General features: G+C 42.5%; 3 protein-coding genes across 4 annotated transcripts in view; all 3 read left to right on the top strand.

Annotated features, from left to right (window-relative positions):
• Window positions 1-22,705: 22,705 nt before the first annotated feature.
• On the top strand, window positions 22,706-26,426 carry LOC104304551 (tubulin alpha-3 chain). The gene is made up of 4 exons (XM_009905309.2): window positions 22,706-22,841; window positions 23,365-23,513; window positions 24,722-25,402; window positions 26,130-26,426. The coding sequence occupies exons 1-4, from the start codon at window positions 22,721-22,723 to the stop codon at window positions 26,424-26,426; spliced, it is 1,248 nt and encodes a 415-aa protein (XP_009903611.1). The 5' UTR covers window positions 22,706-22,720.
• Window positions 26,427-45,881: 19,455 nt separating this feature from the next.
• Window positions 45,882-130,548, top strand: CD2AP (CD2 associated protein). 2 transcript variants are annotated; one of them, XM_054179916.1, is made up of 18 exons: window positions 45,882-46,048; window positions 64,497-64,657; window positions 83,083-83,236; window positions 87,979-88,079; window positions 91,493-91,613; window positions 93,619-93,803; window positions 95,801-95,909; window positions 99,333-99,424; window positions 101,611-101,715; window positions 104,427-104,463; window positions 104,795-104,857; window positions 115,709-115,868; window positions 118,009-118,142; window positions 124,546-124,667; window positions 125,554-125,640; window positions 127,157-127,338; window positions 128,495-128,558; window positions 129,684-130,548. In XM_054179916.1, exons 1-18 carry the CDS (start codon window positions 46,045-46,047, stop codon window positions 129,723-129,725), a joined length of 1,923 nt encoding a protein of 640 aa, XP_054035891.1. In that variant the 5' UTR covers window positions 45,882-46,044; the 3' UTR covers window positions 129,726-130,548. The 2 variants fall into 2 exon arrangements, with proteins under 2 accessions (XP_054035891.1, XP_054035892.1); XM_054179917.1 differs by lacking the exon at window positions 64,497-64,657.
• A 10,872-nt stretch (window positions 130,549-141,420) lies between these two features.
• The window catches only part of LOC104304576 (adhesion G-protein coupled receptor F2), a 3,679-nt gene continuing 920 nt past the window's right edge, over window positions 141,421-144,179 (top strand). The window contains 5 exon segments of the mRNA XM_054178547.1: window positions 141,421-141,498; window positions 141,742-141,778; window positions 141,914-142,074; window positions 142,639-142,929; window positions 143,652-144,179. The exon segment at window positions 143,652-144,179 is cut by the window's right edge and continues 874 nt beyond it. Coding sequence (XP_054034522.1) covers window positions 141,421-141,498; window positions 141,742-141,778; window positions 141,914-142,074; window positions 142,639-142,929; window positions 143,652-144,179 — 1,095 coding nt within the window.

Here is a 144,179-nt window from a genome sequence, read left to right as displayed (position 1 = left end):
AGGAGAAGGGAGGGTAAGTCCCACTCTCCAAACTCAAATCATGTTCAGCTATGGCTTAAACACACAAGCTTGAACTGACCTAAGAGCTTGCCCCTGCCAAACACAGAGGTTTTACCCCTGTCCTTTTTCCTTTCGCTCCAGGCCACTAGTGCATGTTCTTCCCTCTCTTTTTGCCCTTATGCTGGCAGAAACAGTGCTGACTCAACAGCAACATGTTCCCTTTTCTTGTAAAGCTATTCATGCCAGTTTCATAGTTTGGGTGTGTAGAGGCTCTGCAATACCAAAGCTTATGCAAAGGAGAGTGACGGGGGTGGTGGAGGATGGTCCCAGGCAGCCTGTGGGCGAAAGATGCTCATTATGTATGCTAACACTACATCAGAGCTGCTTTCCAGGTCATACACAGTCAGAAGAGAAGGAGACATGATCATTTGGGGCTACAATGATAACTGAGGTGAAAAGCCTGAAACTGAGGGAACTGGGCAAAGATGTTGACAGGTTGCTGGGACAATCCTAACAGTAATTGGGGAATGATCACTAAGGCACAGTGAGGACTAGGAAGTGCTATAGGAGCTCTGGAGCTACACCAGACCTTGTTTGTATCTCCCCTTACCCTCAACTCTGCCCCATCACTGCAAGGGATGGGGGATACCCAGTGCCCTGCCTATGACATAAGACTGATTAGCACAGGGCTGGATGTGTAGCCACCATGTTCCCACTAAGTCAAGTTCTTTCCATTTCACTTCTGGGAACCTCTTCTTCCAGCTCTGAACTGTCTAAGGAGCAAATAATTCTTGAAAATGAGTCAGGACACAGCCCTAAAAGCTCCAGATACTGCCCGATCTGGGTATATTGCTGTAATAAATGCAACATTTCTGGAAGCAGCAAGAGAGAATTAAGGAACCCTTAATTTCTAAGGATCCCTACAAACAAATCACTAATCTCCAGCCATAAACCTGGAAAAACTTAGTCAAATCATCCTGGGTACTCAAAAAACTATCCTGCCCTGCAAGCCTTTCCCCACCATTCTGCCTCTGCTCTCCTTCTTCCACTGCTATGCCCCTGCTTCCCTTCCCAGCTATCCTTCCCCACTTGTGAACAAAGAAACTTAACAAAACAGTGCTTCACTGAAAGGACGAAAGGCAAGGGAAACAGGAAAACAGATACTACAACAATAAACAATCATCCATCCAAAGTACACAGAGAAACATTTAACTCCCCCTTTCTCTTTGCTTTTCCAGGGCCCCATAGGAAAGCTGGCTACTGCCTCCATCCTACAGCCTCCTACTGTGTCACTCCACTGCTCTCAACCCTCAGGCAGCAGATTTCCATCCGTCTGTCCATCCATCCATCCATCCATCCATCCATCCATCCATCCATCTATCCATATACCTCCATTAACCACTATGCATCATTGGCTATTGAGTAATCCCCTTAGCAGGAAGAAAGTCAGAACACAAGGGCAGCCCATTTTTAATGCACAATATGATTGTGGGTGTGTTGAGCTACGGTCTCAAAAGACATGGAGCAAGAGGAATCTCACAGGACCTCCTGTTTCCACCACCAGGTTTGCCTTGTGCTCAAGCAGGAGTGGGAGAGAATCATAGAACAACAAAATCATAGAATCAAGTGGAGAGACTCGGAGCAGAAGCATGGGGAGGTGCACTTCTGGCCACATTGCCTGAGGAGTGACGTGGTGCCAGGCAAGGGACAAGCTGTTCCCCTGCTCATTATTGTTACCAGATGAGTGGGGGACTTTTATGATCACTGGTTTTGGATAAGCAAATGCTGATTGCAACAGAGGAAGGAGGGATGCACTCCTTGTCCCTCCTGCACCCCATGCTAGGCACAGAGGGGTAGTGGGCACAGCCCCCTTACCCTCTCCCTGCAGGCTTTGTTCTTAGGGGTAACATGCAGCATCCCAGCCGTGACTGTGAATCCCACCCCCCCACGACGCCCTGCTCTGTCTGGGGTTATTGTGTGATGCCCAGAACAATATGTTGTGGTTAGGGATGCCTGGGAGAGCACAGTGAGGATCCTTCACTACCCCCCTCTCTCTGCTAGTGCTGGGGGGTAGGCAGCTTTTGGCCATCTGGTAGCTGTGGGTGGAGGTCCCACAGCAAGGGAGAAGTAGTAGTCAACAGTCCTGTTCCTAGACAGGAGGGCCAGCATTTGGCATGGACTCAGCCACATATGTACTGTGTGTTTCAGGCACAGGATGCCTGTGGGCACTGTAGGATCATAGGATATCTCATGTGGGAAGCAACTGCAGGAGGTTTCCAGCCCAACCTCCTGATCATGTGGGGCCAGCTCTGAGGTCAGACCAGGTTGCTCAGGGTTTTAGCCACTTGGGCCTTGGAAGCTTCCAAGGTTAAAGGCAGCACAGCTTCTCTAGATATCTGTATCAGGGATGAACTGTCCTCATAGTGGGAATGTTTTTCCTCATATCCAATCTGAGCCTCCCTCATTTCAGCTTATGCCCAGTGTCTGCTGTCTTCCCCTCATACACCACTCTTTAGATCCTACCTTCATCATCTTCAGATTCTCCTTGCAGGTACTGGAGTTTGCAGGTATTAGAGGTTGTTGGCAGATCTCTACTAAAGCTCTCTCTTCTCTGGCACTACACCCTCAGCCTCCCCTCCAAGGCTGTGTGCTCCAGAGCCCTGACCATCTTGGTGGCCCTTCATTGGACTCTTTCCCATGTGTCCCTTGTCTTTCTTGTATTGGGGCTGAAAACAGGACACAGTATCCAGATGTGGTATCAGCAGGGCTGAGCAGAGAGGAAGGATCTCCCTTGACCTGCTGGCAATGCTCTGCCTAATGCAGCCCCAGGGGCTGTTTGCTTCTTTGCTGGTCAACCTGTAGTCCACCAAGGCCCCCAGGACTTTTTCTGCAGAGCACAAATCAGCCCTAGCCTGTGTTGTAGCATGGAGGTTATTCCTTACCAGGTGCTGGAGTTGGCATTTGTCCTTGAGGAATTTCATAAATATCACTGAAGTATGAAACCAAAGACCGTGACCAGCCAGCAGGTGCCTTGTAAGATTGCCCTAATCACACAGAGTATTGCTTTAAAGTGGTTTGGAAAACCCCTCCTAGCACCTAAGTGCATCTTAGGAGAGCCTTCTTATTTGGGATGTTGTGATGGCTGGAGGCTAGGGCCATGAAATAACCAAGGGCAGCAGAAATGCATCTGAAAAAGACCCTTCTGTACCACCCAGTGCCAATGGGAGGACTAGGAATCACTGGGAGACCTCAGACAGTGACTTCATTTCAAAACCCTCACAAGTTAGGAGGTTCTTTGTCCTCCAGTGGCCACAGTGCTGCCAGGAGGGAAGGGCAACTGTTCTTTCAGGGTTTGAGAGTCCTTTTGGCTGCCTGGTTTAGACATCCCTCAACACATACCTTGTTTGCTCAGCCATTTTGAGGAAGCAGGAGGCACATGTGTGCGGCAAGGAGATGGGCTTTGTGTGATCAGTCTTTCTCTGGCCTTGGTTGCTTGTTGCTTCCCCTTGTTAAACAGGTCCCCCCAGGCTGAGCCAACCCTTACAGCCAGTTTATTGTGGAGTTTGTTTGGGGCCCAGGATCTGTTAATCATCTTATTTTGCTGTATGCACATTCTTTGGACAGCAAGTGTGTGGGAAGATGGTCATCCCATTTGGTAGAGGCAAGGAAGAGTAAGGTTCTCCACTAATTACCCAGGAGCAACAGTGTCTTTAAAGACTTTGAGACATTTAGGAAGACACCATTTGTTTTCTGTGGATGAAGACAAAGACCTCCTTGGCTCCTTTGACAAGTAGCTCCCATTGTTCCCCAGCTTACCACAGCAGCAGTGCAGGGTCTCACCCTCACCATAGAAAGATCTCTTCCCCAGATCAGGGTATTTATTCCCAGGACTTCCCCACCCCAGGGCTGCTCATTCATCTCTCACAGACAGAACGGAGCCTGTCACAAGAGCAGATGCAGTGCAGGCAGAACTCCCCATGAGATCCTTCACCACCAGAGATGATAAACAGATGGGGAAATCTGCTGGGAAATGCATTGACGTAAGAAGTAGGTGAGAGGCTGGAGCATTGTCCCTGGGGAGGTGGAAATGCACTGAGAATGTTTGACACAGAGACCAATGCACAATGGCTCTTTGATTCCCCCAGACTGAGAGCTGCTAATGGACCATTTCCTCACCTAGACCTCCCTGTGGGTTGGACATGTTTTGTCCTCCTGTTATCTCTCACCCTGACTTAATCTCTCCAGGATTTCCTCTGACCCCTTTCAGTAAGCTGCTGGGCTCTGGTCATCCCTCCCAGCACCCCTCTGTCACCACAGATGCTGTGCCCCAGAGGTATTGCTCCTCAGAGGATAACTTAACTGCTGCAACATGTGTACAGAGCATGCCCCCATGGAGAAGATGGAGCCTTCCCATCCAGCGGGAGAGGTGGACTCAGACACCTTTCCAGGACCTCCATCTGACCTGACAGCCCTCCTTGCAGGGGTTTTCACAACAGGACTACACTCTACCACATCAGTCCTTCTTAGAAGGATGGAGTCATTTGTGCAATTGATAGCCACACATTTCTTTTTGGGGGGTTTTGCATGATGTACCTCTCCCTTTCCCTCTAAAAGTTAAACAGGGAGTAGGGTTCACATGGCAGCCCACTCTCTCTGAGCAGGTGGCCAGCTGCCAGGAAAGCAGTGCCTTAGGCCAGCACACTGGGCACACGTGGGATAGGAACACACCCGAGAAATTAATCCCTGCAACATCTGGGTGCTGAGCTGGTCTTTATTATTAAATTTTAATTACTGGGGCTGAATTTTAATAGAGAAAGTATATAACTTCCCCTTTACATCCCAGCCTCAAGGCCAGGTTGCTAGCATCAAAGAGTCCTTAATGGTGAGGGTAGGCTCTTTTTTTTTGCCTAATGCGAGAAAAATTCTTATTGGATTTGGAAATACAGGAAACAAGGTGCCCTGGGGGGAGGGGAAGCAGAGAGCTGCCTGAGATGCAAAGCTGCTGGGAGGCCCTGCCAGCCAGACACACATTGCTGTTTATAATACTTAATAGCGAGCAACACTACAAAGTCCTTTCTTTATTCATTTCTCTCCCTAGCGCTTCACAGCATACAATAGCTTGGAGTTATAAATTAAACATGCTCCTTGTTTTAATGTAGCATCTACTTCTTATTCCATGGTCATCTAATAGGATTTTTAATTGCCTGTCATAGAATGGTGCATGCTTCTTGGAGCCTGGGAGTGCGAGCGTACCCATGAGTCCACTGGCCCGTGGCACCACTAAATGGTGCATTTAAATCTTCACATTAGCTGATGTGAGGGACACAAGCTGCACTGTGGAGTGGTCATCATTAAGCAGAACTGTTTTCTGTGGAAAAAAAAAATACAAATAGATTATTGTTTCTTACTTTTCCCCCAAAAGGAAAGGCATAATGTTTTAACTGTTGTTGGGTTTATTTTCAAGTGATGCTTATCTAAGAATCCCATATTGGAGTTCATAGGGCTGAGGCAGGGGGCTATAAGACCACCTCCAAGGGTGACCACATACCCATGAGGTGTTTAAATTGGACCATCTACCTCCAGACCCTTGTCCTGCTTCATTTGCCAGCCTGTTTTCCCTGCTACTGTGCTCAGCAATGCTAAAATCTGTGCCACTGGTTGACTCAGTCCAGGTGAGATATCTCTGTGAGAGCCTGGAAACCCTGAGAAGAGAGATGGAGAATGGGGCAGCAAGCACCATGCTGCTACTCTGTTCCACCTTGGTGCATCCACATGGTGAGCACTGTGCTGCTCCAGTCTCAGCACCTCAAAGTGGGTGTGCTGGGGGAAGAAGGGACATAAAAAGGCCTCTAGTTAGTTAACAGAGATGGAGCAGCTGCCTTGTTGCATTTTGATGTTATTGCCTCGTGCAACAGTTGAATATCTGCTTTTTGTAAGAGTTGGCTGTATCCTAGAGCTTTTATCACAGCTCCTCCTTCCTGGCAAAACAAAGTTAAATCCTTCAACCTTTCTACTTTTGCATGTCTTAATCTTTTTAAATGATTTTACATCCTTTTTCAAAGTGTACCCTAGATAGGAGACTTGGTCCACCTGAAACCTTATTAGCATGAAAGGAAATTACCTCCTCTGGCTTACCCACAACAGTCTTGTTACTGCATCCTGGAAAGAGATTTGCTTCTTCTGCTGGTGTTTTCCCAACAGCAGATTTCTCATCCCCCTCCTTTTTGACTTGCCCCAGCATCTCCTTTTCTGCCATACAAACACCTGGTAAGAACTCCCTGGTAGGTACTGTGCCTTTGATGTCATGCCTCTAAGAGATGCAGTTTATACTTATTTATTGCATTTCCTCTTGTTCAGTTCAGGCTTTCCCCCCAATTTTTTGGTGTCATTTTGAATTCTCACCCTCCTGGGTGCTTACAGTCCAGCACAAGCTGTGTATTTTGGAAGTGCATTCCCTGGGCCATCATTTGAGTCAGTAAATGGAAATACCGGATAAAAGTACCTTTATGCCCAGTCCAAGAGGATACTGCTCAAAATCTCCTCCTTATCTGTCTGAAAGTCATCAGCAGTGACTCGAAGTGTCTTTTATTTAGTTGTTCCTAAATTCACAATCCCATATTTCCTTAATTTAAGAGAATTTGTGAAATGTCAGATGAAATGATCTCAAAAGCTTTACCTAAATAGTGGCACGTTTCAGCTGCCCAAGAAATGAGCATTAATCTGGCTTGGGCAATTTATTTCTGACAAATTCACCTTCTTATCCCCATATTCTTCTCTGGGTTTGTATCAACTGTTTGTTTCATGAGTTGTTTGGGGAGTTTTCTGAGACCCAGAGTTAGTCTCCTTGCATATAATTCCTAAGTTTTAAACAGGGATGTTGTACCTGCTGGTTTCTGCCACATAGACCTTTCCTAGCCCAAGGGGGCTATGAAAGGCATCTCAGTTCCTTCTTCCATTGTCCTGTCTGTGCTGACTCTATCTCCTCTATCCCACCTAAACCACCTCCCACTGGTTTCTTTCTGCTCTGCTCCTTAGTTTGAATAACATTGGATTAAAGTGAATCAGATGGTGACAAGAAACCTTTTTTGTGACATCAGCATCAGCCTTTTCTGAGTCATCCTTTGGCTACTCTCATCTTTTTTTTTCCCCCTTCTGACGTATTTATCGATACTCCAGTTGCCTTCCCACCCTTGTTAGCAGAAACTCATTCATGCCTTTCCATACGATTTTGCAACAGGGTAGTTTGGGATGCAAATATGTAATGAGCTCCCACAGTTCCCACCTCCCTCTGCCCTGGGTTTGCAGCAGGACCACTGGTGTCAGGGTGGGTGGTCATGTTTTTTGCCTTTCTCCTGGCGTGACAAGCCATTTGGCACCTTTAGGGCTCTCCTTCTGTGCCAGCCCTCCTGCTTCCCCAGGAGGGGATAGCTTAGTTTCAGCTGCCAGCCCTCCTGCTTCCCCCTTGTGTGTTGAAATCAGCCTGTTTGGGTCTGGCATCCCTCTGCCTTTACATCTTCCTGTTTGTGAGAAGAATTAATTCTGCCACATTATGACTGCCCTTCCCAAACCATTCTCTCCTCCAGTTCCTAGATAGCTTCTCATGGTCATTCTCTGATCTAGGTAGCTATTTGTCCTTCTAATCTGAAACTGTCTCCAGCATCCTAGAGACCTGATGGACTGTGTCCTTGCTGCCTCATTTCCAGTTGCAGGTAATTAAAATAACATCCTTCACTTATGCTGTTCTTAATAATTAGAAGAACCTCTTTTACCCTCTTCTCACATCTGCCACAACCACATCCCAGGGAGAGCCAGACATCCTCACAGTGATGCCTTCCTTTCCTCTGCTCTTCCAAGATTACCTTTGTAAGGACATAAGTAGGTTTCTGTGCTATGAGTTCACTCTGCATAATGCCATCATTGTGGCTGTGTCCTAAGAATTCACACTGTACTTATCTATTACTTAGCTTCTCAGGGGAGGTTGTTTACTCATAGCAGAAGATTGCTGTGATGCCCTTTTCTATTCATCACAACACCCTTAAGCCAACCCTGTAATTCCTCCAAGAAAATTGGATCCTCCCCAGTCTTTCATATTCATGTATCTGTGTCCAGGGGAGGGGGCTCTCAGCTGTGAAAATTCAGCCTCCAAAATCTTCGTTGCCAGACAGTGCTGGCCCATGTGTCTCTCACTGCTCTGTTCCAATGACCCGAAGACTGCATTTAATTTGTTTGGGGCCTGGACCATGCACGTCCCAGCTTTGAAATCCCATTAGTATCTAAGACTATATACAGAGCGCTTTTCATTTCCATAGCACCCATGCAGCCCTGAATACCTCCAAGCCCCACAGGCAGCAGGGCTGGAGCTCAGACATTTCACCTTCCACCTAAACTAGCAGATCAAGCCAACCTGCAACACAAACAAGAGAGCCAGGATACAGGAAAAGGGCATTTAAAATAGAAACTGGGTTCTGAGATTGGCCCCCAAACAGTTCAGAAGACTGTTACAATTAGCTGTGAGATGCCACTGCAAATATTGCTGGCTGAAGCAAGAGATTCGAGCATCCTTCCTCCAGCCTTACTCTGCAGTCCAAGAGAGTATTTACTATACACTGCAAACCAGAGCCCTTCCTCCCTCCCCATTTTGTGTTGAACAAACAATGCTATGTCCCTCCTGCCACTGCAGTACTAGAAAAAAACTGGGTCATGCATATTATTCTGCAGAGGGAAACAAAAGACCATTCTGCCCCTGTTGGATCTCATATTTATGGATGCTATGGTACATTATAGTAATCTCACTTAATCTAGCATATAATTAACAGCTAATAATTTGGCAGTGGCATTTTTACATGCAGATTTGGGGAGAGACTCATGACAGAGTGGACAGGACACATAAAAATGCTTGCAGACTTTCTAAGGCACCAGATTCCCATCTTTACTTTGCCTTCTGGCGTTTCACATGCTCTCTTGTTTTGGAGGGTGTTGCTGATAACTAATTCTTTCCTCTGCTTCTACTCTGCCCCATTAAAAAATAAAAATAATTTAAAAATTGCAACATGTCTGCATGCTTCTGCTGTGCACAGGAGGACATGGTCAGGCAAAAGTGATGGCTCAGGTTCACAATGGGCTACTGCAGATAGCAGAGAAGGTTGTGTGACTTTTCCGTCTTCACCTTTATGTATTCAAGCATGGCCTTGGATCTGTAACAGCCCCAAGGGACTGAGTGTAGAGGAGGCCTTTCTCAGGTTACCTGGAATCAGATGCTCCAGGATGACTCACCCACACTCTGTGGCACCTGGATTTCCTATGGGAAGCTGTGAACAGGACCTTTTCAACCATTTTATGATGACTGTGTCCTTGTGTCTAGAGACATCTGATGGAAACCAGCAGAATATGGGACATGCCTTATCTTCCATGGCTACTCCCCACCTGCTGCCCCTCGAGTGCTGCCCATCAGTGGCTTCTTCTGACATTTGACTCTGTTTCACACTCCCAAGCTTTAAAATCACTCCCACAGTATCTCCTCTTATCTTTACCCTATCCTCCAGGCCATTCCATGGCAGCTTGTCTGACCACATCCCGCATCTTGCTGGTTTGCCACTTTGGCCAGTTTTTGCTCATCATTCACTGTTGCTCCTATTACCTTTATTTCTTTAGGATCTGTCTGATATTCTTTGGTGTTATGATAGCTTAGTTTCAGCTGCATCCATCAGTTTCTCTTTCTACACTGTCATCAGAAGGGAAAGATCCCAAAGATGTCCATATTGGGGGATGGTCACAGCAGGTTCTGCTTGGGCATGGAGAGAGTGGGAGCATGATTGTCCTGATTACAGCTTTGCTTTTCCCTGCACACAAGCTCTGCATTGTGTGCCTCTCTGGCCAATATCAGAACCTGACATTTCCTCCCATTTCTCTTAAAAAGCGCCACATCAAAGTGAGTGTGTGCAGCCTGAGAGACATTTGTACTGCCCAAATATAGGGGAGCCTCAAACCACATTAAACCTCCACTCATTTTGAGTTTTCCATCCTCATGACTTGAGTCATTTAAATCAGTATGCTTGGGCTGGAGCAGCTCTGCAACTCACTGATGGGACAGGCTGTACAGCTGCCTAACAGCCACATGCAGGCTCGAGCAAGAAGATGGTTGTGGAGCTTGTGGGAAGGGGAATGAGGCATGTCTGCCCCTCTTGCTGGCAGCCCACTAAAGGCATACACCAGCTGTGCAACTGTGTCCTCAATCCACCTCACCAAAAATATGTTAGCCAGTGAATCCTATGGAAATCAGCAGGTGCTGGGCATATGAATGTCTAAAGAAATCACCACAGCCATGCAAGATGTCTTGGCAAAGGAGGATTTTCCCTGGTAGGGGTTAATAATGAAACAGCTATGCCAGCCTTCCGTTCTGGGAGTTAAAATGGGAGGCCACAGTGAGGAATGACTGTCATACAACATCACCGGCTACCTTGCAATGTGAATACAAGCCTCTGCCAACCAGGTTCATCAGATCTGATTTTACACTATCTCTAACAAAATTGTCAGCACTCAGCAGGTCTCATGCAAGAAAGAGCCCTATGAAGCCTGCCTCATTCCTCCTTCCATTTCTCCTAAACCAGAACGTCATCCTTGCTTCAAACCAGGAGGACACAACTTCCTTGGCTACCAGAGCAGGTGGCTTTTGTTGTGTTTGTGGTATCAGGCTTTGCCATGCAGAGCTGGATTTTTTTAAAAAGTAAAACAAAACTAACAAGAAAAACAAAAAGAACAACAACAACAGCAAGAAGGATGTTTCCTACAGCTGAGAGCTGCAGCATAACCAAGGAGGCTCACATGGCTTCCCTGCTACTTTTCAGGCTCATCTCTCACTGCAGAGAACCTGGTAGCAATCCTGCTCAGAGCATTCCTCCATGGAGCTCCTCCTGTCCCTCTCAAGCAGCTCATCTCTCGGCCAGGAGGGACATAGAAGCTCTTTTTGCAGCTCTAGCAGATTTCCCAAAGGCTTGAATGGGAACAGAATTTATAACCCTTCTCTTCCCAACCCTCTAGCAAAAAAACACCATCTTCTATCCCTTATATATTAGTATTGGATCTCCCTCATGATGTGATTCTGAGAGAGGGAAGGAAATGTCCTTTGGTCTCAGTACCCAGGTGAAGGTATGGCTCTCGTGCACATGCTAGAAGCACACGGTGCCTCATGCTTCCAGGGAACTGAGGACACTTCCTACTCCTCCCTGAGGAGCACAGCTGAACTACTTGCAGTGTAAGTACTGCCAAGCTTCCCAGATGAACTGCATGTCACTTCCCACGTCTCTGGAGTAGCAGCTCTGACATCAAGTTAACAAGTGCTGCCAGCACGCCAGGAGCATTCACCCTTTGGGATGTTTTTCCAAGCCAAATCCTAGCTCCAAGCCCCTTTGAACTAGTGGTTCACCACTACTGTAGAGCAGTGAGGTGGAGCAAACTATGTGGGATCCAGGACAGTTATAGCATGGACCAGAAGAACATTTGGAGCAAGTCCCTGGACCCATATTTCACATTGCAATGAGTGCCTAGAGCAGCAGAATCTGCAGAAGACTGGTACTGTGAGATCCAGGTAGGATTGAGCCTGAGGTGCAGCAGGACAACAAGGTTGTGCTGTAATCAGGTTTTCTGCTTAAAAGCAGAAACCGACAGCACTAGCTGCAGCCTTACACAATCACAGCTTTCTCAACCAGCCCTCTCCAGAGCAGAGGGAAAGGAAGGGAAAGGGAATGAAAACTGTTTAATATTTCTCATGCAAGAAAGAGAGATGCAGGGGATGGACAATGGCCATGAAGCTTCAAAGACATGTCTGTAAGTTCCTTCTTTATGATAAATATCTTGTGCAACCCTTGGCAAATCATAAACATACATTCTGTTGAAGCATCTAGTTGATTTCTTGTATGACACTGAGTTATAACTTGTAACCAGCTCCTCCTGTTGAGTTCAACAGCTTGTGTTTGACTAAAGCACAGATTTCCCATCTGTTCTTCAGCCTCAGTCCTTTTTGCTGCAACAGTGCACTGTGAGCTGTTACAGAGATCCCCTAAATCCCTCAAATCCTTTCCTAGATACATTGAGTCCCTATCCTACAGGCACTGCCTGTGTTCCTCATTCCTTGGTATATCTCCTTGCATGGCCTGATATTCATCCTGTGCTGTTGGAGGCAATACAGGCGACAGTACAACTGCTCTATCACTGTAGTTACTGATTACCTCACCAGTTCTGCAATCCCCAGCTTTTACCAGCAATGATACTTGGTGTTGTCCTCAACTTAGTGGCAGAGTTGGAACAGTACTGGAATTAGCAGCTCTCCCTCCAGTTTCCAGTTAAGGAAACAGAATACTTTATTTTGCCTGGAGCAATCTACACCATTTCAGGCTAAAGAGGTGTTGCACAAGTTGTTTATTCCAGTAGGTCTAGATTATCCTACACTCTATGAGGCTATGGGGCTACAAAGTTAGCTACAGCAATTCCTCCATGGAAAGACCTCAAGAAGAGCCCATCTTTTCTTTAAGAAAAGGAGGGAAGGAAGCTGCTGGGAGCAATGCAATAGAAGGCTATGGAAAGCTTTGGCTCAGTGTAAGACCTTGTCCTGTTCCACAGCCTTGCTTCTTGCTCCTCTGGAAAATGAGCACAGTGTTCCCTAGAATCAGCAGGGTGGTCCCTCCATGGAGGTAGGAGGCCTGACAATACCAGAGCAGACCTTGAAGACAAATTTCACTGGAATTTGCAGATTTATTTTCATGCAGAATTGGAAGGAAATATCAAACAATATTAGTGGAACCAAAATCCTGAACAGTTTTGTTTTGGAAACACAGCAAATTTTTAAGGCAATTCTGGCATCCAAGATACCTGGCAGCATTTGGATAAAAGTAACTGGATTCCCAGTGATTTCAGGGCTGCTAAGGGGAGAGAGAGCTGCCAGGATAGACCATGGCAGATGCCTCTGTTCAATGCAGTACGTCTGTGGAGAACTGTTAACTGGTTGCTTTTGTTATTTTATTATAGAAAGCCTCTGAATCTGATGTTACATTTTGAATGTCAATGACAGAGGTCGTTGAGAGGGGAACAAGGTCTAATAGGAGAGGGAAGAACCAGTTTCAGAGGGACTTACGCCCACCTCAAATTATTACAAGGCTGGCAGAGCACATGCAATCGTATGATCATAGAATGGTTTGGATTGGAAGGGGCATTTAAAGGTCATCTGGTCCAACCCCTCTACACTGAGCAGGGATATCTTCAACTAGATCAGGTTGCTCAGAACCCTAACCAACCTGACAAGGCTGGGAATGAGACTTGAATAGATGAGCAAACATTTATTTCAGATGTGGCTTTTCTCTTTCACTCCAATACTCACCAGCAGCCAGCCTGCTCTGCCACATTGAAACCTCCCACCCACACCACTCCCTCCATTGCTGAGGATCTTTCCTAGACATGTCTTAGTACAACCATTCAACACACATGCAGCATTTGCCATGAGCACAAAATCAAAATCCAGCTCCATGGTGTACATCCCCAGTCCTACCTCTGCTACTTCACCCCATGGGCCCTTGTTGTGCTCAAGCTCAGAGTATCCCCATGCTAATGTGAGGCTGGGGGTGACTGCCAGGAGTAATCACTGGTTAAATAGAGTTACTGCTGAGAGCAGTAGCTCCAAAGGCCCTTTGCTTCTCTATATCAAAACTTAAAACTACAGCTATGCATGTCTATGTTAGTACTGCTCAACAATGAAGGAGCTGCTGTGCTCCCTGCTGCTGTGTACCTGCAGGCTGATGTGAAGATGATGCTTGGGGAGGGAGGGAGGGTGGTGTTTTAAGGAGAGTGGAGGCTCAGCTGAGCTTTTGATTACAGATTTCAGCACTTGAATGATAACACAGTCAGGGTCCTGAGACAAATTGTCACATCAATGTTTTTAGACGCAGGCTGTTAACCTTTAAGACTGCTTTGAAACACCTCTTGGGGGCTAATCAAGATCATAATTCCAAAATGGTAGAATTGCCACTGCACAGCAAGGTGAAGCAGACATTAATACATTACAGCTGCCTTATCAAACATACCTTTCATTCAAAAATACCTGAGAAGCTTTGCCATTTATGAGTCAGTCCAGCCTAGGATACTCGGCAGATGCCTTTGTATGCCACCCCAGGCACCAGTACTGACAGCAAGACTCCTTCTTATTGCCAAGGCATCCTTAGGCAATAGATCCTCCAAAGATTTTAGTCACTTCCCTCTCAGACTGGCCCTTTACATGGCATCAAGTATCTTTGTGCAACCATTACCCTTTCCCATGCTGTGCAAGCTGGTTGAATAGTGATAAAACCCAACAAGGAGGCCAGTTCCTGCTTGGTTTTATTTTTAGTGCAGGTTTTTGCCATTTTGTCAGTTTGGAGCACACAAAGGCAAAGACAGACCAGTGGTTTGCAGCTCAGCTCAGTGGTAGGGGGCAGAGATCAGAGAAAGGAAATGAGTGCCCGAAAGACATATAGAGACAGCTGGGGAGATGGATGGAGAGGGGAGAATCATCATTCTTTCTAAGGCTTATATCCACTAAAGCTCTCTCCTAGCACTACACAGAGCTGTCCTGGTTTGAGTTAGAGGCTTGCTGAGCCCTGCCCTATTCCTGTGATGCTATGCTCAAATGGTACAATGGTGTCTTCTTTCGTGTCCTCAGGAATGAGAAAGTAAGCATGAAAAGGTTGAGGAGTGTGGGTTGCCAACAGCCCCCAGTCAGCAAGCTGCATGTAGCTTGAGCAGCCCTTTCAGAGCTATGAGGCTCATCCAGGGGAGGTCACAGCATCACAGTATCACCAAGGTTGGAAGAGACCTCAAAGATCATCGAGTCCAATGTTGGGGCCTTTTGCAAATTGCTTGGTAAAAGCTAGACATCTTGAGCAGCTGTTGAAGTCCCCTGGTGATTACTGACATAGGTGACTTGCCCAAATGATGACTGCAGTTAGACATTTAACCTTCTGGCAGGTATGTTGTAACCTGGGCTCTTGTCACACACAAGCTCCACCCAGTCCAGCAGTGGTGCCTGACACTGCTCTTGTGTCACCCTGCTGTGCCTTCTGCAAAAACAGAGCAGGTGAGACAGAAGAGAAGGCACCTGGTGCCTTGCTCTAGTTCAAAGCTTCACCTTTCCACAAAACTGGTCTGTGAAGGTGGGTTTGCACAAAGATGCCCTTACTGCAAATTGGCCAAGCCAAGGTACGGGCACAGGCTCTGCACAGTCAGATTCATGTGGTGAGCTGTAGCTCCAGTGAGGATGAGTTGAAAAGCAGGGCAAGAACTCTGTAGATGGATGCAGCTAATTTTTCAATACATGTGAACTAGAGCTCTTTACATTTCCCTTTCAAACAGTGTTATGCAGTGCCTGTGAGATATTCCCTGGAGAAGCTGACTCTGCTGAATGCAGGGTTGCATTGGGCAGGTGGGATTAGGCAAAGTGTGGTTTGTTCTGTTCACTGGGCAAACTGTGCCAGCTTCCCTGAAGGAATGGCATTTGGCTGGAAAAGCACTGTCTGGCCAAATGAGTATGCTCTTGCCTTGATTCATCTGGAATTTGTCAAGGGAGCCAAAACTCAGGATTGCTGTGAGAGAAGATTGTGATTTCCATTTCAAAACATCATCCCTTTCAGTTTTGTCTTACAAAACTCTTCTTTGCCCTTTTTCCAACCTTAAGGTTGCCTGGTGTGATAAGGTCTCTTCCATACTACTCAGTTTTTACTCATTAAAGGGGTTGGATGAATCCAGTTTGTGGCTTGGGATGGACCCTGTGTTGGGTTAAGTCCTAAGTCCTCCATAGGAATTGCTTGGGCAGAGATGGGGCCAAATTTCTCTCTAGGACTGTCCCATCAAAATGAGCATGCTAACAACTGAGCACCAGTAGCACTCATACAGATGTGGCCTCTTTGGTATCAGGCACACTGCCACCAAGCAAGTATCTTCTATGGCGCCTCAAGGGTAAGGATTTTTGTTTGTGGAAATTCAAGGGGGGGGATGCTTTTCACTTCTCCATGGCCTTTATCTTCACAAATGCAAGCACTCAGATACAGAGAAAATAAATAGAAAAGTGGAACTAGTGGGAGGAAATGTTAAAAAATAGAAGTATTGATGATGGTCTTGTAGTACTGGTTCAAATTGAGGTCCCAGCTGTGGAAGTGTTCTACACAGGCAAAACAACACATGCTCCCCAGGGAAGAAATGTTTCTGAAGTGGCTTCCCATAGGAAGGGTGGTCTTTTGTGTTTTCAGCCTGGATCTCATGACATGACCATGCTATCATTTCAAAGGTACTCTCCTTCAGGTCAGTTCTACATGTCTCGGCCCCTTGAGAATAAAATTTCTGTGCCTTTCCAGTACATGTCAGCATAGAAATGGCACCATGCACTACCTTAGCATCTTCAGAGACCTTTTTTAATCATACCCTGTGCGCTAAGGGAGAGGATGCAAATCACTGTTACAGGTGTAGAACCAGAATTTTAGAGAGCAAGGCCATATTTATAGATGTCAGGTAAAGCTGCAACCCTTTCTGGCCAGCCTGGATGCTACTGTGTCCGTAATGATCTGTTTACACAATTTAAACTCTCCAGGCTCCCCAAGCTTGCCACCTATGATAAATCTTCCTTCTATCTCCATAGCAATCTGCTACAAAGGGTTCTAGCTGGAAAGGATGCACCTTTTCCCTGACTGTTCCAAGCCTGTGCTGTTCATATTTCCATAAGAGTGATTTTTAAATTGGCTTGCATCTCCAACCTAAAATTATTATCTATAAAATGCAATATTTGGCTGTGCACAGTCACAAGAGAGAAACACCAGGGAAACTGAATAGGAAAAAAACCCAAGCAGACAGGACCTCTAGAGGCTTCCAGCGTCAGGCATGAAAAAGAGATGATAAAACACTATGTTCTGGTTATATTTCCAGCAGTTTGTTAGATGGCAGCAGCTGATTTAACCTCTTCAGTGCCTGATGGTACAGCACAGCCAACAGCTGTATCTCTACTGCCAGCAGAGATGTGATGCAGCTTGCGTCAAAGTACGTGAGGTGGCTCGGATGCTGCAGGCAGGAAAGCCGGGCTGCAGTGCTGCCTGCAGAGGCCCACTGAGGCTGCAGCAGCTGTCATACTGATGTACTCACCCAACTAATGTCATCAGCATTCAGCTAAAGACATCGGAGCACAGCTGAGATGGGGTGTGATTGAATGACTGTGTGCTCATCGTGGGCTGGACCTCCAGAGACAATAGGGTGTCCACAAAGAACAAAGTCAACGTGGGAAAGATGTCAGAAAAAACAAGAGGTAGAGAAACTCCGTGGATGTTTCCAGATGGGTCCAGGCAAAAAGCAAGAACCTCAGAAGGGCACACAGCCAGGCTCCCACTCATTTTAAGCCCCAGCTCGCTCTACGGTGCAACGGTTTACCAAGGAACGCCATGGCTTGCAGAGCCATCTACTGACGGAGAGATGCAGGACAAGGAAATGATTGATTTGTTTTCCCCCTAACGTGTAGGTTTTTTCCAACTTGGTCCATGAAATCGAGAAGTTCCTTGAACTACACCCCGTGGGCAGTATTGCCAGTATAGTTTGGCTGAGCACAAGAACTGTCAGTCTGATATCTGCTCTTCTCCATAAGAAATGTTCAAATACTGTCCCATCTTTAGGTAAGGATCTGTGGTGCAAGACAAAGGAAGACATGAAAATTATTTTAAAGTATCTTTGGAAATTAGGAGACAGACTGTTCCCTCCTCAAATAGAAGCCTCTCTTGAAAATCATGCCTGTAAAAGAACACATTGTGTGGATGCAGTCCTGTAAGCTGGTCCAGGACACAGTAGCATTGGGAATGAAAGGGACTACCTGAACAGAGGTGAGTTGAGGCCACAGGGCTGCAGATCCTGAGTTATTGGAAAGGCAGAGGTATGTCTGCTCTAACAAAGTTTCCTTCCATGCAGACACCACTTCCTGGGGCAGATTTTTCTCTGCTGTAAGCCCCAGCACTTTTGTTTCACACCAGAGTTCATATGGATAGAAGATTGGACCTCTGCCACTCTGCCTATTTCTCCCATATCTGTAGAAACAAATGTTTTCTGCCTGATCTGAGTAAGCAAAATTAACTTGGGCATTTATTCCACAACAATACCAGCTTATTTTATTTGTGTGCGAACAGCAGACTTTAGAATGGGTACAATTCCTGTTTTCATAGAATACATAGAATAGACTACATAGAATAAACCAGGTTGGAAGAGACCTTCAAGATCATCGCATCCAACCCATCAACCAATTCAACCCACCTAAACAACTAACCCATGGCACCAAGCACCCCATCAAGTCTCCTCCTGAACACCTTCAATGATGGTGACTCTACCACCTCCCCAGGCAGCCCATTCCAATGGGCAATCACTCTCTCTGTATAGAACTTCTTCCTAACATCCAACCTAAACCTCCTAAACCTAAACCACTTTTCAAAGTGTTCCATGTCTTTGGGTAGAAATGGTAGAAAAACTCTAACTATATGCTGCAGTTCTTAGTTTTGCAGAGTGGATGTTTCATGGAAAGCAGAGCTTACAGTGGTCTAGAAAAATTAATTCCTACCACACTCAAATGCCTCACAACAATTCAGTACTTAAAGGGGGCCTGTAAGACAGATAGGGACAATTATTTTTAGCAAGGTCTGCTGCAACAGCACAAGGAATGATGGTTTTAGACTAGGAAAGTGGAGGTTTAGACTAGATATAGGGATTTTTTTTCCCCCCTACTGTGCCCAGAAAGGTGGTAAAAGCCCCATGCCCGAGAACGTTCCAGGTCAGGTTGGGCAGGGCTCTGAGCAACCTGATCTAGAGATGTCCCTGCTGACTGAGAGGGGTCAGACTACATGACTTTTAGAGGTTCCTTCCTACCCAAAGCATTCTGTGATCCTATGATTTTCAGTAGGGAAAACTGTATTGTTTCCAAAACAGCAGGTGGCCCTCTAAGTGTTTGTCATCTGTTGGCCTTCACATGCAGCAGTTCTGGTACTCAAGTGACCAAGCTGATGCAAAGAGGATTAGGAGGACTGGCCCAGCTTTGACTGACAGGTAGGTGTTTAGGCAAGAAGACTTTGACCAAAATGCTCCAGAAATCCTATGTTTCAACCTAGGTGTGGTGGTGAGCTTTCCCTGTCACTCAAGGCCTCATGCAATTCCCCCTCTTCCTGGACCACTCCCGGCTTGGAGCTGCAGGCAGACGCTTGTGTTGCTTCACTGACACAGTGAAGCCTTCTCATAGTTCTCACAGCTCTCACAGCAGCATGCTCTGGTCAAGCCAGAGCTTTGCAGCTGTCCCTACCTCCAGCCACTGGCACCAAGCAGCCCCCAGAGCTGGCGTAAGCACAGCCACATTGGGATTTCACCATCACTCTGAGGCAGCACCCGACACCCCCGTTCACTGCCTGGAAAAGACCTCCCAGCCTGCACCCCCATACACCCCCATGCAGCCCCATGCAGCGCAAGCCTCCCTCTCTGGTGAACATTCGTGCTTGTGCAATTTTAGGAGACCAGGTTCAACAAGTGCAAGGTCCTGCACTAGGTTGGGGCAAACCCTCGTATCAGCACAAGCTGGGGAAATGAAGATATGGAGGACAGCCCTATGAAGAAAAATTTGGAGGTGCTGCTGAATGAAAAGCAGGACATGAGCCAGCTATGTGCACTCACAGCCCATAATGCCAGCTGTATCTTGGGATGCATCTAAAGCAGTGTGGCCAGCAGGTCAAGAGAGCTGATTCTGTTCCTCTGCTCCACTCTGGTGAGAACCCACCTGCAGTGCTGTGTCCAGCTCAGGACCCGTTGGAGCAAGTCCAGAGAAGGCCACAAAAATGGTTAGAGGGCCATAAGACATCTCCTATGAAAAACAGCTGAAAGTGTTTGGATTGTTCAGCCTGGAGAAGGCTCTGGTGAGACCTTGTTGCAGCCTTTTAGTACTAAATGGTGGGGGTTGGTCTCTTCTCCCAGGCAACCAGCACCAGAACAAGAGGACAGAGTCTCAAGCTGCACCAGGGGAGGTTTAGGCTGGATGTTAGGAAAAAGTTCTTCATAGAAAGAGTGATTGGTCATTGGAATGGGCTGCTCAGGGAGGTGGTGGAGTCACCATCACTGGAGGTGTTTAGGGAGAGAGTGGATGGGGCACTTGGTTCTATGGTTTAGTTGATTAGATAGTGTTGGTTGATAGGTTGGACTCAATGACCTCGAAGGTCTCTTCCAACCTGGTTAATCCTATTCTATTCTATTCTATTCTATTCTATTCTATTCTATTCTATTCTATTCTAAATGGGGTCTTATAAGAAAGATGGGGACAGACTTTTTAGCAGGACCTGATGTGGCAGGACAAGGGTGTGATGACTTTAAACTAAAACCTGGGAGATTTAAATTAGATACAAGGATGACATGCTTTACAACAAAGGTGATGAAAGAGTGGCACAGGTTGCCCAGAGAGGTGATAGATGTCCCCGTGCCTGGAAACATTCCAGGTCAAGTTGGCCGGGGCTCTCAGCAACCTGATCTCATTGAAGATGTCCCTGCTCACTGCAAGGGTTTGGACTAGATGACCGTTGAAGGTCCCTTCTCACCCATTCTGGGCTTCCAAGTGTCAATCATCGCCCCAGGTGGCGAAAAGAGCACTCGCAGCCAATCAGCGCCCTCCGCTCACCTCCAGCCCGCCCAGGTAACAGCCAATGAGGCCACAGGGCGCAAGGGCGAGCAGCTAGTGGCGGTTGGCCGTGGGCAGTTGGTGCCGTTGGACGGAGTCTGGAGGCGGTTGGCCGTCGGCAGTTGGTAGCACTTGACGGGGTCGGGAAGCGGTTGGCCGTCGTCAGTTGGTGCCGTGTGACGGGCGGCGGCGGACGTGGTGCGGCACAGCCGGAGTCCCTCAGAGGAGCGAGGAAATCATGGTGGGGAATGGGATCCTAATGGCTGGAGAAGAAGGATATGGGAGAGGGAGGAAAGGTGTTTGGGAGTGCTCCAGGCCGGGGAGCTTATGACCGCCTGTGCCGCGGCAGGACCGGCAGGCTGCCTCCACACCAAGTGCCGCAGTAGCAGTGAGAGGAGAGTTGAGGAGAAGGAGGGAATTAAGCGTTCAGGGGAGGCTAGGCGTCGAAACCGGCCAGCGGCCGGTAGGACGAAACCTGTCGAAAAGCGACGGTAGCCTGTGGCTAGCGGCCGCTTCCGGCGCGCAGAGGTGCGGGGCGGGCTGGAGCCCGAGGCCAAGCCCGGTACCAACGAGAAAGCGCGAAGGAGCGCGGCCGCAGCCAAACGGCCCGGCCGCCGCTTCTGGGGTTCGGGGCATGCGGCTGCCGAGGCGTGGCGGAGCCAAGCAGAGGAGGGGAGCTTGGCTGAGAGCCAATGGCGAGGCCGGAGGGGCAGAGCTAGTGGTGGCTAGTTGCCGCTGGCGGCGGCGATGAGGGTGGGCTGGTGGTCACAAGCCTGGGCAGCGGGTGGGGTGGAATGCCTGGGAGCTTGGTGCCACGGAAATAGGCACAGAGTTAGTCTCGATGGCAAAAGGCTTCGCACAGTACCACAGGGGTGGGAATTAAAGCACGGTATCTGACGTATCTGAAAAGGAGGTTGGAGCGAGGTGGGGATCCGTTTATCTTTCCAAGTAATAAGCAACAGGACTAAAGGAAATGGCTTCAGGTTGCACCAGGGGAGGTTTAGGCTGGACATTAGGAAATACTTCATCACCAAAAGGGTTGCTAAGCGTTGGAACAGGCTGCCCAGAGAAGTGATCGAGTCACAATCCCTGGAGGTATGTGGAGATGTGGTTTAGAGGTGCCCTGGCAGTAATAGGTTAATGGTTGGACTTGATGATCTGAAAGGTATTTTCCAGCCTAAGCAATTCTAGATTCTGTGGTACAAGTTTTGATAAAGCTATCAAAAGAACAGGAAAGAGTAGCCCAGACACGCTGTTTTCTTTTGCAACTCCATTTTTTTCTTAGATGCACTGTTACAGTAAGCTAGAAAACCATCTTTATTTCCATCTCAAGTGTACAGCAAAATTGTGGTACTGAGAGATTAAACACATGGCACAGTTGCTTAGAGTCAAAGGAGTTGGCTGAAAGTGGACAGATGACATACAACTGGGAATCTCAGATGATTTCCAGGAGGAACTCAAATGTGTATGAATTACCAGGACCTAGGTACCTCTATGCTTATTACCATGGAAAACGTGGGTTTGTGGTCCTGGGTTCCCATGCAGGAAAGATTCTTCCAACAGTTACCCAGTACCTGATTTGGCAACAAATCAAGGAAATTTGGGATATTATAGAAAAAAAAAATCTTCCAAAACTAAAGGAAGGTGAAAGTGAGACAAGACAGAATATTAGAGATACATGTGCAACATGGTAAGGGATGATGAATCTACTCGCCCTATATGGTCACGGAGACTATGTTGTCCTTAAGATCTTCCATTAGTCTCAAAGTCAGTCCAGGTCAACCAGTGGCAGACAGTTTGATCAGTTAAATTGTCACTCAGTTTTAACCAAGGAATAGTGCAGCAGAGAAAGATCACAAGGAAATATACAAGGATGCTAGCTTGTCATTATGACAACAAATATCTCATTATTGTTCTGCTTTTACTTTGCAGCGTGAATGCATATCGATTCACGTGGGTCAGGCTGGTGTTCAGATTGGCAATGCATGTTGGGAATTGTATTGTCTTGAACATGGAATCCAGCCTGATGGCCAAATGCCTAGCGACAAAACTATTGGAGGTGGAGATGATTCATTTAACACTTTCTTCAGTGAGACAGGAGCTGGTAAACATGTTCCCAGAGCAGTATTTGTGGACTTAGAGCCAACCGTAGTTGGTACGTATGCAACATTAAATATCTTTAGTGCAAATGCAAAGCTCCTCTAGGGTCTTCTTCATTTAATTAGACCACTATAGATTTTAAACAGAGTGTGTCTGGATGCTCTTTTGATGTTTGAGTTTATTGTTATGTGAACAAAATTAAATAACGGTCTACTGGTAACATTTGGAAAATAACAGAACTTTTTTTTTTTGCGGTCTAGATGATCTTTCTAAATTGCTGTACAGCATCCAGAGCTTTGTTTAATTGCTACCCAGAATCTTGTCTATACCTGTCATGTCATTCTCTGAGTGACCGCTTTGTTCTTCAGTATAAATACTGCTTTCTGAGTGCCTGGTGTTTCCTCCTAAACAAAAGGCTGAAGTTATGCCATATTTTTAGGCTAGTCAGACAAGCTGCTTATAGTCAGGTATGCTTTGTGCACTCTTTTGACACGTGCGCTTGGTGTATAGTCACAAGGCAGCACGTGGGATCTGAACAGATCAAATTTATGTTGTGGTATTTTGTTTTTTTGTTGTAGATGAAGTACGTACAGGCACATACAGGCAGTTGTTCCATCCTGAGCAACTCATTACTGGGAAAGAAGATGCAGCCAATAATTATGCCAGAGGCCATTATACCATTGGAAAAGAGATTGTTGATCTGGTGCTAGACCGCACTCGCAAAGTGGTAAGAATCCATGCTGCCAGTTGGTAGTTAGAGTAATTGATAGGGCTCTACAGCCACCCATGGTGATGGTTTGCTCTGGCTTTCCATAAGATTTTTGTGCATACTTGATTGTTAATTTAAACCAAAAGTTTTGCATCCTTGTTCCCCAACAAGTTGAATAAAAATACAGTCAGTAAAACTTAAACATTTTTTTTTAGGCTCTGAAATACCATTATTTGAAAGCATTTGAAAGATACCTAAAACATATTCTGAAGGCCTTAAAGAAATGTAACAATGCTGTTACACTTTTTGGTTTGTTATTTTTAGTTTGAATTACCTCTTTATGAGTCAGGCAAAATATTTCTGGTACCCCAAACCTCAGGTTTTGGTTGAATGCTTTGCAATTTATCTTACTCCTGTAGATGCTTTTTTAATCTTAACGTTGTTTGTAAGAAACAATGATGATTCGAAGTGGTATGATTCAAAGTGAAATTGTCTGTTTAAAGTTACAAAACTAATTGTTTTCAGCATCTAATTGATACTTGCTGAAAGCTAGAAGGGGAACACGAACAGATTCTAAAGCTGTAACTTGTCTCAGTGACACAGAGCTGCTCTTGCCCTTATATAGCAATTTTTAAATATTAAAATATTCCTATTCAGAGAAAGTCATGCAGAGGCACTGGTCCTTTTGAGTAAAAGGACAAGTGAAAAGGAAGACCATCTCTCAAGAATGCTGGGCTGGTTTTTTATTTTAGCAATCTAAAACTAAGAATCATAGAATCATAGAATGAATGCAGCTGAGGTTTTGGTTGGCTTTCTGGGCTGCAAGTGCACATTGCTGGCTCAATGGAGATTCTTAACCAAAGACCTTCTCCTCAGGACTGCTCTCTAATCATTCTCTGCCAAGTCTGTGTTTGTGTTTGGGATTGCCCCAGTCAAGGTGCAGGACCTTAGATTTGGCTTTGTAGAACTTCCTGAGGTTAGCGTGGGCTCACCTCTGAAGCCTGTCATGGTCCCTCTGGATGGCTTCCCCTTTCCTCCAGCATGTCAACCATACCACACAGCTTAGTGTTGTCAGCAAGCTTGCTGTGGGTGCCTTGATCCCACTGTCCACGTTGCTGACCTTAAGAAACTTAAGAAAGAAATGCTTTGGAATTATTATTCTAGTATTGCTCTCTCCAAAATAATAACTTCTTTTTTCCCCTCCCATGTCTTGTCATCCATTATAGGCTGATCTGTGCACAGGGCTGCAAGGTTTCCTTATCTTCCACAGTTTTGGAGGAGGCACTGGCTCAGGGTTTGCATCTCTGCTCATGGAAAGGCTCTCTGTTGACTACGGCAAAAAATCTAAACTGGAGTTTGCCATTTACCCTGCACCACAGGTTTCCACTGCTGTTGTTGAACCCTACAACTCAATTCTCACCACCCACACCACATTAGAGCATTCTGACTGTGCCTTCATGGTAGATAATGAAGCCATTTACGATATATGTCGTCGTAACCTTGACATTGAGCGTCCCACTTATACCAATTTAAACCGATTAATTGGGCAAATTGTTTCATCCATCACTGCTTCACTGCGTTTTGATGGAGCCCTCAATGTAGATCTGACAGAATTCCAAACCAACCTTGTTCCATACCCACGAATCCATTTCCCCCTGGTAACATACGCCCCTGTCATCTCAGCTGAAAAAGCCTACCATGAGCAGTTATCTGTGGCTGAAATCACCAACGCTTGTTTCGAACCAGCCAACCAGATGGTGAAATGTGACCCTCGCCACGGCAAGTACATGGCCTGCTGCATGCTGTATCGAGGTGACGTTGTTCCCAAAGACGTCAATGCAGCTATTGCAACCATCAAAACTAAACGTACTATTCAGTTTGTGGACTGGTGCCCAACTGGATTCAAGGTACTTACACTGCTTTTGCAATGCCTGATGTTTGAATTACCAGAGATTGTGCAGTACTCAGAGGCAGCAGTCATCCTACAGTGCCACAATGTCCCCAGCAAACATTTTCATAGAATGGAATCCTGCAACTGTTTGGGTTGGAAAAGATCTTTAAGATCAAGTCCAACCATTATCTAACTCTACCAGGTCTGGTGCTAAACCATGTCCTAGTACCACATCTATGCATCTGTTAAATACTTCCAGGGATGGGGATACAACTGCCTCCCTGGGGAACATATACCAGTGGATAACACTTTCAGTGAAGATCTTTCATCTAATATCCAATCTAAATCTCCCCTGCTGCAAGTTACTGGGGGAAGAGACCAGCCCCCACCTGGGTCAAATCCCATTTCAGGTAGTTGTAGAGAGCAAGAAGGTCTACCTTCAGCTTCCCTTTCTCCAAACTAAGCCCAGTTCCATCACCCACTCTTCACAAGACCTGTTCTCCAGAGCCTTTACTAGTTTTGTTGCCCTTTTTAGTGTCTTTCTTGAGTGAGAGCCCCAAAACTGAACCCAGTACTTCAGGTGTGGCCTCACCACTTCTGAGTACGGGGGGATTTTGTTGAAGTGCAAAATAACCATGAACTGTTTTATCTGTTCATAACCAGGGAGATTTTTTGATTGTTAACAGAAATAAGTCTTTAAGCCTTAGTGCTCGTAAGGAAAGTTTTCATCTGTTTTCTTGAAGGTGGGCATTAACTACCAGCCTCCAACTGTGGTGCCAGGTGGTGACCTCGCAAAGGTGCAGCGGGCTGTGTGCATGCTGAGTAACACCACTGCCATTGCTGAAGCGTGGGCTCGCCTTGACCACAAATTCGATCTCATGTATGCCAAGCGTGCCTTTGTGCACTGGTATGTTGGGGAAGGCATGGAGGAAGGAGAATTTTCTGAAGCTCGAGAAGATCTGGCTGCCCTTGAGAAAGATTATGAAGAAGTTGGCATAGACTCAGTAGAAGCAGAGGCTGAAGAAGAAAATGAATACTAGAAAACTGAAGTTTGAAAATACTTATTTAAGCATAAGAAAGAAATGCAGAACCTTGTTCACTTGTTCGATTGTTTTGAAATAAACGCTTTTGTTTATTTGTGTGTTTGGGAAGAAATGGAGGAAGGAGAATTTTCTGCAGCTTGGGAAGATCTGGCTGCCCTTGAAGGAGATCAGAAAGAAGTTGATGTAGACTCAGTAGAAGCAGAATTTGAATTAGAATATGAATATTAGAAAACCAAAGTCTGAAAAAATAGTATTAAAAAAATGCAGAACTCTGTTCACTTATTTTACTGTTTTTAAATAAAGTTTTAAGGTTCTATCTTATTTTGGTTTTCTTCTTCATTGTTTCTGTGTATACTGACTAAGTGAACAGCATTTGGGATTGCAGGGTTTGGTAGCGTCTGGCCATGTGCAAATTATAGAAGAAATCTGGAAATTTTGTGCACTTTCTGGGATGCCAACATGCTGTGAGGGTTCAAAGGAAGGCTGTGAAGATTGGCAGTGGGCTGGAGCACCTCTCCTATGAGGACAGGCTCAGAGCATTGGGGCCTTTCAACCTCGGCAAGAGAAGACTCCCAGAAGACCTTCCTGCAGCCTTTCAGTACTTAAAAGGGGCCTGCAGGAAAGATGAGAAGGCACTCTTGATCTGTGAGTGTAGTGACAGGATGAGGGGTAATGGTTCTAAACTGAAAGGGGAGATTTAAGTGTAAGGAAAAAATTCTTCACAATGAAGGTAGTGAGATACTGGAACAGGTTGCCTTGAGAAGTTGTGGATACCTCATATGTGCAAGTGTTGAAGGATGGGGCTTTAAGCAACCTGGTTTAGTGGAAACCCGTGGGGAAGTACTGTCTGCAGGGTGTGAGCAAGGCCGTGGCCACCACCTGGTATTTCTTGGTCACGCCTTGGGCAGGATCGGGTCATTCGCTGTTGAGGCCGGGACTGCTCGTCTGGAGAAGCTGGGACGTGTCCATCTGAAGTGAGAAAGAGGCCCTACGGGCTCCGCGGGGTGGGCCGGGGGAGGAGGACGGACTACAGCAGCATTGAAGCTTTGCCGGCTGCGGGGCACACTGGCTCAGCCCACGTGGAGGTGCTGCAGACTCGGGAACAGCCGAGCTCACCCAGGGCAGAGACAAGCCGTACGCAGAGATGCAGCACCGAAAGTTACTACTTTCAACAGGTTTTTTCTCTGGTTTTGGTGAAACATTATAATACTTGCACTTTATCTTTTCCCATATTTGTTTTTTAATGACTCATCCGAAAAGAAAAGGAAGTATCAGCTGGTGCTCTTTAGCTCAAACAATATACCTCTTGTAAAACTTCCTAAGCAATTCATATCTGATTAAAGTTGGGCAAAACATCTTTTTCCCTAACTTCAGACCTGCCTTTCTATTATGCTTCTCATAAAGGAAAACATTTGTTGTGAACAATAAAAGGAAAGTACCATTTTCCTGTGTACAGTTGTAACATCAAACCTCAGTCTTTAATATAATGGGTTCCTATTCTCTCCCTGGAATAAAGGCCAGGCTAAGTGAAACATTTCCAAGAAGAAATGGGGGAAAAAAATATCCCTAGAAACAATTAAAAAAATTTAAAAATAAATCCTCAAACAGCAAAACACTCAGCTCCTCTTTTGCCCCAAAGCTCTCTGCTTTGCCATCTACCTGACTGTCTGCCAAGAAATGATTATCCAAAAAATCAAGACACAGGATCATTTTTCCCTGGGCCAGAGCTTTCACAGGGAAAGAAGAGACCAAGCAGATAGAAAAAAGAAATATAATTTCTTTTGTAGAAATCACAGGAGAAAGATGTGTAACACAGAGGAGAGAATGTGAAAAGAGCTGGATGGCACATTGAGTGAAAGGGAAGATGCAGCCATTTTTGGCATGGCACTGACAGCAACTCCCTCTGTGGCTCTTCACTGTACCGTCCTGTCTCTGTTTATTGTCTGCAAGACAGGAAGAAAGAAGTCTACCTGCATTGCTGAACTGTGGAAAAACAGTTAATGATTGATGGAGATTTTAAAGATGGAAGTGTGCAGCATAAAAACTGGTCCTGGGTAAATACTAGGTGACTGAAACTTTGACCTCAGCTCACAGAGGCAGCCAAACATCTGGGCATTGTCTATTAGCAAAAGTTAGTAAAAATCTCATTAGTAAAAATATTTGAGTACAGTATCACTTTGTGTTCTGAATCACACTTAGAGAAATATTACAAAAATGACTGTCAAAACTCTCAGTTCTTCTCAAACAAAATAATTTTAAGCAGTAGAAATCATAGAACCATAGAATTATTTCAATTGGAAAAGACTATTAAGATCATCATGTCCAGCCAATATCTAACTCGACCAGTCTGGTGCTAAACCATGTCCCTTAGCACCACATCTCTGCATCTTTGAAACACCTCCGGGGATGGGGACTGAAGCACCTCCCTGGGGAATATATTCCAATGGTTGAGAACCCTTTTAGTCAAGAGCTTTCTTCTAATCTCCAATTTAAATCTCCCTTGGTGCAACTTGAAGCCATTTTCTCTTGTCCTATCACTTGTTACTTGGTAGAAGAAACTGACACCCACATGGCTCCAACCTCCTTCCTGGCAGTTGTTTACTCCCTTCAGCCTCCTTTTTTTCCAGGCTAAACAACCCCAGTTCCCTCAACTGCTCCTCTCAAGAGCTGTTCTTCAGACCCTTCACCAGCTTTGTTGCCGCTCTCTGAACACACTCTAGCACCTCAGTGTCTTTCTTATAGTGAGGGCCTCAGAATAAACACAATACTCCAGGTATGGATTCATCATTGCTGAGCACAGGGGACAATCACTTCCCTGCTCCTGCTGGTCACATCGTTCCTGATACAGGCCAAGAACTGTTGTCCTTCTTAGCCACCCTGGCACATTGCTGGCTCACACTGAGTGGGCTGTTGATCAACACCCACAGGTTTTTGGCACTCTTTCCCAAGCTTGACATGAAAAATAACAGAAAAAAACAGTATTAAAGAAACACTTCAGAACTGTCAAAATACTGTTTCCTGGTTAGTGTGAGAAACAAGTAAATAATGGGAAGACGCTGGGTTTGAGTTTATGCAATCCTAACCACAGCTGTTTGATCATACTGTTAGTCCTCAGGTATTCAAATAGATTAAAACATAAGCTTTTAATGGTTAAAATACTAATCTCTTAGATTCATTAATTATCCTGGAGCAATGTATGACTTTAATCATCTGCAATTAACCCTGAGGCTTGTATTTTCTTTCAACAACTAAGTTGCCATTACATCTTTCTCCTTTTACTACATTTCCCTGCTGATTTTGCACACACTGAAAATAGTGAGTGTGTGAGAGAAACATCTTATTTTCCTGAGGCTCAGGATAGCACCTTCACCTCCTTGGATGTAAAGAGGAGTTCCATAGGAGCTCAAGGGGAACAGGACTAGTTGTAGCCTTGACAAAGAATATAGAAATGATGTAAGTGCAAAACGTCTGTGGTATTTTTCTTCAATGTTATTTGCTTCCTGTTACCTCACAGACAATAAGCTACTGCACTATGTGGCAGAAGTCCTGTATCAAATGGATTTTGGCATAATGTAGATACCAGTTGAATTCCCACAGCCTGTATAATCATGAGGACAAAAATGAAGAGCAGAATAAGATACAACAAGGAAATGGAATAAGGAATAACGTGAGGTCATTCTCCAAAGATATGAAATATGAAATTTAGTCCAACATGTGATGGGAAAGGACAAATAATAAGGGATGACAGGTTGTCAAAGGTTAGGGCATGCCAGCCATTAAATAAGTGACAGGTGCTTTTTGCAGCCCCTCTCCCTTCTCAAAGCGAAGAAAAAGGGAATAATGGAGAGAAATGTAAGCATTTCAAACACTGAAAGAGGCTCCCCAGAGAGGTGCTTGAATCCCCTTCCCTGGAGGTGTTTCAGAGACACAGAGATGTGGTGTTAAGGGACATGGTTTAGCACCAGACTTGTCAGAGTTAGATAATCGTTTGACTCAGTGATCTTAAAGGTCTTTTTCCAACCAAAATGATTCTATCATTCTTTGATTCTATTAATTGAAAAGAAAACTAAAACTACTTTAATGAAAACAGTAACAATAAAATGAACTATATACAAATATATACAAACCCAGTGTCAAACCTAATCCCCCAATGGCAATTAGTTATTGTCACCAGTGGTGGTGTGGCAGAAGTCTCAAACTGGACTCCGTGGTGGATGGGAACTAGATTCAGGGCCTGGATTCTGGAAGCTGGACCCAAGTACTCGTGGATCAAGATCATGGGCAGAATAGATAGAGTACTCCTCAGACACTGGCCATTGAAAAAGAAAGGTAAGGGAAAATAAAGAGAACCTTTACCCTCATAAGCCCCCATCTTTATAACAAACATGATGTACATGGAATGGAATCCCTTGTTGGTTAGTTTAGGGTCACCTGAACTGTGTGCTCCTTCCTGAAGGCGTGTCCTTTTCTCTGCACCCTCAATGTAGTACACAAGATTTATCAGTGACATTGGTCTGCACATCAATCCTTGGTACTGACTAGAAACTCTGAGCATTAGTACACTGCCTGTAAAAACATGCTATTAACTTCAGAAAGTGCAGTTATTTAGAAGAGACTGAGCTGAAAAGTAAATCACCTAACAGAATTAGCTCTGTTCTAACTCAAACCAAGATAGGTCTAATGTCTCCCTTCAGTAGTCACTTAAGAAAGAGGAAGTTTATTTAAAATGTTTTAGTAGCAGGATCATCCCTGAGAAGGTGGTGAGGCCAGAGGAGGCTTCAAGTGACTGGAGATGAGCAAGCATGATGAATATTTATGTAAAAGAAGGGAGTGAGCTACATACAAATTGTGACTGACCAGTCTGAGTGCCTTTTCTGAAAAAAAACACCATTAAAACAGTGTTTGGGAAATGGAGAAAATATCTATTTAATACCAGTCAAGGCAGATTTGTAAAGAACCCATTTGTTCAACCAGTCTGTGTATGGCAGGCAAGACGTGGAAATGATCTCTCCAGTCTAGATAGCATTGCTAAAGTGCAGATGGGATAAGTGTGCTTAGTTTAGGGGAAACACTTCAGAAAAGATGTAGACAATTCATCCATTTCTAGAAACTTCTAGACAACTTTGGACAAGAGAATGGATGGAGAAAATTGTAACAACCCTTCTACACACAAAAAAAGACTTCCGAAAAGAGGAAAAGAGCTGTTCTTCCTGTACACTGCAAAGGGACATTACAAAAGTAATCTTAAATTACAGAAATTACTTCCACTAATGTTTTTAAGTCCCAACTGACCGAATAGTTCTGGCTTATGTTCAGTGCAAAAAATTCTGTCTTCTTTCTCACTGCAAACTAGGTAAAAAACTGTTCTATAATAACTGATTTGTTTATACCAAATGCTCTCCAGTGTCGGAAGTCAATCTAGCAAAAATCATTATGTTACACCTCAAACAGTGAGTCACTGAGCTTCCTCTTTAGGAGGACAGATGAGACATGGTTCACAATAAACTACGAATTATCCCAGCGGATCATGAGTTTTGATTGTTGGAAATGCATGCTGGCAATCATTTAAAAACTTCCTTCCTCTGTACAGAGGCTCCTTCTGAATAATAAAGAGCGGTACAGAGCCAGATTCATCATGCTGTATTGCTCTTGGTAGAACATCTTCCTATGAGAGCTCCAACATCTGTGGAACAGCTCTTTTCTTTGAACCTGCACACAAGAGGGTAGAAGATGGCAGAAATTAGGGTGAGGTAGTGGGAATACAAAAGGTCTTGGCCTGCTTTCCACAGCATGTTCCTAAGACAGATCTGCAGAGCTGGGTGATGCTTCAGGGGCAGAATTCACAGTGCCCAGATTCAATGTGTGCTAAATGGGGACGTTTCCAGATCAATGTCAGGATAGTAACCACCAGTGGGGATGCTCTCAGCGTGGCTAAGAGCTGCCTGAAGGTCTCTTTGCTCTTCACTAAATGGTGGTTTTAGAGAGTCATGTAAAAAGCTAGCAGTTTCCTAAGGCTCCCCAGTCCCAAATAAAGATTGCCCCAGTCAGAAAAAGTGTTTTGGTTGCTATTAGTATATGTTTAAGGGCCCATAGGGCCCATAGGGCTTTACCTTAACAGACATGGAGGAGGAATCTCTACTGAGATTATCCAGCTAATTAGAGTATATGGTAAGGTAGGAATTCAGAAGTATTTTAGGAAAAGAAATGCAGCTGAATTATGAAGCTTTTCTCCTGGGCAAGAAGCATGGGCAATGAGGTCCTTACAAAAGTCAGGCATTACCTTCAGCTGTGTATGGGGAAACACAACGTCACAGTGTGTTACACAGCCAAAGAGAATCAGCCCTGCCACGGGTTGCCCAACTTCTAAATTCTAAGTAGCCCTTAGCCAAAACTTAGGCCCAGAGAAATTTAATCCAGACAAGTGTTTACTGTAAAACATGTGAGTAACCCTGGGATTCACTGGGGCTATGTTTCCACTGAAAACACTAGAAGCTCAGGGGCAGGCTGTGTACTTCAGATGTCTTCAGTGCCAGTGAGGATCTTCAATTTTTATACATTATCATTTTAACTGAGATTTCTCTGGCATGGAGCTCCAAGTAGTTAATTTTAGACTGTGCCACTGTGAAGAGCAACGTGCCTTCCTTATGAGGCATGTGTACTGTGCAGATATGGGGCAATTTACTGCTCTGGCCTCTTGCTGTATCACAATATTATTATCCCTTGGGCAGGAAATTATGTGGATTTATGACTTGCTTGAATTCTTTGTTTTTGTTATTTTTTTTTCCTGACAGACTATTTTTAGTGCAAAATTGTTCCAAATTATGTAAAGAACAGGAGAAGCTAAACTAAAACTGTGTCCAGAAATGCTGCTGTGTATGAAAGATGTTTCTGTAGACAACAAGAGCCAGTGATCTGTTTTGTTGCATAACCCTGAAGAAACCTCTAGAAAGCAATCTGTTGATTCTATTATCTTCAGACAGTTCCCAGTTCGACCCGCCCCGGTGTGAAGCGGTCTGGCTCCTCCACTGGCTGTCAACTTTAGCAGCTGCAAGATCAGATGCTTTGAAGTGAAACAGCCACTTTCAAGAAAAAACACCTCTCTATGTAAGGACACAAGCTACCTGACATGGTCTCTCCTCTTCCACTGCTTTTGAAAAAATATACAATATTCAAACCCTTAACACACTTGCAGGACTGCAAGTGTGACATTTTACATCTCCCTAGGCCATCTGCTTTCAGACACAGAGCCATGGTGTTTCTCAGAAATAGATTAACAAATTCACAACCTCTATTGAGTGGGTTGGGAAACAACAGAAGCATGGATGAGTGCTCTGCTGATAAAGTTTTAACACTGAGCTGTCAGAGGTACACTTACCTGACAGTTCTTGAAGCCTAATTATGGAGTACAACTTTGTTGCCAGCTGCCTGCTCCAAAGAGACAGCTGTGTTTCCTTCCCTTTAATAAAAGAGTGTTGTAATAATAGCTTGCAACTATAATTTTGTTTCAAAAACTAAGCTAACACTGGAGACGTGTTTATTCTCCAAGCAGACACCCTGTATTTGAGGTTCCATTTCTTTTGTTACTGATTTTAAACCAGTGCTGTGCAGTTGTGAATGCAAGTTGCTTCATCTGCTACAGAAAACATCCTCATTTATTAATGAATTATCAGAAGGGGAGTTCACAGAGAGAATTCAAAAGCAAAAGTTTGTGCTGGGAAATCACCTTGATTCCAAATTAAATTAGAGTCGTGTGATGTTCCCAGAAAGCCCCAAAGCCACTATGACCTGTGTAATGCTCATGGTCCTGCTGCTCCTGTCCCGCCAACCACCCTCCACTGTCTGTATCCATCCCTCCATGCTCCTGCTAACTCTGCAGCCAGGAACTTCCTGTTTCCTGTGGGACAATGATGCAGCAGCTGCAGTAGGGGCTGGGACATGCTGGCCTCCACTGATACTTTCTAATCCTTCCTATAGCACTGTAAATCGTAATCAAAGCCAAGATATACAGATTAGAGACATCCTTACTTAGTCTTCTTTTGTGAATGGCTTCAGCAGGATTTTGTCCCCTGTCAGTCATTGTTGCCCCAGGATCTTATGACAGTGATTGCTCATTTGGTGGAAGCCACCATCGCAAGTGACTGCTGGCAGGAGTCTGAATCACAGGCAGAGTCAGATTCAAGAGAAGCTGTTCTTCTCTGAGTATGAGAGAGCTGAGGAACATGCAGACAGGATGAGATATTTCCAGTTTTTACAGGCTGAAGTTATTTTTCCTTCCTTTTCTGAGGGAAGCATGGTGTCAAATTCCTTGTTTAGCAATTATAAAACGTAGGTAGTGTGCCACACGTTGTATTAATGGCTATCTGCACAAGAAGTAATACCACACCTTTGTGATGTAGCAGGATACTGCCTTACATCCACAATGGGTGACATTGTTTGAGTTTTGTGAAGTGATATTCCCTTCCTTCTCAATAATGCTGTGCTACAACTGTGACACTATTAAACTGGTGCACCAGTATGATTTGAGCTGCTGTGGGGCTGGTCTCTCTCCTTCATTAACCCATTGCAGATGACCTATCTTCTGAAGGGAATGCAGAACCAGAGCAGTCTGTGGGCTAGCAGAATGTGGGAAGTGTTAGAATAACCTCCTCTCTGCTACCACCCTGATACATTCAAGGTCAAACTGGGTGGGGCTTTCAGCAATCCAATCTATTTGAAGAGGTTCATGGTCATTGCAGGGAGCTTTAGATATTCCTTCCAACCCAAACCATTCTATGGTTCTTTATCAACCTAGTACAACCCTCTCCCTCCACCCTTCCTTTGCTCCTTCTCCTGCCTGGACCCCCACTGACCTCTTTTTGCACTATCAGTCTTGCCTGCTTCAGTATTTTGGTGAAGAGAGGCAAAAGGACAGCAGATGGAAAATGGGGGTGTATCTCCTCTCCTGTCCCTGGGCCTGCCTAGACCAGAAAGCCACTGCAAGTAATACAGCCCTAGTTCTGTTTTTTTCCTGCACTGAGGAAGCTTCAGATCCTATCACACAATGAAAGTACAAAGATGCTTCATTACTCCAAAAGCCAGGTAAGAACATCAAGCCAGTTTTTGCACAAAGTCTCTGAGAGGTCTTTCTGATAAATTCAGAGGCAGCAGTATCAAGTCTGTGTGAATGAGAGTTCCAGCTTCAAAGGCAGGCAAAGAAAGTGCACAGCAGGAGCTCATGGAATTGTTTACTCTGTGCTCTAAACATTTTTATACCTTTTGCTTGGATCTCATTTTTCTTTGAACCCCTAAACACACTCATTGAGGCCCAATCCTAAAATAAGTGGATGTTTTCTTACTAATTACAATGGAGATTTGATCAATTCTTTAATCTCTTGTTTCCCTCTTGAACACTATAATCAACCATTTTTTGCTCAGTTGGATATCAAATTGACCCAGGCAAATCAGCTTTATTTGAGAATGCTGTGCATTCTAAACTATAATTTTGCTGGGAATAAATCTGCTCATCCATAAAGGTGAATATAGCCCAGATCTAAGATGGAAAGTTAAACAGTTGTTACTTTGCTGTGAAAAAATTGGGTGAGGTGGACACTTACACCACTTTGATAGATACTAGAGATGCTACAGTCACAGGCTCTTCTGCCCTGGGACAAATCAACAGCACAACACAAGGTATGCTGGTGAATCTGATTAAGTGTCTTCAGAAAAAAAATCTGCTCAACAAAACATTTTGAAGATCTGAAAAAAGCCCACAACAAAACCACCCTTGACAATGTGAACTACTCACAGTCACTAGTTTGAGTTTCTCTTGGCCTGTTACTGTTGGCCTCAGTCCTCTCCTATCGGCAGTACTTTCTGTGAGCACACGAATAGCGTATGGTGACAGTCAGAGCTCTTCTATCTTGCAAAATAAAGGCCTCAAAAGTAATGGGAAGCCTGTGAATAAGTCCTCGTGATACTGGAAGGGAGACAGACACATTAGGTAATTTTCAGGAAGTGCTTTTGGCAGCTTTTGACTACAAATTCTATAAATATCTGTGGTAGAAAAAGCACAGCTACAAAAAAAAGCTTTGTCAGAAAAATGATACCCTGGTGTAGGGAAATAATGTTACTGGACTCTGCAAGAATCATCTAACCATAGAATCATAGAATGGTTTGGGTTGGAAGAGACATTACATCTAATTCCAACCCCCTGCCATGGGTAGGGATACCTCCTACTAGACCAGGCATCTTGTCCCATCCAACTTGCCTTTGAACACTCCACAGGCTGCAGCCTCCACAACTTCTTTGGGCAACCTGTTCCAGTGCCTCACCAGCCTCGTAGGGAAGAATTTCTTCCTAATGTCTAATCTCAATCTAACTTCTCCCAGTCTGAAGCCCTTGTCGTATCACATGCCTTTGTAGTAAGTCCCTCTCTAGCTATCCTGTAGGCTCCCTTCAAGTACTATATAGCTCCTATAATATCTGCCTGGAGCCTTCTCCAGGCTGAAGACCCCTAACTCTCTCAGCCCATCTTCAGAAGAGAGGTGTTTCAGCCCTCTGATCTGAGAAGGTGAACCCCACCCAGAAAGCTCTAAAAGGATAACAATCTGCAAATAGAGATCAAGCAGCTGGAGTCTGGTAGCAGAATAGGGAACCAGGGAAATGTATTAATGATAATGTTTGAGGCAAGCATCTGAAAGATGCTGGGTTTCCATTTAAGTTTTTCATACTTGGAGAATTTCTAAAGAAGGAGTGAGTGGGGGGGAAAAAAGGGATAAAAAAATAATAAAATAAAATATATACAAATTTAGATAAAATCATTATCAAACCAAACTGATGGCAATTAGTCACTGTCTCTACTGGTGCTGTGGCAGAAGTACCAGACTGGACTCAGCAGCAGACATGAACGAGCTTTACCACCTGAATTCTGGAATTCAGGAACTCATAGATTGGGATCAAAGGCAGAATGGACAGATCCCAGCCACTGAAGAAGGGGGAAGAGAAAAGGAACACTTGATCCTCATAATCCCTTTATATCAAATATGACAAAGATGGACTGAAACACCTTATTGGTCAGTTTAGGGTCACCTGAATTGTCCACACCTCCTTGCAGGTGTGGCTTTTTACTCTGCATACCACGTAAGATTTATCAGTGACCTTAGCCTGCACATCAGTCCTTGGGGCTAACTAGAAATTAGTTATCATTGCTAGAAGCAGACACTGTCTGCAAAAACATGCTGTTAACTTCAGAAAGTGAAGTTACTTAGAAGAGACTGAGCTGAAAAGTAAAATCAACTCAACAGAATTAGCTCTGTTCCAACTCAAAATAGGGCACTAAGACAATTAGTTACTGTATAAAAATGACATAATGACTCTTGTTTGTTTTCTGTCTCTGTCCCTGCAAACACAGCTTGGGAGCAGAGATGAGATCACTACATCTCATACATCATCATTTCTAATGGAAGTACAATGCTTTTATCACACGCAGCCATGACACTTTCTGCTACAGCTTTCTTCACGGATCTTGCAGAGCGAAACTCCAGAACTTTCTTCAGTTGAACACATTTGGGTGTCTGCTGGTTTTGGCAGAGGTGAAATTCAACCTGGTGCATATTTTATGTACTTTGTAATGATACCCAGCCCTTCATTGCAGAAGAGGCATTCTCTTGCCCTCCTATGACACTTCTTTGGGATTGCAGCTGGAAGATGTGTCACTGGGCCTACCCTTTGTTTCCTGACTAAGAACTAGACGCTTGTGACAGATGCTGGATTGGCAGCCCCATAGAAACAGATACTCCAGGACACCAGCTTGCACAAGTGGTGATAGTTCAAGTGTCTGGCTTTTGTATGGCACTTATTACGTTGATGCCTGACCACACAGGTTAATCAGCAGCTGTCAGGTAGCACTGTGAAAGCACTTTTTCTGGCCCAGGGTGGTAACTCACCTGGTTAATGTCATGGGATCACAGCCAAACAGCCAAAACCGGTACAAAATTTCAGTCCTTTATTTCAGTCTGTCGGGTTTTTTGGGGTTTTGTTTTTTCCCCTCTCAGGGAAGCAGAGATAGTTGACCTCCTTGGTAAGGGTCTGTGCCTCTATAATGAAAACATCTCTCCTGATAAACTGGAGAACCATATTTGTTGGTTTTGTGGCTACATCATGTTAGTGGTTACAGCAAATTATTCCTCTGATTTTTCTCCTGTGTCTTTTTGAACAAGTAACTTCTCACAGTTAGCTTAAATGAAGGTCCAGTGCAGGACCTCACATTTTGATCTACCTTCTTTCACACTAAAAGCCTTAAAAATAGGAGCACGATAGGCCAGTGTTTTATTACTTTCTTTCCAGTTCAAGACTTCCTCTTTAAGCAGCCGTGTCTAGGTCTTGTACCATTTTTGGGCATATGAAGCAATCTCCAAAAACTGAACTAAATCTGACTCTAGATTACCCAGAATGCACATGATTTAGTTTATAATGAAAACATTTTAATAACAGAACCAAAAGGCAAAAGGAATATTCTTCCAACTACTCTAACGATGGGATTCACTTTAGCAAACTTCTGTCATCAAAGTCTGAGCCACTTGTGGGGTTTCCCTCTGCAACCACCAGGAAGAAGATGGCACTTCTCCAAGGTCTTTATCACTTGCCTCTTAGGCACTTATTTTAGGATCTGATCAACTGTTTCCTATCAGTGCCTGCTTCTTCCATTCCACAGATTGTCAAATGAGTCCACACCAGCAGGGTAGCTGAAACATGCAGTTAAAATACTGCTGTTGCAGTCACCATGCTAGAGGAAAGGGATACCATCCAGAGTGACCTGGGCAGGCTTAAGAGGTGGGCCAATGCTAACCTCATGAAGTTCAGCAGAGTCAAATGAACATCCTGCACCTGGGTCAGGGCAAGCCCAAGCACAAATACAGGCTGTGTAGAGAATTCATAGTGAGCAGTCCTGAAGTGTGGTACTTGGGGTTGCTGGCTCATGAGAGACTCGATACAAGCTGGCAATACATGCTTGCAGCCCAGAAGGCCAGCTGAATCCTCACAGTGTGGCCAGCAGGTTGAGGGAGGGGATTCTCCCCCTCTATTCCCCTCATGAGACCCTACTTTGAGTATTGTGTTCAGCATTGGAGCCACTAACACAAGAAGGACACAGAACTGTTAGAGGAGGTCCAGAGGAGGGCCATAAGGATGATCAGAGGGCTGGTGCACCTCTCCTTTGAAGACAGGAAGAGAAAGCTAGGGCTGGTCAGCCTAAAGAAAAGAAACCTCTGGGGACATCCTATAGCAGCCTTTCAGTATTTGAAGGGGGCTGAAGTATAGTTGGAGAAGGATTTTTTACAAAGGCTTGTAGTGATAGCACTAGGGGTAATGACTTCAGACTAGAAGAAGCTAGATTGAGAGTAGACATTAGGCAGACATTCTTTCCCACGAGCGTGGTGAGGTACAGGTTGTCCAGAGAATTTTTGAAGCTTCCAAGCTTGCAAGCGTTCCGAGCTAGGTTGGATGGGACACTGAGACACCTGGTCTAATATAAAGTGGCTCTGCCCATGGCAGGGTGGTTGGAACTAGATGATCTTAAAGGTCCCTTCCAACCCAAACCATTCTACAGTTCTATGAAGTGCCTACTGTTTAGAAAAGTCTATAATACAATACTACTTCCCCTTACAATTAACAGATATACTAACTGAACTCTAGGTTGTGTTACCATAATCTGCAGATGCTCCTATACAGTGTATATCTCCTTTCAGCAAGATACTAAAGTTTACCCAAAGAAGCTGTTTATCTGCATTTTTAGTTCTGAAAGTTAAGTACATTTCAGCTGACAAAACCATTATGGATTACTGCAGAGAAAACATTCCCCAGATCAAGAAAGGACATACATTTCTCCTTCCTTGTCCCCAGACAGACCAAACCTTACCAATTTTGTGTGTTAAGAGTCACATTTGTGTTTGGATCTACTACATATAACATATTTTCAATTAGAAGGGTTAGCTCTTGTCTAAGTAAGGCACTTGTGCCTGTGAAGAAGAGCCTCCTGGCAGAGTTTTGGAGTCTTTTACTATATTTTGTTGTCATGCAGAGTAAGAATTTAGATATTTATCTACATTCCAGCAGGCTTGTATATTCTCTCCCTTGGGGCATTGATGCCTGCTGCCAACAATGTACATTAGGTTTTCTAGAGAGACAACAAGCTCAGCCTAACAACAGACTGGGCACCTCAGAAGCACCTGATTGCTTTGTATTTCCCTCCTAAGAAGCTAAAGTATGGGGCATTATTCATTTTAACAGAGCATATTCCTACAAAAACAGAAGATGAGTTTTGTGTTTCACTTACTGCCTGAATATGGAAATTTTGACTCTGTGCTTCCATTTTAACAGTTATCATAGGATCACAGAATGGTTTGGGATGGAAGGGACCTTAAAGATCATCTGGTTCCAACTACCTGACATGGGCAGGGACACCTCCTATTATATTGGGTTATCTTCGCACGAGAGGTCAACTCTAGTGATTCCACAATGTACAGACTGCCCCTTGGGAATGCTATTTCTAAACTCTAAAGTGGCTGAAAGCACTCACAAAAAGGCTGCCATTTTCAAGAAAATTAATGATAATTTTCCATTGTTTGAGAATGGAGAGAGAGGAGGCATTGTGTTAGGCTTAAAGCATGAAGCGATAGATGAAGTGTGCTTGCACTCTTTGTCTTGCCCTCTCTATTGAAGAGTGTGGCATTGATAGAAATGCAGTATTCAGTGCAGTCAGCACAGAAAAATGTAAGCATGCAGGTAGCTGCACATCCTTCTCTCCAAAAGGCTCCCAAGAGTCCCCTGTGGCAGATGACTACAGAGAATAATGTGTCTTCATGTCCTGGAGCTTCCAGTATGTATCTTTTGCTGTATTTGCATTTTAAAAAATGAAGAGAACTGTGGGAACACCAGCGATGAGCAGTGTGAGCAGTCTGGCAGTGCAGGCCTAGAGCCTGACATGGTGGTAGGCCATGCTCAGCAGAAGTGCAGAGCCAGCTAGCTGTGTACCAAACAGTGCTGTGCCTGCAGCATGTAACTAAAGCAAGGCACTGGTAGCTATAAACACAGCAAGTTATCTTGGGACAGCAGGACATGCACCTGCATCAACAAACCTTGTGTGTCATCAGTAGTTGGACCAATAATCTATAACAGTGTGATGTGTGGTCACTCACAGGGAACCAATGAGTCCATGCCAACAAGGCACTCCGAGTTTACATAAGTTGTAGAAGTTCCCTTGCTATGCACTTCTGCCTTTCCTATCCCTTCTTCTTCCATGCTATACTGTGTTATACTCTTACCATAGGCCTGCGCCATAGGCCTGTCATACTGGAACAATAAAGGATCGATACTTGATCATATTGGTCAGCTGTATTGACTCCAATCTCCATCGTTCCAAAGAGAACCAATAACAAAACCACAAACAAAACCCCAGAACAATCATACTCAAAACAGTTCCCTGAGTGCAAGTAATAAGTGCAGTTTCTGCATCCCATCCATCTTTTTGGTGATAAGAGTGGTTTTATTTGGAATTTTAAAATTTACAGTTAAATATAGCGTCACTGCAAGTCCAAAATGCTCTGAAGACTTAACAATTCCCTGCTGCTTTAAGAGTTTCCTGCTGGATTTGGAAGCTGAACTGACTGAGCAAAACCACCAGATGAGCCCTGGAACTAGCACAAGAGAGCACCACCAACAGAAGTTCATTGTTAAAGAGTGACACTGTCCAGTTGTGGGAGCAGTGACTCAGCTGCTTTTGGCATCACACTTAAAGCACAAAGGGGCTAAAAGGGACCAGCAATTACCACTTCAACACCATTATCTTACCAGCGGCACAGCAGTGCACCCTAATACATAACATGCATGCATGACAGTAATATGAGTATTCATAATGATGCAGTAAGTGCTTTCATAAAGCTTACTACCTTTCGAGGAGACTTTCTACCTCTAGATCACTGCAATCAGGACTACTTTGTTGTTACTTTACATTTTGTGTGAAGTTGTGTCTGTAGAGAAAAGGTTTCTTATCCCTCTCTTGGAGCATGGGTGAAAACTGCTACAACAACAAGCAGTTTTCCTGTTACTTTTATTTTGGTGAGACAAAATGGCTGAAGGCCACAGCTGTTGATTTATTCAGATGCTGAAGGAAACAATTAGCCTATCCAACCCTGAAGATGAGATTTCTTTGTGCTAGATGTTAATATAAGGAAATCCCAAACAGGGGCTGCCAAAGGGACTCAATACAAATGCAAAATGCCAAATGTACCTAAAAAGGAAGGAGAAAGCTGGTTTTTATTAGAGGGAAAAAAAATATGCCAGTGAAAAGCCCAGTTTGCTTTTATATTCTCTGATTCTTCTTAAGTACAGTGTGATTACTACAACCAAACTGTGGAGCTGAACATTCTCTTGTATTAAGTCAAACAGATGCTCTTTGAAAGTAGAGATAACACTTTCACATATGGCTATACTTTAATGACTATGTGTCATAATGAAATGGTCTTTATCAGCATAAGATTGTCTACAAACTCCCTGCTGTTTGCAGCTTTATATTAATTAGTGGAAATGGCCTAGTATCAATGAATTGAATCATAGAATCATTGAATTGTTTTATTGTCAAAGATCTTTAAGATCATTGAATCCAACCATTATCTAACTCTACCAAATCTGGTGCTAACCATGTCCCTTAGCACCACATCTATCAATATGTCTAACACCTCCCAGGATGGGGATTCAACCACCTCCCTGGGGAGCCTATTCCAGTGTTTGATAAGCCTTTCAGTGAAGAAGTTTCTTCTAATATCCAATCTAAACCTCCCCTGGTGCAGCCAAAGTTGACCACTCTTATGAAGACAACTGGAGACTATTTCTTCTCGTCCTATCACTGGTTACTAGGGAGAACAGTCCAACACCTACCTTGCTACAAGCTCCTTTTAGGTAGTTGTGGTGAACAAGAAGGTCTTCCCTGAGCCTCCTTTCCTCCAGACTGAACAACCCCAGTTCCCTTAGTGGCTCCTCACAAGAGCTGTTCTCCAGACCCTTCACCAACTTTGTTGCCCTTCTCTGGACCTCCTCCAGCTCCTCAATGTCTTTCATATAGGGATGGCCTCAAAACCAAACACAGTACTCCAGGAGTGGATTCGCAAGTATAGGGAGACAATCACTTCCCTGGTCCTCCTTGTCACACTCTTCCTATCATAGAATCATAGACTCAAGAAGGATGGAAAAGACCTCAAAGATCATCAGGTCCAACCTGATACAGTCCAGGATGCTGTTGACCTTCTTGGACATGGGTAAGACAGGAAATTGTACAGGGCTGCAGACACTGTATTCATCAGCAGCACATCCAGTCATCCATAGAGCAAAGACTTTTTGGACTTTGCAGCCACAGGAACTCCCTTAAGAACAATCCCATTTTTCTCTGACTGGTACTGAAATGGAGATGGAGGCTAAAGGACAGGATGGGTACGATGCTGGTGCAATATCACCATCACCAGGGCAGCTGGGTTCTGAGTAAAATTTGGGGTTTGTACACAGACTTCTAAGAAGCTGTGAACCAGCCCTGGCTGTAGTTATCAAGATATGCAAAAAGAAAACTTTAGAAAACCAGTGTGTTGCTAATCTGCAACATAAGTACAGAGAAACAGTGCTTTTGTTCTCCAGCATGTTCTAGACTGAAGAGGATGACAAAGGTTGCTTTGCCGTGAGTATTCATTAAGGGCTGATCCAAAGGTAGTAACTGTGTTTAAATAAACTGGAATGAGCTTTTGCCCTAGTTCAGACAAGCTTCCTCAACTAAGACTATATGGAGCTCCTTTGACAGTCTGTAAAGATAGACACTCTTATTATTTTCTTTTCTCTTGTTCATACATAATCAGGCTTGTGGCAATGTTTACAAAGGTAAAATTTGCTACATCAGATCAAGTATATTATTTCTTGTGTCCTTTATATATATATATATATATTTAAAGAAAACAAAGAGAACAGATGAGGATAATTCATCCTCAGGGAGTTTTTTCTTGAATTTTTGTTTGGATTGTCTTGAAACTCTCAGGATGATGTTTCCTTTCTGTTCCAAATTTCCTTTTGCTAGTAATTATTGTAAATCTGGGGTGCAGGGAGGCTGTAGTTTTATATAAAAATAGATTCTCCTTTTAAGGGGGGCATCATGGGTCCACTTATCAGCACTAAATGCTATACCAGTTTCAAAGAAACTCTATCACATGTCTATTTCCACTTCTGCTGTTGGAAGAAATGGAAAGAGTTTGCCTCAAAGTACAGTGAAGATAAAATATCATACCACAACTGTTTACACTCTCAGACTTCACATTTTGTCTTCAAATGTCTTCTGACTCATTTGCTGTTTATATGCCATAAGAGATCCTAAGCAAAAACTGACTCCTGGAAATACTTGACATTCTTTTTCAGGCTAATTTTGTCCTGAGCGTGGCTGAAATGTCTCATTCTAAACCACTCATAAAAGGATGTCTGCAGCAGGGAAGACAGGGTTATTTTCATTTCAAAGTGCCCTGCTGTGTTATACTCCCTGACTTTCATGAAACCCAGACCATGTTTACTTGCCCTTTTGGCCTCAGGGTCATTGGTTTTTCTTTAAATCGGTCTAGTTCTAAGTAGTCCTCTCCACTCATTCCCAAGTTTCCCACAAACCCCTAAACAGTAGCAGTCTGATAGCGCTGAGCACTTTCCTCCATTGTCAAGAATATCTTAAATCTTACTCCTACCCTACAGACTCTCCAAAGGCAATGCACAAGCTCACAAATACGCATACGAGGTCTGCAGCCTCAAGGATGGGGACTACCCCACTCTGCCCCCCAGGCCTCCCTGCATGCTCCCTTCCTTGAGACAGCAGGAATGGCCCCGGCAGGCAGAACGCACCCCAGATCTGAAGACTTCTCTGCCTTGAGGGTGGCTAGGGAAGTGGGCAAGTCCGCCGATGCATGGGGCAGCCCAAGGGCCTCTGTGGGCCGGCGTGTTGCTGTGAAGGGCTGCAAAGCCGTGGGGCAGCCCCCTCCCGCAGGGAAACGGTGGGTGCGGGACCTGAGGGCTCTTATCCCCTGTGGGAATGAGACTGAGAGTGTCCCCTCAGGTGGGCCTGAGAAGAAATGACATCGGGGCTGGTGGTAGGCTCCACAGTGAACTAAATCGGGGAGCGAAGAAGCGTAAAGGCCGTGCGACACCCCGCTCAAACCACCGGCTGAGTGGAACCACCGGCTGAGTGGAACCCACGGCCGCTACCCGCAGCCGGTGAAAGAGGCGGTACCGCGGGGCGGAGCAGTGGCACTGACGTCACCCCGCCTGGTAACCACGGCACGGCGTGGGGGCGCCACGCGCGGCTCTCGCGGGATTTAGCGACCCCCGCCGCGGGCGTGGTGGGGGTGGTGTCCCCGGTGTCCGAACTCGCCTGAGGCGGGGCGCGGTGTGGTGCGGCACGGCAGCGAGTGACGGGTCGGGTCTGCTAGCCGCTTCTTTCCCGGGCCGCCGGCGGCTCGGAGCTGCCCCTTTCATTCTCGCAGGGGCGCGGATGGAGCCATCGTGCCCTGCCTGAGCGCTTCGGCGGGACCGGGAGCCGCTCCGCCGAGTCCGGGCGGGCAGGCGCAGCATGGGTAAGCGCGGCGGGGAAGGCTACTGCGGCAGGAGGCGGCAAGACTAGCACCCTCTTCCCGCTCCTGTGGGGTCCCCTCCGCCGCTCTTTGTCTGAGGCGGGGAAGGCGAGGATCTCGGGTGCACGGGAAGCGCCTCTTTAGGACAGCCCGCGGAGTGCCCCGGGGAGGGAGCGCTGCCGGTACCTGGTTCCTCCGCAGAAGATGGGGGCCAGGAGAGGGTCCGGAGACGCTGCTACGGGTGTCGGGGATAGGCGGGCGGGAGCTGGCGGCGGCAGGTGCCCGCAGGTGCTTGGGTAAACGTTGCCGCCGTGGCGGAACGAGGAGCGGCGGCGGGGTTGGGAGAGGCCGGGGCCGCTTCTTTCTGCCCAGCCTGGCCCAAGGGACAGCGGCGGGGGCCCGAAGCGGGAGAAAGCGAGTGGCAGCTCCGGCGGTTGCGTGGTTTTTGGTGGGAGAAGGCTGTTTACAGCCGTATAGCGAACACTGATCCAGGGCTTATTGGAGAGAGCCTGGCTGGCGTGGCTCGATGAAGGGTAAAAGTTTTCCTGATTAAATCCAGCCCTTTTGCCTCTTTTTCACCCAGCTTATTTCGAGCTGCGGTTTCGCTCATTTCTCTGCCAAGGTATTGGCTCACAAAAAACAAGATGTACAACGATTCAGAGTATTCTTACTTTCTTGGTGTGACAGTTCAGGTTTACTCTTGAAACGGTCAGTTGTACTGCTATTTGATGTAGGAGCGCCTGCATAGGGAAGTATGAAAGAGTCACTCCAGAGCCCTCTTTCCTTACTGCATTCCTCCACAGATCCAAAAAGGTCTTTTGACCACTTTGTCTGTTACCTCTACTCCTAGGCATCCCTTGCAATGCTGTACTGTCTGGAGGGATATTCTCAAGACTGAGTGTGGCAATGGTTGTCGTCTGTTGTATGAAAAAGTGTGTGTCTGCTTATGCTGCTGTGTGCTGCCTTTGAGTGTGATTTGAGCTTTTTAAGTGAATTGATGCCAGGGGTTTGGATAGCTTTGCCTCCTCCCCACCTTGTGCAAAAAAGTAGTGAGGAAGTGCATGGTGTGCAGACCAGACATGCAGTTATTGAAGCGAAGCATGTTCCTCCTGAGTTGTGTTCCTCCTGCTTATAAGTGCTTTCAATATTTGCATCTTAGTCAAAGTTGTCTTACGTGGTCAAAGGATGGTGAAAATGAAGTCTGAAAAAGATAAAATGAAATTGGTAGTTTAGCATCTGATAGAAACCAAACTCTAAGGAGCCAACCTTTTTGATGCTGCTAGTGATTGTTCAGAATAGGTAAGAATTACTGTTTCTTTCTGGGCTGCATTGTCTTACTTGCAAGTGAGAAGTGTCTATTCAGGTCATTTTGGTGGCCTGTGATGGTAGTTCCTGCCGCTTAAAGGTTTACTGTGCTAATTAAACATTTTGAACTCTTGACTGTTTAATGTTGAAATGTGAAATGCCAAAGAACTTGCATAAGGTAGATTTGAGTTATAAAAATTACTGATTTACAGTTAGGAGTACTGTGTAAGACAGTTAATAAAGGACTGAGTCCAGGTAATGACTAATGATTACTATATGGCTTTGTTTTATGTATTTCCTCCACACCACCCTGGTTTGGTTGTGGTTTGTTTGTTTGTTTTTTAAATTAAGTGTGGCCTCTTTCTCTGCCTCTTCTGATTACAGTAGTGAGCATGTTATTGCTGCTCCAGAGGTGACTGAATGGAGTGGGTGCATACACTGCGTGTCAAGTATTGTTATTGCATGGGTTATTGTAACCATAACAAATTGTGTGCACGTGCAATTATAGAACTGCTTCTGCCAGAAGGCTGCCAAGCCTCTAAAAATGATTGCAGAATGATCGTAGAGCCTATTAAATAGTTTTTCTATGGAGGTGTTGTCCTTTATTCAGATTTTCAAGTGTTATTTTCTTGTGACCAAAAGTAGGGACGAGTGTACACTGAAACGTTACTAACAGTAACAGTGGCAAGAGAACTAACTGTAGTCTGTACTGCACTCACTGTATTTAGTTTGCTTTGAGAAGTCATTATTTGATTATTACTGACGTCACGGTAGAGCTATCTTTTGATAAAGAGGTTGTTTGTGTTTTTTGTCAGCTTACGGAAGAGATTTTGTAGCTGAAAGGTGCCTTAGACTGTTGAGGTATCTGTTCAACAAACTCAAGGGTTTCTGAGATTATGGAGAAGCAAGAACAGGACAGTATGACTCTGAAGAAAGCAAAACGAGAACAGAAATACAAAATGCCATGGAACACGTTTTTTTTTTTTTATGTTCTTTTAGCAACTGGAAATTAATGTTGCAAGAGCACGTGTCATTCAGGCGCTTGAAAGATGGGGAGGAGAATGTTGTCAGAGGTGACAAGCACTAGACCATGTAAAGTTACTAATAATGTCCAGTTACATGCTCAAGCTCCATCATTATAACTCTTTGCTTTTTTGTACTGGATTGATGATGTGGATTCACAAATAGAAACAGATTATTAATAAAGAAAAAAAATTATTCAGATATTCTGGATAAAAAACTTCATTTTGTTGAATTAATGTTTTTGTTGTCTTGGGTTGATATCATGATATCTACATGGAGGTGGAGTTCCATGTGTTGGTGCCTTGTAACGTCTGTCCTGTCTACTTATGGCTCAATAACACATGATTTTCCTAATTATACTTGAGAAAAGATTTGGCTGATGCAAGTTAACAAGAGGCTTGAGCTCGATTTGCTGCATCCTGACTATTTTGTATGGCTTCACAACTAAGAATGGAATATTCCAGCAGCAGTTGATGAATTGCCACAGTGGCACACTGAAATCTGCTGGTCTTCAGTTAGTATCTTCTTAACTCTGTGCATTTCTTCCTCCTTTTTGTTTCTAGTAATGTGTACAAGCTTTCATTTGTGGTTCCCACAAGTTACATATGTAAACATATCTGCTCTACAGAAACTATTCAGTAAGTTCATTGAACATTAAAGTTCTGTGTAGCCTTTTGCGTTCTTAACCTTGATGTTGGCAGCAGAAAAACGTCTAGGGTTTTGTAAGCTGACTGAATACTTGTAACATTGTCACAGGAACAGCGACAGATTTTTTTCAGTCTTCAGTAGTAGTAAGTACCAATTACAGCATTACTTCAGTGTTTCTGCTCTGATTTAAAAAAAAGCTAAGCAATCAACCCAACAAACCCACCCCAAAAAATCTGCACCAAATACTCCCAATCAAATGGGATAGGATAGTTGAAGAGTCCTGTTCACATTTTTGCAAAGAAGTATGTAATGTGTGGTGTACAGATGAACTTTATTCACAGTAAACTGCTGAAGAGGAAAAATGACTTAATCAGAAGTACAAGTTACTGCAACTTCTCTACTAGGGTACTTGAGCCTTAATGTTGACAGACCAACTGTATTTGTACTGGCAATACTGAGCAAAGTGCTTTCTTCCTCTCATTTTCTTTATTCTAGACAAAACTAAAAGGGAGGTTGAGGGAAAGTTGACCTCTGGAAGAGAGGTGCCTAAGCTACTGGGAAACCAAATTACAATAAGTAGGAAGAGTTGATGAATACAGAATTTGGGTTAAAGTAGAGGAGAAATAACTATGAAAGGTGATAGAGATTCTGTCAGCTCAGCTCTTGTTTTTTTCCCCCCCAATACTGTAAAAGCTGATGCACTGAGAGTCCTGTCTGTGGGGCAGATGGGGAGGAAAAGGCTATGGAAAGCAGGTCTGTTGTGAAAATGTCTTTTTTTTTTTAAACTAAAAATCCGTAGGCTGGCAATTAGTAATTTATGGACTTGCTCAAATGTGTTTGTAGTTTCATCAGACCTTTTTTTGTAGTTAGGGATGAACCATGACAGACTCACACAAAGAGGGACAAAGAGGAATGTGGTTCTTGCCTTCCACAACTACCTGTGGCAGTGAGTCCTCTGCATAAATGAGGGTGTGTGTGAGGAATGCATCCTTTCACAGAAGAGACCTCGAAGATCACCCAGTTCAACCTTTGACCCAGCACTGAAGGGTCAATACTAAACCATGTCCCTACGCGTCAGGTCCTCACACCACTTGAGCACCCCCAGTGATGGAGACTCCACCACTGTCCTGGGCAGACTGTTACAATCTTTGATAACCTTTTCAGTGAAGAAATATTTCCTAACATCCAGCCTAAACCTCCCCTGGTGCAGCTTGTAACCATTTGCTCTAGCCCTGTTGCTTACCATCAAGGAGAAGAGGCTGTCCGCTTCCTTGCTCCAACCTCCCTCCAGGTAGCTGTAAAGACACTTTCCCTAAAACTGCTACTTGTTCAGCCTAACTCATTTGTATTCTTGAGAAATGTTGAATAATTGTTTGGTGGCTGCAGACAAAGAAGTCTCTCTCATCTAGTATCTTTGTGTGCCAGTCATTCTGGGGGTTGGGCACCTGTACTGGAGGGTTATTTTAATTTTGATAGCACTTTCATCTTGTTGTGGAGACTTGTTCAGGACTGTGTATGTGTTATTTAAGACTTAATTCCATGCAGGGGTGTAATTATATTTGCTGTCTTGGTTTCTTTTGTTTTCCTAACAGTTCTTAGAGGTCTTTCAGCTAGGTAGTATCTTCTCTTTGAAGTTTCTTCACAATAAATGGCTGCCTTCACACACTCTGCTTGTGTTAGGGTTTTTTTTGTCCCTTAGTGGGGTTTTGTTGACTAAACACAGGAAAGGCATGGTCAGGCATGCTGTACTTACGGGGCAAAGCGAGGTGGCTGACAGTCTGTCTTGCTCTGGCTGTCATAGCTATGCTCTTCCCATTCATTTTCCTTCCTTGGAGGTGCTGTCATATATGACTTCTGCTCTGCTATTTCTTTATGGTTTCATAAAAATTATTTGTTAGGAAAGAGCAGCAGCAAAAGTGCTTAGAGTGACTTAGGTCATCTTGACAAGAGTAGGTAGGTCAACCAGGTGAAATTTGTTGCTATTGGGTCTGGGAAGTAGCAATTTCTAGCAGTTAGTCCAAGCTGTGACTACCGCTTGGGTACTTAGGTGTGTCTGGTCCACTACAGGGTTTACCCTTTCTGTTCCTTTTGAAGTGGTGGTGGTCTTTTTTTCATCGTTAGATTTATTTTTTAATGGCTTTCTATATTTTGCAATCTATTTACATTATGTTCAGTTTTTTCTTCCCTGACGCTTTTCTTTCCCCCAAACATTTCTGTTTCTTTTCTAATCTGAATTGTGAATTTGCTAACAACCTAATTTGTACCCCACTCCCTGCAAAGGTGATGCCTGTACCCTGGCTGTTGTTCATTTTCATGGGTGTGAAGTGATTTGAAATAGTTCTGTGTAACTTGGTTGCTGTGATGGTGCAAGTGTAACCCTGCTTGTGCATCACCCTCAGTTGTCCTGTCACATTGGCTGTTGGCAGAACTGAAGTACTAAAACTACCTGATCAATCACCTCTCTTCTATAGTGATCGTTTGCTATGCTAAATAAAAGCATACTAAAGATTTAATTTCAATGCTGGCTTTGCTTTGAGCAGGCTGTTTGCCTTCATAGCCTCTAGGTTCCTTTCCCACTAAATTATTCTGTGTTTTTTAAAGTAAACTTCATTTCATTTGAATAATGTTGTGATGTCAGTGCAGCGATTTGCTTTCTCTGGCTAATGCCAGCAGCTATTTTTGGATGGGATTATGTTTTATTGCTCTAGCAATAGACATATTGATATGAAATGTTGCTTTTTCAGAAATCTCAAATGAAGATAATGAAGCATTATAGCCATTTTTTGAGCAGTGTATCTTCATTTCCGGGAAAACTTAAGACCTGCCACTGCCAGAGTCCTAAATCAGACCGAAGGAGGAGTCACAGTATGTGTCTGTCTGCCAAATGAGTTAAATCTTTCCACTTTTGGGGTGATGTGCACTGGAGAGAATATAGTATGAGGTCATTTAGAATCTTAAGTTAACTTTTCTTAAAGGAATATATATTCATAGAATGGTCGGGATAGGATGGGACCTTAAAGATCACCTCTTTGCAAGCTCCTGCCACAGACAGGGATGACACCTACTAGACTAGGTTGCTCAAGGCCCCAGCCAACCTGGATTTGAACACTTCCAGTTTTGCAGCATTCACAACTTCTCTGGTCAATCTATTCCAGTGCCTCACCACCCTTATGGAGAAGAATTTCTTCCTTACATCTAATCTCACTCTAGCTGCTTCCAGTCTGAAGCCATTACCCCTTGTCCTGTTGCTGCATGCCTTTGTAAAAAGTCTCCCCCCAGCTATCATTTAGGCTTCCTTCAAATACTGGAGGGCTACTATAGGGTGTTCCCAGGGCCTTGTCTTCTCCAGGCTGACTGACCCAAACTATCAAGTGCAGGACCCTGCAGTTGACTCTGTTGAACTTCATGAGGGACCTGTCAAAGTCCCTCTGGATGACACACCTTTCCTCCAGCATGTCCTCCACATGACCCAGCTTAGTGTTGTCAGCAAATTTCCTGAGAGTGCCTTGATCCCAGTAGTGACCCCTGAAGAACACCACTCGTCACTTGTCTCAGACATTGAGCCCTTGAACATCACTTTTTTATATTGCCTATACCATGCTCAAGATATTAAGCAATATTTTTCAGTGGAATAAATTAGAATCTAATGTGTTGAATTATTGAAAAATGACCCATTTCCCTTTAATGTGAGAGTTTTGGACAGTGCTTACTTGTGATGTTCCCTGAGAGTTTTGCAGTTGGAGCTCTACTGAGTTCTGGGGAAGGAAGTGAGGATCTATCTACTTGTGTGTCTTAGTGCTGAAGAGCTTTATAACTCAAAAGGAATTTTATCACCTTCATTGTTTCAACCAGATAAAGTATTGAATTATCTAGATGGCTAAAGGGTTTTGGGATTAACCAGTATTAGGTAAACTTTTTTTTCCCCTTCTGCTTCCACAGCAGCTGAGTCTTGGCTGCTGTGAATAGTTTTGTGGATTGGAGTTATTAATGACTCTTACTATAGTTTCAAAGAAGGCAGCGTTGCCAGAGTTCCTGGAAACTTGCCTGATACACCATTTAAAGAGTACTCTTAAAGTATCTGTGCCTCTTAGATAGAATTACTAAGGGGTCAGTGTTAGTCAAATGGTTTTGACTGTATATGTAGTTTGGCCTTTTAAGATGGAGCTGAAATAAAGTCTTACCCTTCACTTTCCTCAGCCTAGTGAATGTTGTCTTCCTCTCTTTCTTGTATGAGCTGAATCTTCCAAAACTTCTCTCTTTGTGGATTAGCTTTCAGCCAGACTGGCTCTCCAGAAACTGAGATGACTGCAAAAAGAGTGACTGGAAGCAGGAGGACAATGCTACTTAAAGTGGTGTGCCCAGCACATTTACAAAGCTGTTGTCAAGCTGTGCCTGATAGAAGTTGTCTTCTAGTTTTATCTCTTTAGTTGTGGAGCTACTGGAAACATAACAGTTTACTGTCATTTTGCATAGTTACTTTTTATTTTTTCATTCCATTCTGCATTGTTTCTTCCTGGTTGGACTTGATGATCTTAAAGGTCTTTTCCAACTGAAATGATTCTGATTAAATTAAAGAGGAGGCTCAGGGGTGACCTCATTGCTGTCTACAACTACCTGAAAGGTGGTTGTAGCCAGGAAGGGGTTAGTCTCTTCTCCCAGGCAACTAGCAGCAGAACAAGAGGACAGAGTCTCAAGCTGCACCAGGGGAAGTTTAAGCTTGAGGTGAGCAGAAAGTTCTTCACCGAGAGAGTAATTCGTCATTGGAATGGACTGCCCAGGGAGGTGGTGGAGTCACCGTCCCTGGAGGTGTTCGAGAGGGGATTGGATGTGGCACTTTGTGCCATGGTCTAGTCATGAGATCTGTGGTGACAGGTTGGACTCGATGATCTTTGAGGTCTCTTCCAACCTTAGTGATACTGTAAATTTTTAGGAAAAATACAAAAGCAGAACATTAAGCAAACTTGTCAGAATGTTTCAAGTTGTGTCCACTCTGCCTCTAGGTGGCTGCAAGAAGTCTCCATCTTTGCTGCTTGAAGAAATGAAATTGCTAGTTTCACTCTAGCAAAGGAGAATCAGATCATTTAACTCTGAACTTTAGTTATGAAAGGATTTGTTTTAAGGCTGCTTTGCATATAATCTCTTCTCCTGGAGTCACCCTGTGGGGGCAGTTTTGCACTGCTTCTGCAGAGATAAGTTTAGGCTGCTGTGAAAAAAGGCCAAAGCTTTGCAATGCCTTTTTTTTAGTTTTTCTTTTGTTTTTGCACAGGCTTGCTGTGGCTCTAGTGGTTGTAAGTCTGTGCTGTGAAGAAGAGAAAACTAAGTGGGGATCCTATCAATGCTTATCAATATCTAAAGGGCAAGCCAAACTCTACAGTGGCCAGTGACAGGAGGCAACAGGCACAAACTGGAAACCAGGAGGTTCCACCTGAACGTGAGGAAATTTATTTTTCCTTTTGGAGTTGGAGCACTGGGACAGGCTGCCCAGAGAGGTTCTGGAGTCTCTATCTGGAGATACTCAAAACCTGCCTGATCCTATGCAACACACTCTAGGTGACCCTGCTTTAGTAGAGGAGTTGGACTAGATGTCTGCAGAGGTCCTGTCCAATCCGCACCATTCTGTGTGAGCTGGCAAGTTGGCCACTGTGGAGCAAACTCTCATGCTAGGTTCGTGATCATGCTGGCAAGGTGAATGGCCTTGAACTGCACAGTCACTACCTCTTCTGCAAGAGAGTAGATGTGACTGTATTTCAAGAGATGGAGAACAGAGAGTGTTTCTCCTTTTCATTTTAGCCTGCAATTTCTCTGTGCTAGATGAAGGTAGAAATTTCTGAATTTTTATTGTGAGTGGCTATATTAATTGCACTTTCTAGGTGTCCATGATCTAGCAAATCGATTATTTCACATCTTTCTTGTTCTGGATCTTTAACATCCTCCCCCAGCCAAGTGTCCTTTTAAAACTGTCCCTCTAACTTACATTCTTTTAAAAATTGTTGCAGTAATACCTTTAAAGAGAAAATCTTTACACATAGACACAACAAATGTACCTTTGCCCTTCTGTATCATGATTTTCTGCAGTTGGGCTGGACTTTAATGTTTCTATCACTTAATGCTTATATAAAGTTGATCTTTAGTGTTGTCAGAAGTCAGTAAATGCAAGATTAACTAGAATATGCCTGCCTAAAACTTAAGGTGAATTATGCTGCTGTTAGCACCATCTGGATGTTTCTTTCAGGGAAGTGATTGACTTCCCTTGGCAATTTGCTCTAGTAGTGCTAGATCTGTCATATACTGATATGGTCAATCACCTGGATGATCCCCCATTCAGTGCATTCTTTAATCTTCCCTTTTGGCAGGTTTAGTAATCATGTGTCCATTGGATGATCTAGTTCAAGACACTGGCCAGAGCCGAGTCCCAACTGGAAGAGAATCAGCTGGCTTATTTGGCAGCGAATTAAACTGACACACCCTGCAGCAGCAAAACTGTGAGACCAACAGAAGGGAAGAGGCAGAAGGATGGGAATGAGTAGGGAAAGCATGTGCAGGGTAGTTCCTTTATCCTCAAGTTGTTGGAATCACCATAAGAAACTCTGTAAATTACTTGGGCAACTGTTCCTGAAAAGCAGAGCCTATGTGTTTGGTTCCTAAGTGGTCAAGTGAAGAATATGCCTTTGTTCAGAATTTTCAGTGCAGGACTTCACAAATTTAGCTAGATTTGCAAGCTGCCTGGGAGAGTCAGTAGAGTTTCAGATGACTGAAGAGTAGGCCATGGGCTGTTTGAAAGCTTTTTGTTCCAAACAACACTTCTTTTGGTGTTCACCTTAGTGTTGTTCTGTAGTCAGGTAAAAGGAGATGCAGTTTTTGAAATCAGGGCAGTGGAAGTGCTGAGGGGAATAAGGCTTTGTAGACACAAGGACAAAAGCAAATACATTAATCCCATATTATCATGGGTATGGTAGATAAGGAGACAGCAAATATTTCAGAGAAGTGCAGACAGCAGAATAGAGTCCTTTTATTAAGCATGAATTATAAACTGTGCTGTTTTGCTCTTGAAAATCGACTCGAATGCTTTGTTTGCCTGACTCAGACTGAACGTGGTACTGAAAATATACCTTGTCCTTCAGCACAGGAAAGGAGATCTTGTCCATGAGTGGAATATGATAGTTAAAAACATTACATTAACATTTTCACATTATGAGTAGTCTAAGTGTAACAGGATCTGCTTTTACTCCATACCAGCGTCTGTGTAAGGATGTGGCGCAGGAAAGTGAGGAGATTGGAAACTGTCCTGGATGAAGCCCATTGAAGCTTGGGAAGAAGTATTTCTTACAGATAGATATATGGGCTGTATGTGAATTAACAGTGTCATTATCAAGTAAAAGCACAAATGAGAGTGCAAAAATTGCTGCTTTTAATTTTCATGTCCTTATCTTACTAGATGCATGTTTTGTGGGAAGAGGGCTTGCTGTTTCAGTGGTAATGCTACATACTTATTGAGAGAGAATCCTAAAACAGATATGGGTTGTAATGACAGTGGCTTCTAATGTGTAGGTAGTATTAAAAATCCTGCTCTGACAGATGACTAGTAACCATAGTCCTCGGTCTTGACGAATAGCAGATGATATAAAGGTGTTTATGAATCAAGAGGTGTACTGTCAGTAGAATAAGAGCCTGCCATCTCTGTGCAGCAGGAAGACCATACTCATTTCTGATCAGGGCAGTAGCTGGATTTTGCCATATGCTGTTGTACCATGCTTTTGCCCTTCTGAAGAGCCATTGAAGTGGCAAGTGCTGACCCTTTTTAAAAAAACAAACAAAAAACACAAAAAACCCCCAAACAAACAAAATAAATCAAACAACACCCCCCCCCCCCCCCCCCCCCCCCCGAAAAACCCAACCAACAGCCACAAAAACACCCCAACTTCCAAACCCTTGAGGTTGTAGTGCTTATTTTTATCCCCCCCCTCCCCCATCTTACTTTTTCCTCTGTGTGTGTGTATAGTCAGGTCACTAGGATTGTACCTGGTGGTTGTAAAATGTGGAGACAATCAAAAGGGTTTCCTTTGTGTTTCTGAAATACAGACTGATTCAAGTGATTAGGATGAGATTGGTGGAGGTAAAAGTTAGCTAAGAACTTGCGTTTGGGTGCTCTGTCTCCTGACTGCAGGGGCTGGCATCCCTTGCCCCAGACAGCTTTTCATACCCCCCTCTAGTGTCTCTGCTCCCTCCTGAAATTCTTCAGATACCGATGGTTGTGTTACTATCAATTAACTCTGCAAGAAACAGCACATGCTGTAACTGCTTCCAAGATGCATATTTGGTGATGAGCCAATCTTCAGGTCAAAAGAGAGAGAGTGATGGGGCACTCCTGAAGTCTTTTCTTCAGGGATAACTGTGATTTCAGTGCTGAGTCTGGGGAAAAAAAAACAACTAACTAAACTCAATCCAAAACAAGCAAAACCTCCAAACCACCAAAAAACCCCCAAAAACCCAACACAAACAAACCAGCCAGCTCATATTTTTGAGATGCTACTCTTCTGGCATGTTTCAGCCAAATGAGTGTACAGGAGAAGTTTTGGAAGCAAAGCAGGAGGACAGGCTGACAGGATGCTCATGTGAGCCTGGTTTCTTCAAGTTCTCCAAATTATCTACAGGCACCTAAATAAATCCCAACAGTGAATGAGGATGGGATGGTTGATGTCCTGCAGCAGTACTGGGGCAGTGGTCCATCAGGAACTTGTAATTCCAAAAAGTCAAATGCATAACCTTGCATCTAGGACAGAAATACCTCACTGGCTGACAGGTGGCACAAGCAGGATAGTAGCTAGCAGGTCATGGGGAGTGGTTGTTCCTCACTACCTGGCATTCACAAGGTGATCTCTATAATGTTGTGTGCAGTTTTGCTTCTGTTTTCTCTGAAATGCAAGGAGGACACCAACAAACCAGAGTGGAGTGTGGTTAGTGCATACAGTGGGCAAGAAGTTGGTCTAGCCTGGAGAAGAGAAAGCCATACTCTTCTTGGAGGCACAGTGCAAATACATAAATCAGTAGGTGCAAGTTAGAGCAATGGCAATTCCTGTTGAATGTAATGGAGGGAAATTACTGAGAATTGAGTACTAAAAAAGGTCTGTGGGGTGTGTGTGCGTGTTGTGTTAGTTCGGTATTTTATCCCCAGCCTTTGAAGACTTTTAAAATGTAGCTGGACAATGACTTGAGTGACCTTGAAGTTAGCATTCTGGTGACCAGTTTGGCTTAACAGATCTCCACAGATCTTTTCAAACCTTGTTTTTCTGTGGTTGGAAATGTTGCAAACCATGCAGGTTTAAATGATGGTTTTAGTATGATATACTTTAAATCCTTTTAAATTCAACACTATTCTGTGATGGAATGTTGATCTGCTGGAGGGTAGAAAGGATCTACAGTGGCACCTGGGCAGGCTGGATCAATGGGATGAGGCTGATTGTAAGAAAATTCAACAAGGTCAAGTGCCAGGGCTTGCTCTTGGGTCACAGCAAACCCATGCAATGCTACAGGCTTGTGGAAGAGTGATGAGAGGAAATGGCCTCATGTTGCACCAGGGGAGGTTTAGATTGAATATTAGAAGAAACTTCTTCACTAAAATGTTTCTCAAGCTCTGGAATAGGCTTTCCAGGGGGCTGGGGGCAGGGTGGTGGTGATTGAGTCCCCATCCCTGGCGATGTTTAGATATGGTGCTAAGGGACATGTTTTAGCACTGCGCTTGGTACGGTTAGGTGGTGGTTGGACTTGATCTTTTCCAACTGAAACAATTATATGATTCTATGCTTCTGTGATCTGATTGAGATTGTAGGGTGCCCTTGAGCATTTGAGGTTTTGACTGGCTTTTGTAAAAATCCATTGCATAAGGGTTTCTCTCTATGCTGTTCAGTTTTGTGTTATCTAAAAATGTCTGCACTATAAAGTAAATTAACTTCATTAATGTCATAAATGGTATGGAGCATCTTGACAACCTGAGGTCAGATAAGAATGCTTGTCTCTGTTTTAATGCTAAGCACATTTTGTGTTTTTTTTTTTTTTAATGAGATCCTGATCTGGGACCATTCAGACTACTGCATCAAGCCTGTTTTTAAAGATGAGGGGAACACTTTGTACATACTCAGAAGGATGCTTTTTAATTTCTATACATTTATTTCAAAGCCATGTTCTTGCCATGGTTGCAGGAATACTAATTGCCATTCTGATTTAAATACATGCCAGATTGTAGGCTGCCTATTGAAGCTTTCTCTTTTTTTTTCTGTAGAGTGTGAAAGAAGTTTTCTTCTGGTTTAAACCCAAAAGGCCTTCAGATGTTATTGGCTGAATTTGTCATCCGGAACTATGATCATGTTGTCCTTTTTGGCTAGGAGACTCCTGAAAAAAAGTCTGCAGGAGGAGTTGAAGCTTTTGTAGTAACATGGGATCCTCATATTGAAGGAAGGAAACTTTAATAAAATTCAAATACAGATTTTATTTTGTTTTGTTAGGAGAGGAAAGGGGACGAATGTGGAAAGAACTGTAGCTCAGATGAGCTAGAGAGTCTTCAGATTCAAATGGACTTTGTGAGCTAGTTATCTGGTGCAGGTTTTAAGAAACAAAGCTATAAATATGGTGTTGACCCTTTGGTAGTTTTACTGCTTATTTGTTTTGTGTCTTGGGTTTCAACTGAATTTGAATGAGGTATGATCTTTCTGTTCTTCAGAGCTTTCTGATGTGATTTCGTTTTAGCAGCTGTTGTAACTTTGTTACTTTGTGACTCACCTTGAACGGTTTACCAAATAGATGTTACAAAATTAACTTAAGGGGAGGAACAGAGGAAGAGCCATAAATCTCTATGTGGAACAGTGTCTGAGTCATGAATTAAGAAAATGAGGTGTGCTTTTTTTAAAGTAGAGTCTGCTGTGCCATCTAAGATTTCTGTTTTCTGAATGTTAAATTAATAGCAGTTTTTCACCTTTTGCTTGTGAAGGCATTTGCCACCTTCAGGCAGATGTCACCTCTCATTTCCAGGCTGTTTTCTTTTCAGTGGGCTTTACTCAGGCAGAAGGAAATAGCAAGCAGCACAAACTATCACTCTTTGCTTCACATAAAACACTTAGACATTCTGTCCTTACAAGATAGTATCAAATACCTGTAGTTAGTAGAAATTTTAGTCTAATACTTGTTATTTCTTGCCTTCTGTTGCTATAAAGGCAAGAGTCTGGCAATTCCTGTTCATGGAAGTGAGGGGGTAAATCAAAGCCATAATATTAACATTGCTAACATTATTAAGTTTGCAGGCAAGTTCAAGACAAACGATAATACCAGAAAAGACATCATCAGGTGCTTCTTCTAGAGCAGAATTGGCATACTTGCAGTGAGCAAGGTATCCCTAAACCTCTTTTGTTTTTTTCCCCAGATGGCTCTTAGTGATGACTTATCTACAGGATACAGTTGTAGAATTCTTGTGTGGTAATTATTTACTTTAGGGAAATGAAATATGTCAAACTTCTATGTTTTTAAATGTGTCAGTCAGAAGTTTGTCTAGAAAATTACAGGAACCTGGAGCAGGAAAATGAGGCATGCACTGCTTGCATCTTTAATACTTCAGGGCAGGCTGCTGGGCAGGATTTCTGCTATACTGCTTAATTTCCGTTTCAAAGTGTTTTGCTAATTGTTCTGCAGCCAGCTTGAGAAGGTGGTATTTGAGATGGTTGCTGTGTGAATGCATTGAGCTTCTCCTCATTTAAAATAGCTCGGGAGGAACAGTGTACACTGTTTTCATTTGTTCATTTTCCTGATCAGTTCAGCCATTCTTACTGGGCTGTGAAATTAGGCATCTTTTTATTAAAAATGTGCAGTGAGTCATTTCTTGGAGAATGCACCATTGACTTGTCCGATCTAGAAATGCCAGGCAGATCCAGGGCAGCTTCCAGATAGAGCCGCTCTGTGCTGACAAAACCAAGGCTCCTGGCCTTAGACTGTCTCATGGGTCGACTGCTATTTTTGTTTTTAGTTTCCTTTTATTTTTAGGCAAGCTCTTGATGTAGGAAGGTTGTTGCTCTAAGTGGAAAATGTTTGTGCTGGAATAGGGTGATGCAGCATGGAGAAACTTGCAAAAGGAGCAAGGGGAAACAGCAGACACTGCAGGGTGGAAAGAAAGAAAGGAAAAAAAGTGTAAAGCAAAATTTTGCTCAAATCACACCTTATCACTGACTTGGACAGTGGTGGAGCTTGCTGGAGATTGTACTGTCTGAGAGATCCAGATTGGGATGTCAGCAGTATAGCAGTGAGAAAGTACTTTTGAGATAAATGTTCGGTGGCTGAAGTTAGTTTCAGTTTTGCCAAGTTTTGCAGAATTATCTGTCAGCTGTTGATGTAAAATAAAAAGTGTGAGAAATTTTAATGAGGGATCCGACAGATCTTGTGGATCACAAGAAGTCTGTGAAAGTCACAGGATGTCTCTGAAAGAAAACAGGCTAAAGCCAGTTACTGATACGTTCTTTTATCTTTATGGTATATCTAATGCCTACAAAAAAAAAATCTCATTGAAAGATGATTTTTTGTGTGTGTCTGAATCATGGAATGGTTTAGGTTGGAAAGGATTTTAAGGATTGTTCAGTCCAATGCCCCTGCCATAAGCAGACACATCTTTCACTAGCTCAGGTTGATCAAAGCCCTATGCAACCTGGCCTTAAACATGTCCAGAAAAGGGGCAACAACAACTGAGCAACCTGATCCAGTGTCTTGCCCCTCTCATCATGTTAATTTTATACTCTTAAAAATAAAATATATATGGAATGCATCAAAATATTTCGATTCCAATGGTGTTTTTTTGTTTTATTGTGAGATAATTGAAGGATCCTGATGGCTCAAGGTGCTTTGCTTAAAACAAGACCTTAAGGCAGTATTTCAATATCAAGTCAGCATTATCTTAGACTGCAGAGCATCTCTTACAGTAGATGTTATTTCCTTTCCCTAGTTCCTGTTTTTACCCTCTGTAACATGGGCCATGTGGTTAGACCTCTTGCCAGTGAAGACTGAGGCAAAAAAGTTGAGTACCTCAGGCTTTTCCTTTCCCTGGGTGACAAGGTCCCCTTTTTCTTTCCTAAGAGGGCCAACCTCTTCCCTAGTCTTTCTTTCATCACTGTCATACCCAAAGAAGCTTTTCTTGTTTTCTCTGATGTCCCTGGGCAGAATTAATTTTATCTGGGCTTTAGCTCTCTGGCTAAAGCCAGAAAGTCTCTGGCTACTCAGACAGCTTCGCTCCAGGGTACTTGTCCTTGCTTCCACCCTCTGTGAGCCTCTCTCTTGTGTCTGAGAGTGTCCAGGAGCACCTTTTTCATCCATTTGGGTTTTGGCTGCCTTCTTCTGTGTTGGAACACATGAGTCCTGGGCTTGGAGAACACAATCCTTGAATATTAACCAGCTTTCTTGGGCCCTTCTACTCTCCAGGATTTTATCCCATGGTACTTGCTGGAGCAAATCTCTGAAGAAGCCAAAGTCTGTTCTTTTGAAGTCCTGGGTGAAGAGCTTGCTGCACACCCCCCTTGTTTCCATAGAGATCCTGAACTCCACTGTTTTGTGGTCACATCTCCTGCCACACCGAAGGGATCAAAGCTTCAGGAGCAGGAAGCAGTATAACTGGTTTGGTCCAAAACTGTTTATCAGGATTAGAGCTGGCATGACTGGTATGGCTCACTTGGGAGTAGGCACAAGGAGAAATGGCTCTGCTATGTGTCACTGCCATTTCCAAGGGCGTACAGGAGGTACCCAACCTCTTTTTGAGTTACTGTGAAGATAAAACATCTCACCTGTGATGCTTAATGCTTTCAGTATTCCTCATGATGCAACTGTTTAGCAAGTCCTCCATGCTGGGCATGAATGTAACAGCTCTGCGTGGCTCAGCTGAGTTAAATGCAGTTCTGTATAGTATGACTTAAAACTGACTTACTGGAGGCTGTGGTGAACTGCAAAGTATGTCTAGACTGCATGGTCTCTGTTAGTCAATATACTCCTTCCTTGTTCAGTTTCTTAATGGCTTGGAACCACATCCTTACCATCAAAACTGATAGGAATCCAGTGGCCTCATTTGCTGATGTATTATATTAGGTTGTGGCTTCATGGCAGATTTTGGCTATGTGCAAACCAGCAAGTGGTGAGAGGTGAGATAAGTGTATCTGCAGGGAGAACTGCTGGTGTTAGGGACCTGACTTCATATTGCATATTAATATCACTCTAGTTCTAGTCTCATCCCATGGACTTCATGCTTATTGAAGATTAGAACCATAGAATTAGTTCAGCTGGAAAAGTTCTTATAAGATCATCAAGTCCAGGCCATTATCAAACTCTTATCAGGTCTGGTGCTAAACCACGTCCTGTGGCACCATATCTCTGTGTCTTTTAAACAGCTCCAGAGATGGGGATTCAACCACCTGCCTGGGAAGCCTATTCCAGTGTTTAAGAACCCTTTCAAGAAGTTTCTTCTAATTTCTAATCTAAACCTTATCTGGTGCAACTAGAGGCAATTTGCTCTTGTCCTGTTGCTTGTTGCTGGGGAAAAGAGACCAACATCCACCTGGCTCCAACCTCCTTCAGGTAGTTGTAGAGAGCAAGGTCTCCCCGAGCCTTCTTTTCTCCAGACTAAACAATTCCAGGTCCCTCAGCCTCTCCTCACAAGAGTTGCTTTCCAGACCCTACATTAGTTTTGTTGCCCTTCTCTGCATTCACACCATCACCTTAATATCTTTCTTGTAGTGAGGATCTTGTGTAACAGATGGATAAATATTTAAATACCTTGCTGTGCTTCTGAGTAAAATGAAATTAAAGCTTGCTTTCTTATTCTTCTTCATACAAACCCAGATGAATCTGAAGGAAGGTGCTTTTCACATATCTGTGCAATTTAAGTTCTACGATAATGTCACTGTCAGTGGGACACTTTCTGGCCATATTTCTATAATCAAACCTGCAAAAATACTGTGTGTGCAGCAATCAATTTTGTGCAGCTACAGTAGCAAATGTGAGGATGAGAATTAAAATACCATACATGCATAGTTTGAACCTTTCGCTCTCCTTGGCCCCAAATGTGCATTGAGTAACAAAAGCTTGCCCTGTGGGCAGTGATTCATCATTGGTAAATCTTGGGCTGGGACCTGGCAGGGAGGGGAAAAACAAACCACTGCCAACAATTTGTTCCACCACGTGCACAAAGCCTACCCACCAAAACATCACCAGTGTCATATTTCTAACTTTGCTTTATTCTGATAAGTGACTGTCCAGTGCTTTTTGCCTCTCCAGAATGATTGAGAGCATGACAGGTCACAGATGAGTATAGCTGCAAAGGAAAGTGCTTGTTCTTAGCTTTGTTGTTAGCTGGTTTTGGATATGCATGGCTTTTAAGTTGCAGTTCCATGTCCAAGTTGCATTCACTGTATTGTTTTTTTTTGTTTGTTTGTTTTTTTCTCCTTTTTTTAACTCTCTTCAGTGGACTATATTGTGGAGTATGACTATGATGCAGTGCATGATGATGAGTTAACGATCCGAGTTGGGGAAGTCATCAGGAATGTGAAAAAACTTGAAGAAGAAGGATGGTTAGAAGGGGAGCTAAATGGCAAGAGGGGCATGTTCCCTGACAATTTCGTGAAGGTGAGTTGGTGAGTTTTCCCAACTGGCTGTTTTTTAGTACACTTTTGAAGGCCTTTTTTTGTTTGAATTCTGCTCTTACTCATGTTAGCATTTCTGTTGGTCTGTACCCTTGCACGATGTGTTTTGTCTCCTTCCTACTGCTGCTACAATTCTCTAGCCAGAGTTACCTGATTCAGTGTGAACTGAATAAAACCAAAACAAACCAACACAGAAAACCCTCAGACCTGCCCCTGCACTAGGCATCGAGTCGTGAGTTGGGATCCAGAGGAGGACTATGACGGTGATCAGAAGGCTGGACCATCTCTCCAACGAAGACAGGCAGAATGAGTTGGGATTGGTCAGCCTAGAGAAGCAAAGGCTTCAGGGATACCTTTGAGCAGCCTTGCAGTATTTGAAGGGAGCCTTCAGGATAGCTGGAGAGGAATTTTGGACAAAGACATACAGTGACAGAGAGTTAATTGCTTCAAACTAGAAGAAACTCTTCCCCATGAGGGTGGTGAGGCACTGGAACAGGTTGCCCAGAGAAGATGTGGAGGCTGCAACCATGGAAATGCTCATAGCCAGGTGTACTGGGGCCTTGGGCAACCCCGCCTAGTAGGACATATCCCTGCCTGTGGCAGGGAGGTTGGACCTAGATGATCTTTAAGATCTCTTCCAAAGCAAACCATTTTGTGGTCCTGTGAAAATGGGGTCACTGCTCAGCTATCCTTAGGCACAGGTTGTGTTCATGCTTTGGCTTGGATTTAGCTGCTCTGTTTGAAGGAGGAATTCTGTCCTGGGCTCCCTACTGCTGGTGCTGCTTTTCTTGACTGTGCAAAGGAACAGGGCAGGGAATGTCTCCAGCTAATCAAGTTGGCTTTTGACTTAATTGGTTTCCTGACTTGGCTCTCCATTTGTCAGCAGTGAATATCTTGCACCCTTCCAATTTCAGCAAAGTGCTCCACTCTGCCTGTAGCACTGGCGTGTCATCTTTCTGCATATGATCTCTGCCCTGGGATCTCAGTCTTGATCAATGCTGTGCAACTGACTGGTTATACTAATGTTCTGTTGTAAGATACCCCTTCTCAAACCCTTCATTTAACCTTTTTATTTGTTCTGTGTTTGTGTCTTAATTGTAATTGAAGTTCTTGTTTCACCTATCCTTTTTTTTTTTACTGTAGATTTTCTAAATGTAATGTTGAGAGTACATCTATTTATTGGTTGCTTACAGTGAAGAAGTCTGCAAAGCAGCTAGATGTGGTGTTCTACTTGTAAATTCTGAATTTCAGAGCTTGCTGAGCTGCAGATATTTTTTCATTTAAACTATGCAAGTCTTATAGATATGTTAAGCTTTGCTTCTTTATACTTTCTCAGATTTTTAGTGGCTTTCAAGGATTCCTTAGTGTAACTTTTGCAGAATCAGAAACACATCTATTCCTGTCTCTTTTGAAGTGAAATGATTTCTTTGCAAAACAGAATTCTCTAGAATTATAGAATGATTTGTTGGTTTTTCTGGTCATTTCACTCAAATAATCCAAAATGGTTCTTTTTTATTTGCTGTGGAGGAATCTCCCACCTTTTAAATCTGGTGGGAATAATCCCACTGCCCTCAGAAAGGGTCATTTACTAAGGAAAAGTTTGTATAAATGCCTTTCACTTGTCTAATATTTTAAAGTTGTTTCTAGCTTGGTTGAAAATTCATTTTGGGTTTTTAGTTCTGTATAAATAGTAATTTTATCTTAAGTGGTTTTGAGTACTGTGTTGATGATGCACTTAAGTAACGCTCAAGTGCCATATAGGAAGAAAGAATCAGACATGACTCCTTGGTTCTTGTGTCATCAAGACTGTGTTTCTATTGAACAGCAAAGGGTTGCTGCTTGTTTCCATGTTAAATACTAAACTTGCTGAATGTTCTCTTGCTTCCTGCACCTGTGGATTTTATAAACTTCATTTTATCATGTTTCCATCCTGAAAAATCTTCATGCATTTCAGTTTCACTTATTTTTGACTAGACAGCTGTTCAGTATGTGCATGGCACAGCTGGGCATCCTAAATTACAGGGGACAGACAGTTTTCTAGAAGGTGTGGGAATTTGAAGGAGTGGAAAGGAAGTTGTGTAGGAAGAAATTATCTCTTTGGTTTCTTGATAACTTGCCTTGTCGGTGCTGGAATTGAGTGCAGTTGTGAGGCTGATCTTTGGAACCTTTAAGATGTATGCATAGCCTAAAAGGCAGTGATGTGACAATGGGAAAGTGTAAGTGACTGTGGCAAATTTGATTATAGTTTCTTCTTAAAAGTTAACTTTCATGTAGTGATAGCTTGAGAGACTATTTCTGGGAAAGCTGTTGCAGAAAAGTGGGTTATTTCTCTCTCTTTTTTTTTTCCTTTCCCTTGCCTGCCCCCCCCCCCCCCCCCCAACCCTTCTCATTTACTGCTGCAACAGCAGATTGACAGTACAGGATCCACAAAAAGCTTCTATGACTGGACTGCTGCAAATGCCGTCTCTCAGCAACTAAAATGCTCCTGCTTGGTCTGGTGTAATGTAAAAACCTGGAAGGTGTGGGTGAACTGCAGGAGGGAGCTGGAAACAAGCTGAAGCAGGGTTGTACTTTGGCCTTGAGAACAAGGAAGATCCCTTAAGAAATGGATTGAATGATTTGCTGCCTCGCCTGTGTACCACCAACAGGTCATGGTGACTTAGAATTATAGAAGTGTTTCAGTTGGAAAAGATCAAGTCCAACCATTACCTAACTCTACTAAGTCTGGTGCTAAATCATGTTATCTTAGTGCCACATCTGTGTTTTAAAGATCTCCAGGGGTGATGATTCAACCACTTCCCTAGGGAGCCTATGCCAGTTTTTGAAAATGCTTTCAATGAAGAAGTTTCTTTTAGTCTTCAATCTAAACCTCCCCTGGTGCAACTTGAGGACAGACCCAACACCCACTTTGACACAACCTCATTTCAGGTAGTTGTGGAGAGCAAGGTGTCTCCTCAGCTTCCTTTTCTCCAGACTAAGTAACCCCAGTTCTCTTAGCTGCTTCTCACAAGAGCTGTTCTCCAGAGCCTTCAACAGCTTTGTTGTCCTTCTCCAGACCCAGTCCAGCACCTCAATGTCTGTCTTGTAGCAAGGGCCCCAAAACTGAGCACAGTACTCCAGTTGTGGTCTCACCAGTGCTGAGTACTGGAGGGCAATCACTTCCCTTGTTTTGCTTGTCACACATTGCTGATAGAGGCCAGGATACTGTTGGCCTTCTTGGTGACCTTGGGCATACTGCTGGCTCATACTGAGCTGGGTGTCGGTCAACATTTCCAGATCTTTCTCTACTGGGCAGCTTTCCAGCCTCTCTTCCCCAAGCTTGTAGTGTTCCTTGAGGTTGTTGTGACCGAAGTGCAGGACCTGGCACTTCTCCTTGAGTCTTGTACAAATGGCCTTGGCCTGTTGATCTGGCCTGTCCAGGTTCCTCTGTAGACTTTTCCTACCCTTAAGCAAATCAACACTCCTGCCCAACATAGTGTCATCTGCAAATTTAAGGAGGTTGCATTTAATCCCCTTGTCCAGGTTATTGACAGAGATACTAAAAAGAACTGGCCCCAGTGCTGAGCCCTAAGGTACACTATTTGCAAGCAGCTTTGGTATCCACTGAGCTTTTTATGGTCAGGGATATCTTGGTGCTTTAAGCAGGAACCCTCTTACAGCTACTGCAAAGTGGTTGAGAAGTGTAGCAAATTGATTGGGAGGGGTAAGGACAGGAAGGATGTTGAAGAGGGACAAGTACTGTGAACTTCTCATGACCCACGTGAAAGGGAAAGGCTGGAGGCCTGAATTGTGCAGTGGAGAGGAAATAGCTGGGAGGACATTAGGCTCAAAGCACTAGGGGACCTCAGGTGCCTAGGGTAGATCTCTTAGGCCAGAAGGGAGCAAATCCATGTGGACGGGAGCAAGGGTTGCACCAGATTTGACAAGTTTGGCTGTAGATTTGGAATTGTACTTAAATATTTATTCCTTCTTAAAAAGTTCTTTTCTTCTATTACAAGTGCAAGCAATTTCATCCATTCAGTGGAGATCTGGCCTGAATTCATTATGTGGGAGAAATGTTGGGCTATTTTGGTGATATATTTACTGTTTTGTTAAGAATTGAACTGAGGGCAGGATATAAGGTCTTGATGCAGTATTTGAATGGCAGATTATAATCTGTTCTGCTTTGAGAGAGGATTAGCATTTGAAACTCTGCACATGTTATCTAATGGATTTGCTTTGTCTCCTCATGTCTACAATGTTAAAAACATGACAGTGAAAACAGTGAAGATAGATGCTTTCTTTTTCAGAAGTTAGATATTTCTAGAGAAGATAAATTATATATTTTAAAAGAAGCAGGAGAACTGAGGGGGGAGGCCTGCTAGCTCCAGGTAGTTTGGGGTTTGCTCATTTTGTTGGTTTGTCTCTACGTTGTCCTGTCCCAAAGGGAGGAACAGAGCTTGTTGCCTTGGTGGCAGCAGCAGCAAACTGTCCTTGGCTGCCAGGAAGCGTGGCTGCTTCTTGCCTGTTGGAAGGACAAGCAAGATGTCAGCAAGAGGATTATGGCTGCATGCCACCTGGATGTGGTGCATGCCCCAGTCTCCTGGTCTGCATTAAAGCAAAGCTGGCTCCATTCCGTGATTTTACTTTTCCGCTCAGTCTCTTTTAAGTAACTGCACTTTCTGAAGCTAGCAGCATGTTTTTGCAGGCTGTCTGCTTCTAGCAGTAATAACACTCAGTGGCTTCGGTTAGTACCAAGGATTGGTGTGCAGACCAACGTCACTGCTAAATCATGCGTATTGTGTTGGGGATGCAGAGTAAAAGGCCACACCTGTAGAGAGACACAGACAATTCAGGTGACCCTAAACTGACCAGTTCCATTGTGGTGGTTTTAGGCTATGCCTTTGAAATTTAGTTACAGATTTTGAGCAGAAAAGTAGAAAAATATAAAAAGCTCACTATTGGGTGTAAAAAGGAAAACAAAAGATTATTCTAAACAAATTCATTGGGTAAATATCTGGAATAAGACGAGCTGTATCGTAACAGTTCTTCCCCTTTTTCTCTTCTAATCTTGGCTGGTTTTGCTTCACTTGGGAGAGAGAATCTGGCTGGCCTTGGCTAAGTCTAACCCACTGCTTTTCTCTCTGCTCCCTTTTCACTTGGGACAGAAGGGGGGTGGGGGGCAGTGGAACAGATTTTTGTGTTGCTTACTAATTGTAAGTATCTGCATAATACTGTAAATACTGCATATTTTGTACATACTCATTGCATTCCACTGTAGAATGTAGTTTTTGCTTGTAAATACAACTTCATTTGCTTCTAACTGAGTTGATCTGGCAAAGTTAATGCTGGGGGGGAAGCTTCAGCACACCACACCTATATATGTCATAGCTGGTATAAAGCTGAGGGACCATGAGGGTCAAATTCTTAATGGTTTATGCTTTTTTTTTTTTTAATTTTTGTTTTCCTGCTGTGGCTGGTGTCTGAGGAGGACTCTGTTCATTCTGCTTTTGTTCTTGATCAATGAGTTTCTGAATCTAGCTCCTGAATATGATGCCTGTCTGCTTCCGAGTCCAGTCTGGGTTTCCTGCCCTAGCATCAGTGAATATGGTGACTAATTGCCACCAGGGGGCTTGGGTTTGGTAGTGGTTTTGTATATATTTGTATCTATTTCATTTTACTGTTATAATTTTTGTTGGTTTAGCTTTCAAGTTCACAAGTCTCTTTCCCTTAGTTCCTTTCTTGTACCTTGGGGAAGGGAAAGGGGCTGGTAGAGAATGTCTGTTACTTGTTTGGTGACCAACTGAGCCCTTGACACCCAGGTTTGAACTGCATCATCACTGATCATCACAAATCAGATCAGCCTCCTAATACAAAGGATTTACTGACATTTTACACCACTCCTCATACTTTGACTTTTGCATGCTTTGACAAATGCATCTTTTCTGTTTGAGGTATGACCAAGTGCTATCAACTTCATTTGGAGTTGTTGAAGTCATGCAGGAAATAATGTTTTGATTATGTCTTCCTTTTTTCCCTCGAGCTTTCTAAATACTGCAAAATAGTTTTACATAGTGGTAGTTGGCTTTTATTCATGTGGGTCTTTGCTTCAGAAATGCAGCTGATCTTGTGTTTTCAAATGGGCATAATTTGCTGTACAGACAAGTAGGTGAGCTGAGCTCTGTGCTACTGAAATGCTCACGTAAAGTGGAATATACAGAAGCTTCCTGTGGATGCTTATGTGATGCTGATATTTGATTCCTTATATCTGCTGACAAGTTTTTGGTTTGGATTGTTTGGCTTCTACCCAAGCATTTTCCCCATTGACAGTGAGATCCTGAAGAAGGATTGGGTCTTGGTGGTGCCAGCTTCTTGGTGCCAGCTGGGATCTTGGCATTCTGTGGGCTCTTCACTTGATGAATTAACCAGCAGTTTGAGACTGACTGTCCCAAAAGGTGCAGTTCTCAGTGCTGAGTTTCAGTCTCCAGTGCTGAGGTAGTGTAAAAGTTGGGAAGGAAGTCAGGGGGTGGGATGTCCAAAGGAGTCCTGAAAACAGAGCTCAGGGGTGGTGGAACATCTTGAGGTGAACATCTTGTATAGTTGAAAACAACTAGGTTAGAAAAACACAACAACAACATGTGCAAGCAATTACACTGCCCACTTGTGAAACTCGTTTCCTTGAATTCACTTTTCAGTGCTAGGCCTTTTAAAAGATATTCTGCCTGTATTGCAGGGTTGAATTTTGGTGTGCATGAACATCCAATCCTACTGACAAAACCTGATTTGAAAGTCCTGTTCAAACTGTGTATGCATATCCTTTTAATGGAGTAGAAATATTTGAATTGGAGTTCTTGTTCCTGACATTGTTATGGCCATTTTTCTTCCTCTTCCTGCATGGGCATTTTAAAATAAACAAGTTCATAAATTCCTGCAGGGAGTTAGTAGTGGAAGCCTAGCAAACTTTCATTGTTTTCTTTGAGAGTGGCTTTTCCTCTCTAAAATACATTGCAGTGCAAAAGGTGTGTGCAGACATTCATCTCCAGCGTGGGTTAGAGCAGTGCAGTAATGCTGTTAGATAGAATATGTGAGGGGATTTTATAAGATATGTGGAAGACTTCATGGTTTTGAGTTTTGCTGTGGTGTGGGGAGTTTTGTTTTGTTTTGTTGTGGTGGGCTTGTTTTTCTTTTTAAATTTTGTTTGTTTTTTCCCTGGGTGTTTATTTTGGTGGTTTGTTGGTTTTGTTTGAGCAGCTCTGTTCACTTTCTCACAAACACTGTGTTGATAAGCTGGAAGTGATGATTCGGTGTTCACCCTTCTGCTCACTTCTGAAGGTTTTGTCTGTGCATAGCTAAGAAGGTTTTTGATAAATTAGGTTCCTTGTTTTATATTGTTTATTGCTATCTTTTATAACTTGCCATATTCAGAGTAATAGGGGATGATGATTCAACCACCTCCCTGGGGGAGCCTGTTCCAGTATTTGATAGTCCTTCCAGTGAAGGAGTCACTTCTAACATCCAACCTAAATCTTCCCTGGTGGAACTTGAAGCCATTTCCCCTTGCCCTATCACTTGTTATTGGGGAGGAGATCAACCCCCACCTGGCTCCAACCTCCTTTCAGGTAGCTGCAGAGAGCAGAGAGCAGGAAGGTCTCCCCAAAGCATCCTTTTCTCCAGATGAAACAACTCTGGTTCCCCAGCTGCTCTTTACAAGAGCTGTTCTCCAGACCCTTCACCAGCTTTGTTGCCTTCTCTGGATCTGCTCCAGCACCCCAATGTCTGTCTTATAGTGGAGGCCCCAAAACTGAATATACCAGTACTACAGGTGTGATCTCACTGATGCTGACTACAGGGGAACAGTCACTTCCCTGTCACACTGTTCCTTGTGCAGGCCAGGATGCTGTTGACCTTCCTGGCCACCTGAGCACACTGCTGGCATGTGTTCAGCCAGCTGTCGATCAAGTTGAATGAGGGAGGAGCAGTGGATAAATTAATTAGTAGCTTTCATTGGTTAAGGTAGAAAAAAATGTCAGTAGGCTTGAGGGCCATGCTGGTGAACAAGCTGGACGTTTCTGCAAGCATTTGTAGGATATGCAGCGCTTCAGCCACCCGGTCAGCGGAGGACACATCCACGATCATGCTGGCTCAGGGAAAAGTTTTAGCCTGTGCAGGTGTGTGCAGCTGCTCCTGCTTAGCTTAACGCCCAGCCTGACTCCTTCTCAGGTTAACAAGTGAACTTTGCTCACTGTGACATTTTTCTTCCTCCCCCTAAATGAAAAAGCCCAGCAGCGCTGGGTGTGTTTGAGCAGATATGTCCTTGGAAGGGGTAAGTTTGCTTTGTTTTCCATATGTTCTTAACATCAAGTGCTGTGTAAGGGCTTTGTGATCCAGGGTAATAAATGCAAATGGCAGCAGTTGTGATTGCAATATAATTTCAAAGATTTTGTGTAACATAGGATGTAAAATCTTGGCCTTGTCTGTGTAATAAAATCGCTTGGGTTTAGTTTAGCTTGTCTACCATTATGTAGTGTATAGAGGCTCTTAGGAACTGCAGACAGGCATGGTGCTTGCCTGAGAAACTTCTGAAAAAGGATAATTTGTTTTCAGAGGTTATCTTCATGTTCAGCTTCCTGGTCTGTGTATTTTTCTGTGTAAACAAAACTCAAGCTCCTTTCCTTCCTGTAAAAGCTCCCCCTCCCCCAACCAAAACTCTAGAGTATTAGCACTTCTGACCTGCCCCGTAAAAGCTGTTTCTGCTGCCTCCTTGCCGTATTCTTGGTGGTGGGATGCTGTTAAGCACCAAGAGTGCTGTCAACGAGTGAGAGAAGTTTTGGCTGAAAACTCTTTCAAGTGAAGGTCTTCCGTAATTCCTTTTCAAAAACAGAAAATTGACCTCGCCCAGAACTTTAAAACAGGAATCATGAAGTCAGGAGGGATTATGGGCAAGGCACTGTCACACTCTTCTAGGTCATCCTTAATTCTAACCTTGGCACGATTAGATAGTGTAGTAGCATTAATTTAAAACATAACCGAGGTTTTAAACAATGTATATAGGGTAAGCCATATGCATCTAGCTTGAAGTAATTGGGGTGCCTTTTTAGAATGGAATAAAACATTTATCTAGTTACAGATTCTTTTTCTCTGTTAGGTGTTCTGTCCAAATTATTTCCATCTAAGTAACGCTTGGAGAAAATGAGATAGGGTTAATAAATTACGGCACATCAGGCAAATGATATTTCACTTTACACAGCTTTCTCTCTTGCTTTTTTGTTGTTGTGAGGAAACTGTCATTGCAGTGGGTTGTGTGGGTTGTAGAGGTTTCTTTAACTTTCCAGGGAGAGGCAGACATTAAGAAAGAAATGCTTGCTCCAAAGCTGGCAATTGCCACATAAACATAAGGAAAATTTTTTTCACTGTGAGGGTGACAGAGCCCTGGAGCAGGCTGTCCAGAGAGGTTGTAGAGTCTCCTTCACTGGAGACATTCAAAATCCACCTGGATGTGTTCCTGTGTGACCTGTTTTAGGTGGTCCTGCTCTGGCAGGGGCATTGGACTAGATGATCTTTCAAGATCCCTTCCAACCCCTACTGTGAGTTTTTGTTTTTCAGAAACGAAGATAAAATGCAAGATTGAAAGCCATATTGAGGCACTTTAGTTTCAGTGATGAGATTTGAGAATTTGGATGTAAGGTGGCTCTTGTCTCCGGCAAGTAGTGAAGCTGAGCATTCAGGAGGGTGCTTTAAGACCTATTGCCAATGTGATGGTGCCATCCATTGTTCCTGCTGATCTTTATTCTTACTTTGGGAGAAAATAGTGCCATTGGAGAGTGTTTGCCTAAAGGGATCCTGCTAATCCCCTCCTATGTGTCTGGGATTTGAGAGAATAGTGACAGTGATTCCTGTGCTTTTTAGGTGAGCTATTTTGGCCTGAATAAACAAGGAAATGGGTGTCTTTCAACTGAAATGTTAAGATAAATGGCTTGGGTGAACCTTACTTATGATGGGGAAGCCACTGTTTCTAAAATAATACTAAATAAAATGAACCATCTGAAAACACTGGTGGCAGATAGAGCCAAGGGCACATAGGCATAGTGTCAAGTAAGTTTTCACTGGGATTTGAAGTTCGTCATGAAGTATTCTTTTTCCTGTGACTCATGCAGTCAAGATACTGGATTGACTGCTTGGATTTATACCTATCAGGTCCCAGTTCTAGGTTCCCTCTATAAACTGACTGTTAGTGGAATGAAGAGGAGAGAAGAAAGGTCCTGAGACTGGTTTCCATTTACAGATGGTCTGAGAGTTTACACCATAATGCTGCTGCTACTTACTCAGCAATACCAGCACAGTCCCTGGTGGGCACCTGCATGCCAGCTTGTCTTTTGTTATTGCCACTAAGTCCATACTAGCATTTTATTGCCTTACCTGTTGGTTTGGGATCTGGGAATTGTTTCATGTTCCCTGGCAGCATAAGTATGTTGATTAGAAAGACCTGGCTTTACTCATGGATTAACTCATTTGTTGCCTTGCCCAAGTGACGGGTGCTGCACTTCAGTCACAACAGCCCCATGCAGTGCTACAGGCTGGGGTCAGAGTGGCTGGAGAGCAGCCAGGCAGAAAGGGACCTGGGGGTACTGGTTGACAACTGGATGAACATGAGCCAGCAGTGTGCCCAGGTGGCCAAGAAGGCAAATGGCATCCTGGCCTGTATCAGAATAGTGTGGCCAGCAGGAGCAGGGAAGTCATTGTGCCCCTGTACTCAGCCCTGGTTAGGCCACACCTTGAGTACTGTGTCCAGTTCTGGGCCCCTCAATTTAGGAAGGATACTGAGTTGCTGGAATGTGTCCAGAGAAGGGCAACAAAGCTGGTGAGAGGTCTTGAGCACAAGCCCTGTGAGGAGAGAGGCTGAGGGAGCTGGGGTTGTTTAGCCTGGAGAAGAGGAGGCTCAGAGGAGACCTTATTGCTTTCTACAACTACCTGAAAGGAGATTGTAGCTAGGTGGGGGCTGGTCTCTTCTCCCAGGCAACCTGTGACAGAACAAGAGGACACAGTCTCAAGCTGCACCAAGGGAAGTTTAGGCTTGAGGTAAGGAGGAAGTTCTTCACAGAAAGAGTAACTGGCCATTGGAAGGGGTTGCCCAGAGAGTCACCATCCCTGGAGGCGTTCAAAAAAGGATTGGACGTGGCACTTGAAGCTGTGGTTTAGTTAGTCATGAGGTATTGGATGATAGGTTGGACTTGATGATCGCTAAGGTCTTTTCCAATGTTTATGATTCTATACTGTTCTGAAGGACAGAGGGGTAAAAGATGAATGAATTCTTCACCATGAGAGTGGTAAGACTGAAACAGATTTCCCAGAGAAGTTGTGAAGGCTTCAACCCTGGAAGTGTTCAAAGCCAGGCTAGATGGGACTTCGAGCAACCTGTTCTAGTAGGAGGTGTCCCTGCTCATGGCAGGATGTTTGGAACAAGATATTTAAGGTCCCTTCCAGCCCAAATCATTCTATGACTCTGTAATTAATGGCTTCTGTGAATCTTGTCTAATATAGTAATTATTCTCTCTGACTTCAATTATCCAAGTTTCTTGGTTGTACATAGGCCTCTTGGTTTCCTAAATGGTGAATCAGCTTGTAATTGGATACTCTTGGCTACTCATAGCACTGCTCAGGTTGGCTGTAAAGGTTTGCTGCATGAGCTAGTTCTGAAGGGGCAGCAGATATATATGGGTAGTTGCTTCTTTAACCAGATGAAATTATCTTCTCTTTTGCCCTTTCTTCTTTAATTTTCACACTTGATTTGTGCATAATTTCCTAACTTCCTCTTCGAGCAGTGGTGAAAGGTAACCATTATTTGGCTGGATGTTTGCAAACAGGGTGTAGAATTCCAATGGTGTTTGCAACCATCACTAAGTAAACTCCACAAAGCATCACCAGCCAGAATTGACTGAACATGCACCAAAAACTTACTCATAAGTTTAGACTTCTGCTGTATACAGAAATCTAAAATGCAGCCATGAATATGTACTCTGGAGTTAGTATATCTAGTAGTACCAAAAGGGTCAGTTACCCAGGTGCTGCAGTGTGTAATGTTTGTTGTATCCTGGGAGGCTCTGGCATGCATTCCAGTGCTGTGCTTTTAGTACTCTGCCGTGTGTCTAGTACATCAATGTGTGTGTCCACCTAACACAGTTAATATTAAATCCAGTCTTTATTTTTTTCCCCCCTGAGGTTGAATGAAGTAATCTACTTGTGAACTTGAAACTTCACAGCTTGTGTGAGGCTAGTTTTTCTGGCCTGTTGTCTCACAATGTTTCTACCATTTGTGAAGTTGTGGTTTTTCGGAATAGGTCATAGTTTTGGAAGGGAGAAATTTGCTCTCTTACACTGCAATGTTTTCAGTATTAAATTTATTTTTTTTAATGTATATTTTCCTTCTTTACATACTGGGTTCTATCTAATATCATGAGCAATCTCACAGAGTTGGATGTGGTGAATATTTTTCTATGCTTACCAAGATTTTCACTTCCTAAAAATACTATTTGGGTGTTTGTGTGTGAGTTCATTAGCTTTGGGCTTGGTGGAATAAAGCTTCCAAACTGGTAGAAACTGATGATAATGGGCAGTTGCCCTGTTGCCTAGCTGTGCACAAAACAGGAGCACGTTTTCAGTTAGAAATATTAGTTAATGAGCAAATCTTTCATGAATTTTTAATCTTTAAACATCTTTTAATCTCCACTAAGGCTCTAAGGTTTTTGTGTCCTTGGCAAGAGCAGTGATGGGACGGAGATGTGGCAGTGTTCTAACTTGCTTTAAGTTTTGTGCAGAGGTGGTCACAAGTGAAGTGCTGGAGGTTTCACGGGGAATGGAAAGAGATGGGTGTCCTAGGAGAGGGATGTGGATGCAGGGAAGAAGAGTATGACAATGGATGCAAGAAGTAGGAAGCTGGGATGATGTCGAGAAGGAACAAGGACTATGCAGAGTTAAATATTAAAGCAGACCTGTAGTGGTTAATCGATGACACATTTGTCTGGACCAGCAATTGAGGTACTTAACTGGCAGAAAGGAATGTGTCTTCCTGCCTTCCCTTGTAGAGGAAGCTTGGTAAAACACCGTGTGCTGCGGGAATTGTATCTGCATTTTATCCCCTGCCACCTATGAGTCTTGGTTTCTTTGCTCTAAACCACTATTTTGTGGCTGCTGGTTGACAGGACATTAGCTGTTAGTCTATAAAACAAGTACAATAAATTAATCAAATTTTCATATGTATAAGCAAATAGAATGGAGAAGAAATGCAATTAACATTTTAAGATGTGTTCAGACTGTGCTATTCTGCATCTGTGCTTTAATTGTTGAAAGCAGATGGAAAGAGTCAACATCCACATAAGCTTCTTAATGTCTGTTATGACATTACATGTTTTTAGTTCTCTTATATTTTGCAAATACTAACAAGCCCTCAGATGAGAATCTGTTTTGACACTTGCATGGCACAAGCTTTATTGGCATCCAGTTCTCCACAATAAAAATTATTTTTTAACTATATATTTATGATTTTTATCAAAATCTGAAATCCCAAGCCTGCTTCTATGTCTCTAGAGATGAATTTGTCTTATTTAGGAAAGTCCAGTTGTTTGCCTGATCTTCACTTTGAAACATTACATTTATTCAGTGGCTCAAGCTTTGGTCTCTTAAGCTGAAGTGACTCAGTAATTTGTCTGTGCTTCCCAGCAATCTTGCTTATTCCATGAGCCATGTATTGTGAGAAAGAAGAGAAACCTTGGCCAATTGATAATGCCTTTCTTCCTACCAAGGAGACAGTGGTCTCATTTAGCATTAGATTAACAAATTACTTAAATTTTTACATATTTTACAGACTTCATGCTGAATGGTGTGTGTGTGGGGTGTGATTTAATAGACAAAAATGCTGTGTTTCTGTTTCCAAACTGCAGAAGTGTGACCCTGGCTTGAGTTGCTTCTTGTGTAGCTAATTACATTTTATTCTTGGGGGAAAAAGATAGATATTGTGATTTGAACCTATGGCAGGCACAAATATTAGTAATTCAGATTTCCAAAAGTATTTCTCTAACCATTTATGAAACTCTGCTGTGCACGTAGAGTTAACAGATGCCTTCTGGTATTGCTTGATGAAGAAGTTTATCTACTTGATTATCTGTATCCTTGATTTCTGTACTCTCAATATTTAAAGCATGTGAAAACTTTAGATGTAAATGGATAGCTTTGCATGAAACTCTTAGAAAAAGCAGGATTAGCTGGAGAGGAATTACTGTTCTTTACAAAGGCATGTAGTTATAGGACAAAGGGTAATAGCTTCAGACTGGAAGAAGCTAGATTGAGATTAGATTAGATTCTTTCCTACAAGGGTGGCGAGGCACTGGAACAGGTTACCCGGAGAAATTGTGGAGGCTGCAGCCCTGGAAATGTTCAAAGTTAAGTTGGGTGGGGCTCTGAGCAACATGGCCTGGGAGGAAGTGGCAGGGGGATTTGAACTAGAACATCTTTAACTTGCTTTCCAACCCAAACCATTCTGTGGTCTTCAGTTTTAGAGACTGGAGCTGTTAAAGATGCCTTCTGCCAGCTTGTCTGTTACTGTAACCTGAACTATGGGAGGCACTGGGTCCTCTGTGAAGATTTTTGTGTTTTATTGCACTTAAACAGAGTGTGGCTAACAATCTGATCTGTATGCAGCTGTATGGGGTTTTGTATGTATTTATAGAGTCACACACATATTTATGTGTTATTTCTCAGTGATGTGAGGGGAAGAGTTAAACTTGTATAAACAAAACTGTTGACTGTAGGTTTATCACAAGCTTCCCATTCCTCCCTCTCCCCTTAGATACATGACAGGCTCAATTCTTACTTTGTTGTTTTCTGCCTAGTAAATACGAATTATAAACTTGATTTGCCAGTCCATGGGTTCTTTATTGCTGTTCTGATGGGGAAGGAAAGAGACTAGAAAAGGGGAATAAAAGAAATTAGGTAATTGCATGTGCAGGCTCAGACATTTGCGTGTATCCTTCATGTCAGCTTCTTTTTAAAGAGATTGAGATAATTTTCTGCAGCTAGAGATCTTGCTTTAAAATGCACTTGGCCAATAACAGAAATGCACATTGCTTTTGTACAGGCTGATGTTTTGTAATTCACTGTGAAAAGAACATAATCATCTTAAATATGAGTGTTCTTTGTATAATGACATGTAGAAGGAGATGGGCAGCTAAAGACTTAATATTTGTACTTGGAGAGTCTAGTTAAGGATTTAGGTTTGCTGGATAATGAACTTCTAGCTCATAATTCAGGAATGAACTACATATTTATAGCCCTCCATTCCTCATGTCGTTTCAGACGATCTGACCTGCTTTCTCTGTCTCTAGTGCCCCACTAATTTTAGAGCTCATTGCTTCTGGCGAGGGAAGTGGGGAGGGTCCTGCTGTCTCCCTGGTGGAGCAATGCATGGGCAAGCAGCTGATGGTGAGAAGGCTGATTGCTCGCTTGCTTAAAAAGTAGGTCAGGACCACCTGCTTATTTATTTTAATAGGCATCATGAGGCTATAGAAGGATTTAGATGTGCTAGGTTTTTATCTGTATAAAGAAGAATAATTCTTTTTTCGCATGTTGCTGTACCTAAATGACTTATTTTTTTTTTTTAAACTATTGAGTTATATTTGTATGTGTTTTTGTTTATCATACAATGGTCCAGGCCAGAAGGGACCTCCAAAGAACTGTCCCTGCAGTCAGCAGGGACTTCCTCAACTAGACCATGTAAAAGGGTGGGTGGTAACTTCCAAGTTGAGTGTGTTGTCTTCTAAGGGACAGTCTGTATTGACCTTCTGCTGCCAAGTCATAAATGTATAAAAACCTGTGTTGCTAATGGAAACACTGACAAGCCTTACAATCATAGAATTGCTTTGCTTGGGAAATACCTTTAAAGATCATGAAGTCTGACCATTATTTAACTCTACCAAGTCTGGTGCTAAAACATGTCCCTTAGCACCACACCTCTGAGTCTTTTAAAAACAATTTTAAAACTCATGGGGTAGGCATTTAACTACCTCCCTGGGGAGCCCATTCCAGTATTTGATAATCTTTTCAGTGAAGAAGTTTTTTCTGACACTAAACCTCTCCTGGTGCAACTTGAGGCCATTGCCTCTTGTCCTGTCACTTATTACTAGGGAGAAGAGACCAACACCCACATTGTTCCAACCTCCTATCAGGTAGTTGTGGAGTTTGGACTGTTTGACTTCAGGTGCATAGTGTGTTTGAAAGCATCAGTAGATTTCCAGACTAGCTGAGTTTTCCAGCTGCACAGCTACAGGTAGTAACTTGGATTCTAATCTTCCTTAAAGCACCAAGTAGGTCTTGATGAATATATTCCTCATATTTTTGGCTTAGCCTCAATGCATGGGATTGTATTAAAACTCATGTTTGAGTTCACACAACATTATTATGTATATGCATTGCTGTTGTTTCCAAAAACCATTAAATATTCTCTTGCTGCTACAGCCGCATTAACTAGTGAAGTTGCTAAGAGCAGCTATTGATGATGGGTGCAAGAATTGTTCTGAAGTGATCACAAAAAACTGCAAAATACTTATGTGTCTGTTTTCCTCAAAACATAATGCTGCAGTGGTGAGAAAGCTGATGTGCCTTTGAGGGTCTTGCTGGGCACACAGGCACATGAGATTCAACAGATATATCACAGCTGGTTTTCAGAAAGTCTTTGATAAATTTCTCCAAGTTATTGAAGGAATGAAGGTACTGTGAGACTAAAGAAAAGTTCTGTTACAGTGTGGAAGGCATTTAATGAATAAGAAGCAGAGTTCATCACTATAGATTAGGAGAGTTGGTGATGGGATGCCCCAGGAGCTGGTTGTAGAACTGGCTTTGTTCTCCAGTCATCTGGAGAGGGCATTTAATTAACAGCACACTTCCATTTTGTGAGTAGATCAATGCCATACTGATGGCAAGGAGCTGAGCAAGCAAAGAGGGTGGTGGATGAGCTTGGAGGCAGGTAAACACCATGCAATGTGTACAAGAAAAATCCCTGTCATGCCTACATGGAACTGCCAGTTGAGAGTCGAGCATCAGCTTATGAATATCTGGTCTGTTGCTTTCAGTTCTCCAAACTCCTCAGCTCTGAATGCAGTGACAACCCAAAACACTGGAAAGGTGCCAGGTGTCATCAGATCTCTTGAGACCAAGATGGAGACAGGTGTCCAAATAGATGGTTAAAGGGGTGGAGCAGCTCTTTTTTGAGAATAGTGACTGAGACTCTTCAGTTGAGAGGATAAAATCAAGAGGTGATATAATCAAGTGTTACATAGCTGTGGAGATAGTGGTAAACTAAATGCAATGATGGGGAGTGCACACTGGTACTAGTAACGAGCTTCTTCACCTAGCAGAAAGCAAGTATCTGTTATCTGTCCCTAAGGAAGCAGTGGAGAAAGACAGGATCATGGGTGCAGAAAAGGATTAGACAACTTAATCTGCACACATGAGAGGGAGCGGGGAGGGGATCTGTCCCCCTAATGAAACCCTGATGGATGCTCAGGGAATCAGAGAAGATCTGGATTGCAAGCATCTGGGATCGTGGCTGCTGGGAGCTGTGTCTTGCACTTGATGGGCCATTGATCTGACTTAATGGATTTCTTCATGTGCAAAATGATGATTTCCTTCTTTCAGAGTATCTGTTCTCTCATCGAGTCTCATTTAATGAGTTGATGCAGTAGAGTAATTGCTTCATAGATGGCCTTTTCTGTCAAGAACAATACTTTCTTGTTTATGGGCTTCTTAGTCTTGATTGGCACATTCAATTCCAATGCTAACAGCTTCATTTAAAAAAAGATAGAAAGGTGGGAGACAATTATAAAAAAAATAATTCTCTGTTACTTTCTTCCTACACCTTTCCTCTCACTTCCTCCCACTGCTTCTTGTATCTCACTTTTTTTCACTTGTCTTTCAACAGTATGATTGCATCATGTCTCTTATTAACCTTTGAGCTTTCTGAGGCAGACATGATCATATAATAGAGTTTTATATATGAAAATGTGTTTAGTGCTGAAGTAACATTTCTGTTTTAAAGACTGCTTTCAGATATGAGCTGTTTTAGGAGTTGTAATATGGGACTTATGTGATCAGAGCTCTTTCTCTCAGGGTTGGAGTAGGTGGCTAAAATACTGCTCTATTTTGAAATTTTCTAAGCACATGATCTTACCTGTTTGCTAGCATGACTATATGGAAGGATCAAGTTTATGAATACCTTTAGTATGTTTAGTTGCAGGATGCCGTGATTTTTGAGTATAATACATCATTACACACCTAAATGGTAAGTACCTGAAGTCTGTTTGTCTATGGAGTGCCTGTCTGAAAATGCTGCCCTCCTGGGTAATTGAAACAACCTTTCAGTCTCAAAAAATTCTCTTGTTTCAGGAAGTTAAGAAGGATGTAGAGCCCAAGGATGATGCTGTACCGGTCAGAAGGGAGAAATCTGGCAATGTAGCCAGTCTTGTGCAACGTATGAGCAGCTATGGGCTTCCAGCAGGAGGATTTCAACCTCATCCCCCGTCCAAAAACTTCAAGAAGAGTATGTAGTCTTTCCAAGTCCTTCAGTTGTGTAAGATACTGACATGTGATTTTCTAATAAACATTGTATTATTTAATGTCAGATTTAATTTTAATGTTGTCTGGAAAACTAGAGATGTGGAAGCAAAGGCTTTGGTTCAAAGCCAGATTCTGTTCCTGAAGTGTGGGCAGAAAGCTTATATGTAATTCTTGACAGTGGTAATAGGGATGAATGTTCCTGGGAACAGGATTTGGACCTGTCCCAGATTCTAGAGGGTTGCTCAGTAACTTCATAGAATCATTTTGGTTGGAAAAGACCTTCAAGAGTCCAACCATTATTTGACTCTACCAAGTCTGATACTAAGCCATGTCCCTTGGCACCACATCTCTGTGTCTCTTAAAATTCTTCCAGGGATGGTGAATCAACCACCTCCCTGGGCAGCCTGTTCCAGTGTTTGATAACACTTTCAGTCAAGAGGTTTCTTCAAACATCCAACTGAAAACAGCCTCCCTTGGTGCAACCTGAGGCCATTTTCTTTTGTCCTCTCACTTGTTACTAGGGAGAAGAGACCAATTCTTCCCTCCCTCCAGCCTCCTTTTAGACAGTTGTAGAGAGCAAGAAGGTCTCCCTTCAGTCTCCTTTTCTCCACACTAAACAACCCCAGTTCCCTCAGCTGATCCTCAGACCTGTTCTCCAGAGCCTTCACCAGCTTTTTCACCCTTCTCTGGACCTGCTCCAGCACCTCAATGTGTTTCTTATAAAACTGAAGACAGTACTCCAGGTGTGGCCTCACCAGTGCAGAGTCGCAGTCACTTCCCTGGTCCTGCTGGTCATGCAATTCCTGATACAGGCCAGGATGCTGTTGACCACCTTGGCCACCTAGGCACACTGCTGGCTCTTATTCAGTTGGTTGTTGATCAGCACCCCCAGGTCTTTGTCTGCTAGTCAGTTTTCCAGCCACTCTTCCCCAAGCCTGCAGTGTTCCCTGGGGTGGTTGTGACCCTAGCACAGGACCTGGCGCTTGGCCTTGTTGAGTATCATACAGATGGCCTTAGCTCATTGATCCAGCCTGTTCAGGTCCTTCTGCAGAGTCTTCCTACCCTCAAGCATATTAACCCTCCCTCCCAGCATAGTGTTATCTGCAAGCTTATTGAGGGTGCATGTGAGGGCTTGTGTGACCTCTGATTGTATTAATAAGTGCTTGAATTGGAAAGGCAGGCTTGTTCATGATAATCAGAAATCTTCCTGCGATCATTTCTTTTAACATAAGTTTTACTACAAACTCAGGGCTTTATGACAAGTAGTTCAGGTTCCTCTTGTTCAGTAGATATTTTGCTTGTGTAAAATAAGAACAAGTTGGTGATACCAAAGTAGTGGTCTTCCCCTGATTGCAACTGCCACCCCTATGATGATCAGGAGTGCAAACTTGGTGCCTTTGTGTCTGTGGTTTCTCTGTTTTAATGACAGTATTTAAATCAAAGTAGCTGAAATCTAGAGCAGAAAGCATAGTGTTCCCTGCATCCAGAAAATAGACTTGCAATTTCTGTTTGGACTCTTCAGTCCTTACATGAGACTAAAGTACACTGACTTCCTCTCTCTTAAGGGCTTGCAGGCATTTACAGTTTAAGCTTGCTTTTTTGGTAAAAGAAAGAATTTATAACTTACTGTTTCTGGCATGTTTATGCTTTGAGTTTCTTCCCATAAAAGGAGAAGAGCCAGTAGTTGTCTTCTAAAACACCAAAATGGGACCACCAGATCTACAAATTTGTTGAGATCTCAGAGATGACTAAGGTGATTATCTTCAAAAATACTTTCTGGTGAATCTAATCTATATGTGTATATTAGCAACACCACATACATGCCTGCTAGATGTTTTCAGTAGCAGGCTTTTGAAAACCTAGCCTGAGAAAAGAATGTTTGTCCTAAATTAGTGCAACCAGGCTTGGGAAGAGCATCAGCATGATCCTTATGAGTCCTTCCAACTCAAGATATTTTAGGATTCTTTGACTCTGTGAAGACCATCTGATACCAGTGCAAGTGTCAGCTACTCATTCTGGTTTCCCTACTTCTGGAACAATACCATATTCAGCATGTCTCATCCTCCTACCGGTGACTGTGTGGCCATGGCCAGAGTAGTAGGTACAGACTGGTTTCAAACTCTACAGTGCTCTGGCTAGTCTTAGCATCCTAGAAGAAAATGGTGTTCAAGCACCTTACTTTAAGCACACAATTGTTTAACTGTCACAGGGATAATCGCTGTGCTTCCCTTTTACTTCTTCGGTCTTTCCTGGAAGACTGTTCAAACGGCTCCTGCAGAGCCTGTTTGCCTTGTGCCTGTGCAATCGCTTACTCCCTTCAAAAGCTTTTCACTGCTTAGTTATCTTTCCATTTCTGTTTCCCGATCTGGTAAAATGAGGTTTACAATGTTAAAAGCCTCTTTAAATAGCAAGTTTTCAGTGTGTGATGGCTTAGGTTCCCTCTGCCTGGGAAGTCTCTTCTGTTCTCATGTGCAGCTCTTGCTGAATTAGTGTATTTTATACCATGTGGGCAGTACACTGCAGACAGTTGATGGCTGCCTTTTATTCAGATAAGGGAAAATACAGGTGTGCTAAGTTACGGCAACAAAGGGCTGCATTGGTTTACCCTGTACAAACAAAACCTGCAGCCAGACAGGTTGTTTTGGAAATGAGCAGTATTGCCCAGGGGCTGCCAGCCCAGCAGTCCTGTGGCACCACATAAAGCTGGAGCTTTTCTTCTGAGCAGATTGTTTAGCTTCCTAGGTTAAATCTAGGGGACTTTCAAAACTGGAAGGCAGCCTTCCTAAACTCCTTGAAAACAGACCTCAGGTGAGAAAGAGTCCTGGGTGTGGAGTTTCCCTGTTGTCCTCCCCATGTAGATAGAATTACAATATGAAAGAAATGCTGAGATAAATTTAGACCAAATGACCATGACTTTTTAATTTGCCTTTTTTTTTTTTTTTGGTATCAGTTAATCTTGCACAAAGGAGGAGCCCTGAAAGCGCTGCAGGAGGTAGTAAAGGCCAGTGAACCGTTTATTGCAATTACTGTTAACAATCCCTCTTGGCTGATGTAGGAGTTTCAGTGGAGTTAGAAGCAGGGTGTATTATGTGGGCAATTACATGTTATTAGAAAGAGCCCATAGAGAGCTTCATACTTTTGGTTTATTTGTTTCCTGCCTCTTTTAAGCTCTCTAGAGCACTGACCATATACCAGCATGTTCAAAATTCTTGATTTGGTGAGCCCTCTCTCAGAAGTTTTAGATGTTGAATGTTACTCAGGTGCCTGGCACATTTTCTGCTGAGGACTCTGGGATTGGCAGTCTTCTGAATGTCTGACTTTGGACTTTCAATGCTGCTGCAACAATACAAGGATCAATCTTGGACCTGTATTTTGAAATGTTTTCACCCAGCTAGTCTTAATTGCTGAAGCTTGAGTGTTGCAGGAGTGCAAGAGAAAGTGTGGAAATTACACACCTCCTCCAAGCTTTAGCACTTTGAGCTTTCCATTTATATTTTCACTTAAAATGTGGCAGATTGTTTTGGGGGAGGATAGGCAGCGTGTGTGTCATAGCACAGGGTGACAATTACTTTCAAAAGCATGCTGGTTGCTCTGTTGTGGAAAAGGTCTGAAAGCACGGCTGCTTGTTTGAAAGAGAAATGCCCAAACTCTGTGTTCAACAGCGGCCTCACTCCAGGATATGTGCTGCATAATTGGGCAATTGTAGGTTCGCGCTGCTCTGGCTGGAGAGGCTGCTGACAGCCACTTCAATGCTCTCCCCTTGCAGGGTGTAATTTTGTCTTTTTAATGCCTGCAAAGCTCTTATGATACATGGCAAACGTCTTAAGACTGCACTTTATTTTAATTTTGCCTTTGTCAAACACTGCTAGTTGAAGTGTTGGTTGAATTTCTTCACTCCATACTGACACTGAGAAAAAAGGAATTTTTTTTTTTTTTGCCTTCACAGATAAAAATTACTGTGGATTTTGAAAGAAGACCTGGGCAAAATTAGCATTACCTCAGACCAGTAGTTATCAAGGTCTTTATTAGAGGGCAAAAAGGCCGTTGGCACTTCAGTGTTTTGCAGAGCAAAATATGTCACAAAATCATAGAATGTTTTAGGTTGGAAGTAACCTCTAAAGGTCATCTAATCCAACCCCACCACAGTGAGCAGGGACACCATTTCCTAGGTCAGGTTGCTCAGAGCCCTGTCCAGCCTGACCTGGAAAGTTTTATTCTGGGGTGAGGCATCTACTATCTGTCTGGGCAGCCTCTGACAGTGTTTGACCACCATTTTGGTAAAAATATTCTTCCTCCTAATCTCCGTCTTTCAAATTTGCTTGAAGACTGGAGGCTCAAACTTGCATGTTTTCTTCTAAGCAGGTGCTAACTCTGCAGCTGGCAGCAATTGTCATTTATTCAGACTTGGGGCAGGAAATAGCTTGAAAAATCATTGTAGTGGGGTATACCTGACTTGCTTGTGTCAACATGCTTTTGATAGCATGTTGGTAATTGGCAGTGTAGTGTTTATTTGTAATCAACAGTCTGTGAAGCTCAGTAGTTTTCAAGCTCCATCTAAGATAAGGCTCACTACTAGAGTGACACAAGGGAAACAGAAAACTAGCAGCGCAAGCTATGTAGCTTTTTGGGAAGGTTTGTTGGTCTTCTGGTCAGATTTCATCTTCAGAAGCTGAGTGTAGGAAAAACCAGTTTTCTTTCTTAGTTTTGCCATTTCCCTTGACTCAGGGTCCAAGAAGCGGCAGTGCAAAGTGCTCTTTGAATATGTCCCACAGAACGAGGATGAGCTGGAACTCAAACTGGGGGATGTGATCGACATCAATGAAGAGGTAAGCTGTTTTGCAGAGCTGATTGTCTCTTTATGTGGCCAAAAGTAAAATTGTTCTTTTGATTATTCCAAGTATAACGATGTTGTAAAAATAGTATAGGAATTAGTGTTCTTAAAGCTGAAGCTGTGCTCCTGGATTTACTCATTGTAGCTCAAAACCACCAGGTGCTGGTGGCTTTGAATCATAGACTCATTTAATTGGAAGAGACCTTTAAGACCATTCAGTTCAACCATTATCTAACGGACCTGGTGCTAAATCATATTCCTCAGCACAGAGGGATAATAACTTCCCTAGTCCTGCTTGTCACACTATTCCTGATACAGACTAGGATGCTGGTGACCTTTTTGGCCACTTGGGCACAATGCTGGCTTACATTCAGATATTTCAGATAGGAAATACTATCCATTGGATGTGCAGTATGGTAATTTGCACTTGGCTTTATTGAACTTCAGAAGGTTGGCATTGGACTGGTTTTCAAGCTCATCAACGTCCCTCTGCATGGATTAATTTCCCTTCAAATTCTAGCACTTATCTGTGAATCATTCAGTGTTTAGTCCTTGAAATTATTATCATGAATTGAGTAGTTCTAATGTGCACTGCTGGTTGTGAAATCAAAGGTAGAGGCATACAGGTTCAGAAATTAAATGGCTAATACTGAAGACAGCCAGGCTAAAACAATCAGGAGAAGCTTTTAGGGAAGAAACTCCTTGTGGTATGTGCTGGCTGAATCTTCAGGGGTTTTTGTTTACATGACTTGTGAGGTTTGCATGCAAAATAGAGTCACAAAGTCCACATCATAACTGTCTCATTAATGTAAATTTTTGTTTCTCTTTTATATCTTCCCCACTCCTTCTGTCAGATGCAGCACTAAACAGCAGATCAATTTTTGGAGTTTTATATTTATAGTATTTGCATGCTGTTTTTCAAGCATGATTGAAATTCATAGGACTCTGTTATTAGAGTTTTCATTTTTAAAACTCAGATTGGCAGCACTACTTGTTTTGGGCTTCCCCCCCGCCCCGTCCCACTCCCCCTGCCTTTGTTGAGAAACCTGAGTTTTAATCATCTTATAGAAATAAGCTGATGGAATTGACACTCAAAGACAGCCCTGATGTGAGTGCCAGAGCTATATCTCCCCCTTACGGAAATTGTGCCACGTGGTAAGGTTTTGAAATGGAAGAGAAGAGTTGTGAAATAGCCATCTGTGGTGCTCATGCCCAGAAATGCACAGATGCTCTCCACCAAATCATGCAGAATGTATTAAACCTATTTTTAAATACTGATAAAAAAGATCTGTTTGCTTGTGTATATTCAATTTTTTTAAAGACAGCAGGATGAGGAAGCTGAAGCAAGTACCCTCTCTTTTGCCTTATTCCTGAACTGTGAACTGGTATTACTTTGCCTTGCAAGTGTGCAAAGTGCTTTGCTGACTTTATTTCTTGGCAGAAGATTAGATGCTCAAGCAGCCTCCTGTATCATAAACACTAAAAGTCCCTTTCTCATGGCTCTTGGGTGTAGTATGGGTGGATCAAGGCATTTGAATTTCAGTTTCCGTTAATGCATTATGTGAAGTGCAAAGCTCCAAAGCCTGGTCAGCATTTGTCAGTAATCTGCTCTTAAAATACATTTTGGAGGACCAGACTGAATTTAAACCATCCACAGCAAAGCTCTATTTGAGCACCAAGATGTCTTTAAAAAGAACAATGCTCTTTTCATTGCCTGTCTGTCTCTCTAACTGCCAGGTTTTGCATGCTGCTTGCCTGGAGGTAGGCTGGCGTTTAAAAACTGCGCTGTGTTCAGCGGCGTGACCTACAAAACAAAGCTAAAAAAAGATAATATAAACAACTGCTGTTTTTTCTCTGTTGCCCCTTTTTTTTTTCTCCCCCCCCCCCTTATTTAGAAATAAATGTTCAGCCCCAAAACAGAGCAACTGAAATGAGATTTTTGTCAATGTGATCTTATTTATAGTTTCAAATAGTGTTCATTAGGCAAATACGTTTGAATTATTTAATTCATTTTGAACAGTCTTCATAAATTTGAACAGCATGGTTTCTACTCTGTCTTCTGGTGCTGTTTTACATTGTTGCTTATGCATGCTCAGCTTCGTACTGTGGAATATTCCTGGAAATTCCATGAAATTTTGGAGTACTGCGGTATAAAGGGCACATGAGGAATCCAAGCACATAACTGAGCATGAAGGTTATTTTTGTTCCCTAATCCCTGAACAGGTTTATTTCCAGAGTTGTCTTGGGAATAGCAAAGCCAACAAGGTTTGGTCCATCTCTAGGACCGCTGTGTGCCACCACAAAATCTGTGTACTATCTTTGTTGGCTGGCCACTTCTGATGGGATAGCATCTGTACCTTCTGACACATCTAGAACTGGGTGTGTGTCAGTTCATCCAGTGGCCTCCTACTGTAAGGAGTGGACAACTTAGTTTTCTGTCACTCTATGATGTCTTTAAGGACTTTTCCTCTGCCCTACCCTACATTATCTGTAGAAATCGTAGTTTTGAAACTCGTGTCTTCTGGTGGAAATTGAAGCTGCTCAATGGATATGAGACCAGGGGGAATAGAATGATGGAATCCCAGAATGTTTTATGGTGGAAGGTATCTTTAAAGTTCATCTAGTCCAACTCCCCTGCAGAGTGCATAAATTCATAGAATCTTTTGGATTGGAAAAGACCTTTAAGATCATTGAATCCAACCAAATGTGGTACTAAACTGTGGTTTGTCTTTTAATCACCTCCAGGGATAAGGTTTCAACCACCTCCCTGGGGAGCTTATTCCAGCGGTTGAGAAACTTTTCAGTGAAGAAAGTTCTTCTAATACTCAGTCTAAACCTCCCCTTGTGCAACTAGAGGCCATTTCCTCATCCTCTCACTTGTTACTAATGAGAAGAGTCCAACCTCCACCTCATCCCAATCTCCTTCCAGGTAGCTGTTGAGAGTGAGGAGGTTTCCCCTCAGCCTCTTTTACTCCAGACTAAACAACTCCCATTCTCTCAGAGCTATAGGGCTGAAGGGAACTGAACAAAGTAGAGAAAAAGTCAAATGGACAGGAAGAATACATAAAAAATTCATTAGAAAGCCTGACTAAAAGTTGCATGTTTATTTCATAAACACTTCAGTAGTTTCTTCTGATAGATATATAATGCCTGTTATTCTGGCTTACTCTGAGAAAGCGGATGAATATTTTGCCGCTCCTGTGGATTAACTGGTATGAAGCTAGAAATGACAACTATTTTCTTGCTCTTCTTTCTGCTTGCTGTTTCCACATCTTTGTTAGGTTTTTCTAAAAAGAAACTATGGTCATTTGAACTTTTCTAGGCTTTTTGTAGAGTTTTATAAATGAATTATAGGTAGAATTGATAGAAATTTGGTTTATTGGTAACGTGCAAAATATTTCTATACAGGTAGAAGATGGCTGGTGGAGTGGAACACTAAATGGCAAGGCAGGGTTGTTCCCTTCAAACTTTGTGAAAGAATTGGAATTGACAGATGATGGAGAAGCACAGGATGCTCTGGATGACACAGGTGGTATTCTCTTTGTTGTAATCACTTAGCAAAGTCATTTTACATCTTGGGTATAATTGACAGTATTATACTTCTAGAAGGGCATTGGGAGCAAGAGTCTTGGGTTTAGTATGTAGTATTATGCTTCTAGCACCACAAAACTTGTAAAGAATTTTAGCTTTTTAGCTTCTTAAGAATGGTAAATAATTTCATTATAGAAAATATTGATTCTGAGTATGAAGATCCCTTGCTTGCTAATGTATATCCTGCATTTGATTACTAGAAATTTTATCATATTCATAGCTGGACTTTTTTTAGTATTGGCTAAAAAATATTCTTCCATTTAATAGCGTTTTTCCCCTCTTCAGTCTTGTTGTCAGAGGCATGAGTTCTCTAACAGGAAACTTGTGTTCAACATGTCAGTTGAGAATTAAAACTTGAGTTGATCATACTTGAGTTGATCAACATAGAAGGACTCAACTTGAATCCTAGAAGGTGGGGCGTGGTTGTTTGGTATGGTTTAGTTTAACAATTAAAGGACATGATTTAGCACCAGACTCAACAAAATTAGATAGTGGTTGGACTTGATGATTTTGAAAGTCTTTTCCAACCAAACCAATTCTGTGATCTTAACAGTAATTAAAGTGTTAAGTGCTTAGATAGCTGTCTGTAAGGAAAGAAAAGTCTGCTTAGATTTTGTTTGGGTTTTTTTGTTATTATGGGAATAATTGCAGTAGGATAGACTTGTTTGTCTTGATCAGTCTCAGATAGCTGTCACCATGAAGGTCAAGTACCCTGAATTTAGTGGGGTCTGGTGAGATGAATTTACAAATGGATATGTATTGGTCTTAATTCCTGAATACTGAGGTCAGTGGGACTGAACAGTGATTTAAAATAATTATATTTTCTGCCAGCAACTATCAAGTTAGGCTTTTCAGCCTCTCACACCCACAGGGGTTATCTTTTAATGTTCAGTACTTTCACAGTCATCACAGCAAGTATCTGCTACTTCTTTCCTCACTCCTAGGGAACATGTAAATGCCCCTTTCACTGAGCTATGGTCTATCAAAAATGACATCGACTTTCCTAATCCAAGAAAATTTGTAGCCTTTTAGATATCTAAGAGGGATATAATCATAAAATGATTTGGGTTGGAAGGGACCTTAAAGATCATCTAGTTCCAATCCCCTGCTTAAGGGCAGGTTCACCTTCTACTAGACCAGGTTGTTCAAGGCCCCATCCAGCTTGGCTCTGAACACTTCCAATGTTGCAGCCTCCACAACTTTGCTGGACAGCTTGTTCCAGTGCCTAGCCACTCTCATGGGGAATAATTTCTTCTTAATGTCTAATCTAAATCTAACTTCTCTGAAACCATTACCCTTTGTTGGGTAATGGACTAAAACTTTAAACCATATCAGATTAAAACAGTATTTAAATACATTTGCAAGAAACTATTTTCAGATATTTTTGATAATGCCTTTAGAGCAGCAGCAGAATTACACTTTGGTGCCTCTTAGAGGCATCACTCCCTACTGAAACACATTTTTTGGGTTCTTTGTTTTTGTTTTATCCCCATGGCTGTTGGGACATGGAAGGACTCATGATGAACCTTTATTGATTATTGCTTGTGCAGCTGTTGCTGTGCGAATGACAAGCTTTTAAATGTTGGACTGAAAACAGATCTTCAGACAATGCATAAGCAGAGCTTCAGAAAACTAATGGATAACATTAACAGGCTTTGGAGCCTGAGTGATAATTGAAATGGCAAGAGATACTATGATCTAAGGAGTTAGTTGCCAATGTATTCAGTGCAATAATGGTGTCATTTCAGATGGTTCTATGTTAAATATAGAAAAACAAATGTGTGGTATTCTAGCTACAGTACTGCTCCTAGAAAAGCTGTTTAACAAGAGCAGTACACACAGCTGTGTTACTTCCACTTTTTTCCCCAGAGGAGCAAATAAATAATTTCAAATATTAAACCAACTTTTTGCTTTCTTTCTTTTTTTTTTTTTTTAACTTCCAGAGTCTGTTTTCAGTAATCCTACCTCACCTGTGGCATCTCCAGGAAATGGGAGTGAACCTGGATCCGGACCAGCACAGCCAAAGAAAATCAGAGGCATTGGGTTTGGAGATATCTTTAAAGAAGGCTCAGTGAAACTTAAGACAAGATTATCCAGTAATGAATCGGAAGAGAAAAAGCAAGATAAGGTTTGTAGCAATTCATGTTGCCATTTTTTGGGTTTTCTGTAAAAATAATGGAATCTTACAGATGCTGAATGCACTATCTATATTGTCCCATAGTCACATCATAATCATCTCATAGGGCTGTTGTCTCCAAAACACAATACACCCAACACCAACTTTTTTGATTCCAAAAGGTCTGTTCAGCTGTCTTGGTCTTGAAAACATTAGAGAGGGAAAAATAAGTTGATACAAAAATGGTTTCAAAGCCATGTGGTGCAAGACATAGTAACTTCTCAAACACATCTATAGTACAAGGTCTTGTAGTTCTCTTTGCAACAAATTTTGTATCTAGTCTGGGACAAGACTGTCACATCTTACAAAAGTTAAACTTCTGAAACACTGAAATATGTTGGTGCTCTGTTTCATTGGTTGGCTGTTCTGGAAAGCTGTTGTAGACCATGTCTCAGCAGGAGGGGAAGTGAAATAAGAAAGCAGTTTTGCATAGCTTAAAGACAGTGAAATAAACAGTTGAGTTTAGCATTTCATTTTCTGCTTATTTGTTGTAAATGTCATCCCAAAGGTGCACAGAATTGGAGAACTACACTTGGAGCCCTAGGGAGATAAGTCTTGTGAAAATGGGTGGCTTATTTGTGTTTGTTCTCAGCTCATGTTAAAGTTAAATGGAGGAATGATCTCAGCCTTTAAGCAAGGAAAGGACCATCATTAGGAAACAGTGGAGTATAGAAGGCTTTCTTTTCCTTTGGGTAATTCTGAGACTGTTCATCATAGGAAGTCTGAGCACTGATGCGCCTGAAATGCTTAAGACTACATATGTGCCCCTTTTTAGGAGAGCTTCAGTTGGTCCCAGCATCCTGCCCAGGCTATTTATACCCTGCCTGCTTAAACTTCCTCTCATACTTCTAATGGCCTCTTGCTTTGGAAAGGGGAAATGTAGAGAACTAGTTCCATGTTGGTCTTGTTGAATCTCATAGGTGGCTTATTTCAGTACTTCCTTCTTATAGTATTCTGGGGTGAGTTAAATTACATATGTACTCCAGGGGCATCCTGAGTGACTGTGGCTTCCTCTGTGGTATGTCAGAAGTACAAACACCATCCCACAGGCATTATCTGGTTTTAAGGAAAATAGAACTAGGTTCTTTGACAGTAGAAAATGAAAATGAACAGAGTAACTAAAGGTAGTGGAATTTTTCACGTCAGTAACACCATTAGGGCTGCTCAGGTAAGTGCTGACTATAAGATCATGTTCTATGTTTGTAGCTCATAATGCTGTGAAGAAGTGGATGCAGCTGAAGCTGTCTGAATCCTTCTGGCAGCTCAGTAAGTCACCTGGGGGGGAGGGGAAAGAATATAAAAAAAAAAAAATTGGAACAATGGCTTTGGTTAGATACTAATTCTGAAACTTACTATGGTTGCAATGCCTCTGTGGTTTTTAGGTTCAGGAGAAATCACTAGTGATGTTTGTTTTGTATGCGTCTGTATGAATGGCTGAGAGTGAAGGGAATCTGGGATGGGTTTTCATGTGCTCTTATATTTGAGTAGTTAAAAATTGATTTGCTCTTCAGCTGAGGTGGTGTATGGCTACTGAACCTTCCTGCTGTGTTCCAGTAGAAAGTAGGCATGGTCAGCGAGTTACTTTCAGCAGAGCTATTAAATGTCTGCTTCTGTGCTGTGCTGGAGGAGGCAATTTTCAGAATGCTGGAAGAGTAACGTTTGAAACTGTCAAAATGTGATTGCAGAAGTATATCTGGCAATGTCCTGAGATTGGCTTCCAATTTGAAAGCTGTACTCTGACTTCAATCAGTAGATAAAATTCTAATTGCAGTGGCTGTAATGAAATAACTACAGTAAGTTACATATTTAATGGAGAAGCTCATCAAATCTCTTGGAGATGGTAATTTGCATCACCTCAGCTATTGAAAACCTAAGTGTGTTCTGTAGCCTAGTTAAAAATAAAACTTATAAAGAATTTTTGTTAACAAAGTTCTCTTTTGTTCATGTAGCCATTACCTAATCATCCCCCGGGAACAAAGCTGATTCATTTTCCCAGTACAACAAAAACTGAAAACACATCAGAAGCAGCAAAATCTGAAACTGAAAGTAAATCAAAAGGTAAGGCTGGTGGAAATTTACATCTATTACTTTGTAGAGCTCTCTGGAGAAGTACTTGATTGTCATATTGTTTGATGTTAAAATCTTTTGCATATTCTGTGATTTTGGGCAATATTTGAGGAGTTATACAAGTGGAAGTTTTATTGCCGCAGTCCTTTTGCGTTCATCTGCCATGTTGTCATAGATTACTAGATTCTTAGAATGGTTTGGGTTGGAAGGGATCTTAAAGGTTCCAACCCAGGCCCCTGCACTGGGCAGAGACACCCTCCGCTAGATCAGGCTGCTCAAGGCCTCATCCAGCCTGGCATTGAACACCTTCAGGGAGGGGGCATCCACAACCTCCCTGGGCAACTTGTTCCAGTGTCTCAGCACCCTTACCGTGTAGAATTTTTTTCTAATACATGTTCAAATTGTCTTATTTTTTGCCTACATTTTGCTGTTCAGATGGGATGCTGGAAATCACAGAAGCATAGAATGGTTTGGGTTGGAAAGCACCTTAAAGATCATCTATTTCAAACCACCCTGCCATGGGCAGGGACACCTACTAGATTAGGTTGCTCAGAGCCTCAGCCAACCTGGCTTTGAACACTTACAGGTTGCAGCCCCCACAGCTTCTCTGGGCAAAGTATTGTAGTGACTTACCACCCTCATGGGGAAGAATTTCTTCTTAATGTCTAGCCTCAATCTAGCTTCTTGTAGTTTGAAGATAATACCAACCTCACAAGGGGCAGTGGCTCACCTCTCAAGCCTGTCCAGATCCCTCTGGATGGCACCCCGCCTCTCCAGCACGTCAACCACACCACACAACTTGGTCTTGTCAGCAAGCTTGCTGGAGAGGCCTTGATCCCACTGTGCTCATTGCCAACAAAGATGTTAAACAGTGCCAGTCCCAGTACTGACCCCTGAGAAGCACTTAAATCTATTGCTATAGAACAGTCTCCTGACTCAATTTCTGTCTCTAAATTATGGAAGTTACTCTTTAGGCCCAGGATTTATTGTGGAGTTGCTAGCGTGCTGTTGAAGCTGTGTGAAGTTTCTTGCATCAGAAGGTTGGTGCCCATGTTGTGTTGAAGTTTGTTCCCTAAATAATCAAGTTCCATTGCAGTCCTCTTTGTAATAACTTCTTTTTTATTTTTTATCATCTCTTAATTTATTTATGACTTCCTTTGACTGTCAAATTGCATAGTTTTATCTAGAGAGATACATTTAGACCAACCCAAGGCATTTTGCGTGAATGCTAGCCCTGTATAAAGAATTAACTTCAATTCTGGGATGGGAAGACAGCTCATTTTGCTCAGTTCCAGAGCAGGATTTTTTTGACTTCTGTATTGTAATTTTAACTCTATTTTTGTTTTCTGTGGAAATACCTTATTTTGGTGTAAGGAGGTTGTTTTATATAGAATGCATAATTTGCAGAAACAAGAAAGCTTCCTCAAACAATTGACTTTTTGCCTGTGTTCAGGAGGTGTGTGACCTAGCCCAGCAGCACACTCAAAATGGCACATTGTTAGGCAGAGCCCTAGTCTAGCTCTATCTACAGCATTCTATGGAGCACTCTTGCCATTTGAGCTGTATTTGGGCTTTGTTGAATTGGATAGCTATAAATAGCATTTCCATGTTTGCATAAAAATCATGGTATGGTTCAGCACTGGACTTGGTGAAGTTAGATAATGGTTGGACTCGGTGATCTTAAAGGTCTTGTCCAATGGAAGTGATTCTACAATTCTGTGTTAACAGCTGATTACTGTCAAGAAGTATCTGCTGTAATGGCTTTACATTGCAAAGCATACATGAAAAGTTTGTGTACAACAGGTATCATGGAAATTGGGGATTACTTGCAACTTTGAAATCATTACTGAACTTCAAAATTGGGATGGTCTAAGGATCTTGCTTTTAAACCATCCCAGTGCTGTTGCTGGAAGAACCAGCAAGGCAGTATGCAGCCCTAAGCATTGTGAAATGTCACTTGTTTGGCATTTTGCACAAAAATTAACCCAAGTCTGCCTAAAAATATCTTTGTCTACTGCCACTCTGCAGCCACTCTTCCTGAAGCCTGTAGCATTGTGATCCAGGTGCAGGACCTGGCACTTAGTCTTGTTGAATCTCATATGGTTAGCCGCAGGCCCTTGATCCAGCGCATCCAGATCCCTCTGTAGAGCCTTTCTATTTTTGAGCACATCAGTGCTCCCTCCCAGCTTAGTGTCATCTGCCAACTCACCGAGAGTGCACTCAATAGAGCCTGTCCAGATCACTGCAAAGAACTGTCCCAAATACTGAGCTCTGGGGAACACCACTTGTGACTGGATAGACAATAGTATACTGTACCTACAGATACCATTTAAGAACACCTTACAGCCTTTGGAAGAAAACTTGATTTTCTTCCTCAGTGTTTTTATTTCAATATAGACCATATTATAGTTTATTATCCTCAGTTTTGAGAGAGCAAAATTAAACTGTTTCATCTGTTGGCAAACAAAGAGATCTCTAAAATGTTTAGACTACTGTGGCTTATTTTGGTGGTGCTCTGCTGTTTCTGGGAAGCTTGTTTTGGAGTGTTGCATGAGTATATAAAAATATTTTGTTTGTAAAAAAATCACAGTTTGACCTGGTTTTCCCCCCACTTTGTTAGAATACAACATCTTTGATTCCTGCTCCTCTTGTTGTTAGTCCTGAGTCTTTGGGAAAGATTAAACTGGAATATGTCTTCATGTTAACTACTATCAGAATGTCAGGCTGACAGAGTAAGATGCTGAGGTGGCAAATTGTAGCTGAGTTAATAAAGAATGTCACCCTGAAACAAGTTCATGTATTTAATTAATTAGGACTGCAAATCTGAAATAGATCAATTTTGAGAAAATACATTTACTTTCAATAAAAAGCTCAAAGACATCTTTCTCTGAAGTAGCTCAAAAATGAAAGTACAGTGCTATGGGGAGAGTTAGCTGGACTGTTGGCGATTTTAACCGAGTAGTTTTCTTCCAAAATCAAAGCACTTGAATTAAGTTACTGTTGTGGAATAAAATGTTTTGGAGTTTAATCTGATGTCACAAAGATGTATCTCCATTCTCTGTAAATTAAGGGTTACCAAACACTGGAATGGCTCCCTGGGGAGGTGGTTGAGTCATCATCGCAGGAGGTATTTAAAAGCTGCAGACATGGTGCTTAAGGGACATGGAGAACTTAATGGTTGGACTTTGATCTTAAGGGTCTTCTCTAGCTGAAATGATTCTGTATGTAATCTTATTTTTTCTTATGCAGATGTTTACAGTCATTCACATAAAACAGTCTCAGATGAGTGGACTCGAAGGAAGTGTGAATATAGTGTTAATTTCAGAGCTCTCCTTTCAGACAGCATAAGTGAGCTTGTATGTCTTCTGCTATCCTTAGTATGCAAATGTAGTTAATTGTCCTTCTTTATTTCAGCCAAGGAATATTGCAGGACAATATTTTCCTATGAAGGTTCAAATGATGAACTCAGCTTTAAAGAAGGCGAGATCATTCAAATAATCAGTAAGGTAAGACAGTGGCTCTGTTTAAACTGTTCGTATAGCCTTTGTGATTTTGTATGGGTAGATAATGTGTAAAATAGGAAATCAGGAAAGTCTGTTGGGGTGGATATTCCTGTAGACTGATGTCTCATGTGAAGGTCAACTCTTTGCTTCTGTACTTGGTGGAGATACAGTTGTATTTAAAGGTTGTTCTAGAATGGGAGGTTATCTTGGATTCCTCAAAGGCCAGTGTAGATCCAGTACCAAATAAACTTTTGGTGAGAAAATTGGAAAACCTTTGCAAATAGCCCTTTTACCTTCACAACTTGTACTTTTCCTCTAGTGATTCATCATGCTGACCCAGAGGTGGTTGTTGGAAAGTATTATGGTGTCAAAAGGCAAAAAATTAAGATGTGTATGTATTGATTTTGTTCTAGGCATTATGAAAAAAAATGGAGCAAATGTTTTTAGTAGGACAGTGAAGTCCAGGTGTTAGGGATACTTGGTATTTCAGAATAACCATACAGAAGTCAACTGTCTGGCTATTTAGAGAAACACAATTATTTACTTGAATGCTTTTACTTGTGCTGAATCTTAAGCTCACCTTTTCGAAAGGTCATGTTGTTGCAGAGATGGTTTTAAGCAGGAGATGAACCTACCCATACTTAGGTTCCCTGCAATACTCTGCAGTCTGTTTTTAGATTGTGCTGCTATATTAAGGAAGAACAACTTGCCTACAAAACGTGGAAAGTTTCTTTTTTTCTGTTTTCAGCTTTCACACAGTTACAGAAGAAAAGCAACACTTTTGGTTTGTTGGTTTTTTGGTTTTCCTTTAGGAGGATTTTCAGTTTATGGGAAAGTTGGTCACTTTTCTAAATGAGAAAATTGTATTATCTGTATGAATGACTGTAGTTACAGTGCTAATGAGTAGTTATGGAAGGCTGAATCTCTTGCCTGTACGTCCTTTTTAAACCAATTTATTCAAAGCATGGACTGGTCCAGACTGGAGAGAAGAGTTATCCAGAGCTCTACCTCCAAAACATTCTGGAGTCTGAGAGTATTATGTAATTTTCACATGCCTGCTTCAGGCCAGGCTTTAGATCTTGCTTTTAGCAGGTAAGTTTTGTGTAAAGCTTGCCCCCCTTGGCTGTTTCTTCTGTTTTTTCTGTGTATGATCATTTTCCATGGAGTTGTCTCTGACTTGCTTGTATGCCTCAGCACTGGTCGAATGACGTTTAGCACAAGATGCCTTATTGCATTCATGACTGCACACTGTTCAGAAATTGAACTCTGTAGTATTTAATTTCAAGAATAACAGAGGGAGAAATGAAAAAAAAAATACCCACAAACAAACAAAAACTTCAGCCAACTCTTACTTTCAGCACTAATCACCTACTGAGAGGTTTTGCCTGCTGATTGCTCCTTTAGTGTGGGGTGGGTTGTTGTGGTGGTTTTTTTTTTGTTTTTGTTTTTGTTTGTTTGTGTTTTAATATTTTCTATTTTATTTCCCCCTCCTCCTCTCGACCTCTTCAGTGTGTTAGCTGAACTGAGTGCTGAATGTTCCTTGTTGAACTTTGGGATGAACTACTATCTTGGTGCTACTAACAGTGGCACCTCTCAGCAGTAATCCACTGCGACTTCGGTGCAGGAGTGACATCTGCAGTATTTTAGGCATGGAGGAAAACTGTTGTTTATGCTGCTAAAATGTTCAAATAATGTCATGTTTTCTGTTATGGACAAACTAAGGCCTTGATCCAGTAAGACCCTGTAATGGATTTCTGTGCCACCAGATTAATTCTACATTATTTTTTTTCTTATGTTTTAATATGTGGGGTTTTTTTTCCCCTAAGTAGGGTATAGCCACTTGCTCTTCACTCCGTTCAGATCAGTGGACTTAATCAATCATGTCATAACTAGGTTTATGTACTTCCTTTGCTTTTGCAGATCTTATCTTTATACCCTTACCTCATACATGATGTACTATAAATTCATCCTCCTTTTTAGAAGACAAGCAAAAACTGAGCAAACCTGATTTATCTCTGGCTGTTTCCTGGTGCTAAGGTTGTCAAAAAGATACCTCTTATAAATGCATGCTTCTGACAAACAATTATTTTATATGGTGGATAAAAACCAAACAAAAAAATGTTCCTGTAATTGTATTTGTTCAGGAGATGTAGTAAAGACTGAATGGAATGTCCTGTTGTTTATTTTAGGACACTGGAGAGCCAGGCTGGTGGAAAGGAGAACTCAATGGTAAAGAAGGAGTCTTCCCAGATAATTTTGCTGTTCAAATACAAGAGTCTGATAAAGACTTCCCTGTAAGTTTTTAAGTGTATTGTGCAGTATCACAAATGTCATGAAGTATGAAAAATAAAAGGTTTCACAGCACGCTGTGCTGCTTAAAATAATACTACAGTTGTGACAGTGTTTAACTCCATCCCAAGCTATATCAAAGAAGAAGGATTTAAGTGTTAAATATTTGTGTTTTAACTTCTTACTCAGGGCCTCACCTTTGAGTACTGTGTTCAGTTTTGGGGCTGTCATTACAACAAAAACCTTTACTGAAAGGGTTATTAAAGACCAGAATAGGCTTCCCAGGCAGGTGGTTAAATCACCATTGCTGGAGGTGCTCAAAAGATGCAGAGGTGCTAAGGGACATGGTTTAACACCAGACTTGGTAGAGCTAGATAATGGTTGGACTTGATGATAAAGATATTTTCCAACTGAAACAATTTTGTGATTCTGTGATTCCATGATTAAACTGAAGCATGCTTTTGGGGATTAATTGCAACTAATGAGGGTGATTGGGTTGTACAGAAACAGATGTAGATGCAATTTGTATATAACTGCTGAATTAAATCCTCACTCATTGAAAGGAGATGAGCAGTTTGTCTCTTCCATCTGCAGTCCTTTAAGTAACTATAACTGCAAAATGCTGAATGACCCCTGTGGGACAGACTGGGATTTTTCTGTGTTAAAACTTGACAGTAGGTTGCAGTGTGTGAAGGCTAATCTTTGGGCAGGTTGTAGAAATATTTATTTTATTTTATTTTTACCACCTTGAGTGCTAAGATGTAGAAATTAATGTTTTCCTATAGCACTCCTTGGTCTAGTGATTTTGGTTCTTCCTTTATAATTTATTTTTTTTAATTGAGACTAGTGTGATGTTTTGGTTCCGACAAGTTTGTGTAGCAAAGGTGGTTCTGTTATTTCACAAATGTTTGTCATGCTTGGATTGGATGGATTCAGCTTCACATAAGGACATCTATGTGTTGAAGCCTGTGTCTTGACAGAACAGGGTTTCAGAGTTTATGTAGTGCTGTTTGGTCTGGAATTGGAGACTTTCACAGACGATTGCTAGATACAACCTGACAAATAGTTATCATCTTAGCATTTAACCTCTGTTACCTAAGGTGCACAGGAAGTCTGGTTACTGCAAGTTAGCATTTTCTCTTCACCTTGATTCTCAGCTTTGCAAGGATAAATAAATACTGTAACATATGGCTTGAGTTGTAGGGTGAGGGGGTAATATACCTCTTGTGCAATACAAAATCACTCCAGAGAGAGAGAGAATTTATTCTTTTACCACAAACTCTGTTTCCTGTAGGCAGCCTTTGCTTTGATCCTTTAGTCTGCTTTATGTAGTGTGCCTCAGTACAAGGATTCACCTTTCACTGAGCATCATTGACATTCAAGGCACTGGATGGCTAATTATTGTAATCAGCTATTTGATATCAACTTAATAAAAACAGAGATCAGAATCACATAATGGCCATTTGATGCTGAACTTCCAAGTGTAATTGTTTTTGATATAGGCAGCAGTGCTGCATGGCTGGATAATGGGCTGTTGGGAGGAAAGAAAGGAATTACGGTCTTGTTACTCAAGATCAGTAGCTTTTGTGTTCTCTGGAACTGGAGAAAGAAATACAATATGGGTTTTCATGCTTGCTTAATTACATTTCACTTGTCTGAGTAAAATCTTTCTACATTAAGAAGAGTTTACTCAATAGTGGTAGGGGCGCAGAGTTGAAATCCATCCACAGCAACTGTTTCAAAGATACCCACTATAAAGCATTTTTGGAGGGGCTATATCAGACTAAGCCCATACAGTTTCAGCAGTGTTTGTGTAAAGAATGAGTGTTTTTGTAGGCTTTTGTGATAGTTCTTTCAGTGAGTCTTATTCTTAGTACAACCACAAAGACTCCTCTTGTACAGCATTCCCATGAACGATATTCAGGATGTGGTGGTCTGAGATGTCTGCCCTGAGAGGGGCCAGTATTCCTTCATCAGGAGAGAGGTTCAAATACAGTTTAACTAATTTAAGGAAAGTTGTGAGTGACTGCATTTAAGAATAGAGCTATTTTCAATGTACCAAATGTGGCACTATAATACTTAGTAAATTTTTAATGGCTGGGGTAGTTTGTCTGCCATTCCCACTTATCACTTATGCAGTGAGCTGTAAGGAAGCTCAAAGCACTGTTTTTCATGTAACTGCAGTCTGTTGCAGATGCTGCTATTTTTTTTTCTCATGCTGTTGGCATTTAGAAGTTGATTAATTGAAGTAGTTTTTCTGACACTTGATTTAGAACCTTTTTTGTTTTTCAACTGAGAGTGACTATTTTTGATTCAAAAATTTACCTGATTACTCTTTCAAACTTTTATTGTGCCACTGAGATTGAGCTTTACATATTGAAATAAGCATGAGTGTAATCAGAGCAATTCATGGGAAATTCTTATATTTTCATTCTTCAGCCCTTGACTATTTATGCACATTGCTGAAGCACTGATCTGATTTAAAGAAATGTGCATTTTGTTTCTGTTTGTACAACTTTTTGTCTGGAAGAGATCAGAGGAATTACTCCAGTTCCCTGTGTTTTCTGTCTGTAGCGATTGCCTCCTTTGTGAAGTACTTTGAAATCAGTTAGTAAACAAGCTAGACATTACAGTGTACAAAACAAAACACAAATAACTCTGTGACAGAGAATATCTGTCTATTTGACTTTTTTTTTGTTTTTCTTTCCTTTTGCAGAAGCCAAAGAAACCTCCACCTCCAGCTAAAGGTCCAGGTATGTAGTACATGTATGGTGGTACATGTCTGAAGAAATACTAAATTTCAGAGGCAGTGCATAACTTCAAAAGAAGTAGTCCTGCATTTCCTAGTCATGCAGGCACCCATTGTCACAGTTTGAGGTTGCTTTTTGTTTTAAGTATTTTACTGCTGCTATATATTTTTTGCAATTATGACAGAGCCTACTTTGGAAACACTTTGGTATGGAGTTAGACTCCCTGCTAAGGAGAAAATATGAACACAAATTGATGTATGTTGCACTTTTACTTAAAGAGCTGTAATGATCTTAGTTGCTGAGAAATGTCTATGGCTTGTTTTTTTGCATTCAGCTCCAAAGCCTGAGTTGCCAGCTGGAGAGAGGAAGCTCCCTTCTTTGAGGCCTGAAGAAAAAGGTGGGACCAGTTTTCTTCACAGTGAATTTCAGACTGTGCTCTTCTAAATGAGTCACAATTTTAGCTTGGCTACTCTGAGCCTTAGGTACTTGTTTGCAAAACATCATACTGCTACCATCTACTGCTCTTGCTGCCATCTACTGAATCTGTCCTGTCTGATGCTATGGAAGTGTCTTTAAAGTGAGTAGAGGAACTACACTTCTGTGAAACATGTATTTCTTTGGTGCTGCATTACATTCTGAAGAATGTGATTTGTGCTGCATAATCCCAGTTAAGTTTTAATTGCTTTATAGTCCTTTGATAGTGACTGCAGTTTTGAATAGCAAGTGATTAGAAATGAAAATGCTTCTGATGGGAAATGTTTTTGAAAGAAATACACAAAACAGTCACAGCACTCCTTAGACAATTTACAGCCATAATGCTCAGAAACTGAGATATCTTGTGATGTTAATTCGTGCTATATTCTGGTTTTCAGTTCCACAATATTTAGAGATGTTTTACCACTTTATTCTTAAAGGACACCCTTTTTTTTTTTTTTTAAGTAAAGCTACTGTTAACACCCAGACACATTTCTGAAAGGCTTCTTGTTTGAAAAATTTGCCAAGTCAAACTGTTTGGATTGTGTGTAAAAAGTCAGAAGCTTAAACAAACATGCTGGTTGCACCTTAAAGAAGAAACTCAGATGTTACTGCAGCTTAACCATATTGGAAAAGTGTGCTCTGTTCTGTGAATAGTGAACTGTGGCTGACCAACAGTGTTTTGACAAGTAAGCCTGCTCAATGGGCTCCTTGGCTTCCTGGGGCAGTGTTTGTAAGTCATATTTTAAAACATGCATGCTCAGGCATTTCATATGAAAAGTACTTGCTAAAATCAGCCATGTTACCTCTGCATATGAGTAAACAAATTATTTTCATCTCTTGAAATGGTATCTTCAGGTGTGAATCGAGATTCAACTGTATGAGTGGAAACTTTGATCACTTGGCTCTTTAGAATTTTAAGTTTATTTAAACTGAAGTAAGTTTTAATTTGAGACTGGTTCTCTCTGTACTGTGGTGTTAACCTTTGCATCATGAGCATAGATTCCTCCATAGATGGGGGAATATAGGAAAAAAGGGTATTGAGTGATGCCATCCAAGATGCTTAGGAACATAGAAGCTTATCAAAAACTAAAGGTAGAGAACTGTCCTCTACTGTGGTATAGGAGATAATGGAGGAAAGGTTTGTCTTGTGTTCAGTTGAAAATCAGGTCTTAAAAGTTACTCATTTACACAGCAGTAGTATTTTACTTGTTTAAAAATGGCTACACTGATACTAGTGATTAAATTCGTTAAGTATGAAATTATACTATAATTAATATTCAGAAAATTACTAATTGAGCAGCTCTAATCAGAAGCTATCAAACCATGTAATTTTTGTTTATACCTGTTGCAGAATAATAAATCTCTTTAATTGCAATAAAAAATGATCAAAAAGCAATTCTGTATTTATAGCAAAGAACACTTAGTGGTATCATGTAGCAAAAAGTCTTCAGATTAGTTTAGTTTTTTTATTTCCATGACTACGTTGCTTATTTGTAGCCAGCGCTTATTTTCTTTGTTGTGGAGCAAAATCCAAGTGAGGCATGCCACTTTGTCTGGGAGAATTGACCAATTGCTGTACTCATGGTGGATCTTAACCTTTGGTATTAATTTTCCCACTTAGCTGTGTACAATCTTTGTATTCACATTTTGAGTGGGAGTAATTGAAGGGAGAAGTGACAGATGATAATTCAGGAACAGGATTTGGTGACAGCATTATTTCTGCCCTATTTGTGAACTCACTTGTTCTTAAAAACAAAAGGTGTAATTCTCAACTTGTGTTCAGCACAGCTAAATTAAAGCTAACTGAATACTAGCTGCTATTAGTCACGTAAAATTGAAGTCTTGCATAGAGGATCAGTAGGCAGAAATGGTTTGCGCTGTTAACAGGCTGTTTTACTCAGGGCTGTCAGCACCATCATGTGGCAAAGTCCTTCCACTACTTCAGTATTTTATTTTTAACTCAGTGCTGAGGTTGGAAGGAGGTTTTTGTTTGTATTTCCTCCTAATGTTCAAATGTGCTGAAGCAGAAAGACAATTGTGCCCGGGATAACACCTTTTTTGCAGAAATACCTCTGATCTGTGTTGTGGTAGGTTGAGAGAGGGCTTAGCTCTCCCTCCCCTACAGAGTAAGAAACCACAGCTAACTCAGTCGAAGAGCAAAAGCTATATATTTACAAGCATATATGGAAAGCAGGTTATATATAACACAATATATACAGGTATTTACAATATATACACAGAAATACACAGCAAAGACAAATAACACAACAAAAATTCCCTCCCTGAGGGAGGGATCCCCTCTTTGGAACCCCCTCTCTCCCCCCCTTACCTCCCTTTTTTCCCCAAAAAGGGGTTAGAGAGAGAGAAAGGCAAGTTACTAAGGAAAAGAGTTGTTAGCAAGCTTCAAAAGCCCATGCAGGATTAGTGTTTGCTTATCTGAAGGCCAAGTCCAGCAGTTCGCAGAAGAAGCAGGCAGGGAGAACAGGCTGAAACACCAAACTCCCCCAACTCCCAAAACCGAACTGAACTGAGGAAAAAAAAATTTTCCAACCGCTTCACAATCTAAAGCTGAATTTTTGTTTATCAACCAATGAAATTCGTTTAGAATATCAGAATGTTTTGGTTCTAGTACCAAAAACATTAGCCAGTGTGTTCCAGCAGTGTTTGTTCTTAAAGGCACAGCCTCAAACGACCACAGTCCACCCCTTTCTAAACAATTTCATTGGCTGTTCGTACTGTCCATCCAATCCAGAACAATATTTACAGTTCGTAAGTTAAGTTCATCGTCCATTCCGGCTATACTCAGATGTAGATGATTCAGAAGTCCAAGAAAATCCAAAATCAAGAAAATGGAAAACAGTTTGTCTCTCCGCAGACGAAGCGAAGAAAAAGGGAAACAGGGACTCAGGGACTCTCAGTTGACTCAGGGCTCTCAGGGTTCTCAGGGTTCGTGCACCGTAGATTCCTCAGGGACTCTTTCCTTTGGACGCGCTGTAGCTGTACAACATTCTGAAATTAAACTCTCTCAGCTAAAGTTAAATCTCTTTGTGGAATACACTGAATTTCACCATTCTCTTGCATTACCCAATAAGTGTGACCCGGACCTTCTGCTGAAACCACCCCTCGGACAGGTTTAGCCTCTCCTGAGGGCGAAAATACCCAAACAGTTTTACCTAACAGATTCTTTTCCCTAACAACAGGAACTCTATCACCTTCTACTTTCTGTAGCAGATCAGAATGTGCAGGTCCAGCTCGGTTCACTGAACCTCTACTGTTCACCAGCCAGGTTGCTTGTGCTAAATGTTTCTCCCAGTTTTTCAAAGATCCACCTCCCATGGCTGTGAGAGTGGTCTTCAACAAACCGTTGTAGCGTTCAATCTTCCCTGCAGCTGGTGCATAGTAAGGAATATGGAAAATCCACTCAATACCGTGCTCTTTTGCCCAGCTCTTTACAAGGTTGTTCTTGAAGTGAGTTCCGTTGTCTGACTCAATCCTCTCTGGAGTTCCGTGTCTCCACAGGATCTGTCTCTCCAGACCGAGAATGGTGTTGCGTGCAGTTGCATGTGGGACTGCGTAAGTTTCCAGCCATCCAGTGTTTGCCTCTACCATAGTAAGCACGTACTGCTTACCAGAACGAGAACGTGGTAGAGTGATGTAGTCAATCTGCCAAGCTTCACCATACCTGTATTTGGACCATCTGTCACCATACCACAAGGGCTTAATTCTCTTTGCCTGCTTAATAGCAGCACAAATGTCACAGTCATGGATGACTTGTGTGATGGCATCCATGGAAATGTCTATGGATCTGTCACGAGCCCATTGGTATGTTGCATCTCTGCCTTGATGTCCTGACGAATCGTGAGCCCACCGAGCTAAGAATATCTCACCTCGGTGTTTCCAGTCGAGATCAAGTTCAGAGTCCTTGTCTACTTGAGAAACTCTTGCAGCTAGATCTGCCTGATGGTTGTGCTGCTGTTCCTCAGTAGCTTTGCTCTTGGGAATGTGAGCATCAATGTGTCTCACTTTCACTGGAATTCTCTCGATTCGATCAGCAATGTCTTGCCACAGTTCAGCTGCCCAGATGGGTTTTCCTTTCCTCTGCCAGCCATTCTTTTTCCAGTTCTTTAGCCAACCCCATAGAGCATTGGCTACCATCCATGAGTCGGTGTAGAGATAAAGCTTTGGCCATCTCTCACGTTCAGCCACGTCGAGAGCTAGCTGGACAGCTTTTACCTCTGCAAACTGACTGGATTCTCCTTCCCCATCCTTCGCCTCTGCAACTCGGCGTGTTGGACTCCACACGGCAGACTTCCACCTTCGCTTGTTCCCGACGAGACGACAGGAACCGTCTGTGAACAAAGCATATTTCTTTTCATCATCAGAAAGGTCATTGTAAGGAGGAGCTTCCTCAGCACGAGTTACTCTCTCCTCTGGAGGTTTAGCACAGTTGGTATCTTCAGGCCAACTTGAGATCACCTCCACCAGACCAGGTCTTTCAAGATTTCCCATTCGAGCTCTCTGTGTTATCAGGGCCATCCACTTAGACCAGGTGGAATCTGTGGCATGATGTGGTGTGGAACCTTTGCCTTTGAACATCCAATTCAAAACTGGCAATCTGGGAGCTAAGAGAAGTTGTGACTCAGTTCCAATTACTTCAGAAGCTGCTTTCACTCCTTCATAGGCAGCTAGAATCTCTTTCTCTGTTGGAGTGTAATTAGCCTCTGAACCTCTGTAACCTCGACTCCAGAAACCAAGAGGTCGTCCACGTGTCTCACCTGGAGCTTTTTGCCACAAGCACCAGGTTGGACCATTGTCACCTGCAGCCGTGTACAAAATGTTCTTAATGTCTGGACCATCTCGCACAGGTCCCAGACCCACTGCTTGGACTACTTCTTGCTTTATCTGGTCAAAGGCTGCTTGTTGTTCAGGTCCCCAGTGGAAACTGTTCCTCTTTCGAGTCACATCATACAGAGGTTTCACAATCTGACTGTATCCAGGAATGTGTAGTCTCCAAAATCCCACTATCCCCAAGAAACGTAGAGTTTCTTGCTTGTTCGTGGGATTTGCCATGGTAGAGACTCTATTTACCACATCCACTGGAATGTGTCGGCGTCCATCCTGCCACTGCACTCCCAGAAACTGGATCTCTGTGGTAGGACCTTTCACTTTGTCTCTCTTGATGGCAAAACCTGCATTCAGGAGAATGTCCATGATTTTGTTACCTTTCTCGAAGACTTCCTCAGCAGTTTTACCCCAGACGATGATATCATCGATGAACTGGATGTGTTCTGGAGCACCACCTTCCTCCAGAGCATCATGGATTACTGCATGACAGATGCTGGAACTGTGGATCCAGCCCATTGGCAGTCTGTTGAAAGTGTACTGGATTCCTCTCCAGGTGAAAGCAAACTGAGGCCTGCATTCCTCTGCTATGGGAATAGAGAAGAAGGCATTAGCAATGTCTATGGTAGCATACCCTTTGGCCTCTTTGGATTCCAGCTCATACTGGAGTTCCATCATGTCTGGTACTGCTGCACTCATAGGCGGAGTTACTTCATTCAGGGCTCGGTAGTCCACTGTCAGACGCCAGTCTCCATTCGGCTTTCGCACAGGCCACACTGGACTGTTGAAAGGTGAATGAGTTTTGCTGATGACTTTCTGACTCTCCAACTGACGAATCAGATTCTGAATGGGCAACAAAGAGTCACGGTTGGTTCTGTATTGTCTGTGATGCACAGTCCGAGAAGCAACCGGCAACTTAATGTCCTGAATCTTGTGTTGTCCCACAACTGCAGATTCATCAGAAAGCTCAGGTCTAGCAGACAGCTTCAGTTTTTGTCCATCAATTTCTACAGAAGCTACTCCAAAAGCCCATTTGTAACCTTTAGGGTCTTTGAAACGCCCTTCTCTCAGAAAATCAATTCCCAAAATACAAGGTGCATCAGGTCCGGTCACAACTGTATGCTTTTTCCATTGTTTACCAGTTAAGCTTATATTAACCTCCACTTTACTTAACTCTTGAGATCCACCAGTGACTCCCAGAATAGTTATGGACTCTGATCCCTGATAATTTGATGGCAATATGGTGCACTGAGCTCCTGTGTCAACCAAGGCCCTGTACTTCTGAAAGTGTGAAGTGCCAGGCCACTGGATGTACACATCCCAATAGATTCTGTTATCTGTATTACCCCTCTCCTCCCCCTGGCGGGAGGCAGGGCACCCCTAGTTATGGGGAACATGTCCACAGGTGCAACGAGCACACTGTGCAGTGTTAGAACTGGAGCCACTGTTGGAGCTACTAGAGTTGTCCTGGGGAACTGTAGAAGTAACAGCTACCCTTCTGGTATTGCTACCTCGGGTTCTGCCACTTTGCAGTTCTCTCAGTCTCCTGAAAAGATTAGAAGTTGGTTGACCATCCCACCTGTTCATGTTCTCACCAAACTGATCACGCAGGGTAATCCAAATAGTCCTACGTGACTGCCTTGGTGGTCTGTTTTGGTTTGATCTGTTTTGGAATGACCTCCTTGGAGGATGTCTATTCCTCACAGATGAAACCTGTACCCACCTGGAGGAAGAATTGGAATCATCTCTTTGTGCCAATTGGGAGATGGTGTTTTTAAATTCATCCTTCAGCTCTTTCATGCAATTCTCCAGTTTTCCAGACAGAGTTTCAATGGCTGAAACCAAAGAAACACGTGTCATGCTATCATCCAATTGTCTCAATTGATCAGTGAATTGGCCAACCGTAAGAGGAGCTCCACCATAATTTCTTGCTACAATTCTGCTTGCCAGAATGTTTGCATAATTGGAAGGAGCAAGCTTGATGAGCTTTTTAGTAAGACCATTTCCTACAGGAACATCATCAGGATTCAGAGATTCATGTTCACCATAGAGTACCTCTCTAACAGCAAATTCTCTCAGACGCTTGATTCCCTCATCTATGGTAGTCCAGGGCTTAGGATTCCATGGAAGATCATCTCGAGAAGGGTATCTCATGAGAACCGCCATTAGAAGGCGTATCCACAGATTAACCTTACCGAGAGCCTTGCCTAGATGTCTATCTATTCCATTATCCTTCGAGAGAGTTCCTAGCTGGGCTGCTGACTTGTCTCCAACCATTAGAGCTGGAGCACCTGTATCATAGCATCTACCAAGCCAAGCGAGAACTGGCTCCTTATCTGCTCTGAGATAGTCTTTTCTTACATTTCTAAGCTCCTCCCGGGGTGAAGAGCAGTCGGTTATGTCATCTTGTTCTTGCTCCTCTGCCTCCTGTTCCTCAACTTGTGGTCCCAACAACCTCTCAAGGATCCCTTTAAGCTGAGAAGCACCACCACTAGCTGCTGTCCTACCAAGAGATGCATCTCGATCCTCTGATGATCTCAATAACTCAGCTATATTTTTAAGACAAATTTTTTCTTCCTCCCCAGCAGAAGAACCTTGCTGTGCATCCCCGTCAGCTCCTGAATCAGCTTTAGTCTTACCCTTCCTTGTTGTTAAAACTGCTACTTGCTTTACTGGAGCTGTGTTTGGGTTTCCAGCTGCCTTATTATCAGAAGCTGATAAGCTTTGAGACAGATTAGTTGCTTTGGAGGACGCTTCCGCTCCTGCCATGGAAGAAGGAGGAAATGACTTTGCCTCGTTAATGGTGGCTGCCTGGGACACAGGAGCCGCCATGTTTGGGGCTACTGTAGCCCCTGGCTGCTTGCCAGAATCATCACCATTGCTATTCAGAGCTGCCTTGCCGATTGACTTTTTAGCTTTATCTTTAACTGACACAGATTCTCCATTATCATCCTCACTGGATGTTCCTGAAACAGAGCTAGGGTGGCGTTTTCGTCTCTTTGTCCTCCGTCTAATAACAAAACATGCCTTATAAACTTTTCTCTCCCGGTACAGTGTCACTAGCAAATACACATTACTTATCACCAGCAGCAGGACTACACACATCAAGAAAATCAGCTTTGGATCCCAGCCATCACTTAAAATTACCCTTTCACCGAGCGGAATCTTAAACTCTTTTATCTCAATAGGGAGTGTGCTAGATGTAACATTCCTGTACTTTTTAACATAAAAGAATTCCAGGCACTGATCATACAGAAGCCGAATCTTGTACTTAAACCACAAATATAATTTTTGCATTATATATTTACCTATCTTATCGATAATCATACCCAGGCAATACTTGTAGATCAATACACTGAAGACCGAGAAGAGCAGACGCTCAAAAAGCCAAAACACCTTCATGTTTGCTCGTTCGACTTAAGCAAGCAATAAATCAAACTAATTTGTCAGCAAGCCCCGAGTTGGGCAGCCAATAAATGTGGTGGTTTGAGAGAGGGCTTAGCTCTCCCTCCCCTACAGAGTAAGAAACCACAGCTAACTCAGTCGAAGAGCAAAAGCTATATATTTACAAGCATATATGGAAAGCAGGTTATATATAACACAATATATACAGGTATTTACAATATATACACAGAAATACACAGCAAAGACAAATAACACAACAAAAATTCCCTCCCTGAGGGAGGGATCCCCTCTTTGGAACCCCCTCTCTCCCCCCCTTACCTCCCTTTTTTCCCCAAAAAGGGGTTAGAGAGAGAGAAAGGCAAGTTACTAAGGAAAAGAGTTGTTAGCAAGCTTCAAAAGCCCATGCAGGATTAGTGTTTGCTTATCTGAAGGCCAAGTCCAGCAGTTCGCAGAAGAAGCAGGCAGGGAGAACAGGCTGAAACACCAAACTCCCCCAACTCCCAAAACCGAACTGAACTGAGGAAAAAAAAATTTTCCAACCGCTTCACAATCTAAAGCTGAATTTTTGTTTATCAACCAATGAAATTCGTTTAGAATATCAGAATGTTTTGGTTCTAGTACCAAAAACATTAGCCAGTGTGTTCCAGCAGTGTTTGTTCTTAAAGGCACAGCCTCAAACGACCACATGTGTACATTCAAGTATTCCTGTGAAGGAAAATTGTTTTCCCATTTTGTTTTTGGAGGACTGACACTCAGTGCCTGCAGGACTCATTCAAAGAAATCAGTCATAGATCTGACAGTTCAACTGGGATGGGGTTCTGGAGTGCATTCAGAGAAGGGCAACAAGGCTTGTGAAGGGCATGGAGCACATGGCCTACAAGGAACGTCTGAGAGAGCTAGGGTTGTTCTCTCTGGAGAAGAGGAGGCTGAGGGGAAACCTCATTGCTATCTACAACTTCCTGAAGGGATGTTGGAGCGAGGAGGGGGCAGCCTCCTCTCCTTGGTGTCAAACGATAGGACTAGAAGAAATGGTTTCAAGTTGTGCCAGGGGAGGTCTAGGCTGGATGCTCGGAAATATTTATTCACAGCAAGGGTTGTCAAACACTGGAATGGTCTGCCTAGGGCAGTGGTAGGGTAACTGTTCATGGAGGTGTTTAAGCAGTTTGTGGACCTGGTGCTTAGGGACATGGTTTAGTGTTGACCCTTCACTGCTGGGTCAGAGGTTGGACTGGGTGATCTTTGACATCTCTTCCAACCAGGTATTTTCTGTGATTCTGTGGGGTTGAAGCCTATTTTAACCATACCTCCAAACCCATAGCATCTGTAAACATTTTACTTTAGACCAATACTTAGTTAAAAGCAAGTAGGAAGGGAGAATGGGGAGAATCAAAGCTGAAGGTTAATGTTTGCATTAGCCCATATCTGGGGCTAAGTTATAGCAGTTGCTCTATCACCCCGTGACCCTTCCCCAGCAGAAAATGGGGATCAGGAAAAGAAGAGGAGACCCACTGGCTGAAATGAAAGAAGATTTAATGAAACAGCCAAACTGATACCAATGCTAGTATTAAGTATAGGAGCAAGAAGAACTCCTATTCTAGGCAAACTTCCTCCTTTATACTGAGAATGACATTTATGGTAGGGTTATACCTGTGAGCCAGTTTGGACCAGCTGCCTTGGCTGACTCCAAACTGCTCGCATCAGTGGACGGCCTGTGATTCTGTGCCAGCGAAACCAGGGCAGGAAGTCTCTCCATCCCAGTTTACTGATTTATTACTGCCTTGTAACAGCAGTAACCAAAAAGGACTGTAACTCCTTACTGTAACCTAGCAATGTTTTAAATCTTTAGTACTTTATGCATGTCACTGAAGTGTAGCATAGTTTTACAAGGAAAAGTAGAAAGGACACCCTGGAAATCTGCAGGGTGGGACTAGGGAACATGGGTTGAAGATGATTCAGTTAACATGTATGAAGCAGTTGAGTTTTCAAGCATGCCATGCAGTCGTTGAACAGTAAATCGGAACTTCATTTGATTATCCATACTCAATTAGTATCTTGAATTTGTAGGCTTAATCTAAAACCATTTCAGTTCAGATAAGCACTCACTTTTTCCTTCCTTTTTTCCATACCTACATTAAGCTGCTTGTGTGCATGGGAGAAGTCTACAACAAAATTTAAAAAAAGCTAACCCTACCTTCCTAAGAGGAGGTTAAGGTGAAGTAATAGAAAAGATAAAGCAGGAGCAGTAACATCTCAGCTGACATTTGCAGTGTAGTAATGTGAATCCATAATTTCTTACTGCTGTTTCATGTCATTAGAAAGACATTTTGCTTATGTTAACATAATCTCTTTTTTTTAAGTTCAGGTGAGTAGTTTGTGTGTTCTGGTATCAAGACACTTGTGTATCTATACTTTCTTTGAAGATCAAAGTAAATAATTTGGCAGCAGTTGTTTTCCAATTGATTAACATTGTTCGAATTCTAGCCAACATGGGTTTTTAAAATGTTATGGTGTCTTCTTTTGTCAGATGAAAGAGGAGCTTCAGATCAGAAGCCTTTGAAGCCACAGGCTCCTCAAGTACCACCTAAGAAGCCTGTTCCTCCAAGCAAGACTAACTACTTACTGAGAGCAGGGCTGCTGCACCCAAAGGGTCCAGATAAACCAGTTTTGCCATCACCTGTATCCAAGTCAGTATCACTTAAATCATATACACCAAGTATATTTTTATTGCTTTGTTGTTTGCTCTTTCTTCTTGGATGAGGTGGGAAGAAGCATGTTTTAAAGGTCAAAGGGATGCAGGGATAGGTTTTTGCCCTACATCTACCAGTGTCTTGGTCCTGTCAGATTAAATATTGCAGCATAAATAACCATGGGGCAGATGAAGTTACAAATGTGTGTGCTGCTTTGTTTTAAGCCTTAAGCTTTTAAGAAGTTGTAGCTACGGTATCAGTATAGTGTTAAAAAAAATTGTGGCCTTGGCACTTAAGAATTATGACTGTTGGGATAAAAATGAAGAATTGAGCTGCACCAACATGCAGTATTTCAGCATTTTTTATAGAATAAGACAGGTGGAGAGGACAAGTTGAGCACAGTACCTGTGATAAAGGTACTTGGCATTGTTCATGTGCTGTTGTAGGGAAGAAAAGACTTATTCAGAAGGCATGGGTGAGACATATATACCTTGAGTACTGCCTGACCAACCTGATCTCCTCCTATGATCAGGTGACCCACCTGGTGGTTGTGGGGCAGGCTGTGGATGTAGTCTACCTGGACTTCAGCAAGGCCTTTGACACGGTCCCCCACAGCAAACTCCTGGCCAAGCTGTCAGCTTGTGGCTTGGACAGCAGCACTCTGTGCTAGGTTAGGAACTGGCTGGAGGGCCGAGACCAGAGTGTGGTGGTGAATGGTGCCACATCCAGCTGGCAGCCAGTCACTAGTGGTGTCCCCAAAGATCAGTGCTGGGCCCCATGCTCTTGAATATCTTTATTGATGATTAGGACAAGGGTGTTGAGTCCATCATCAGTAAGTTTGCAGATGACACCAAGCTGGAGGCAGGAGTTGATCTGTTAGAGGGCAGGAGAGCTCTGCAGAGGGACCTTGACAGGCTGGACAGATGGGCAGAGTCCAAGGGCATGAGGTTTAACACATCCAAGTGCCGGGTTCTACACATTGGCCACCACAACCCCATGCAGCGCTGCAGGCTGGGGTCAGAGTGGCTGGAGAGTGGCCAGGCAGAAAAGGACTTAGGAGTACTGGTCGATGGTAGGCTGAACATGAGCCAGCAGTGTGCCCAAGGAGGCAAATGGCGTCCTGGCCTGCATCAGGAATAGTGTGGCCAGCAGGAGCAGGGAAGTCATTGTGCCCCTGTACTCAGCACTGGTTAAGCCACACCTTGAGTCCTGTGTCCAGTTCTGGGCCCCTCAGTTTAGGCAAGATGTTGAGTTGCTGGAACGTATCCAGAGAAGGGCAACAAAGCTGGTGAGGGGGCTGGAGCACAAGCCCTATGAGGAGAGGCTGAGGGAGCTGGGGTTGCTTAGCCTGGAGAAAAAGAAGCTCAGAGGAGACCTTATTGCTGTCAGCAAGTACCTGAAAGGAGGTTGTAGCCAGGTGGGGGTTGGTCTCTACTCCCAGGCAACCTGTGACAGAACAAGAGGACACAGTCTCAAGCTGCACCAGGGGAGGTTTAGGCTGGATGTTAGGAAGAAGTTCTTCCCGGAAAGAGGGATTGGCCATTGGAATGTGCTGCCCAGGGAGGTGGTGGAGTCACCATCACTGGAAGCGTTTTTAGGAAGAGACTGGATGGGGTGCTTGGTGCCCTGGTTTAGTTGATTAGATGGTGTTGGGTCTTAGGTTGGACTCGGTGATCTCAAAGGTCTTTCTCCGACCTGGTTAATTCTACTCTACTCTAATTCCATACCCAGAAAGAAATAACATGTTCTTGGTTGCTTTTTCCTTTACAGGAAAATTTTGATGTCGAGGATTTCCAAACATGTTTCTGAATATTTCAAGTGATATTACTGAAGGTGCTTTTCAGCTTTCTCATTTTCTATGTCATAAAAGTGTAGTATTTTACATTTAAGTGCCAAAATGTAAAAAAATTGAAAACCTTTACTGCAGGACAGAAGGGGATTGTACATGTTTGACAGCTCTGCCAGAGCTGGAACAGAAGGCTTTCCATAAGACTAGAATTGTTCTCTGAAAGAGCTGATTTATCATTTTAGAAAATGATAAAATCTACTGAACTTTTTCAGTTCCTGGTGTAACTCAGTTTTAAGCTGTGTGTTCTCTTGACTAGGTGTGTCTTGTCAATTTTCTTCCTTACTACAGATCTAATGGAGAAGTTGTTTCTCTTCGACCGAAATCTGAAGTTGAGCCAGTAGCAAAACCAAAGTTAGACTCAGAACCATTACCACTGAGACCAAAATCGGTAGAGGTAGATTCACTTGTGGTAAAAGAATCAGGTAAGGAAAGAACAAAATGGTTTTTTGGATCTTTGTTTGGATTACAGTATTTTGCAAGCTTAGACTAAGCTTTTACAGAAATTTACTGAAACTGCCACAGGCTGCAATAATGTCTGTTCAGCAGGAAGTACAGTTACTTAGTATACCTTAGTACTGCTGTGGGTAGCTGATGGTAAGAGTCAGCAAGTGATGAGCAGATGTCAGTTGTCTGTTTGGAGGTAGTTGGTGAGTTCTGTGATAAATGACAGGAAGGGAGAAACACTGGGGTTTGTTCCTCTAATCTGAAAGCATGGGGGGCTTTGCTGCTGCTTTTACCTTGCACTTTTATGAAATTATTTTCCTTACTGACTGGTTCTGTTCTGCTCTTGCATTTCAGGTGGCTTTTGCTTTTATAGCTAACTATTTTCAGTAATGCCAATACCTTCAGTGTTCTGCGATTAAAACTGCAGCTCTTCTAGATGATGACTTTATCATACCTTAAATTTGGGCCAGCATGGAGCATTGCTCATTTTATTTTTATGTTTATGGCTATGCTTAATGTGCTTTGAAACCACATTTGCATCTCTTTAAATCTGAATTAGACCAGTAAATCCTTTTGATACTGCTTAAAGCACTTACTGATGATCAGGCTATCTGAGCTATTCTATAGTTACAAGTTGTCCTTTACTGACTGGAGCTGATTTCAGTCGTCTGTTTGCATCGAAGCCAAAGATCATCTGATGTGGACTTTTTTTTTTCTTCTTGAACTCTGAATTTTTTTTGTATGATTAACTACTGAGGAAAAAGCTTTAGTCAGTTTTACCTGCAGTGTTTGGCTTGCATATCTCAAATGCAACCTTTAATCTCACAAAAGGTTTTAGTAATAAAGCATTTTAAAATAGTATAACTTGATTTATTTTGCTGTATTTTTTTTTTTAAGGCCAGTTATGATATCCAAATGGTAGAATAGTTGGTCCTAAAATGTAAGAAATTTTTGTAGGGGAGAAAAAGAATGCACTAACAAACTGAAGCAGTTTATGAATCGAAAAGACTACTCCTGATTTTTCCATTAAGTATTTAAAAATGTGTTGCTAAGCTTAAATGGTTTTGATGAGAAAAGGCTGGTTCATGTATGGTTTTAAAACAGAAGTTATATTTTTCTGAGCCACAGAAAGCTGGACTTAAGCAGGCATTAAATATTTTAGAAATGCAACAAATAGTGATACCCTGAAGTATTTAGAATTAACCCCCCCATTCCCCAGTACAATCTATGCATATACTGTGATATGCCTCGTCTTAAAGGTTTCAAACTGGCAGTTAAGCTATTGCCTCTATTTAAAGGTTTGAGTGGGAAGGGAAACACTTACAGGCCAAAGTAAGCTGAGAGATGAAAGATCAATGCACAACCTCATTTTAAAAATGTAAACCACAGTATCACAATGTAACTAAGGCTGGAAGAGACCCCAAGTATCATCAAGTCCAACCTGTCCCAACAGACCTCACGACTAGACCATGGCACCAAGTGCCACGTCCAATCTCCCCTTGAAAACCTCCAGGGACGGCGACTCCACCACCTCCCTGGGCACTACCACTCAGATAATTATCTCTAGGATTGTGCTGGATGTGTTACTGTATTTTTTTTTAAGTGCAGTAATCTTGACATCTTTAGTAACCAGAGTGGCAACATACAGTAGCTGTGATATTAGGTATCCATCTATATAAAACCCCTAATATTGCACAGATTCAGGAAAAAAAAAATCATTCTGATTTGATAACATAAGATTTTTGTAGGTGCATGGAGAAATTAATGATTTGACTACCTAGGTGGAGCAGGGGACAGAGGTGCATAGCAAGCAAGTGGGTGAGGTCTGTTCAGTGTCCTTGTTTGGTCAGAGCCTCAGGCAGTCTGTGTGAGGAGGCAGCACTGACAGTATCAAGGAGCTGCTGTTTGAGGGACGTTTCAAAGATCTGTTGCTATGTGAAACTACCTTGGTTTAAAGTGATCTGTATAAGTCATTTATACTTTTACTATCCTTGATTAGTCCAAACTCCTGCTCCAACAACATGATCAGTTGTATGCTTTATGCATTCTGCTGCTAAAGACATCATGCTCTGTGCAGCAGCTGAGGCTGTACAAAGCTCCAAAGATAGTGAGTCCTTATTAAACGCTGTTAAGTTTTATATCTTACAAGAATTAGAATAGATATTAACACACGGAGGAAATTATATGGCTGGGGCTGGCAACTGCATTACCAGCATCTCTTTTAATTTTTTTTTTTATTTTTAACCCTTGCAATTGAGGTCCTGAAGTGAATGAATTTTTAGGAAACCAATTTTTAAAATTTGAGTTTCACCATTGCAACTTAGTTTGACCACGAAGTGTGGTGTAGGTTGAGACACTTTTAATTTAGCCCAAGGAGAAGCTGTCAATATTTTATATCTATAGGATAGATGCCAAAATTAGGCCTTCAGACATCTGGTAAGGAGAAATGCTCTAAAACATTCAGAAATAACTGATCATGTTTGAAATAGCACCACTTGAAGCTTTATTTTTAAAATTGCATAAATGTTGCTCTGTTCAGTTAGAGTTGAAGTGCTGTAAAAGACTAAAGCTGTAATGCTAGCATGCTGAACATGTAAAGCGATTCTGTTTCTTCTACAAATGTTTCTTTTTCCTGCTTTGTAAAATAATTTTTTTTTTTTTTTGTTCAGTATCTTTTTCTAGACATTCCTCTCCTTGACTTTTCTTTCCAGATTTTGTTTCCTATCCTGTTTGCCATGTTTCCCTTCTTACGTGTCAGGAAATTACCCTACCCTTCTCCATTTTGGTAAGATAACAATCTCTAAGGAAATCCAAATGCTTTTTGCCATACGCATCATAGCCGCCTCTTAATGTCATAAGCATAATTTTCAGTTGCAGCTATTGATAATAAACTTTGTGGGTTTCAGTTCAAAATGCCTTTCTTTGTTTTGGTTTGGTTTGTTTGTTTGAATGCCTGTTTTCCTTAGCTGTTCAAGAAGTTACTTTAAGTATACTTTCCAATTAGGAACTTGTGGGGACTGAAAAAATAAACCAACTGGAAAGCCTTTACAGTTCAGCTATTGATAAGTGAAGCCTAATGTTTGTAGTGAACTGTGTTCAGAATTTACAGCACTTATGGCGTGTGTCTGGGTTGAATGGCTTTGTCTTTCCGTACACACAAATTAAGCAGTTGTGGAGCCTTTAAGCACTGTATCCATCAGGGTTGGGTATTTAGTATCATGAATCTTGTAAAATAATTTATTTTTGAAAGGTGCATATTGGACACATGCTTAATTGGAGCGATGGTAAGGTATCACACACAGAGTATCACTCACCAAGGTTGGAAGAGACCTCAAAGATCGAGTCCAACCTGTCACCACAGACCTGATGACTAGGTATTTGCTAAACAGTAAAATGAAATTATCCCCTAATTTTTTTGGGGTGCAGTCTCAGCAAGATGAGTAAGAGGAAAAAGGACTGCAATGTTTTCTTACTCTGCAGTGTAACATGAGGTCTTGTTATCTAAAATACTGGATGTTTCACTTCTGTCATTTGGCTTTTTAACCCCAGCCATGTGAGGTACTGGAACCATAATTTCTTGAAGCAATGTTTCAGCTTTGCTTCTTTGTCATGAAGGCTTTTATAGACCAACTTCTGTGAATACAACTGAGGTGTTTGTAAATCTTAACCACCTGTCACCTAGTTGTATCTGCTAAAGCTCCTGAAAGTTGTGTTGTGGATATGTGTTAAGCTTGCAGAAGAGACATTTTTAATAGGCTTTCCTAAGCAACTATGTAAGCATACATCACCTTTCTAGCAAGAAAGGTGCTCTTGCTTAGCCTTAAAATATCTTTTTTTTTTTTTAACTTAATTATCCCCACATGAATGGTTATGGAATTGCTCTTTGGGCACTCTGATGGGATTTTGCTGAACAACTATTCAGTGGATGTCTGGAAGAAAGTGAATAGATCAATCACTTTACTAATTGAAATGGTTGTAAATTGTGAACTTTCAGTGGGGTCTATCAGTCCATCAGTAGCTCTGTTGATTTCGGTAGGGCCAGGCTTTCTCCTAAAATAACGAAGAATGCTGTTTAAAAAGAAAAACAAGAAAAACCCCACAATAAAATAAACTGGCCCACCACCAGTGAAACCACAAACCCTAATCCCCACCAGCATGTGTTTTCATTTCTTCTTGATATCAAAGGAACAAAATAAAAAGATTAAAAGAGGAAAATAAAAGTACTGTTAGATTTTCTTTCAACTGTAATGTGCTAGTAATATTTTAATGCTGAGCAATTGTCTCAGGTGTAGCAATTTCTTTTACAAGCTATTATAAATACGAAAAAACCCCTGGCTTTAGTGTCATCCCACCATCCATATTTAAATCATATACAATTTGAGACTCTAGCAGTCTTTACCTTCAAGCCTTGTCAGATACTCTTCCCCTCGCCCCCCCCGCCATAAGTTCATGTTATTCTTCATATGTCCTTAATATACTTGTTCATGGAGACAGAATTGCCATTCTGATCCTAAAACAAACTTGATTTACAGTTCTTTGAATTTGTTTCCAAGTGATTAGTCACGTCTGCAAAATGACAAAAGGAGGATGGTTTAAAGGCAATAATTACTGAGATGGGGTAGAAAGTGCATTTCTTTTTCCCCCTGCCTTCTTGTTACCTTTTTAATAAGACCTATCTAATGTAAATCCTGATTTTGACATTTAGTACTCTGGCCTTCCTAACAGAGGAGTAAAGAACTTGAAGTTATACCACTTGGACAATATTACTTGACTTCTAAGAAGTTAAATATTTTACTGGCACAGACTACAACAAGAATACCTTCCTAGTTATTTATTTCTCCCTCATCCTCTTTTCCGTCAGTCACCTGCCATTCATCACTCTTCTGTTTCTTCCTCCTTCATTTTTCTTCCCTACTTTAATTGCAAATATGATTACATGTTTACAAAAGACTGTTTGCATAGTCAGCAAAACTGATTTGTAATAGATAGTGTTATAAATGCTTGCATTTCAACCAGGCAACAGATGATGAAGCTGGTATGTTCAGGGGTGTCTGAAAGATGTGAGTATACACTAAGGACATTAAGGATGGTAACACAGTAATAAACATTAAAATCAGACAAAACATTCAGTGGAATTCTTAGTTCCTACAGGTGTAGATTCTTTCACAATGTGTTAGTAAAACTTGGATTGTCAGATGATTTTAGGTCATCCAAACAATGAAATATGAATTGTCTGGCTCAGTGCTCTTAGGGCTTTTTTTCTTATCTGCCTTCTTTCTGTAGCATGAAAATGAATGAGAAGATAGGCAAAGAAGTATCATAGCTTTTGTTTGATAAATTATCATGTCATGTAAAACTCAGAGGTGACCAAAAGAAAATCACCAACCCAACCCCAAAACTGTGGATGCTGCTTTCCATGCGCATAGTAAATGCTGTGTGGCATTTTTAGTGAAATGTTTAGAATCTCTAGAATAAGTCTAACAAATTTGTGTTGTAAAATGATATATAACATCTGTAATCTTATGTTGATACTTTTAATTAAAACTGTCTCTTTACACATCTGTTGGCAGGTAAGTAGTAGTATTTTTGTGGAGAAACAGTTTAGTCCAGTCATTCACTAGGTGAAGTACTTAGGTTATTACATATGTTCTGTTCTTCCTGTTGATAGGTATTTTCCTAAGATTGACTCTCTCCATAGGATGCAAAGAATTTCTGCTAATCTAAGAGAGTTTACGTAGAGCTCTGAGTATAAAGAAACCAAGGAGCAAAGAGATCTGTATGATCCAGTCAAGTATGAGAATGGTGGTTTGAAATGTTTCATGATTTGATGAAGTCACGTATATTCTTTAGACAAAGTATTGCATATGAAAACCCTGCCCTGCAGTTTAGTGTCTTCTTAACTGACTTTCACCAAAGTATGCACTTTATCATGTCGCTTTTATTTTTGTCTTCGTCACTAAACTTGGATTTTCAAGCTTTTCATGCAAGTGTAGTGAGAACAAAATAGACTCTCTTCAGTAGAATATGGCATCTCTCTAGAAAAGGCATAAATATATATTTTGTGCAGATACTTATTAGGTTTTTTATGCTTCCATGTTACTGCAGCACTTTTTCTGTGGAAAACTTGAACTTAAATGCTAGTTGAAGTAAGTTTTGAATTCTTTTCGATAGGTAAAATTCATTTTTCTACACACAACGATGTTGTTTCACATGGCTCATGTTGAATATGCTGAAAATCTGTGAAAAAATAAGATACTGATAAAATTTTATTTTACTTTTTTCTTAAAGAAAAAAACAACACACAACCCAATTTGAAAAAAAAAAAGAACCCAAGAGAACCGTCTGGTCTTGATGGTGGCCTCTGTTTTCATCTTTTTCTAGATCTGTTAAGCTTCGATGATGTAATAGCTACCTCAGATAATCTCTCGCATCCTACTGCAAACCGACCCAAGATGCCTGGTAGGAGGCCACCTTCACGTTTCATTAGCAGTTGTAGTAGTCCTGTGAGTATACTGGGTGTATTTTTCTAGTAGTGAATGATGAACTAACTTCCCAGGAAGCAGGATTGGGCCAGGAAACAGTCTTACAAACCATTTGCCTGAGAGTGAAATGCAGAATGCCATAGAGGTTCAATTCTTACAGGCTTTGTCTACAGGAATATCCATTCCTATGGGAGAAGTGTATTTAAGAGAAGCAACGCAGCTGCTTTGCAACTGAAGAGGTCTTTTGGTGCTGTGGGGTAATGCTGCCAGAAGTACTCAGTCTATCCCTGATGGTAAAACAGCTGTTGTGCATGCACACAACTCTGAAGCTGTCTTAAGGCCTTACAAGCCTAACAGTGTGTAGTCTTTGGCCACAACCAGTTTAATGTTGCTGTAATGGAAGACTTGTCATCTCATCTGCTAAGATATGAGATTGTCCAGCCATGAGAAGCAGGTGATGCAGAGTCCTTGAAATAAATTTATATTAGCAGGTGTTGTAGAGTTCAGTCATACCAGTTACCATCTACAGTCACTGCCTGTTAATGTTTTTATTTTACAGAAGCGTGCATAAGCTCCCAAAAGGACTGTAAGCACTGCAGAGATCCTTGAAAATCCTGCCCAAGATTCCTATGTCTGATTTAAATCCAGCTGAATGAGTGTTGTGGGGGGAAAATGTTCTGACAGGCAGGGAAAGAAAACTATGGCAGTCTAAGAATTTACTGTTTGGTTTGGTTTTGTTTGCTTTGTTTTTTGTGGTTGTTTTTGGTTTGTGGTTTTGGTTTGTTTTGTTTGGTTGCTTTTTATTTTCACTATTTAATCTTTAGAACTGTGACGTTTCTTGTGTATGTACTTTAAAAATATTTTTAATTATGAAAATGTTTTTATTTTCTTATGACTGGTTTACCAGGTGAGTCAAAATGTGAGTCCAGAAAAAAGTTTGAAGGTGCAGAAAGAAGAAGAAAGTGCCAAACCAAAGCCAGTTGAAACAAAAAAGGTATGATATCGAGGAGCTAGATCAGTACCAGCAGCTAGGCATTCTGTTCATCTTGCTTGTATTTCCACTTTGGGTTGATGGAACCTGGGATTTGTTTGGAAGCTGGGATTGTTTAGCCTGGAGAAGAGGAGGCTCAGGGGAGACCTTATTGCTCTCTACAGCTACCTGAAAGGTAGTTGTAGCCAGGAAGGGGTCAGTCTCTTCTCTCTAGCAGCCAGCACCAGAACAAGAGGACACAGTCTCAAGCTGCACCAGGGGAAGTTTAGGCTCGAGGTAAAGAGAAAGCTCTTCACTGAGTGTAATGGGTTGGGGCAGGTCCCCTCCCCACCACAGGCAGAAATAACGACTCAGGCAAACGGATTGCAAAAGTGATGAAAGTTTAAATAGAAAGCAGTGAATGTTACAGAGAACCCAAAGCGCAGTGACAAAGAAAGATCCCATCCCCACCTGAGGGTGCATGCAAAACCCCCAGGGCTCCTTCTTCCCCCTCCCTCTGCTGGGCTAGTCTCAGCTGGCCAGGCCTGAGACTGCCCATCCCCCTGTGGCCTTGGGCCCAATCAGGCCATGGCCGGGAGATCTCTCCCCCAGTTACCAAGTCTCGGAGAGGGAAGGAAAGAGGAAGTGCCAGACTCCGCACTGGATCTTATAGTGGTGCAAAGAATTATGGTAGGAAATACACAATTTCCTGTGTCCATCCCTCTGGGCTGGACTTCTGGACACAGGAAGTGAATGCACCAGGGGGGCACCCAGCTCAAACTACAACACTGAGAGAATCATTCGTCATTGGAATGTGCTGCCCAGGGAGGTGATGGAGTCCCCATCCCTGGAGGTGTTCAAGAGGGGACTGGCCGTGGCACTTGGTGCCATGGTTTAGTCATGAGGTTTGTGGTGACAGGTTGGACTCGATCTTTGAGGTCTCTTCCAACCTTGGTGATCCTGTGATCCATCTAAATGCAAAGTTGTATTTAAATGCAAGTGTGCAAATCTCTTCTAGTATAAAGTCCATAATCAAAATTTTAGTATTGAGTGCGTTAGTTTTGATGAGAACTATTGCATCAGGTAGTGTGGAAACCATGGTGGTATTTCCCAAATAATTTTTGTGTCTGCTCAGCCTTTAGTCTCCCAACAGAAAGGACAACTGAGCAGATCAGAGAAGTGCATGAAAATTTGATGAGCCGGTGGGCTGCATTAAATAACTGGGGGAATATTGTTTTGGGGTTTGTTTGGTTGGTTGGTGGTTATGGGTTTTTTAAAAAGTAGAGACAGTGCAGTGTAGCTGCGTTAAAGTGACTCCAGGAACCTCAGGGAAATGCTTCATAAAGGCCTGTATAAAATAATTATCTCTTACACTACAGTAGCTCATTTGAACTGGATTTTTTTTTCACCTTTTAAATAGGAAATTAAGGAAATCGTTGCACATGTAGCTTCCATACCAGTGCACCTGTGTGCTGTAATTAGTTTATAAAGATTTTATTCTTATTTTTCTACTGAATTTTATTTTTTCTTTTCCCCCTAGCCATCTGCATTCAGCCCACTAGTTCCATCTTCATCTCAGAGACCAAGTTCTGCTATACTAAACTTTCTTGCTGGAGACATCCAACATAAAGGAGAAACAGAGGAAAACATTTCTGTGGAAGAGCTCAGGACTCAGATTAATGATTTGATGAGTTTAGTGGATGCACTGAAGAAAGAACATGGGTAAATAATCATTTCCTTCTCAATCTACAGAGGGGTGGGTATTCATCTTGCAAATACCTTTAATTCCAGGGTGCTTTCTTTTTTTCAATAAAAGAATGAGTAATATTAATTCAGAACTTTTCTTTGGAAGTTGATCCAACTAGGTGTCCTGAGTACATGCAGATTTGATGTCAGAGTATTTTTGAAATGTGTACACTTTTTCCTTTCTACTTTGCACTCCTGCATACATTACAGCTTTTCAGAGAATGCTTCTTAAATAGTTGGTACTTCCACCAGAAGGAAAAGTAGAGAATTTTTGCAGCATTTAAGATAAGTACCCATGCTGGCTATTGTGTTACACCACACACAAGTAATTGCAGTATTAATATGACTTGTAGTAGGGGAAAATATTACTGACATTTCAAATTGGTGATCATGATGGTGGCCCCATCACCTGTGTGCTTGTGAGTGGGGTTGTGTTTTGAGAGTGATGTGGAAGAGAAATACAACTGGTGTTTGAGTAAATGTAGTAAAGACTCATCTGCAAGAACTTTACCATTTCTGGGTTTTGTTTCACAGCACAAACATTCATTTTGGTGCCATTTAAATGATAACTAGGATAAACCAAATTGGTATTTAGAGTGACCTCTTGAGAGGTTATAAAGCATCAAGGGTCAGTTAGTCTCCAAAGCAAACTAGTCAGTTACAGAGTACTGAAGATTAATGATCTAATTCTTCAACAGCTTGGTGATAATTCATTGCACTGTCTTGATTTAATGCAGTTGTGAAATGAAACATGGGTTTGGAACTTTATATTCTAAAGAATTTCTATTCTAGTGTAGAAGTTGCCAGGTTATTTGAGCTTAAATTCAAATCTTCAAGTCTAAAAAAACAGTACAAATTTTTAAGTAGCCTACTTAAAATTGTGATTATGAGTTAAGATAAATGTTGAGAGATGGTGGAAGATTGTGGCCCACCGGATTTTGAGCACCAGTTCACTAGTGCAGGCGCTTATGGGCAGGTGCTTATGTAAGTTTTGTTTCTAGGATCTAGCATCAGACAGTTGCTATATGAATTACTTGTATAAAATTTAAAGCCTGTGCTTCCTGATTTCAGTAATAGGCTTCTTTTTTTCTTTTTTGCTCCTCTAACTCTTGTTTTTGGTAACTACTACCAGGAGAGAACTGGAAAAAATAAAGAAGGATTTGCAAGAAGAGAAACTGTTGCGAAGTAATCTGGAGGTAATGTTGGCAGTTGGAGGGGCGTAAAGTATACAAGTATGTAGGCAGTGTTCTGGAGTTTGATGCCATAGGAAGGTTCTTCATGAAACCCCACCTAAAGTCCTGTGTTCAGCTCTGGAGCCCCCAACACAAGAAGGGTGTCAAACTGTTAGAGCAAGTACAGAGGAGGGCCACAAAGATGATCAGAGAGATGGAGTATCTCTCTTACAAAGACAGGCAGAGAGAGTTGGGATTGCTTAGCTTGGTGAAGAGAAGATTCTGGGGACAACTTAGGCCTCCCCTCAAATACCAGAAGGCTACTATGTAGCTGTCTTGATCCAGGTAGATAGGATAAACATAAGGGCAACCACAGTGTCTTATTTACACAATATTCACCCCTATAAATGAGTGAAGATTTTGACTGTCCTCTGGTGCCCATTGATAATGCATGGGGAAGTCTACTGAGATGTTTATTATTCTGGAGAGGGACTTTTTACAAAGGCATGTAGTGATTTGATGAGGGATGATGCCTTCAGACTGGAAGAAGCTAGATTGAGATTAGACATTAGGAAGAAATTTTTCCCCACAAAGGGTGGTGAGGCACTGGAACAGGTTGACCAGAGAAGCTGTGGAGGCTGCAGCCCTGGAAGTGTTCAAAGCTGAGGTTGGATGGGACCTTGAGCAACCTAGTCTAGCAGAAGATGTCCCTGCCTGTTGGCATGGGGTTAGAACTCCATGATCTTTAAGGTTCCTTCCAAACAAACCATTTTGTAGTTCTAGGAAATACAAATTAATTGTGGCGTGGTATTTTGCATGAGGGCTGTTTCTGGAAGTTACTCCAAAGAAGTGATATAGTGTTACATGGGGACATGTGAAGTGATCCACTGCTATGTTGTTGAGAGTGATTTTTTTTGTCCAGTAAGATGTACAGAACTGCAGGGACATTTACATTTCTTGCTTGTGTAGCAATACGTTAGTATAAAATCAGCTCTTAAGTATTGAACTGTCAAATGTTTCTGTGCTACAATTTTTATTTACTTTTATGTCTTTGAAATATAAAGTTTATAATTGTGGAGAAAGCTCCGAAGACTTCATATAATTGCTACTTTAATACTGACTTTCTTCTCAAAATGTCCATTTTTCCAGCTTGAAATAGAAAAATTGAAGAAAGCAATGATGTCTCCATGAGACAGCTATGGAATCAATGTTTTTAACTCGCCAGGAATTCAAAGTGAAACGCAAGGAGAACTGACTCTTACTTCATAATGAGGGATGCTGGTGTTCTACAGATGTAAAGAGAAAAATACAGAAAAAATAAAAGGAATATAGTCTTTTATGCAGAGAAATACAAAAACAAAAAGAAGAATGGTGTAATATTTTTTTTTGCCAATATAAAAGAGGCCTTATTTCTTACTGTGCTGGAACTGCAGACCTTATTTTTGGGTTTGCTTGAGAATACTACTGAATCTGTATAGAAAGAGGGAATTCTTCATAGATTTTTATTGAATACCTGTAGCTTAATTTTTAAAGAGATCTATGCTATAAATAGGGTGATTTATTCTTTACAGCTACTCTGTAAAATAGTCTGTTGGGAGGGATGGGATAACTGTATTGTAATTGTAGTCACTACTCTTCCCCTACGAGCAAAAGGGAATACATGATGTTTGTCTAATTTTGGCAGTCTTACCCAGGGTTATGCTGTTGTGCCTGTCTGCAGTGAGAATATTAATATCCTGTGTATAAGTTGAGTAATGAGATAGGAATTTGTAAATGCAATGAAGCAGGTGAAACTCCTATGCATTGTAGGAAGAAAGAATGATCTAATTTGAGTAGTTTAGCAGAACCTTTTGTCACTTGCACTATTGGATTGGAAAGGGATTTAGGACTGAATCATGATGTTAGGACAAATTTAACTTTTAAAACCACAAAATGCAAGAAATACAGAAACAAGATTAGAATCCAGTCTTAACTCAACCTGTTGTGCCTAAACTATTGCAGCATACAGCATGAAAAAGTCTGAAGACACAACTTCTGTGCTGTGTATCTAAACTGAAGGCATTAGTCTTTCTAGTGGTTTAAATATGCATCTGTTTTTACAAGAGTCAGGTTTTGCGTATGCAGTGTCTCCAAATGAATCCCTTGGGAATTTTGATACTCTCAAAAGGTCTCAATATTTATATATTTATGCCATATACTTTCTCAACTATACTGTGTACCTCTAAATTTAATAGCATCTTTGTGTTTTTGAGAGTGATTGGAATAGTTTGACAGCATTGTACTGGTGTCCAAGAGGGTGTCTATCATATCTTACTGAAAACAGCTGAAATCCTGTGGATTGCCATTGTCTGTAACCCCTGAGCTCAACTCAGTGCACCAGAATGATATACAGATAATATGCAAAGTGATGGGAGACAATTATATTTATTGCTGTGTTCATTTGATTAGAGAGTTAAAAAAACATGCAGCTTCAGAAAGCCAGTTTGCATTACTGCTATTAGGAATCACCTTATCTCCCTTTGGTCTGCCAGAATTTAAATGGCAAATGCATGCCCTGTTCACCAGTAACAGAAATCATTACTCTTCTATTTGTGGAAATAGACAAAATACAGTAATTACTTATTATGTCACTTGAGGAAGTGACATGGCAGTGTTACTTCTTGAGAGCTGATGAACCATAAACTAGAAACATCAAAAAGTCAATTGGAGGATGTCAGTTGTTGATTGAAATTGCTTATGAAATTTGATTAATATATATACAAAATGCACGCATTAAGTAGTATTTGGTAGTCACATTGCTCATAAGCTGATTCAGTATTAGTGCTTTTAACTTCTAATTGCCTACATGCATCACAAATGAGGATTTGAGCCAGATCTTTATATTGAGGAATAATGTGCAGCAGTAATGCTTCTCAGCAGACACTAAACTCTTGCTTAGAACTCATACCTCTAAGTCAGGTGATGAAAAGCAAGATTTGAGCCTGGTGGAGCAGCCAATTTTGTTATACAAGCTCCCCACTGTGATTAGAACATGAAACACATCTTGGAATGGATTGCTTTACAGAAATTGTGTCTGCATGTAAGCTTGTAGCAGACAAAGAGACAATCGGTTAAAACCACAAATGAAAGGTGTTAGCTGTTTAATGGCCTTTTGTTTGCTATAGCAATAAATGACCCAAGTGCAATGACTGGATTGAAAAAACAACACCCTCCTTTAAAAGTCGCTGCTATGAGGATTTTTGACTATAAGGAAATTGCCCTGATGTGTGTCTTTGTTGTCTCCAGCTAGTGTTAAGTACTTGAGTGGAGGGGGTAATGGTTTTGAAGACATTCCACAGTACTACAAGTTCCTAAAAGCAGGATGCTTCACTGACTTGTTTACCGGTGCTGTAAAATGATGCATGCTATCCAAACTCGGTGAATAAAAGAAGCTTTAAAACTTACTGAAATGTCTGCTCAGTTCCATTCAGGAATGTTTCCTATGCCATTAAATTCTTTGCAGGGTTTCAAGGGCTGGGAGTAAAGTATGCAATTATTTATACAGACCCCTTTATAGAAGCATAGAATCATTTCAGTTGGAAAAGACCTTTGACTTCAAGTCCAACCATTATGCAACTGTACCAAACACCTCCACAGGGATGGGGATTTGACCACATCCCTGGGGAGCCTGTTTCCAGTGTCTGAGAACCCTTTCACTGAAGAAGTTTCTTCTGATCCCCAATCTAGACCTTCCCTGGTGCAACTCGAGCGTATTTCCTCTTGTCCTATCACTTGTTACTTGAGAGAAGAGACTCCCACCATGCTCCATCCTCTGTTCAGACAGCTGTAGAGAACGATAAGGTCTCCCCTCAGCCTCCTTTTCTCCAGACTAAACAACCCCAGGTCACTCAGTTGTTCCTCACAAGAGTTGTTCTCCAGGCCCTTCACCAGCTTTGTGCTCTTCTGTGGACCCACTCCAGCCCCTCAGTGTCTGTCTTGTAGCGAGAGTTCTAAAACTGAACACAGTACTCAAGGTGTACCCTTATCAGTGCTGAGTATCGGGGGACAATTACTTCCCTGGTCCTACTGGCCACACTTCCTGATACAGGTCAGGATGCTGGGAAATTAGCTCCTGTTCCTAGAAAAATTCTGCCTGTACTTGTCAAGAATCTGATTGTAGATCTGGCCTTGCTTCACTGCAGTAAAATTAGTTAGATTCTGGATTTGCATTTATCTTTTCAATGCTAGTCATGCTCCAGTGGTCAGCTCCTTACACTGTTACTTTGAAAATCCCCAAAGGTTAATTAGTTGGCTAGGAGCAGGACTGCTTCATAATCTCAGCAATCTTTTAATAATTGCTTTTGGACAAAATCACTCTAGCATGCCCTTCTTCAGCTTGATGATGGTTTTATTCTGATGTAATTCTGGAGGTTTATCTAGCATAAAAATAGTGAAATGGGATGGATGTTTAGCCTGTGAGTATGAAAATAAGTACTTTGGAGAAAATGTTTATGCCTTCCAACTGAGCCTTCTGAAGGTTGCTGATTTGAAACTATGACTTGAAGTCAAGCAGTATGATTGACCTTAGCCAAGATACCATTTGTGCAGAAAGTCAAATGAAACAGAACTTGAAGTAAATAAAAAGGCTTTGAAAGAAAAAAAGAAGTATGTGGCAATCTGTGACACCTAAAATCATGTTGCCTAAAACTGGATATTCTTGCTATGGTGATTTTTTTTATTGTTCCTATTTTTAACCTAGAACTTAACAGCTTTTTATGATCCTTTGTGCATAACTTATTTATTGTTGTTCTGTACAGTTTTCCTCTTGCCTTGCAAATTAACATTAAAAAAACCCCAAACTCACTCCCTTTTAGGGAAATTACTTCCTACTTTTATTTTTCTAAAGGTGAAATTTACTGATCTTCAGTTGGACCACTGCTTAGGCTAGAGGGAACATGCCCTCATCACCCTCACAGCAGTGGCAGAGGGAGCCTTTAAGAAAGAGTGGGACTGACTGGTTGGCACCAGTATGGGCATCAAGCATATACACACACTTGTGACTAAAAGCACCTTGGCAAGGCTGCTGGAAAGCAGCACGGTAGAAGAGGTCTCTGGGTCCTGGTGGATGCCAAACTGACCAGAAGCCACCATGGTACCATTGCCCAAAGTTGCAATTGGTTCTCTGGGCTGCACTGGGCAAAGCCTTGCCAGTTGCTGGAGGGAGATGACCCTTCCCCCTTCCTCAGTTCAGCACTGGTGAGCCTGTGTCTGCAGTCCTGGGCTCCTTAGTATGAAGGAGACATACTAGGGAGAGCCCCCAGTGTTAACATTGAGAGAGCAAGAGCTGTCTTGTGTTTACCTGCTGCTCACCCGCCACAGTGCTTGGGGAGAGTGCAGCTCTTGTTCAGCAGCACTGTCTGGCACCAGGACTCACTGGCACCCCTGCTCTGAGCCAGTTGAGCCTCACCAGTGTCCTGTGTGACACATGTGGACCTGTTGGGATGGGCCAGCTAAATTGCTGCTGTGGCTTCAGGCAGGCTTCCTCCATGGCTCAGGGACACCCTGGTATAGCCAGGCCCCACAACAGCCACTATTCTCATGCCTGGCCCCATCTGCTCTGCAGGGATGACCCTGAGCCCATGCAGTGCTGTGTGCCTGTCCCAGCATCACTGGAGCCACAGCTCCACCAGCAGCTGTAGGTGACCCAGGACTTCCTCCTCTTCAGTGACACAGACTCACACAACCAATCAGGTTGGAAAAGACCTGAGAGATCATAAAGTCTAACCTATTGCCTCCTGACATCTTGGTCATTGCCAAGTCTGAGTAAGACTCCCAGACCTTAGCTGCTTTTCCTCCCAAGCCATGGCCCTAGCACCAGAGCAGGGCACCCAAGAACTAGGCTCAGGCCTCCAGCACCCTGGTGCTGCATGCACCTATGGTCATGCTCCTGGCAGGTTGGTGCTAGAAGGGAGCCACCAAACTCAGCCATCTCCAGGTTGTTCCCTGCTGTACTTCTCTTTAGATATGGCAGTGGCCCACACCCCATGCTCTGCCTGGCCCTGGGCCAGCAGCAGATGCTAAGCAGGGGCAAGGGGTCAGCTGGGGAAGCCACTGAAGAGGAGGAGGGAAAGCCCACCAGATGCTTTATTCTCATCTGGTCCTGTGGCTCCTGCATCATCACCTTCAGGTGAGTCTTGGTGCCACATCCTAACAGAGAGGTGTGGACAGTGTGTCTGTCCTGCCCCCTGGCAGTGCTCATCTGGCACTTCTCTGTGCCTCTTTATTCTTTTCTCCTTGGCAGCTGTTGGGATCTGCAGCAGGAGGGGCTTGCCCTTTGGGTGGCTGGACACCCTAGCTATTGCAGAGAAGCCTGGGCCATCAGGCTCTGGCACTAACAGGGCTCCCTTTGGCCAACACCTGGCAGCTCTCTGCAGCCAGGATGGCACACTGCCACTGCCCATCCAGGTAAGCAAGCCTGGCCAGGGGGTCCCCATCCCACTGGTTCCTCCACAGAGGTGATGTTCCCAGCAAAGAGACCTTGTGTGGGGCTTAGGGTCAAAGTCAGCTCCCCCTGATCTCCAGCCCTCTCTCTGTCCCACCACACAGAGCTGGGGCTCCTGCCCCTGATGAACAGTCACCTGCCACAGTGCTTGTCTACAGCCAGCTCTCCTTCTCTGTTCCCTGCAGGACCTGCTGGTTCTGCTGGAGGAGCATGGGCCATTCACAGAGGGGTTCTCCTGGCTGGCAGCCAGTGAAAGTGTATTCTGCTAGCTCCAGGAGATCCTTGACAGTGGCATGGAGACCCACCTTGAAAGCCAGTCTGCACATTTGCTGGCCACCATCTTCAAGGTGGACCTTGCTGACCTGGAGCCCAGCAGTTCCCAGCTCCAGCAGTCCTTATGGGTACCTGCTTAGGAGCCAGAGTGCTGGGGATGCTGCCAAAATGCTCAAAGTCTCACACCAAGCCCTTGGCATTGTTCCTCGATTCACAGCTCTATGATGAGTGGAGGAGTGCCTTGCAGAAGACCAGCAGGAAGGAGAAGATGGAGACACTGAAAGAGTAAGTGGGGTGAGCAGCCTTGTCTGCTCCACAGGCACTGGCAGAAATCAGCACTTGCCCACAAAGTGGCAGCCTCTGTGACAAAGCCATCTCTTCTGCTGTCCTGGGATGCTGTTGGAGGGGAAGAGACACAGGAAAATACTTTTCTCCTTGGTGTGCTGCTTTTGGCAAGCACTGGGGCTTGCTCCACAAAGTGACTCTTGCTGAAAGGACAGGGAGAAAGGGAGTGAGGTGGCTGTATGTCAGCAATGGCAGTCCCTCTGCACACCCAAGTTACCTGGGAACAGAGACCTTGTGCAAAGACAGGCACTGATTAACCTTTGATCTCTTCTACCTATCCATTATCCCTGTCCTCAGTTGTCAGGTGACAAGAAGGTCCAGGTTTGTGTCTGGGTCTTGACACTGGTGAGGCTTTGCTTTAAAGCACAACACATGCCAAGGCACTGATGGGAAGGAGGAGATGAAAAAGCATGTTAAACTTGTAAAATGCCAGTGGCAGATGCAAAGATCAAATATGTGTGTGCTTCCTATCTCACTTTTGATCCATCCAAAATGCCCTTCTTCACACCCTAGCTATTGCAGAGAAGCCTGGGCCATCAGGCTCTGGCACTAACAGGACTCCTATCTTTACAATCTACATTGCATGAGGAAGGGGGTGTGACAGCCCTGGAAACTTTTTCCTACTCCTAGTGGGCTTGCAGGAAGTACCTCTCCCTGCAGGGAGGCCTGCAGAAAGAGTGTGAGACTGACTGCAGGTGGTAACCTTGCAGGCAGGAAGCATCCATTAACTCTTTCCGAAGGAGACGTTAAAACGAGGTTTTCACAGCTGCTTTACTTTTGGCTGCTGGTATGAGTTCTCTGAGATGTTCCTGAATGCTAAACTGTTTGCTTTCTCAGAGCAGTATCAAAGCCGCTGATCATATATCTTGGGTAACTGGATTTTGCAATAGCTGAGAAGACAAACCACACCCCTTTGGGTGCCAAGGCACATACCTCGCAGCTTGAAGAATGCAAACCTCAACCAGCCTCAACCAGCTTGTAGAGCATGAGACTGATGCTGCTGCACTCAGGGTTTGGAATACCCTCCCTGCTTGCTAGAAGTCATGGTTCAGATATCTTTCTAGGTCCCTGCGAGTACAGATTTGCACCTCTTCCTTCTGGAAGAAGCATGTGTGTGTGTCTGAGTGTTGAAATATGCCAGCCTTTGTGTCCTTCAGAGGACTATTGCTATGCTTGCATAGTCAAAGTACTAGGTGCATCAAGGGGTACTCAGTCTTGCCATCCTACCAAAACTTCAGGGACCTTGTGGAAGTACCATTCTAGGTGACTAGGAAAAGCCTTTTGTAGCAGGCTCTTCTGATGCTAAGGTGCTACCTTTTAATTTGTCTCTACATAGTGCTATATCAAGTGCAAATCACCTAACCTTCCGAGGTGGGTTGTGTTGTCTCTGTTGTGCTTGGCTTAATTCCTACTTGATAGTAATGAAGATGCAAGGAAGGCTGGATATATCAAAACAGAGAAGTGAAAAAATACCTACCTACCTTTAGACTATAACTGGAGACTTACCTTGTGGCTGAGGACTAACTGAAGTTGTGGTAGCAGACCAAATGACATTATCTCAGGAAACCCTATAAACTCATGTCAAACACTTTGCAGGACTATGGAAAATAGTGACCGAAGCTCTTCCGATGCAGCCCTGTGAGTAGAAAGAATTACTCCTCTGGTATGATAAACTATTTTTTGAAAGTTACTGTTTATTGGAATCTGGCTATTGGAGATGAACCAATATTAAGAGAGCTAACAGGGAACATGGCACAAGGTTCAGCAGACTACTTGCACCCCTTACAATGAGTATACCCATAAAGGAAAGACTACTACTTGCTCTTTAAGCTTTTCAGGTGCACAGGATACTATCAGTTGTGTTGTCTTTGATTTGTGAGTGGTAATGACCAGATTTTGATCATGATTTTTCCCCTCTCTGATCTTTGAAGTCTAGAAAATCTGTTAAAAACAGAAGAGCAGGTGTTGCCTCCTCCACCAGGGGGAAGGATACGAACCATGAAGTCATGATTCATCTGTGAGGACTCCTGGCAAAGGTGGCAATCTGGCAGTTTTGTGGGCGTGTTTATAACTTGTTTTGTCATTTTGCAGTGCAAGACTTTTGGTGTGATCTGCAAGTTCCTCAATGTTAATCCAGTTGGACAAGAAAAGGAGGAGGCAGATGCCCAAGGTTATTTCTTCATGGGAAAACTCTAAATGAATCAGAGCACCCAAGCAAGACCGAGTGAGATCGTAAGAGTGAGACTGGGGCACAATGGCAGCAGATGAATGGTTGGAAGCTCACCTGTGATATCTGGAGAATCTCTGGCTGTGTTAATTTTGCTTACAGTGGAACCCAGACTTCTGAAAACAGTAAGTACAATCACAAAACAATATTTTTCCAGAACTACATGAAAATTATCAGTGGTCTGTGAAATTAGTTTGCTCATAATCTTAATGCACTTAATTGCTTAGGTTGTATTTACTGTCTACATATTACTTCAGCTTGGTGTTCTGCTTGAGTATATGGAAATAATTTCATATCGTAATCATGTTCTGATCTTTTTGCTTATAATTTTGTCATTGGCCTCTAATCACAGTGTTGTCACTTTCAAGAAAATCTGTAAAGATCAGTCTACTTTCGGAATTTGCTTTACTCAAATTCACATTTTTCAAGTGTGGTGCCTTTAAAAATACAACTAATGCCATTCTGTATGATTAAGAGCTTCAATTTTTATCCTCAGATGACCATGCTGAAGACTTTAAAGTCCCCTGGTGGAGCCTTTCTAACTTACTAGGTAGCAAGTGATCTCATTATGGTGGCTCATTGAGTTTTAAGCTAGCCATGTATCATTCAAGCCCTAAAAATAATAGATTTGGTTCCGTAACAGTGGGTTTAATATGGTAAATGTTAAATATACACAGTGAGAGTTTACAGTGTTTGGAAAATGTATTTCTCTGGGTATCTATAGCAAGCCTAGGGGAAATTTCTGTTTTGTACAATATAGTATCACAGAATAATTTCATTTGGAAAGGACCTTTTAGATCATTGAGTCCAACCGTCATCCAACTCTTGCAATTAAGGTGCTAAACCATGTCCCTGAGCACCACACGTATGCATCATACTTGCTTGTAATTTTTGTGCAAGATACTTTCCCCCTTACACTTATCTGTGGTGATTTTTGTTGTTGTTTGTTTTGTTGTTGTTTTGTTTTTCTGGAATAGGGGAGAGCTATGACACCAGGTGCTGGAGGCCCCATTGTCCTTGGGTCCACCTTCCTGGAGGAGTACTTCCCACTGTTGCTGTTGGTTGGTCTGGGTCCTCTGGTAGCTGTCACCATGCAGAGCCAGGCTGCCTTGCTATGTATGCCTCTTGCCAGAAATTAAAAGCGAGAAAATGCTTGGGGTAGTGGAAAGGAGGGATAGTTTTGAAGGGGTTTACAAAATACTTTAATTGTAAACCAGCAGAATTCCCAGAGCAAGGGCTTTGAGTTTAAGGCTGTAATATATTAACAAACATACAGATTACTTTTAAAATACATAATCAATTTCCTTTGTTTTTAACTGGTTTAAGAGGCTCTATCCTCTTTTGTAGCCACAGTATAGCTATTCACTCCTCACTCTTCCTCTCCTGTTGAGGGCTTTACACCCTGCCCCCCAAGGGTGCTGTGATGATGTGAAATCAACTGGTGATAATTTCCTGAGTTTGATAGGTCTGGAAGTGTCCTCTTACTAGTAAGTCGCCTTCATGAGAGAGAGTTTTTGCAAGTCAGCTGCTTGTGTGCCTGTGTCCTGACAGAGCAGAAACACTTGGAAGAGAGGAGTAACATCTTTGCAGCTTCTTAAAAAAGGGAGACATTAATGTCAGTGGATAGTTTAAGATTAGATATATATCACCCTCTGTCTAAAGTACCATAACTGGATGTTTTGGAGGGACAAGAAGAGCTGCATATTCATGTTTTTTCTCTAAAGTGAGAGTGACTTGCTGCTCTATTATTTGTTTTGCTCTAAGTTTCTACCACTGCACAGTAGTTACCTTGGCATGCTCACTCAGTGGTGAGACTGGATGGTTTCCATGATGAGTCAAGCAATGCAGCTGAGCAAGATCAGTGTTTTGCTGGTAACATGGACCAGTATCTCAGTGAGCACTAGATACCTGGAGCTGTCCCAGATTTCTACCTCACCTAATGGTAACAGCTCTAGGTGGAGTGATTAAATCCAAAATGAATATGAATTAATTAATGGTGAAACATGATGAGCTCAAGGATTCCCACATGCAAAATGGAATTATGACTATGAGCACACAATAAGCATTTAATGACTGAAGAAATCAGAAAATAATTAGATACAGCTCTTTGCTTCAAACCTATAGGTGTTTCCCAGCCACCTCCCATTCTTCAGAAACATTGATCTGAGTCCTTTGGTTCACTTCTCCTTGTAGATTTCATTTGCTTAGAAGAGTTAATGGTCGGTTGTTTTAAACACACAAAATGCTTTTAGAAATGACCAGTCAAATTCAAGAGGTTAGCATGAGGTTGTCCTTCAGAGCTAGCTTAGAAATTCAATACATTCATCTTGCTCTTCTCCTTATAATCTTTAAATAATTCAGTAATAAACCTGTGGATCTCAAAATACAGTGAAGTGAACAAGTGTCCCAGGTGAAAGGGGCGGCCAGCTGTGTGCTTGGCCCTTTGATGCTGTCAGAAGGTGAGAGTTTGGAATTTTCTATGTAGAAAAACACATCTCTGATCCATCACTGCAGGACCCCTTTTATTTCAGCTTGCTCTGTCCTGATTGGTAAGTATTGAGGGAAAAGTGAGTGGCTCCTATTAAGGCATGGTGATTTGATAAGCTTTCTCATGAGTGCATCTCCTGAAATCCAGCCATTGTCCTGTTTTGCCACTCTACATTTGCTCAGTGCTTTGGTGATTTAGTTCGCAGATTTTATTCACTTCTTCTTTTTTTTTTTTTTTTTTTTAGTTCATAGCTTAATCTGTTTATACATCCAGGGGTAGAAGATCAGTGTTTCACTTCTTTTGAATCCATAGCAGATATTACCTTTGCCTTGGACCTGTATATTGTCTGATAATCAGATTTAGTATTACAGTGTTTTACTGGATTGTTTTCCTCCAGCAAATATGTCTGTAACAAGCTGCATCTCAGGATATGAAGCTTTTGCCAGGGATCCTGGGAAACTTCATGGAGTGAGCAGAGGCCTAAATCCTTCTGCAAAGCAAATAAAACTTTACTTCAGTCTGGTCCTTCTTTCTTAGATTTGGATATCTAAGGGCCTGAGTTTACTACCTGACACAGCATGTCTAATCAGCAACTACCCCAGGAGGGTAGCAGAGCAGCATTGAACTCAGTGGAGACGAGGCCATCTTCGGCCACTTCAAAAGGGATGAACTGCTTTAATAAGCTCTCTCCCTCATAGCTGACAATAAATTATGAATGCAGTGTTGGACAGATTCAGTTATTTATTTATTTATTAAAACAAAGATTCAGAAGTTATTCTTAGTAAAAAATGTAATAAGTTACAAATGTCTGAAAATCACTTTGCAAGTAAGGATGGTTGGACACGATGATCTTGAAGGTCTTTTCCAACCTGGTCTGGTCTATTCTATTCTATTCTAGTCTATTCTATTCTATTCTCCTATTCCATTCTATTCTATTTTACTCTGTTCTATCCTATTCTTTGGGATGGGTTTAGCTGTTTTCTCACTAGCAACCAGACTGTTAAAAAATGAAAAATGTCTAAAGTTCTTTAACATTTCTTTCTTTTAGGAGGAAAGAAGAAGATGTGAGACAATGAATGTGTGGGTAGCCCACTGCCTGCTCCTGTGGGCTGTGCACTTCTTCCCAGCTGCGCCACGCAACCCACTCAGGGTAAGTTTCACTAGACCAGTTTGCTCAAAGCCCCATCCCATATGACTATGAACACCTGCAATGATAAGGTGTCCACAACCTCTTCCAGAGCCTCTCCACACTCATAAAAAAATTCAACCCATTATTCCTCATCTTCTCTAAATCTACCCTCTTTAAGATTAAAGATGTTGCCCCTTGTCCTGTCACCACAGAACTACTTTGAAGTGTTTAAGACATTTGATTCAATGATTCCTTATTTTTCAGGTTGTCAGTAAGGAGTCAAAGCCTGATAATCAACAAGGTACAGTGAAAAAGCTATGTGTCTGTGTTAGTTCTTTGTGGCATCTTACCAGTTATCAATACTTGACCCCTGTTATTCACCTCATGGACTGTGGTAGAGCACCTTGTAATAACACCTGCTTGATTTGCTTGGCAGATGCCTGTACAAATCTCACTCTCTGCAAAGACAACGGAGCCATTTGTATTCAACCTTGCTCTCCCTCCTTCCATGGGGAGACAAGCTTTGTCTGTGAAGACAGGAAGTGGCAAATGTTCACAGATTCTTGTGCAAGCCTCGATGTTCAGTCCCTTTTCCAGGTGAGGTAACTGTTACGCACCTACTTTGCCCTATTTATTGCAAAGACAGCCCCTCCCTCCACACACTTTCAATCTTGAGCAAAGGGCAGAAGATGGAATCCTAAAACGCAGATTGCTTTGATAGATTTTGACTTCATCTTAAATCAATTAATGGGAAATACATTTGGGAAATTCCACTGTGAAAACAATTTAGAAATGAAGTTGCCTTGTTTGCTTGGCTCACAAGTACTTAAATCTTCACATGGATTTAAACCAAGACACTAGGGTGAACCTGAGGAAAGAGAAACACCAATATCTGTAATAATCAAATAATTCATGGTAAATTCTCCCCAACTACAAAATAAAGAACCTTTATTCTAGTCACTTCAAGAGTAAGGCACTGAATTTAGTTCTTGATGTGTATTTTACAGGCAAGACAGTCTTCTCAAGTGAGCTTTGGCCCTGATTTCAGGCCATCTGACACATTCCTTGCACACCCCAGTGCTGTACCTCTTGCTGGGGTTTAGCTATAGCTTCTTTTTTGTTTCATTCATTAATTTTCTGAAATTTATGTTCCTCCCTCAGAGGATTTCTGAACATGAACTCCTTCCAAATTCTGAAGGACATGTTGGTGTTGCTGGAGGACACCTGCCTTTTGTAGGGAAAGGAAAGCCAGTGCATGGGAAGCCTGGAGATGGAGCAAAATATTTTGGTGCTGATGACCATGGGAACAGTAACTGCCAAGCTGACTTTTCATGCATCATCCCAGATATCCTGTCTTCACCAGCCATTCCAGGAAACATTGCTGATATAGTAGAACTGCTAAAGAAGATTTCTCTGCTGTTATCAGAGAACGTCAACAGAGAAAAAATGCAGGTATTTGCTTTTGTCAGCTTCAAGAGTTGTTTCTGAGCTTGCTAGAACATCCTTACAGTAGTTTGTCCTTATAGCCACTATCCAATGAGATGGTTGCTGCAAGTCACATGGAAATCACCTGTAAAGGGTTTCAAGAGAGGACAGATAAACTGTTTGACCTGTTCATGTACGGTGAAAATATTCTGTGGAATTCACTTTCTTTAAAGGAAGATTTTTCAGGAACTGCTGTTATAGAGCTGGGAGGGCAGTACAAGGAAGGATTAATTTTTAAGGTATGAGATTGTAGGGAAGGTAGTCTTGGAGATCCTGATGTGCTGCTGTCATGTGTTGCACAATGGAAATGGAAGTCTTTTCCTGATGAACTCAGAAGTCAGAGACCTGCAGAAAGAAGTGAAGGAAAGGTGATGTAAGTAAACCTACATAGTGGGTTAGTGTGTGCAACAGAACTTAGGTGCCCTGATTTTTGCTTTACACTTGCTTCTCTAAGCACCTTTTGAGCTATGACATGAAAAGGATAGTGAAATTCTGGTACTGACCATGCTAATGAGATGCTTGGATTTGAGCTGGATGGATCATGGGAATCTGTTCACTCTCAGAGATGAATATTCTCTTCATAGAAATCAATCTTGAATTAAATGAACTTTTCTGGAGGCTCTGCCAGTGAAATAGTAGTTGGTTTCTTTTAACATAAAGAATAATTATTTTTTCCTTGTGTGTTTCAGAGTTACAGCAGAATAGCAAACCATATTCTGAACAGCTCCACCATTTCCAACTGGGCTTTTGTAAAGGACAGGAATGCCAGTTCAGTATTACTGGACTCAGTGAATTTATTTGCTGGGAAACTTCTCCTTGGGAATGGATCGGCAAATATACAGGAGCACTTCATCTCTACAAAAGGCTACAGCATACATAAAAATACTTCAGGAAAGAGCTTTGATTTTAACATGGAGTTCAACAACACAGGCAATATCACTGGGCATGTGGTCATTCCAGAAGAAGAGTTTCTGAAGTTACCCAAGAGTTCCAAAGCCATCAGCATTGCATTTCCAACGCTTGGAGCCATTATAGAAAGCAACCGTTTGGACCCCGCTTTTGTGAATGGCATGGTGTTATCAGTGTCTCTGCCAGAAGAGCTTCGACATGTTCTACTCGCCTTTGAAAAGGTGAAGAAACTGGAGAATGCCAAGGCTCAGTGCGTGGGCTGGCATTCTACTGAAAGGCAGTGGGATAGCAGGGCATGCCGCATGAAG

Source organism: Dryobates pubescens, chromosome 3 (assembly GCF_014839835.1).
Source record: "Dryobates pubescens isolate bDryPub1 chromosome 3, bDryPub1.pri, whole genome shotgun sequence".
NCBI lineage: Eukaryota > Metazoa > Chordata > Aves > Piciformes > Picidae > Dryobates > Dryobates pubescens.
This window is presented reverse-complemented; position numbering and strand designations above follow the sequence as displayed.

What these genes read in the sequence shown, in the direction of transcription:
- LOC104304551 (XM_009905309.2), top strand. Translation starts at nt 22,721, where the DNA reads ATGCCTAGCGACAAAACTATTGGAGGTGGAGATGATTCATTTAACACT. An exon ending in CTTAGAGCCAACCGTAGTTG is followed by an intron (nt 22,842 to 23,364) that starts GTACGTATGCAA and finishes TTTTTGTTGTAG; the next exon opens with ATGAAGTACGTACAGGCACA. An exon ending in GGTGCCCAACTGGATTCAAG is followed by an intron (nt 25,403 to 26,129) that starts GTACTTACACTG and finishes GTTTTCTTGAAG; the next exon opens with GTGGGCATTAACTACCAGCC.
- CD2AP (XM_054179916.1), top strand. An exon ending in GTCCAAAAACTTCAAGAAGA is followed by an intron (nt 83,237 to 87,978) that starts GTATGTAGTCTT and finishes CCCTTGACTCAG; the next exon opens with GGTCCAAGAAGCGGCAGTGC. An exon ending in GGATGCTCTGGATGACACAG is followed by an intron (nt 91,614 to 93,618) that starts GTGGTATTCTCT and finishes TTTAACTTCCAG; the next exon opens with AGTCTGTTTTCAGTAATCCT.